At 42.0% G+C, this 121,896-nt stretch overlaps 2 protein-coding genes and 1 long non-coding RNA gene across 3 annotated transcripts; 1 reads left to right on the forward strand and 2 right to left on the reverse strand.

Moving 5' to 3' along the window:
• Positions 1–26,325: 26,325 nt before the first annotated feature.
• si:dkey-208k4.2 (uncharacterized protein LOC570186 homolog) lies at positions 26,326–38,847 on the reverse strand. The gene is made up of 9 exons (XM_034190398.1): positions 38,716–38,847; positions 38,536–38,636; positions 38,096–38,189; positions 37,890–37,978; positions 30,654–30,727; positions 30,404–30,484; positions 29,982–30,211; positions 29,704–29,757; positions 26,326–26,729 (listed from the first exon to the last, which is right to left on the reverse strand). Exons 1-9 carry the CDS (start codon positions 38,830–38,832, stop codon positions 26,499–26,501), a joined length of 1,071 nt encoding a protein of 356 aa, XP_034046289.1. The 5' UTR covers positions 38,833–38,847; the 3' UTR covers positions 26,326–26,498.
• Positions 38,848–48,113: 9,266 nt separating this feature from the next.
• On the forward strand, positions 48,114–121,432 carry LOC117527862 (disintegrin and metalloproteinase domain-containing protein 11-like). The gene is made up of 26 exons (XM_034190364.1): positions 48,114–48,518; positions 49,863–50,053; positions 59,354–59,430; positions 59,805–59,871; positions 68,347–68,429; positions 74,562–74,625; positions 74,756–74,816; positions 75,221–75,402; positions 80,843–80,914; positions 81,099–81,265; positions 81,365–81,449; positions 86,829–86,919; positions 87,404–87,455; positions 88,848–88,947; positions 89,748–89,819; positions 98,103–98,195; positions 100,874–100,954; positions 101,032–101,082; positions 101,163–101,226; positions 101,319–101,424; positions 102,044–102,163; positions 102,261–102,429; positions 106,923–107,034; positions 107,783–107,873; positions 116,749–116,766; positions 121,316–121,432. Exons 1-26 carry the CDS (start codon positions 48,458–48,460, stop codon positions 121,329–121,331), a joined length of 2,346 nt encoding a protein of 781 aa, XP_034046255.1. The 5' UTR covers positions 48,114–48,457; the 3' UTR covers positions 121,332–121,432.
• Positions 68,849–73,471, reverse strand: LOC117527863. Its single transcript, XR_004565625.1, has 3 exons — positions 73,386–73,471; positions 70,629–70,631; positions 68,849–68,859 (listed from the first exon to the last, which is right to left on the reverse strand). It is a non-coding gene; the product is annotated as an uncharacterized LOC117527863 (long non-coding RNA).
• Positions 121,433–121,896: the final 464 nt, after the last annotated feature.

A 121,896-nucleotide genomic window follows, 5' to 3' on the forward strand; every position in this document is an offset into this window, starting at 1 on the left:
TACAAATATAGATAGGAAATAAAGAAGAATAACTCCACAAACAGCATCGCCACAACACGTCTGGAACATTTTTCTCAACAATATGAGAGGAATTTATTAAAAAGAAGACTTAAAATTCCAGGTACAGTTTGTCAGAAGGCAAATGGGAGACTTGAACCTAGATTGGATGTTTACGTGTATTAAAGTCACACAGGATAAGATGATAACTGAGGGTTCCCCACTGACTGTATCTACGACATCAAATACTGCTACCTTCAGCCTGTGTGGAACTTCATAAACCCAAACTTAATCAAAAGCATCTTATAAACACAGGAACTGTCCCCAAATCCCAACAGTCAAAATGTCAACCCTAGTGAGGTCCTTCGGGTCTCATTAGAATAAGGTCACGTCCTCAAAATCACTTGATAAATCAGCTAATTATGGGACACTGCACAGACATGATTAGTTTATGTAAAACTTGGCTGAAACCTACTGTCATTCTCCCCTTAAATTAAAGCTGCCCACCTGCATATACATGTAGTCACGTGCCTCACGATACAAATCAAGGCAGAGGTCTTGCTTTAAATCTGGGTTTAACTTAATGGCTCTTGTGGGTCCTAAAGGATCCTAAAGGCTCAAACCTGTGTTGTCCTGCAAAGATATCAGCATCGCCAAACACGTTTGTCCAACAACCTCATGACTCTTTAAACTCTTCCCAGGAGTCTCCTGACCTGAACGGTGAAGAAAACCCTGAGACGTCCACGCCACTGCTGAGATCAGTTCAGTATCTTCACTGCATACAGATACATGTCTGAGGGATGAGTTCAGGAAGTCAATAGGTGAGTTTTGATTACCCTCCAAATTACACAAATTGAATTGAATTGAATTTATTAGGCACATATATGCTTAACAAAAATACCTCGGATACAAACAAACAAAACTCATAGACAAAATAGTTAAAAGAAAAGAAAACAATGTACATGGTGCCCAAAAGGCATATGCAGAAGCAACGCTTATCAATGCCTACACCCCTCTGTAGAGTCAAATTAAACCAGGCTATGTGCCTGAACAATGTCGATCATTTCCAAACAAAATGTGAAGTGAAGTCACATATTGGAAGCATGTATTTTGTAGAAAAATGCCTGATACTGAAAAAAAAATGAAATGGTTTGGTCAGGAGATTTAAAAAAAAAAAAAAGCCTTATTTCAAAAAACAGCAATGGAAACACTTTTGTCTATTACAGGTCACATGACATACAGAAAGACTTACATGACATTCAAAAATACACAAAGCTGTACCTGTGGATGGAATAAGAGACAAAGAGTATAAAAGAAGACGTTATAGCAATATTGGATTAAAGAACAATAACAATGAAATGGCAACATTTAGAGGGGTTTACCATGCCATCACCATGTCAGTCCGAATTATACTTCTTGTGAGAGCCTCGTTAGTGTGACAGCTATTGTGAGAACAACAACCCAGCACTCACAGTCCATTGTTTAATGAAAATGTGTAATTTAGCTACTCTGCTTTGCCAACATTCTGAATTGAATTAATTAATTTAATTTAATTTAATTAGCTTATAATGCGCCAAATCACTGCAAAAGCCGTCTCAAGGCACCTTACATAAAGGCGCCTTGCACAGAATGCGCCTTCTGTGCACAGTGCCTTGCCGCTGTGCACAGAAGGCTGGCAGGATCTCTGCTGCCTTGGCGCCTTGTGGATCCGGTTAAAGCCTGTGTGGTGCCACTGGTCGGCTCTGAGGACTGTCGGCCCAGCCATCCACGTCTTCGCCGGATTGATGTGCGCCAATGGCGCTCTCGGAACCTGGGCTTGCTTCACCAGACACTTGATAAGACTGCGCCTCCTCTTTTAAGGTCACGCCCTCCTAAGGCACAGTCACCTTGGTTCAATGATTATTTGCGTGACCCCAGGCAGAAGGCTAGATGTTTGGAACGGAAATGGCGTTGTTCCAAATTAGAGGTGTTCCGCCTTGTGCAGTGGGATGCTATTTTAGATTATAAGCATGCACTACTGGCCACGAAGCGGACCTACTACTCTGATTTGATCAGTAAAAACAAACATAACTCAAAGATTTTGTTTGACACAATCGCATTTCTTATTCACAGGCAGCCACCTGTTAGTCATTCTCCCTTTTCAGCACAGGATTTCTTGGATTATTTTGAGAAGAAAATAGAAGATATTAGGCTGAGCATATCTCAGCACACCTCGGCCCAGCCATTAAAACCTGCTATGGAGGTGGGCGCTACCGTTGAGATGTTACCTAGATTGACAGAATTTAATAGTATTTCATTAGGCGTGCTGACGAAACTTGTGGCATCTACAAAAAGCACAACCTGTTTATTTGATCCCATACCAACAAAATTGTTTAAGGACCTGTGGCCCACTCTTGGGCCGACTGTGCTGGAAATTATTAATCTGTCATTAACCTCTGGATCTGTTCCAAAATGTTTTAAATCAGCAGTGATTAAACCATTACTTAAGAAATCTAATCTTGACCCTAGTGTATTGAAAAATTACAGGCCGATATCAAATCTATCATTCTGTTCCAAAATTTTAGAAAAGGTAGTTTCACAGCAGCTCATAGACCACCTCACTGAGAATGATCTTTTTGAGCCGCTGCAGTCTGCTTTTAGGAAATATCACTCCACAGAGACAGCGCTCACTAAAGTAGTGAATGATCTTCTGCAAGCAATGGACTCAGACACCATTACGGTTTTGGTGTTGTTAGATCTCAGTGCTGCATTTCATACCGTGGATCATCATATTTTGCTCGATAGGTTGGAGAATTTTTTGGGGATTACTGGAAGTGTCCTTGCCTGGTTGATGTCATATCTGTCCAGTCATTCTAAATGTGTCTTGTATAATGACCTGACCTTGCTGACATGAGATTTGGGGTTCCACAGGGATCTGTTTTAGGCCCCTTGCTTTTCTCCCTGTATGTGGCACCCCTTGGGTGTATACTGCGGAGTTTTGGGATTATCTTTCATTGTTATGATGATGATACTCAGTTGTACATGCCGATAACTGCGGGAAATCTCACTCCCATAAAATCCCTGGAGGACTGTCTTCTATCAGTGAGAAGTTGGATGTCTAGTAACTTCCTACTTTTAAACTTTGATAAGACTGAAATGATGGTTCTTGGTCCAGCGAGACATCGGCATCAGTTTGACCAGCTGGCACTCAGCCTGGGTTCGTGTGTCATACATCATACGGACAAAATGAGGAAGTTTTGATCCCACGTTGTCTTTTGACCTCCATACCAGGGATGTTACTAGGGCTGCTCTTTTCCATCTGAGAAATATAGCGAGGATCTGCCCCATCCTGTCCATGGCTGATGCTGAGACCCTGATTCATGCTTTTCTTCTAGACTAGATTATTGTAATGTTCTATTTTCAGGGTTACCACAGTCCAGCATTAGGGGTTGTCAGCTGGTTCAGAACACTGTCGCCAGACTTCTGACACGTAGCAGAAGGTCTGAACATATCACACCCATTTTGGCATCTTTACACTGGCTCCCTGTCTCTGTGAGAGCAGATTTTAAGCTTTTGCTATTGACTTATAAGGTTGTTATGGACTGGTGCCATCTTATCTGGCTGATCTGGTGGAACTGTACGTGCTGGCCCGGGCTTTGCGGTCACAGGATGCAGGACTTCTCTGTGTTCCCAGGGTGAAGAAGAAGCAGCAGGTCAAAGAGCCTTTTCGTATCGTGCACCCACCCTGTGGTACAGTCTTCCTACGACCGTGAGGCAGTCTGAGTCCGTGGACATTTTTGAGTCAAGACTCAAAACCTATTTTTATTCTCTTTCTTATGAATAGTTTTTATTTTTATTTGTTTTATTCTTTTACTTCTGTTTTTATTTATGTATTTGAATTTTTTTATTCATTTTTAATTATTTATTAAATTTTATGATGACTTGCTTTATGTATTCTGAAAATATAACTACGTTTCTGCACAAATCTGTAATGGACTAAACTAAACTTAAAATCCTGGCTCTTAGTCTTGATCTGGAATAATCACAAAACCAGACACTCTGGTTCTACCATCAAGACTCAGGTGATGGCAGACTGAAGTTTTATTCATAGATAGAAATTTGACAGAAAAAGATCATCTTTTGTTTGGGCCTTGTCATCTCTCATGGGCATCGGAATGCTAGAATGAATCCTGCCATCGGAGAAAGGCAGGGGCGGAACCTACCCCTGGCGTCAGATAGGGACCAACTGGTGGCAGTGGGGTGGAGGGGGCGCGCACAGCACAGCACAGCCACCAGGGCACATACTGGAACCGACAGAGGCGACAAGAGGAAGAGATAGAGGCAAGGCCGGTGACAGACGGGAACCAACAGGAGGCAACAGAGAGCAAAGGCACACTAGGAACCACCAAGACGCATCTCAGACACGTCTGCAAATGAAGAGAGGCGAGTCAGGATTGAGAACTTTAAATGACTTAACCATTTCCTCTTGGTTGTGGATAATCACTAAATTACTACCAGCTGCTTCTGAGTAGTGACATACGTACATCCTCTATACCCGCTTATTCCAGTCAAGGGTCACAGGGGAGCTGAAACCTTTCTCAGCAGTCACAGGGCATGAGACAGGGTACACCCTGGAAAGGATGCCAGTCTATCACAGGGTCACATATAGACAGGAAAACACATTCATGGTCCAATTCAGCTAACCTGCATGTCTTTGGAAGTGGAAGGAAGCTGGAGCAGCTGAAGGGAACTCATGCAAACTCCAGACAGAAAGGCCTCAGCTGGGAAGTGATCCCAGGACTTTCTTGCTGTGAGGCAACAGTGCTAACCACTAATCCACTGCGCCACCCATAAAGTAAAGGATGCAGTAGACAAAAAGTATAAAAAGCTGTACGTTGCTGGGAGGAATCCAATTGTTTTGTGGGATCCGCTATTATTTTGTGGGGTCCTGATTAAAAATGCTGCTCGAGTCCTTGCATGTTTGGATCCCCCCTGTGAGGACTGTCTCTGTCTGTGGACAGTGAGACAGACAGAGACAGGTGGATGGGGGGGGGGGGGGGGGGTTGGCTCCCTCCATAGCCACACAGGAATCAGGGGTTACGGCTGACATGATGATTGGAACTGACTGACAGGTGAGGGATGATATCTTCAGCCTGCCTCTGTGGAAAACATCACCAACAGGAGATGCGGGTCTATCTGTGATTCTGCCACACCGTCTCATCGGTCTGCTCCAGCGTTTCCTGCCATGCATGGCGATTAGCACGTCTCAATGCCACACTCGTGATGATCACCGATTGCTCCGCATTAGTTTAACATTCCCCCCTCGTAATTAAACGGTGACCCTGCAAACACTCTCATGTGCAAATGTGCCCCCACTGTGCGTTAGACTCTATTAATCAAACATGAGCCTCCTCTTTCTCTCATCTCAAGTTTTTTCCTCTCTCATCCCCTCTGAGGGTTCACAGCCGGAGGCGTAGCTTGTGGTGAAGCGCTGGTTTATCAGCTGCTGCAGCACACAAGCTATTTGAGCAAACAGCTCACATCAACCCCCCCCCCCCCCCCCCCCCCCCCCGCTAAACGGATGACCTTTCATTTCATCCAGATGGAATTTTTGTTTCTCTTAGGCTTCATCTCAACTTTGGGTAATTTACACCAAATGTTTCAACTGCACAAGTGGTGCTCATTTGCCATCTTGATGTTTATTGAACATAAAGCATCTTTGAGGACTTATTCATGCAGTTTCTGAGGAGTAAATTGGGTTGAAATATGTCTCCAATTTTTTTCCAACTGGTATCACTGAAGCACAAAACAGCACCTAATCAGCTCGACCTCATCCTGATGCATCCACACGTGTTGGGGGTTTAGTCACTATTGTACCCTTTAAAGTAGCACTTTTCATTTTTCTGCATCACAGAAATGAATTTGAAAGAAAAATCCTGATCCATAACCCCATATGAAATATAGTCACACCACAGTAAAATGAAAGTAAAAGATCCATGAAAGCGGGGGTAGAATTCTCTAGAGTAGCTCCTGGGTATCTGTTTAGATGTGGAAGAAAGAGAAGGTAGCTTTTTATCATCCAATAGGAACAAAATATCAGCTGCATGTTTAAAGTTACTGTCACAATATGAAATTTTCATTTTTGTTCTGTACAAGTCCTTTTCTCTTTGGTTAAATGCGTTCCTTGTCAGTTGATGTCCGACAAATCTGTCAACAACTTTTGTGCATGCTCAAAACTTTGAGCGGACATCAGATACAGAGCTTTTCCTGTGGTTGTATGTTTGTTTTCCATCTCTTATGCATTTACTTGTTCGTTACTTCTACCTAACTCATGATTTCTTATCTTGCAGTTGTCCTTTTGGCTACGGACTGGGCTCCTTCAAAGTGGAAGAAGTAAGAATCATCCCTTTGTGACTGTTCTGGCTCATCTGCTAGCTGGTCCTGATGACTCTCACTGGGGACTCAAATGAGGTAGCAGAGAATGGGCACCCCTCCTCTCTCGGGTGGCTGGGGCCTTCAGCTCCCCCTTCCCTTCCTTCTTTGCCAGCATGCTGAAAAATAAACTGGAGAAGTGTAGGATGTGGTGGCTAATCTGTTGCATTTATAGGCTGTTCCGCGGCCATCACATGACCTGTGCTCATAAGTTTTTTGTGCATTTGGTCCTTTAGCTTGACGGTGGATGTCTGATAGACATTTGTTTTATTTCTTTGTTGTCTATTCATCATCCATTCACCTCCACTGGTAAAGTTGTGGCACATTTGATCGTTGTCCATTTTATCCGTTACATATCCTGTACTTATCTGTCCATCAAAGCCCCAAATCCACCAGAAACTGACAGATTAAATGATTTTTGCCACTGGACAAATTACTTCAATCCAATACAATCAGTTGCTCAACCCGTCATAGTGCGACAACACCTTATGTACAACTAAGCAATTCTGAGTTTTCAGGCATTTGGTATTGTTCACCCAACACAGGATGTAATGTTTTTGCCCGTTTTGCTTATCTGTTGTTTGTGGGTAGGATAAATCTGATTAAGATGTACAGTCAACCGTTGATCAAGAAATCCTCAATTAGGGCTTGAGCCAGTTGGTGATCCAGGATTACACTCGATCTGGAATAGACTCACCAGTTGTCCATTTCTGCTCTTCATCACTTTTTTCTCTTTTCAGCCATTGAGGTGAATTTATTATGTTTACTATTGAACCCCCCCCAAAAAAGGCTGGGGGGGTATTCTTGTCACATTCGTCATCTAACAGTTTGTATGTCTGTGGTCCCACAATTTTTCCAGAAGATGAGCTCACTGATTAACTCAAAATTTGCAGGATATAGTTTGGCGTCATTAGTGTCAAAACCAATATGGGGGCTCAGTTGGATTTTCAACAATACTGTCATTTTAGAGATCTGCACCAATTTCAAACATAATTTAGTTTAGCACTTAGAACTCCTGATGTGAAGTACAACATGACTGGTGAATGAATAGCAAAGTATTTTTTCAGAAAGATAAGTCAAGCCCATCAATCCATCCATTTTGTAAACCCACTTATTCCAGGTAAGGGTCACGAGGGGTGGAGCCTATCCCACCGGTCACTGGGCAGGAGGCAGGGTTCATCCTGGACAGGCCACCAGCAGCAGGATTGACACGTATAGACACACATTCTTACGCACACCTACGGCCAATTTAGAGTCTCCAGTTCACCAAACATGCATGTCTTTGGAAATGGGAGGAAGCCCGGAGGGAACCCACGTGAACATGGAGGAGAACATACAAACTCCACACAGAAAGGACACATGACTGTGTTTATTGACCAAGTTTATCTATTTTCTCTGAAAGAATGGCCTTTTAAGACCTGAGCTTGAACAGGAATTAGGTTTTGGGGAGAAAAAAGATGCCCCTGTATGTGGGTGCAAGGGCTGAGAAACATATGTGAAGGTCACCAATCAACAGTGAACTTCTGGTCCATCCAACAATGCATCACTGATAGCAAAATGATGACTATGTCATTACTGTCCATGTTGACCCATTTCCCCATGAAAAGTAGGTCAATGTGAGTAATCCACTGGTGCATCAAGTGCATCACTGACATCAAAATGATGTACATCCTTGAGCCCATTCAAGGAGTAATATGTTTGTCATCACAAGGACAGAGGCAATCTAGGATTTGGAAATGCTGTTTAATGCTTAAACCATTCTGAATGTATTCCATCCACTTCTCATGTGCCTCATAAAATTGACAATAGTACAACATGCCCTCAGTTTTACATAACAACATGGAAAATTCAGCATCTGAGCCACAAACACTGAAAAACCTGGATATACACTCTGTATAACTGATGTATATTGTTGCTTTAATGCATTTAAATTTCCATATAATTGATTGCATTCCATTTCATTTAATACCCACTGAATTACTTTTGTTGGTATGCTCCTTCAATTTCCCAATGGGAATTAATGTTTCTTTGTTTGCTGTTTTTTTTTTTTTTAACACACACGCGCGTGCACTCGTGCAGGTTTATGTCATTGCAACCTTTTCATCTGTTCACGTTCCTCTCAGGCAGCTGAGCTCATGCAAACTAATTATTTGGGATAACATAACTTAATTGAACACAGGCTGCTGCTCTGTGTGTGTTTTCCTTCAGGATGATTAACCGGTAGGATAAAAAAAATAAAATCAACCCGTGTCTGCACAGTTTCCTTTTGGCATGTCTCATAGATGGAGCAAAAAAAAAAAAAAGAAAAACCCAACAAAAAAAAAAAGTGCAAATTTCAGCTCCTAAAGGATTCTAAAAGCAAGTACAGAGAGATACAGAAGCATCAAGGCCAGTTTAATGGAGTTCTAACTACCTGGCAGACTTGGTAAATCATTGTCAAGGATGCACTGTCTGGTTTGTCATCTGGAACAGCTTGTAAAACACTTTTTCACCTCAGGGTTGTTTTAATTACTGGTAGGCACTGGGAGCAGATGGGACATTTGACTGGTTTTACTGACCAGATGAATAATTGGAAATAAAGAGTGGGTGTCATCAAGGAGAAATGTAATCAACACTAAACCGTCGTCTCTGGGAGTCAGTTTACATCTAAAAGTGCATTCCTTTGAATTAAAAATAAATAAATAAATCACATTTAATTTGGGAAACTCTGACATGCTCCCAGGATAAATCACCTCACTGTCTTATTTCTGTTTTCACGCCAGATTTATGGAAACCCCTGGACATCACAGGGAGGAAACAATGTGGGCTTTCTTTACCTGCACCATTAATCCCCTTTCAGCCTACATGTGCACATCTGGCTTGTTATAATGAACAGCAACCTGCAGCACATATAAACACCGTCTATTATTATGCAAAAAAAAAAAAAAAAAGAGTCTGAGATACACTTTGTGTTGTTATACCCTCATCATTCATTCACATTGAGAGAAACTATGTACAACTTCTGTAGACAAAGGTGGGAGCAGGAAGTACGCAAACATACTTTTCCCATAAAGTATGTTTCTCCCTTATTTAGCAGGAGTAGGGGAAAACTACAGAGGATCTTCAGACAGCACAAAATCCCAGTTTACTTTAAACCTGTTAACACCTTCAGACAGAAATTAGTTCACCCTAAGGACAGGATCCCTAGTTACAAACAGAGCAATGTAGTGTATTCTATCAGATGTCAGGAAAACTGTAACGAACAATACATAGGTGAGACTAAGCAGCCGTTACACAAAAGGCTATACCAGCACCGCAGAGAGGGCACCAGTGGACCTCAGTCTGCAGTTCATCTCCACCTTAAAGACACCAACCACACGTTTGAGGACTAGGAAGTTAAAATCTTAGCCAGAGAGAAGAAATGGTTTGAGAGAGAAATGAAGGAGGCATTATATGTGATACAGTTGAAACCCAGCCTTATTCGTCATCATATTTATACGTCATCAGGCGACTCATCGGGAGATGCGTCAGTTGTTGTGTGGGCCACTGAAGAGGAGGTACTGCTGGCCCACCACCAGAGGGCGCCCTGCCTGAAGTGCGGGCTTCAGGCACGAGAGGGCGCAGCCGCCTCCATGGAGCAGCCTGGGGTGGCAGGTGCCACTCATCATCATCATCAACCCCATAAAAACCGGACACCATCTTCACCTCGCTGCCGAGATATCGTCTTACCTCCTAGGTAAAATACTCAGCTGTTGTGTTGCCGAACGCACATTACTCTCTTGTGTTTGTTGAACTATTTGCAGGTGTCTTGCTTGCTACTTTCAGCTGGAGGCTGGGTTCGCGGATGGTGGAGGAGTGACGAATTTCACTTCTCATATTGAACTTCACTAAGTAGGAAATTGACTCTGCATAAACTGTGTACTTATTTCAGAGGTGGAGGTGTTTTTCCCACCAGAAAAAGGAGAGACTGTTTGCTGACTGTTTTACTGGGTGTGTACACACACACTCACCATTAACTGTTTTTGCTTCCTGCCAGCAGTACCAGATCTGACAGCTGGAGATGGTGGCCACCTGGGGACTCGGGACTTGGCGGCTCCAGTATACTCCAGATCTGCTGGCAGTGGAAATCGAGTGGGATCCGGCTCTTCTCTGGACAGACGTCTTCTATCCTCGGGCCTGCCCACATGTCACCTTTATATATTTGACTGCATTCCAAAATCTGCAGTTGTCTGTATTTCGTTGTGCACATTTCACAACAGTAAAGTGTTAAACTTTTGGCTCATCCATTGTCCGTTCATTTATGCCCCCTGTTTTGGGTCCGTGTCACTACACTTTCCCAACATCAGTCCCATTGTTAAGAGGGACAGCTGCCCTGTCATTAGGAGGGTGCTAACTAGAGCACAATAGGTACTAATTAAAGCAAGTGTTTAGTCACTATAATAGCAGTCTGCCTCTCTGTAGGAGGGGTCTGGTTAGGTTTAAAACTCCAGCTTTTGTGGCTTCTGTATGTTCTTCTCAACAAGAGTCAAGACAGAAGTCAGACTACCAGAGCAAGAATTTGAGCTGAGGAAGCTTCTGCGATTTGAAGCGAAATGTCCTCGCATCAAGCAACCCAGTCCAGTCGAAGATTCAAGCTTTTCAACTATTTTCCCATAAAGTTACAACAGGGAATAAACCAAACCAAAGCTACAGAAATTGTAGCCTTAACTTTGAAAATTCAAAATGACTGCCAAAATGGATGTTTTGAAATGTCAAGGTCAAGTCTGCCATTCTGATTTTTTTTATTTTAAAAAGAAATTATTTTAATTTAAATTAAAATTAATTACTTTTAATTTAAAATGTAATTAAAATTTAATTCATTTTTTAAAGGCCATGTTTACTGTTTCAGCACTCTGGCAAAACAATTTCCTTTGGGATTAATAAAGTTCTTTCTTATTCTTAACCTTTATTTAACCAGGTTAGTCCCATTGAGATTGAGATCTCTTTTACAAGGGAGATCTGGACAATTTTTAAAGTTTCCAGTCCACCTAACCTGCATGTCGTTGGATGTTTGAAGAAGCCGGAGCACCCAGAGGGGACCCACACAGACACGGGGAGAACATGCAAATGCCATACAGAAAGGCCACAGGTGGGAATCAATCCCGTGACCGTCTTGCTGTGAGGCAACAGTGCTAACCACTAAGTCGCCATGCTGCCCATTTTTAAAGGTAGCTCAGATGAATTTGTCGTGTCATAAAACATGTGATTAGACACCAAAATTGTTCAAATCATACAATCTTAACAGCACTGGTAAATGTAATGCTTGACCAAAAGTACACTGACCTTTCCACATGTCCTGCAAAGGTATCGGCGACACCTATTGATATCAACCTCATGACATCATAAGCTCATCTCAGATGTTTCCTGATGTCAGCGACTTCAGAAACATGAATGTCACCACTGACATAAGTGAAATTCATGTTCAACACTTTTGATGGACATTGAAAGCCTGGATTTTAGTCTCAACCCAGGACAATCGCAACCCCAGACGCTCCAACAACTCTCTGAACTTCTCAAGTGTTGCACTCAGGACATCCACTGATTGTGCAAGATCATGGCACCTTCAGCAAAACCAAGGTCAATAAACCATTCCTCACCAATAAAGGCACCCAAGGTGCTGGTTTCACCAACCCTACCCAACACAGCCAAGTAAGAGCCAGAACACATCCCTGATGAACAACTGGATGTCTTTGGTACTCTATCTTTTTGAAAGATTCTTTGGTCCGGTGGAATGACTTTGTGTCAAACAAGCAGTTAGTTGGGGAGACCCAGATCAGAAGTATCACCTACATGGTGAGGGAGCTTCCAGCATGTAGGTGTTGAGGATCCCAGTGGATGAAGAAGGCTGATGCTTCACCTTGCTCTGACAGATAGATGGTTACTTTCAAGAGGTGGGGATGGATCCATTGTCTGTCTGGGTGTTTCCCATCCAGAGTCTGGGGAGGTTTCATGGTGTGGTGGATGGGGCAACACGCGGTGCCAGCAGTGCTCCCAGACTTGCCTTGACTTTTCCAGCCATACTGCTTTAATGGCGTATTAGAGCTGAGGCAAACTATATTTTTGTATTTTGTATGACAATATGATTTATTTGATAGGATCGACTGCCACTTTAAAGACAGAAACACACATTAGTCCAGTGTCATTCAGGCAACCCTACACCACTTTCAAACTTCGGTTTCAGTGAAAGAGTTTCCAATCAAGCATCAAACAATGAACCCAAGAAAATCACAAACAAACAACTATTTTCTGAGGACTTTGTGCTGCACCTGCTCCAGTTTAAAGTTAACTGTAACCTTCTGATTGGTTAGCCGTGTGACTGTAATTGTGCTTACTGTAGGCAGGAAACTCACCTGCATAATTACCACGAAGACGGTCTTTTGATTAACAGCTAATTCACTTTAGATATGTGTAATGGATTTACTGCATCATTAACCTTGACTATAGGAAGCTGAGCAGCATCCCCCTGCACGCCCCCACCCCCATGCTTTCCCGTCAGCAAATACAATCATCTTAAGTGAGCGCTAACTGAACTAAGCAGGAATGTGATTACTTGAGCACTCTGGAATGATTTATATGAGGTCAGTTATGAAAGTCGTGGAATTTTGAAGGCCATGTTGGTCCTGAAAGTACATCCATGTAGAATAATACAACCAACATTACCTGGTGTTAACCAGATTCATCTCACTTTACGAACTCAAAGGGCACATTCTTTGATGCTGATCACAGATCATTGATGACCTTTGATTCTGATTGCTCACTTTTCATGCTTTGCTTTGATCTTCAAATGTGAACCTGCTAAATGATGATTGCTGACCCCTTTGATCGTGATCATCAATCCTGGTTGGTGATTGCTTTGAGTCCTTGATGGAGGTTATGCTTTTGATCGCTGAACTAAATCAGCCATATTGATTACAGCAGCAAAGGGATCAAGGTCAGTGATCAAAGGATCCTCTCCAAAGTGCTTATATATTTGTTGCTGTTTGTTTTACAGACATTAGGATCAAAGTGTGAACAGTAGGCTTTGATCTTGGTCACAGAATTACTCAGCGATCCTGATTACAAGGAAACAGATCAAATATCAAAGACAGGGTCAAGAGCAAAAGAATTAGTATCAACAATCAAATGTCAAAGATCAAAGACAAGATCTATCCCTTGATTCGGATCGGGACCAAAACTCAACAAACTTTGCTTTGACCCGAGTCCCACCTCTCCACCAAATTTCATGCAGATCTGTTCATGTCCTTTTGAGATAACCCACTGACACAGAGATGAAGAGCAATGAAAATGTGACCCCATGGTGGTGCTCATAAATCAAAATATGTAAAGAAAAAAATACTGAATTATTGCACTCAAGTCGGTGGTTGGCAAACTGTGGGCAGATCTCAGAAGAAGACTTGTTAATTGTCCGTCCCAGCATCTACCTTCTGATAGACCTAGACTTTCTCCAGTTGCTGATTTTTGATGCTTGATTTACATATTCACAACTGTAAGTTGTGCTTGTTAGGAGAAATTCCATCCTTCCGTACGCCCTTCTGGCAAACCTTCATATCTTAAAACTCAAGAACCATAAAACTCTCAAGATCTAAATTTTTATACATTAATACTAGGAGATAAAAGGCAGCTGGTCTGCTCTGTGTCAGCCTGATCCCATCAGATCTCAGAAACTAAGCAGAGCAGGATCCGGTTAGTACTTGGATGGGAGACCTCTTTTTTATTTATTATTTATTTATTTATTTGAATAGGGACAATGCACATTAATGAACATCAGTATAAAAACAAATGTAAATATGCCGGATTATAGCTACAAAGCTAGTTTTCATCCGTAGTCCCTAGGCAGAAAGAAAAATAAGAAAGAAAATATAATATACAAAATAAGCAACACAAGGGAATGTTAAAAGTCTAGTGGTCACATGATTGGTTTGTTTTCAACCATAGTTTGAGTTGAGCTCTGAACCTGATCAATGTAGGGCTCTCCAGTATGTGCAGAGGAAGACTGTTCCAGGTGTTAGTGGCCCTCACAGAGAGAGTGTTCTGTCCAAAAGTTGTTCTCCTATGGGGGACCTCACAGTCTCCTCTGGAGGAGGCCCTGGTTCTGAGGCCACTTGAAATCTTAGGTTTAAACAAGGTAGACACTGGAGTTGGGGCTAGTCCATGTAGCGCTTTATAAATGAAGCATACATACTTAAAATTTATAAAATTTTCAAAATTGAAAAGATTGTACTTGTTTAAAATATTACATACATGAAAAGAACTAGGTTTTCGGTCAAAAACTTTAAGAGATTTTTTTGTACAGTGATTCAATTAATTTCAAATTGGTAACTGTGGTGAGAGACCAACTTGTGATGCAATATTCAATATGAGATAAAATCATTGAATGGAGAAACATTCTGGCAGCACCAAGTGTTAGAAAAGACCTGATTTGTTTAAAATATTTAAGGTTAAATTTGACAGTATTGGCAAGTTTTTTAATATGATTTTTGAAGGACAAAGTGGAATCAAGTATCACGCCAAGGTACTTGAATTCTCTGACAAGTTGTAATTCTTCTCCTCTCAAGAATACTCCAGAACTTTTTATTTCTTTTGATTGCTTTGAGAACATCAAACAGACCGTTTTTTTTTTTGTTTTTTTTTTTGGAATTGAGAAGCAAACATGATTTAAAAAGCCAGTCATTTACTTGCTCCATGGCTGACGTCAGAATAGATGCTGCCTCTTTAACGCTCCTTGCATGAGTATAAATTACAGCATCATGTGCATACATTTGGAAATTCACGTTATTACATATTTTGGGAAGATCATTTATGTACAGGGAGAATAACAGAGGACCAAGTACTGATCCTTGCGGCACACCAACAGAGACATCCATGACCGATGATTTTACACTGTCAGTTTGTACACATTGTTTCTTGAGGATAAATATGATTTAAGCCACTGAATTGCCTCTGGGAAAAATTGAAGTCTGTTAATTTTGTTAGAAGAATGTCATGGTTAACAGTGTCAAAAGCCTTTTTAAGGTCAAGGAACACTGCACCAACACATGGATGTATCCAATTTACTTTTCACCTTTTCTATAAAGAAGCTGTTTGCTGATTCAGTGGAGTGGTTTGCTCTGAATCCAAATTGCATAGCATGTAGATTAAAGGGATTAAAGGGACTATAATTTAAATTTTATAATATTTGCTACCCATCTCTCAACAACCTTGGAAACGACTGGAAGTATACAGATCGGTCGATAATTGGATATATTTGAACTGTCACCAGATTTAAAGATTGGGGTGACTGTGGCCAGTTTCCAGGACGATGGGACAACTCTCTGTTTAAGTGATAAATTAACCATGTGTGTTATTGGTGCAATAAGGGACTCTTTGCATAATTTTAGGAGATGAGTGTCTAGTCCATGAATGTCTTTAGCTTTCGAATTTTTTAGTGAACCAATAATTTTGGACACTTCCAGCCCTGTTATTTCACGTAAATTAAAAACAGGAACACCAGCGGCTATGTGTGTTTCTCCAGGTAAAACTGGAGTTGTGTCAGGAAGGACATCCGGTGTAAAACTTGTGCCAATTACCAATGCGGATCTGGCTGTATCCGCTGTGGCGACCCCGAACAGAACCAGGGGCAGCCAAATGGAAAACAGCAATACTAGGAGATAAAAGCTCTGCATGCCAAAAAATCATGCATTTCTGACATTCACAAATGCTTTTTTACCTTTTTAACTTAATTTTGGGTTTTAAGTAGGTAGTAGCAGTATGTACGCGAAGCCCTGCAATACACAGCCCAGTCTTGCGGTTTTTGTTTTTTTTTCGTCCTCCCGTCACAAAATGATTCAAATTTTCGTGATGGGGATTTTTTTTTTAACTGTTACTAATCCTACTCCTACCCCCAACTCTAACCTTAACCGTAACCTAAGCCTACTCCTTCGCTTAACCCTAACCATAACCCCCCCCCCCCCCCCCACCACTGCACTTTTAATTACATGTAGCCATCACAGAATGAATTAGAATAAATTTGTGCTGCCATGACAAAAATTTTGCACTTTCGTGACAAGATCTCTGCTGTTTATTGTTTGAAGAAGTTAAGTTTTGGCTAAAACAAGATGAGCTGACAGCCAAAAACCAACTTACAGTTGTGTCTCTTGCACTTATGGGCAACATACTTGTGATTACGTCTAAATAAATAAATTTGAGCCCCTAATCAGGGCCTGAAATTCAGTGTAATCACTGGTAAAAAGTAGCCCTGTAGAACACTGTGAGCAATCTGGAAAGTTTTAATCATGTTTAAAAATGAGTGACATTGGAATCAATATTGGTAAAAGAAAGAAAAAGTGAATAATCTGATTGAATCGGTGCAGACTGGGGGTAATACTGGATGATGGATGGATGATGGATGAGATTTATTGTCATTGTCATTACAAGTGCAACAACAACGAGATTACGAGAATACTGTGTAAAAGTAAGTGACAGTGAGCAATCGAGTACAATATGCAGTAATAGGGATGTCCCATTCTCTGAGCAGAAGCCTTCTTCTGTGATTCTCTGCAACATCAAACCCATGTTCGACAGAAGACAGTTTTGAGATTTTAAGAGAGGCCTCTCATATTGGCCTCTCTTCATTGGCTTCCTGTTAATTCTAGAATAGAATTTAAAATTCTTCTTCTTACTTATAAGGTTTTGAATAATCAGGTCCCATCTTATCTTAGGGACCTCGTAGTACCATATCACCCCAATAGAGCGCTTCGCTCTCAGACTGCAGGCTTACTTGTAGTTCCTAGGGTTTGTAAGAGTAGAATGGGAGGCAGAGCCTTCAGCTTTCAGGCTCCTCTCCTGTGGAACCAGCTCCCAATTCAGATCAGGGAGACAGACACCCTCTCTACTTTTAAGATTAGGCTTAAAACTTTCCTTTTTGCTAAAGCTTATAGTTAGGGCTGGATCAGGTGACCCTGAACCATCCCTTAGTTATGCTGCTATAGACGTAGACTGCTGGGGGGTTCCCATGATGCACTGTTTCTTTCTCTTTTTGCTCTGTATGCACCACTCTGCATTTAATCATTAGTGATCGATCTCTGCTCCCCTCCACAGCATGTCTTTTTCCTGGTTCTCTCCCTCAGCCCCAACCAGTCCCAGCAGAAGACTGCCCCTCCCTGAGCCTGGTTCTGCTGGAGGTTTCTTCCTGTTAAAAGGGAGTTTTTCCTTCCCACTGTAGCCAAGTGCTTGCTCACAGGGGGTCGTTTTTGACCGTTGGGGTTTTACATAATTATTGTATGGCCTTGCCTTACAATATAAAGCGCCTTGGGGCAACTGTTTGTTGTGATTTGGCGCTATATAAAAAAATTGATTGATTGATTGATTGATGTTTTAACTTGTTGGAAAATTTTGGGAGGAAAAAGCAGTAAGAATTAGTAATGTTTTGCTGCCTTCCCTCACTTAGATTTAGAGTTAGTAAGTTGGACCGGTTCTTCTTTCCACAAAAAAAGAAAAAAAAACTGACTGTAAAAGTGAGAATAAGGAAAGTAAGGGTTTGTATACTGGTGCAATACATTATTTTAGCTTTCATATTTGTACCTGAGCATCGCTGGCCAGATGTGAGATTGATTACCACGCATTCATGATATACACCAAACCCCAACCTCTGCCCGTCAAAATGTTAATTTTCTGTTAAATGAACAATATTTTAAATATGCCCATATGGAGCTCAGTGACCAGCATTACAAATTTGTTGTTGATATGATCAAAATTGTAGATTTCTATAAGCATCTCACACACAAATACATTTTTGCCTTTATATATTGATCTTATGTTAAATAACAATGTAAATGTATAAAAGCACATGTGTTCTGGCACCACTGCACCACTCTATTAAACATTGTTTTGCTGGATGAATACATGACTACAAAAGCTCTTCAAACAGGGCCATGCACAGAAGAAGAAGGAGGGGAGAAGAGGTTTTGGGTCATCTATTCTGGAGGAAACAAGTTAAACTGGGACGTGATGGCTGCATGGTTAACCTACTTAAATTTTGTGCCTCGTTTTTGAATTTTCTGAAGTTTAATTATTTTTTTCTCTCCTTGTGTGACTGCATCAGCTTTTTCCAACTGTCTTCTTGTGTCTCTAAGACTAGAAAATAAAGAAAAATAAAAAGGAGGACACGGGTTACTGTGCACCCCAAAAAGGGATTGTTCTCCATAATCCCCCTGAGTCTGGTGTGAAATTACATACAATATATTCTATAATTGGAAGCTGCGTCCAACGTGCGTCGCGCTGGTGTTCGGTCCTGAGGGAGCCGTCAACTCTCATCCACTTCGTGCTGCAGAATCCAGGGATAAGCACCAGAACAAAAGGCCTCGGGGTCTACATTGACCTTACTTCTTCTCCTTAATCAGAGGTAGATTCTAATCATTGGAATGCCAAAACTCTGACTCAACTTCAAAAATAATTTTTTGAAGTTTAATTTTTAATACCTTCTGGCTAAAGTGAGTCCATGTGAAAACCTCTCTTATTTCCACTACAAAAAAAAAAAAAAAAAAGAGGCATTAAATCTGACACATCTCCAGCTGTGTGTTACTATAACTTATAACTCCTGTGCAGGAAAATTTCAGCAGTTGATATATTTTGTTGTCAGGCCATTCAGTGAGTACTTGTGGCTGCAGGTCAAGGAAGTGCACTACAATAATGCTGGAAAAAACCCAAATTAATGAGCTGATAATACAGAAAACAGGTGCAACTTGTATATGTGTTTTTTTAACGGTTGTGACTTTCAAGGGGCAATTGAGAAGTTTTGACCCTGACCCAGGTTAAGTAGGGCATGGGTCACTGTCTTTTGCATTCATGTTAAACTATCATTTCTCATCATTGCACCCAGTGAGTCAAGACTTCACACATTCTCGAAAAATGTTGGTTTCTCAGAATGCAAAAGATGGAGGACTCCCCCCTACTTTTTCTGGGTCAGGCTCAAAACTTCTCAACCCCACCTTGTATATTCCAGTGTGATTTATACTCTGGAAAATATGGTATTCTGGATAATCTGTCACCCTTTCCTAACTGGCAGTATCTCTTATTAATACTTGTTTGAACAGTTGTGTACTACATCAAACTTATTCCTCGATCCAGAAGGATGAAAAGGTACATTTACAACTTAAAACACTTGTGTGGTTTGTTCATACACTGAACAAAAACATAAAGGCAAGACTTTTGTTTTTGCTCCCATTTTTCATGAGCTGAACTCAAAGATCTAAAACATTTTCTATATACACAAAAGACCTATTTCTCTCAAATATTGTTCACAAATCTGTGTTAGTGGGCATTTCTTCTTTGACTAGATAATCCATCCCACCTCACAGGTGTGGCATATCAAGATGCTGATCAGACAAAATGATTATTGCACAGGTGTGCCTTAGGCTGGCCACAATAAAAGGCCACTCTGAAATGTTCTCACTAACACAGTTAGTGAGCACATTTGTGTGGGAAGGATCCGCTTTGTCGGATCCTTCCCACATCCTCTATCCTGAGTATGAACTCCTTCCATCTGGTAGGCGATACAGACTCCCTCAGTGCAAATTGAATCACTTTAAAAACTCATTCGTGCTCACGTCAATTAGAGTCTTAAATAGTGGTACCTTGGATAGGTAGTAGGATTGTGCATTAATGACATGGTGGCATTGCTATTTTAGTGTTATTTATTCATTGTCAGTATTTTCCTTAACCATATGTGGGAGACAGCTGTGTAATAGGGGTATGTGTTTAGGGATATGTGCAATATGCATGAATTATTTGTGTGAGACTGCTGTGTAATAGGGATATGTGTATTAGGATGTGCAATATGTATGACTGGTGTGTGTATTAAGTTATGTAATATGCATGAGTCATGTAATTATGTCACGGCAGTTTTATTTGTGCAGCTCTTGGAGTCCAAGACAAATTTCCTGGAAGGGACAATAAAGTGTATCGTATCGTATTGTACAGTTCAGCTCATTAAAAATGGGAGCAGAAACTAAACTGTTACATTTATATTTTTGTTCAGTGTATTTAAAGGTGCAATGTACAACATTCAGTCTCTCTATTGTAGATGTTTGTTAAATCAGCAAATTGCTGGCTACTTTTGAAAAGTTGTGATGGACTGCTTGTCTGCTATTCAGGACCCAGATGGTTCCATGGTGTGGTGGAAGTGGTGGTGTCATCACATGTTCACCGATCTGAAGTGTAGAAAAAAATCAAGTGGAAGCTGTAAACCACCAGTCATTAGGATCAGCTATGAAAATTATCTGCTTTTTAAAATGGCCAATGTGATCTATATCACCTCCGTCAAACTACCTATGTGTCCTTGGACAAGACACTTCCTCTCCATTGTCCCAATCCATCCAGCTATGAATGGGCAAAGGCCGTGGCAGGGAGACTCAGACGTCCATCTGCTTCATGTAAAACAGAAACCGCTGGAATCAGCCACCAGCACCAATGGCCCTCAGCGCCTTTTCAGGACATATTTTTTAATGCCCAGTCTTATTTAAGCGGCTAATGGTCCTGTAAAGTACTATCACGTGACTAAGTCCAACACCTTCTGTGCAGAGCCTTCTGATTGTAATGGTGAAGAACAAAGATTGATGCAATTTGAGGCAGTTACATAAATAGCCTATGCTATTCACTTGGGTGGCTATGATTCTAAAGGCTTTAAATGTTTCTGTCAATCAGAAAGTGACGGGGTGAGCCTGTTATCTCCGGTGTGAAGTAGCTCTTTTCTTTTGGTGCTGGGTGTTAGAAAAACCAAGCTCAGCGTGTTCCTCTAAAGGTCATACAGTGTGCAGATAATTGGTATGGCCTTTCCGCTTAACCTAAGCGTGACGGTGAGAGTGTGGTTCGCCATATGTAACGTGGTCATCTGACAGGCAGAGTGGTAATCAGGATGCCTGGGAGTAACCCTGGTGGGCTGGTGTGGTTTTTTTATACCCAGGCTAATAGTTTGGAGCCTTGCTGCCAACTAAAATGATGGCTGTCATATCCGCAAACCAATGACTTGAAATTGACCGAGAACTCCTTGAGGTCACAGGTTGTGTGCCTTGGGTGTAAGATGTTATCTTCTGGTAATGTGTAGGCACTTTTTTAAAATCCCTCTTCACACTCACTTTTATGAAACAGCAAACCCAGTCTGTACCACTGAACTCTTCGCATGAGCGTGAGAACTGCCGTGTTCTCAAGACGTAGTCGCCAACACGCTATACATCACAGCACAAAAGACAAACTTACAAACTCTGCACCAAATGTTTCAATACACAATCAGGTTTCTTCTAGAGTAAATACCACTGTGACAAGTGGAAGGATATTAAATTCAAGAACACTCGAGCCTTATGTTCTGTGGGACGTGACCATCTGACCATCTTGAGGGTGAAACATTTATACAGTCCAGTGACCAACTGATGCTTTGTCAGCTTGAATGACATTTTGCAAAGGAACGACATGTAGGTTAATTCCTACAAGAGCCATTACTGCAGACTAGCTTCATTTGAATGCACTGATAATAATTAGAGTAGCCGAGGTACATACAGAAATGTGTTATGTAAACATGTCAGACTACTGCCGTGGTCACATCTCATCACAATTTCATTTGGAATAAAGGGAGTGTTATAACTCTTCCTCAGCAGTCCATTAGGAAAATTATTAGCCATATAAACTTTTGCTCCATTAAATGGCACAATGCATGAGGTGCACATTCAGGCATGAAAACGGACGTCCTGAAAAATCCTGAAAGCCAGCCGGACTCTGGGGACGACTGTATGAACTCCTGGACCCGTATCCACAGAGCATCTCAAAGCCCTCTCAATTTCAGTGCTATATGAAATGTGCTATTCCACCATGCATGCTCACGCTAGCGGGGGAGGCGTTTAGCTAAACATGGCGGAGTTTGTTTTGCTGGCAGAAGACGATTTTAAGGACCTTATGGCATTAATTCTTCTGTCAAACAAATCCATCCATCCATCCATTTTCTTCCACTTTATCCGGAGTCGGGTCGCGGGGGCAGCAGCTCAAGCAAAGCCACCCAGACCTGCCGATCCACACACACCTCCCCCAGCTCCTCCGGGGGAACCCCAAGGCGTTCCCAAGCCAGCCGAGAGATGTAGTCCCTCCAGTGTGTCCTGGGTCTTCCCCGGGGCCTCCTCCCAATGGGACGTGCCTGGAACACCTCTCCAACGAGGCGTCCAGGGGGCATCTGGAAAAGATGCCCGAGTCACTTCAACTGACTCCTTTCGACGTGGAGGAGCAGCGGCTCGACTCCAAGCTCCTCCCGAGTGACTGAGCTCCTCACCCCAGCAGCATTTAGAGCCGTTAGGATGTAGAGGACAAAAAGCTGACAAATTTCTGAAGCGATTTTTCGCTAGAGTGAGGAAAGCAGATGGCAGTCTGTACAAGATGTCAGTGCATAGCATCATGGACTAGAGGTGGGCGGATCAATCCTAATATCGATACCAACGCTGGTACTGATATTGAACGATCCTCGTGTAAAAAGATCGATACTCAAGCTTTTTTCTCTCCTGCACGCACTGACTGCTGGGCACGCAGAGTCATCAAAGTCTACTCTAATAATAATAATAATACATTTTATTTGTATTGCACCTTACATTTCAAGGAAATCTCAAAGTGCTACAGCAAGGATTTAAAACTCTCTACTCTGTAAGAGCAGCACTGTGCTGTGTCACACAACACGGAGCAGCACACCCTTGTATTGTGGTTTGTCAGCCCTCTACCTCAGGAGATTTTAAGTTGTGTTGAGTGATATTTTTTTAAACAAAAATGTTGATTGTGATAAAGTATTTTGTTGTCACGTACAATGTTTGGCGAAATTCTATGCTAGGTCTTTTGGATCCTTTGGATCTATGAAGCTTAAATATGAAAAAGTATCGGTATCGGCGATACTGGGCCTGTATTTACTTGGTATTGGCTCAATACCAAAATTCCCGGTATCGCTCACCTCTATCACGGACTACATCGTCAGAATTGTTTTTTGCAAGTTGACAGAACAATTTTGGACTCCTATTTAAAGTTTGTGGAGGTCTGTTAAGCACCAGTGAGGAACACCAAAATGTAAGTCCCTTTTCTGTTTATAAATGAAAAAAATATCAAATGACAAGGATCTATTTTAGCCGTTATGTAAAACAAATGAAAATCTTTTTCATTCTTTCAACAGAATGAATATTTAATTCGGTGAAAGATGGAATGTATCATTCAACAAGGCTTTCACCTCATGAAATATTCGTACCATTGAACTCAAACATTTGTATAATATTTTATACATTTATATATAAATAAAAAATATGTATTCATGTCCACTTTACCTTTTTACTATAACCAGGTATTGCAATATTGTGATGACCATCTCAGGTGTTATTACGCTGGCTGGGAAATGTAAGCTCATTCATGAGGTCAACCACACACATTATCTCTATCAAACCGGTAGCGTATTACTGAATCACTGTCATTCTACATACGGAGAATGTCTCTCCTTTGCCTTTTCTGTCATCTTGTCTGCTTAAGACACTCTTAGGCTTCTTAAAAGTCCTTCTCCCTACTCTTGCCTGTTTGGCACCTCAGGAGCGCCCTCTTAAGGCCTAAGGTGGTTTGTAAACAACTTTCATTTTACCAAGGGAAAATTCTAAGAAAGGTCTAAGAATTCAAGGAATTCTAAGATTTTTCTTAGAGCATCACAAGAAGGTACTTTTAGCCTTAGGATGCTTCATAGATATACAGGCCATGGGATTTATAGACCCATTTTAAGCCTCATTTTGGTAGCAGACACTTGAAAAAAGTCAATACCTTGTCCAGATAGTCCTAAAAAATCTTGAATTCTCATGCCTGCATTTTCCTTGAATTCTAGTTCAGTGCTTTACCCTACAGTCACTAGCTACAATTGACAGCAAGCAACAGAGGTAACGGATTTGCCATATTTTCAATCAGAGTGGGCATTTTGCAGCAGCAAGAGATAATGGCCACTGCTGCCAGCAAGGTGAGGCCAAAATAGACCATACGTCTATTTAATGCAAATACTGACACAATGCGGCAACTGCTAATCCGAGTGAACAGGCAGTGTCATGTTCACTCAAAAAAAGAATACTCTCCAAAACAGCTTGATTTTGTATAAATCTGACATTTTGTAGAAATTAGCAAGAAATGGACATTTCTGAATCTAACAACACTTTGGAACCAGATATCACCTCAAACAATTTACAAAACCACCTGCTTGCAATTCCTAGCTAATGTGACCGTAGGGTTAGATGCACCCACAAAGGCCTAGTTTCTGCAGAAAAAATAAAATGACAGGACTCGGGGTGTGACAGTTCACTGATCCGATTCAAACTGGTTTTAAACCAAAAGATGAGACGTCGAATACATGAACCTTTGGATCAGTCCAGATATACTATGAACCAGGCAACTGCTAATTTTTACCCGAGGTCAAAATATGGCCATCGAGTATTGCAAAGGCTTTGCGTCCATCTGTGCTCAGCATAAATCCAGTCCCGTTACTGCCAGGCTCTTCAAATTAACAGGGAGCATTCTTGGGACACACACCTTGGATAAGTTCAAAGATGGCTAACAATCTATATTAAGAGGTCAACGGGTCACATTCTGGTTCTTATTTTTATGCCCATATGGCCGAGGGGATAGCATTGCATTATGTTTAAATTTATAAACTGGTTACATGAAGCAGTTATGCTGCTTCCATGTCTCCAAACTTCTGTAAAAGTTCAAGGCTCAATGCAGGACTCCATAGTTGCAAGGACTCCCTCTTCAATCTTCTGCCTTTACATATCTAACCATTGTTCCATTATGTGCAAGTATCTTACTACTTCACCTTAAAGCAGATTCAGTGGTTGCAGTTCAGTTCAGGGACAGCTGAACATAAATTTAGCAGTAGATACACAGGTACAGCTGGACCTGTGTACAAAGCCTAGCCAGTGGTGTCTAAAGTATTCCAGAAAGGGCCAATTGAGGGGGAGCAGGTTTGCTTTGCAGCCACTGACTCCAGCAGGTGATTTCACATCACTTTGAGCAGATGGAATGAGTTCAGCAGTGTAGTCACTTCCACCCTCTTGGACCGTTCTGGAATACTTGACACTAGAAAATAGCCTTCAACTGAGCAAACAACCTCAAGTTTACAGAAGAGCACTACCAAGATTAGTAGAAACTCGAGTTTCAAACTTGACATTTAATACACAAACTGCCTGTAAGAGCAAAAGAAAACCAAGTTTTTTGACCATCAGATTTTCAAAGGTGAACTCCTCAAATGAACAATTAAGATTGTCACCATCTAGCAGGCGACGTGAGGATTTCAGGGCTCTGTACATTTCCAATTTGAAACCTAAAATTCAGTAAAAAGATTTTGAGTCAAATGCATGACCCTTGACCTCCCAGTATTCATGTAAAAAAAAAAAAGTGTCAGTTGAGTTTCAGGAGACAGGTTTTGTTATATGGACAGAACAGCAATTTCTCTCACCAAGCACAAGTTTGTTGTGAATCATTTCATTGTTTGGTTAAGTTTGTCTGCCAGGATTATACCTGTCGAACCTCCAAGTCTCTGGTATGTTTCTCTACATTCTTTTAAAAAACGAAAAATTCATCTTCACTTGTGACATTTGAGTACAGGTAGAATTTCCACACCTCAGTCATCTTAAAGTGGTTACATGAGAATCATGTAGTGTTCCAATTAAAATTCAAAGCTACATTTGCAAGACTGGCAGCTGACCGTTGTCTTTGTGTTATCGTCTCATCCACCCCCAAAGTGACACGCTGAGTCAGTTCTTGGTCACACACAGGCCTTTGAAGTCCCTGGATGATGTCAGTGAGAAGCTTTTTGCATTGCAATTGAGTCAAAGGATTTAACATCCATGCTGTAAAAAGCCTCTACTCTAAAACGTCAAGAAGTCTGTAGAATCAAACTCAGTTTATTGGGTCAGTAAATAACGTGTTACAAAACAGCTTCAGCCAAATCAGCATTCCAAGAGCTGGACTACAAATGCAGGATTTTAACATAAATAGGCAACATTTCAACTAAAAAGACCCAATTTCAGCTTTAACAAATACAGTTTGAAACCACTTTAGCTTGTGACCAGTGGAGGAGGCTTAAACAGGGTGCGTAGGTTGACTTCAGGATCCACGTCGTGGGGAATCTTGCGTTCATTGAAGAGACCAGAGAGGTTAGCTTCCACTTTGCTGCGCCGGGAGATCCGCATGCGCGTGGTGAAGAGACGACGTAGGTTGTCCTCCACCAGGGGCTGGTTGTGACTGTTCAACCGCTTCTGCCAGGATTTTCTCAACCGCACATGTTTCTGTTTTTAGATTTTTGAGACATCTCAATGAGAAATGAGCTAAAGTTTCAATTCAAACCAAATACCTAATTAATAATGACACCTGGACACTGCATTTGTACATTAGACATTGTCAAGAGTGTCCTAACATTCAAATCAAGCCATTTAAGTTAACGTGCAGGTCAAGGAAGTTGACTGCAGAAACCGCCCATGAGATTTTCACACCATTTCTAGGGTGGGGACATCCCACTAGTCCAACAGTTCAGGTCAATAAATATATTTTGATGCCAAGTTTCAGTAGGCTGCACTACACTTTAATGGTAAATGGACTGCATTTATATAGCACTTTTCCATTTGCATCAGATGCAAAAAAAGCGCTTTAAAATAATGCCTCACATTCACCCCGATGTCAGGGTGCTGCCATGCAAGGTACTCACTACACACTTGGAGCAACTAGGGGATTACGGACCTTGCCCAAGGGCCCTTAGTGATTTTCCAGTCAGGCTAGGATTTGAACTAAGCATCATCTAGCCTTGAGCCCAACGCTTAACCACTAGACCATCACCTCCCCATATGCTGCTCATTTCAATTAAAAAGTTTCTTTCATCTATGTGTGAGTGAATGTTATTTAATTTTAAAAAGTCACCATTAACTCCACTGATACAATGTCAATATTCCATAATTAAGATGAACATTTAATTTAAATGACAGTTATCCAACCTTCATGGGTGACTGAAGTGTGATGGTTGGTTTAATTTGGAGTAACCAGACTAGTGAACCCTTCCTTGAGGGTTCACTAGTCTGAAGGTTGGCTGGTGTGAAAAACTAGTAAATCAAATATCTCCTTACAACCAAGATCTAAGAAGAATATCTAAAAGCTCATCAGGTCAGGATGTACTGGTGCAACATCTTACACTAAAGAAAAGCTTTAGTTCCCTGGATGGCAACCACCCACACAGAACTGAACTCCCACCTCAAAAGTAACCATCTGCCTCAGCCAGAGGAAACGGGAATCTCTGCTTTCTCCAGCCACTGAGGTACCTGCAGGCTGGATCATGTCCTGAAAATGTGCTAAAGTCCCTTCGGCTGCTCCCTTGTTTGCACTTGGGGTCGCCACAGCAAAGCCAAGGTAGATCTCATTTCATTTCCTTTATTTACCCACGTTTAAAAAAAAAAAAAAAAAAACCTCATTGAGATTGACATCTTTTCCAAGAGTGACCTGGCCAAGACAGCAGCCAAAACATTGTTACAGCGATGAGACAAGACAAGCAAACAATTTCACACAAGAGTAAAACAATTAAAACCATTAAAAACCAGTGAAATTCAGCATGTACTAGAAGCAGTCACAATGTCCAATAGTGTTAGTTTCACGTTCCTTCAAAAGAGATTTAAGTTCATCCAAAGTCACAGGATCTGTTAATTTTAGATCCTTTTGGAGTTTGTTCCAAGAAGCAGGGGCAGCATATCTGAAAGCAGTTTTTCCCAGTTCAGTTCTCACCTGAGGAACTGACATCTGAAATGTTTGTTGGGAACGTAGGCCGTAAGATGGTTGATTTTTAAACATACACACAGATAAGATGGCAGGAGCCCAAGAATACATTTATAGACAAATAAAAACCAGTGTGACAATCTACGAGCAGACAGAGATGGATACTCGGCTGTAGAATACAGTGTACAGTGGTGAACACGGTTTCCACAACCAGTGATAAAACGTAAAGCACTATGGTACACACTGTCCAATTTCTTGAGGTGCTGTAAAGTTGCATTCATGTCTGCATGTTGAATTGGCACAAGTTCCTGAAAATGTGCTACATGGCCAAAATTAACACTCATCTTAGTCTATACTTTGACAAAGATATTCCAGTGGTACCACAGATCTCCTGAAGAGACTTAATACCAAAATATCCATCCATCACCTGAAGTGACAGGTTAATGCACAAGTCTCAACTGCACAGTAAGATAGGAAGCACCAGGTCCCTGAAAACCTGGAGCTTCATTCTCCTGGATCGCCAACCCTTCAGGTGGCATGGGCAACAAAACTGGAAAAGAATTTGGTTTGATTACTGCAATACTCAGTTCAGACCAGAACCTTGTTGAATCTACGCCATGAACAGTTACGGTGGTGCCAACTTTAAAATGAGGTCAACCGTGGCATTAACGAGGTGCACCTCATGATGTGGCTCGCAAGTGCTTTAATTTACTACACATTCGATATGCATCATAATGAGGTACTGTATCCACATGCCAGACTGCACAGGGCATTCCAGATTCTGCCTGAAAAGGGGTGGGTCAATTACATTTGTTGAATGTCCACCCCATCATATATTTCAATAAAGATTATGATTTCGCCATCAGCCACGGTGCGAGATGTTAGATCCACTCCACCTTATATGCAGTTCTCATACTGCCAACTCTCAAGTGACTATTTTAAAGATTGTGCGTGTGTAAAATGGACTCTTAATTGTTGTGGGTCACCACTACATTGATGACATCACAGGTAAGATGTCAAAGCAGTGAGAAAACCTTGTGAACTTTTGCTTTTTCTAATGTATTTGTATCTACTCCACATATTTAAGCTCGTTTTTCCTCAGCTAAGAGTTTATTTCATTTATATAGCACCAAATCACAGCAAAGCTACAGTGGTAAGGGAAAAACTGATTGAGGAAGAAACCCCAAGCAGACCAGTCTCAAAGGGGTGACCCACTGCTTAGGCCATACTAATGAACATCAAAATTTGAGAATTATTAAACCCAGTTGTATGAAATATGAGATCTGTAGCCCCCCTGAGCAGGTAAGTACAGCGTGATAACCCAAACTGCTACTCTGGACATTCATGCCTGCTTTGCTTCCTGCCCACTAATCAGGTTTGGTCAGTTAATTCAGCATCATCTGAGGTAATTCATTTGAACACATCTCTTTATTAATCATATGCAACAAGAGATGGAATACATGTAGTCCAAGTGGCCACAAACAAGAGGATGTAATGGTAACTCACCTTTAGAGTGGCCGCATTTGGGTCGTGGTGAAGAAGATGTCTGGTCAGACTCTCCTATGGGAAATACCGTAAGTCAGCAGGTTTGTCTTAGAAAACTGAAGTATACAATGACAACTCTTGAGGGCCATTACAGTTTTTTGCTTCCATATATAAAGTACATAAAGTTCTTCAAGTAGCATGAGCATCAATTCAAACTTTGGTAAGCCAATGGCATGAATGATGCAAGTTACTACTGGATCAAGACAATTTTAGTATCATCTTGTAATAAAGATACATACCCGCATCACAAACATTCGTGGGCAGTCGGCAAACGAGCACTTGTATTTGAGGAGCTGCAGGTGCACCTTGCGGATGTGATGCTCGAGATTGAAGGTTGTAGAGAAGTAGGCCTGGCAGTCGCCTCGAGGACAAGCCAGTACAGGCTTAACGGAGGCGTGGCTCCGTTTGTGCCTTTGCAGGGCAGCTGCTTTCTTATATACCTTGTTGCACACTGGACATGGGAATGAACCTGAAATACACAAAACTAGCATTGAAGGCCTCCAGTGACACTGGAACTGCAGTGAACTATCCATGCCAGACAATTCAAGTCTACATTTTCAATCACACTGCAGATTTTGATAACCTGTCACTAAAAATCAGTGTGAAGGTCCTTCATGACATGTGGAAAATGTCATTTGTGACCACAATATGCACATTTTACCTGTGTGTTTGCCAGTATGCTTTTTAAGGTTACTCCAGGTATATTCCGACACCTGGCAGTCAGCAAGGGGGCAACTGTAACCTGCAGGGATTAAATCAGAGCCACATAGCAGGAAGTGACAGTTTGCTTTTGACAAGCTCTTTAAGTAAATGCTGGCAGGAGATTTAAAAAAAACAACAACAAAAAAAAAACTACAGAATGCTAAAGGGATTGAAGATAAAATGACACCATGTAGCAGAAGTAGACTGACCTGTGTGCTTCTTCTCGTGGGCTTTGCGAGCAGCACGGGAGTCAAATGTGGCACCACAACCATCCTTCAAGCATCTAAGTAGTTCAGAGGACAGAAGCAACTTAAACACACTGGGACCACTCTGTTTCCAAAAGTAGCCCCTCACTTTTGATTTGTACCAGGCACCAGTGAGGTTTTAGCCAGTTATCAACTGCGTGCATGTTTTCTGTTAGGCAAAGGCCTTGACTAATTAGTTGAAAAAGTAATTTGTTCAGTAAACATTTCCCTTCCAACTACAGCTCCTCAGCAGCAAGGAGTTCTGCAGCCCCCAGCACCCCCTATTTCCAGCACCCCTGGTCCAGGCTTTTGTTTGACTGGGAATGCAGACTTCATTATTAGTAGAAGGTGGAAAGAGGAGATCTGGCAAACATGGAGAGAAGCAGAGCTCCAGCAGCAGGATTGGTAATCTTGACTTTCAGATGTCTCAGCTGCAGAGTGACCTTGCAAAATTCTCTTAAATGTATTAAGCGTTTCATTAAAGTCTGGTAGAATGCACACTACAAAACTGTCATGGGTCCTGGCTGGTATCCACCCAACCTCGCACAAGGACGTCAAAGCTGGTGTAAATGGTCCTATTTAGATAAACGTGACCAAAACTCAAGAGATAATTGATTTTAAGAAAAAGCAGGAAGACATTTCTCCTGTAGTTATTAATGGACTGGCTGTGGAAGTTGTACAGAACTATAGATACCTTGGAACCTTTAAGCATCAGATTGACCAGGTATGTAAGAAAGCTCACCAACGCATTTTAGTGTTGACAGCACTTTTATGAAGATGTTTTATTGAATCTGTTCTTACCTTTTATCGGCTGGTATGGGTTTTTAACTTTGAATAACAAAAAGTCTGCATCGTATTGTAAATGAGTGCAACAAGATTGCTGGTGTTTCCTTAAATGACCTGCCATCTATATATAAAAACGGATCCATTAAAAAGCGAGGTCGATCTTGGGTGATCCCAGTCACTCCCTGTACCCCAAGTTCAAAATGCTTCCGTCTGGTCGTACAACCCCTGGCAAAAATTATGGAATCACCGGCCTCGGAGGATGTTCATTCAGTTGTTTAATTTTGTAGAAAAAAAAAGCAGATCACAGAAATGACAAAACTAAAGTCATTTCAAATGGCAACTTTCTGGCTTTATCAAATCAATTTTATTTATATAGCGCCAAATCATAAACAGTTGCCCCAAGGCGCTTTATATTGTAAGGCAAGGCCATACAATAATTACGTAAAAACCCCAATGGTCAAAACGACCCCTGTGAGCAAGCACTTGGCGACAGTGGGAAGGAAAAACTCCCTTTTAACAGGAAGAAACCTCCAGCGGAACCAGGCTCAGGGAGGGGCAGTCTTCTGCTGGGACTGGTTGGGGCTGAAGGAGAGAACCAGGAAAAAGACATGCTGTGGAGGGGAGCAGAGATCAATCACTAATGATTAAATGCAGAGTGGTGCATACAGAGCAAAAAGAGAAAGAAACACTCAGTGCATCATGGGAACCCCCAGCAGTCTAAGTCTATAGCAGCATAACTAAGGGATGGTTCAGGGTCACCAGATCCAGCCCTAACTATAAGCTTTAGCAAAAAGGAAAGTTTTAAGCCTAATCTTAAAAGTAGAAAGGGTGTCTGTCTCCCTGATCCGAATTGGGAGCTGGTTCCATAGGAGAGGAGCCTGAAAGCTGAAGGCTCTGCCTCCCATTCTACTCTTACAAACCCTAGGAACTACAAGTAAGCCTGCAGTCTGAGAGCGAAGCACTCTGTTGGGGTGATATGGTACTATGAGGTCCCTAAGATAAGATGGGACCTGATTATTCAAAACCTTATAAGTAAGAAGACGAATTTTATATTCTATTCTAGAATTAACAGGAAGCCAATGAAGAGAGGCCAATATGGGTGAGATATGCTCTCTCCTTCTAGTCCCCGTCAGTACTCTAGCTGCAGCATTTTGAATTAACTGAAGGCTTTTCAGGGAACTTTTAGGACAACCTGATAATGAATTACAACAGTCCAGCCTAGAGGAAATAAATGCATGAATTAGTTTTTCAGCATCACTGAGACAAGACCTTTCTAATTTTAGAGATATTGCGTAAATGCAAAAAAGCAGTCTTACATATTTGTTTAATATGTGCTTTGAATGACATATCCTGATCAAAAATGACTCCAAGATTTCTCACAGTATTACTAGAGGTCAGGGTAATGCCATCCAGAGTAAGGATCTGGTTAGACACGTTTCTAAGATTTGTGGGGCCAAGTACAATAACTTCAGTTTTATCTGAGTTTAAAAGCAGGAAATTAGAGGTCATCCATGTCCTTATGTCTGTAAGACAATCCTGCAGTTTAGCTAATTGGTGTGTGTCCTCTGGCTTCATGGATAGATAAAGCTGGGTATCATCTGCGTAACAATGAAAATTTAAGCAATGCCGTCTAATAATACTGCCTAAGGGAAGCATGTATAAAGTGAATAAAATTGGTCCTAGCACAGAACCTTGTGGAACTCCATAATTAACCTTAGCCTGTGAAGAATATTCCCCATTTACATGAAGAAATTGTAATCTATTAGATAAATATGATTCAAACCACCGCAGAGCAGTGCCTTTAATACCTATGGCATGCTCTAATCTCTAATAAAATTTTATGGTCAACAGTATCAAAAGCAGCACTGAGGTCTAACAGAACAAGCACAGAGATGAGTCCACTGTCTGAGGCCATAAGAAGATCATTTGTAACCTTCACTAATGCTGTTTCTGTACTATGATGAATTCTAAAACTCTTCAAATAGACCATTCCTCTGCAGATGATCAGTTAGCTGTTTTACAACTACCCTTTCAAGAATTTTTGAGAGAAAAGGAAGGTTGGAGATTGGCCTATAATTAGCTAAGATAGCTGGGTCAAGTGATGGCTTTTTAAGTAATGGTTTAATTACTGCCACCTTAAAAGCCTGTGGTACATAGCCAACTAATAAAGATAGATTGATTATATTTACGATCGAAGCATTAAACAATGGTAGGGCTTCCTTGAGCAGCCTGGTAGGAATGGGGTCTAATAGACATGTTGATGGTTTGGATGAAGTAACTAATGAAAATAACTCAAAGTCTAACCAAATACCGGCATCACTGAAAGCAGCCAAAGATAACGATACGTCTTTGGGATGGTTATGAGTAATTTTTTCTCCAACAGTTAAAATTTTATTAGCAAAGAAAGTCATGAAGTCATTACTAGTTAAAGGAATACTCGGCTCAATAGAGCTCTGACTGTCAGCCTGGCTACAGTGCTGAAAAGAAACCTGGGGTTGTTATTTTCTTCAATTAGTGATGAGTAGTAAGATGTCCTAGCTTTACGGAGGGCTTTTTTATAGAGCAACAGACTTTTTCCAGGCTAAGTGAAGATTTTCTAAATTAGTGAGACGCCATTTCCTCTCCAACTTACGGAGTATCTGCTTTAAGCTGCGAGTTATACCACGGAGTCAGGCACTTCTGATTTAAAGCTCTCTTTTTCAGAGGAGCTACAGCATCCAAAGTTGTCTTCAATGAGGATGTAAAACTATTGACGAGATACTCTAACTCCCTTACAGAGTTTAGGTAGCTACTCTGCACTGTGTTGGTATATGGCATGAGAGAACAAAGAAGGAACCATATCCTTAAACCTAGTTACAGCGCTTTCTGAAAGACTTCTAGTGTAATGAAACTTATTCCCCACTGCTGGGTAGTCCAGAGTAAATGTTTTTCTTAGCGTTTCTTTAAGAAATCAAGAAAAAAAAGCTTGTGGCAGTCAGTAACTTACTTTTTTAGACCAAGCAGAGGAAAAAAAAAAATTATGGAATCACCCTGTAAATTTTCATCCCCAAAACTAACACCTGCATCAAATCAGATCTGCTCGTTAGTCTGCATCTAAAAAGGAGTGATCACACCTTGGAGAGCTGTTGCACCAAGTGGACTGACATGAATCATGGCTCCAACACGAGAGATGTCAATTGAAACAAAGGAGAGGATTATCAAACTCTTAAAAAAGAGTAAATCATCATGCAATGTTGCAAAAGATGTTGGTTGTTCACAGTCAGCTGTGTCTAAACTCTGACCCAAATACAAACATGGGAAGGTTGTTAAAGACAAACATACTGGTAGACCAAGGAAGACATCAAAGCGTCAAGACAGAAAACTTAAAACAATATGTCTCAAAAATTGAAAAATGTACAACAAAACAAATGAGGAACGAATGGGAGGAAACTGGAGTCAACGTCTGTGACCGAACTGTAAGAAACCGCCTAAAGGAAATGGGATTTACATACAGAAAAGCTAAACGAAAGGCATCATTAACACCTAAACAGAAAAAAAACAAGGTTACAATGGGCTAAAGAAAAGCAATTGTGGACTGTGGATGAAAGTCATATTCAGTGATGAATCTCGAATCTACATTGGGCAAGATGATGCTGGAACTTTTGTTTGGTGCCTTTCCAATGAGATTTATAAAGATGACTGCCTGAAGAGAACATGTAAATTTCCACAGTCATTGATGATATGGGGCTGCATGTCAAGTAAAGGCACTGGGGAGATGGCTGTCATTACATCATCAATAAATGCACAAGTTTATGTTGATATTTTGGACAATTGAAAGGATGTTTGGGGATGATGAAATCATTTTTCAAGATGATAATGCATCTTGCCATAGAGCAAAAACATTCCTTGCAAAAAGACAGAGTCAATGTGCAGATCTGATTTGATGCAGGTGTTAATTTGGAGGATGAAAATTTACAGGGTGATTCCATAATTTTTTCCTCAGAATTGAGTGATTCCATATTTTTTTCATCTGCTTGGTCTAAAAAAAGTAACCGTTACTGACTGCCACAATCTTTTTTTCTTGATTTCTTAAAGCCAGAAAGTTGCCATTTGAAATGACTTTAGTTTTGTGTCATGTCTGTGATCTGCTTTTTTTTTTCTACAAAATTAAACAACTGAATGAACATCCTCTGAGGCCGGTGATTCCATAATTTTTGCCAGGGGTTGTAGATTTATGTCCAAGAGACGTGAGACCAATAGGTACAAGAACTCTTATTCCCACTGTCACTAGATTTTTAAAACACTATCACGAGTGGTTTTTAACTAGGTTCTTATTTTATGTTGTGTTTACTGTTTGGCAAATTTGCATGCCATATTTAAGATCATGTTATGTATACGTGTTCAACTGATGGCTACAGAACAAATTGCCCCCCGAGGGGCTAATAAAGACACCTTGATAGTCTGGAAAAATCCCCATCTTTACCACTGAATGAAGTTTGAATGAGTTTGATCTGAATCTGATCCACACTACAGATTTTGTGGACATTGAAACTCCCTTTTGATTATATGGTTGGATTATGTGGTGAGAGTAAATCAGGAAGTAAAAGAGATTAGCAAGGATGAAGTGAGGGCTGCTATGAAGAAGAGGATGAAGAGTGGAAAGGCAGTTGGTCCAGATGACATTCCAATGGAGGCATGGAAATGTCTAGGAGAGATGGCAGTAGAGTTTCTAACCAGATTGTTTAATAAAATCTTGGAAAGTGAGAGGATGCCTGAGGAGTGGAGACGAAGTGTGCTGGTTCCTATTTTCAAGAACAAGGGTGATGTGCAGAGCTGCAGTAACTACAGAGGCATAAAGCTGATCAGCCACAGCATGAAGTTATGGGAAAGAGTAGTAGAAGCTAGGCTTAGAAAACAGGTGACTATCTGTGAGCAGCAATATGGTTTCATGCTGAGAAAGAGCACTACAGATGCAATGTTTGCTCTGAGAATACTGTTGGAAAAGTACAGAGAAGGACAGAAAGAATTACATTGTGTGTTTGTGGACTTAGAAAAAGCTTATGATAGGGTGCCAAGAGAAGAGTTGTGACATTGTATGAGGAAGTCTGGAGTGGCAGAGAAGTATGTTAGGGTAGTGCAGGACATGTACAAGAATAGTGTGACAGCGGTGAGATACGCAGTCGGAATGACAGACTCATTCAAGGTGGAGGTGGGATTACACCAAGGATCAGCTCTGAGTCCTTTCTTGTTTGCAGTGGTGATGGACAGGCTGACAGATGAGATCAGACAGGAGTCCCCATGGACTATGATGTTTGCAGACGACATTGTGATCTGTAGTGAGAGTAGAGAGCAAGTTGAGTCTAGTCTGGTGAAGTGGAGATATGCTTTGGAGAGAAGGGGAATGAAAGTCAGTAGAAGCAAGACTGAGTACATGTGTGTGAATGAGAGGGAGCCCAGTGGAATAGTGCAGTTACAAGGAGTAGAAGTGGTGAAAGTAAATGAGTTTAAATATTTGGGGTCAACTGTTCAAAGTAATAGAGAGCGTGGTAGAGAGGTGAAGAAGAGAGTGCAGGCAGGGTGGAGTGGGTGGAGAAAGGTGGCAGGAGTGATTTGTGACTGAAGAATATCAGCAAGAGTGAAGGGGAAAGTTTACAAAACAGCAGTGAGACCAGCTATGTTGTATGGTTTAGAGACAGTGGCACTAACAAAAAGACAGGAGGCAGAGCTGAAGATGTTGAGATTCTCTTTGGGAGTGACAAGAATGGACAAGATTAGGAATGAACATATCAGAAGGACAGCTCAGGTGGGACAGTTTGGAGACAAAGTCAGAGAGGCGAGATTGAGATGGTTTGGACATGTGCAGAGGAGGGACCCAGGGTATATAGGGAGAAGGATGCTGAGGATGGAGCCACCAGGCAGGAGGAGAAGAGGGAGACCAAAGAGGAGGTTCATGGATGTGCTGAGAGAGGACATGCAGGTGGTTGGTGTGACAGAGGAAGATACAGAGGACAGGGTGAGATGGAAACGATTGATCTGCTGTGGCGACCCCTAACGGGAACAGCCGAAAGACAGAATTATATCCTAAACATGCCCCAATCACACATTTGAATGACTGTGGACTTAGATATTTGAATCTAACATTTAAAAGCCGTTTTCATCTATATTTTATAATATGAGAAGCCACTTCTAACAGGACTGTTGACCTTTAAATTTTTTTCTCAAACAAAAATTTGTGGAATTGGAAACCAGTGTTGGCGCAGGTTTGCACTCTGGATGCGATGCTCTAGTTTGCTCTGAAATGCAGCCTAATTTTATTCAGTTTTAAAACCTGCCCAGTGTGGTTCAGCTTCCAAAAACCCTTTCAGCCTCTTCCACCATTATGCACACTTCTCCAAGTTTCCAATATAGTCACTTAGTGTTGAAATGCAGACATACTTGAACTCCACAGGCACTTCATGTTCCTTCAAGTGCAGTTTAAACATTCTGCGTTTCTTGAATATCATTGAGCAGTCTGGCTGGGTACACTGGGGAAAAAAAAAAAAAAACCCCAACTTGAACTCATTTTAGGTCTCAACATAGTTCAACAGTAGATAATGCGGCGTTTGGCGCCCTCTGGTGGTGGAGTTTCTGCATTAACACACCTTGAAGGGCTTCTTGTCTTCGTGGGCGTAGGACACGTGTCTCTTCCTTTTGGTGGCATCGAAGAAAGTTTTCGTGCACGCTGGAAACTCACACCTGTAGAAGGGGGGGAAAAAAAAAATCACGTGGCCTGGAGCTGCGTAAATAAGAGGCAGTTGTGTTTTTAAACATTTATAGCAAACAAGGTTTTTGCAAAACAGGATTAAAAGTAACAAATCCTCAGGCAAAAGTAACGCAATATGACAAACATTACAAAAAAGCAAAAGCTAGTAGATACAAAATAGAAAAATAGGCTAGTTGGAAGTGTCATTCAAAAACTTATTTAGTCGAGAGCCATTTTATCAACAATTCAACAGAAAATATAAGTTGCAAGTTTTAAAAAAAAAAAAGTGTATTTTTCCCCCCACAATTTGATGATGCAAGAGCGCCACGCGCCACTTACGTGAGCTTCTTGTCGCCACTGTGTTTGAGCTCGTGCCGCTTCACGTGAGACCTGCGCGGGAAACTCCGGCCGCAGCCCGCAAACAAACACTGATAAGGACGCTGTGGAACATTTGCACTGTGTGAGATGTTTTATAACCACGCACGTTTACCTTTAAGAGTCGTTTTTTTCCGTCCTTACCGCCCCCGTGTGCACGGTCTCGTGCTCCTCCAGCTTCCACTGCCTGGTGAACGTGGCGCCACAGTCTCCGTGGGTGCAGTTGAACAGCTGCAGCGGTGGACCACCGTCACAGTTCATTTTATAAGGGCCACTCATCCTTCTTACATCTCTTCTTCACTCTGTTAAATACGGAAAAATAGGGGGGGGGGGGGGCGCGCTTATGTCCGGCCTTAAATAGACTTTAACTCTTAATTAGTTAATTGGTAACACCTGGTCACGAGGAGGCGGAATAACACGTGTCCTGGCAGCTTAAAAAAAGACGCTCAAACAGGATTACATATTGCTATTCAATGGATTATTTTTACTTTGGAAAATTACAGGAATAGGAAAAAACAGGTGGAAAACTAGAAGCTTCAGAAAATAAAAGCCCTCCAAGTATTGATTCTACCTGTGCATCTAAAACAGGTGATTTCAATAATTAGCTCATCCACCTGCCTGATGAGTTGAACTAATTACAGTCAGCTGGTTTATTAGGAAGATTCCACCTTTCACCTCATGAAATATTCATATCATTGAACTCAGAAACATTGTTTATTTGTATATTATTTGATAGGTACATGTACCTGTATTGTCAATAAAACTGTTTTTCAGTGTCTGTGATAAACAGATAACCACTAACATTGGTGACATTTTAACATCAGTCTACACGCAACTGCAGGTGGTTCTGTGGCATAGTCGGTAGAGAACCATCCTGTAGACCAGGGTTTGATTCCGCCTTTGTGCCTCAAGGTACCTATGTCCTTGGACAGACACTTTAATCATCCCAGCGAACCAGCTATAAATTGGCTGTGGAAGAAACCTGCCACCGCCAATGGTGGCAGGTTTCTTCCACTATTTTCAGGGAGTCATAAAAGGGGTTTATGACTCCCTATGGATGGGATCAGCATCAAGGGAGTCATAAACCCAGTGGGCCCAATGGGAGGACGTCACAGCCTGCATGGGACTCATGAAACACACATCACCGGTTTTAGTATTCATTTAATTTCAGCCTTAAGATAAAAAGCTGAATAATTGTGTTGACTCCACAGGTGCAATATTCAGTAATTTCACTACTACTAATTTCCAAGTTCGATGGAATGCAGTATTTTCGTGGAAAAAATCCATTATTTCTGTCTATAAAGTTATTTTACAGCCAAAAACAAAAATGTGAAAAGAAACAATAAACTAATAACATAAAGAATTAAAAGCGGTCATTAAAATCAAGACCTGCACATGAAATCTGAACCGTTACCATCTGCATGAGTGTCCCTGTGCAGCTTTAGCTGATATTAACCCTACGATTGTAGTTCCAGTTGCTAAATATAAACATTCAATCAAGGTTTTGTTTCCTGAAGGTTTGTGTGCGAGCTTGATGTCGTGCGCACATCATGAAATCGATTTGGGACATGCAATGTTCCTCAGGCTGCATTCTGACAAAGTGCATCTATTTCAAGCCATTATTCAATAAAAGGTCTAGTAGTGCCATCACCACAAAATACATTTATTTTAAAGTACATTCATGATTTCAAGTATTCACCAAAAGTGATGAATGTGAAATAAATAATACTGACTTTCAACCAATATTCCTTTTCCAGATCTGCAACAAAGGCGATGGTTTCATGTCTTGGTCTGACGAGTAACAGATGTTACTGTAATTGGTTGAATGTCTGCAACTTTCATCTTGACCAGATGTTTGTGGGAACCGTCAGCAAACTTGTGGCAGAATTCTGGTTGGGTATTTGACCAATTACTTGGCATAATTAGGAGACTTCAAGCACACTTCAAATATTTTCCATAGGTTTAAAGTCCGGACTTTGGGAAGACCATTCAAAAGCTTAAAGTTCACCTGATTTATCCATTGTATGTCCTGCTGGAGCACCCATCTGTGTTTAAAGCTCAAATCTCTTGCTGATGGTTGGAGGTTTTGCTGAAGAATTCTGAGGTAGTCCTCCTTCATTATTCCATCCACTTTGTGCGATTCACCAGTTTCATGGCAGCAAAACAGCCAAACAGTGTGATGCTGCCACCACCAGTGTTGCCAAAGTAACTTTGAAAAGTTACTTTATTAGTTACTTTATAAAGGTACATTTTACACTTACTTTATGCAGTTACTTCATTAGCAGCTGCGGACAACTTGTCGGCAGCTGCTGAACGTAACTAATAAAGTAACTAGTAATCTAACTTGGTCATTTTTAAGATTGAGTACTCAGAAAGTAACTATTAGTTAGTTTGCTGATTAGTTACTTTGCTGATTACTCAATCTTAAGAGTAACCAAATTAGATTATAGTTACCCTATTAGTTACATTACTTATGAGTGCAAGTTGTCTGTAACGCCTAATAAAGTAATTGCATAAAGCTGCTAATGAAGTAATTATCAGCTGGCAGTATTGGGGTCGAAGGCCTCATTTTTATCCACAACTATAAGCAACAGGTTGGTTGTTGTGGTGTCCCAAAAGTCTTGAAATGGAGCAGTGTATCCACCTGTGTACATTTAGCGTTAATGCAGGTACAATTAAATTTTGCCAAGAGCTCCACCCTAAACATACATCTGGTCTTTTTGGCCACACCACTCAATCATCTCATCTCACCGTAAAACGCTCCTCCAGAAGATTTTTTTGTCTTTGTCCATATGGCTAACTAATAACTCTAGTGAAGCCAGTTGATGGTGGGCCTCTGACTTGGTGATTATAACTGACAACTAATGAAAACCCCAAATTCAGTATCTCAGAAAATTAGAATATTGTGAAAAGGTTCACTATTGAAGACACCTGGTGTCAGACTCTAATCAGCTATTAACTCAAGGCTTTTAACTGGTCTCTCAGTCTGGTTCTGCAGGTTACACAATCATGGGGAAGACTGCTGACTTGACGTCTTGCCTGGGCTAAAGACAAAAAGGACTTAACTGCTGCTGAGTGGTCCAAAGTTATGTTCTCTGATGAAAGTAAATTTTGCATTTCCTTTGGAAATCAAGGTTCCAGAGTCTGGAGGAAGAGAGGAGAGGCACAGAATCCACGTTGCTTGAGGTCCAGTGTAAAGTTTCCACAGTCAGTGATGGTCTGGGGTGCCATCTCATCTGCTGGTGTTGGTCCACTGTGTTTTCTGAGGTCCAAGGTCAACGCAGCCGTCTACCAGGAAGTTATAGAGCACTTCATGCTTCCTGCTGCTGACCAACTTTATGGAGATGCAGATTTTATTTTCCAGCAAGACTTGGCACCTGCACACAGTGCCAAAACTACCAGTACCTGGTTTAAGGACCATGGTATCCCTGTTCTTAATTGGCCAGCAAACTCGCCTGACCTTAACCCCATAGAAAATCTATGGGGTATTGTAAAAAGGAAAATGTGACACACCAGACCCAACAATGCAGAAGAGCTGAAGGCCACTATCAGAGCAACCTGGGCTCTCATACCACCTGAGCAGTGCCACAGACTGATTGCTGCAGGAATTCAGGCAAAAGGAACCCCAACTACGTACTGAATGCTGTACACGCTCATACATTTCAGTTGGCCAACATTTCTAAAAATCCTTTTTTTGTATTGGTCTTAAGTAATATTCTAATTTTCTGAGATACTGAATTTGGGATTTTCATTAGTTGTCAGTTATAATCATCAAAATTAAAAGAAATAAACGTGAAATATATCAGTCTGTGTGTAATGAATGAATAGAATATACAAGTTTCATTTTTTGAATGGAATGATTGAAATAAATCAACTTTTTCATGATATTCTAATTATATGACCAGCACCTGTATGTTGTACGGAAAAAACACTTAAAGCTCATTATTTCATGACATTCAATTACAGTTTTACAATTAATCCATTATTGTCATTGTGTACTGAATACAACTAAATTGCACATATATGAAAATATTACATAAAAGTATAGAGTCAAATCTCTGTATTGCAGTATTGGTGTATGTATGTGCATATTATTTTATTTCAGCTGGTCATATGTGATCATATTGGATATTGCATATAAAAAGTTTACACAGCATTGAGAGCTGTTACTGCTTTGGGATAGAAACTGTTTTTAATCTATTTGGGATTTTATTGTCTGGAACCGTTTGCCCGACGACAGCAGTTCAAACACTTTCATGAGTGCACTTAAACTGTTTTTTAGGGTGTGATGCAGCTATTTGGCCAACAGAGAGCAGTGTCTGTCTATAACAAGGCTCTCTGAGCATCCGTATCTTATATACTGTATCTCATTTTAAAGAGATGATTCACTGATAAACTAACCAGCATCATCATTAAAATAACATGAATAACCTCTTATGATTGCACTGCAGTCTCATGCACATATCAAATTTTATTCAGAAATTCATCTTAAACCGTGCAATAGTAGAGAAGCTTGAATCTTCGACTGGACTGGGTTGCTTGACGTGAGGACGTTTCGCTTCAAATCACAGAAGCTTCCTCAGCTAAAATTCTTGCTCTGATAGTCTGACTTCTGTCTAACCCTAGTCAAGAAGAACAAACAGAAGCCACAAAAGCTGGAGTTTAAAACCTAACCAGATGCCTCCTAACGAGAGGCAGACTGCCATTGGCTAGTGACTAAACAACTGCTTTAATTAGCACCTATTGTGCTCTAGTTAGCACCCTCCTAAGGACAGGGTAGCTGTCCCTCCTAACGATGGGACTGACGCCTCTCCTGATGATGTGAATGACTCATTACCATGAACAAAAGACTGAATCTGCTTTGATCTGAGTACCACATTATAAACAGGGGACAAAGCGTGTCTCAGACCACCTCCCCTGGACAACTGAAAGCCTACACAGAACCAAAACCGTGCAGTGTTTTTACAGACAGCCATATCTGCACTTTTACTATATTGACCTGACGGTGAATGTGATGACTACTCGTATTATGCATCATTATAGAATGAGACCAATAGACCAGCATTTATTATTTATTGATCGGAATAATCCGGATACTGTGTGTGTGTGTGCAGAGGTTTCATGTGCACAAAATTGTGCCGGACCATCCTTGTCATTCTGCAGTCTGAGAGTCTGCATAGCAGTTATATGACCTTTGATTATTTTTGTAACTTTGCTGAGAATTTAAACCAGGATCTGTGTGATGGTTTTGAGTCTTAATGCTGGACTCACCCTCCTGCTCTACTCCACGATTTTCCTCTGTTACTCCGCTACACCCGGTGCATTTCAAAGCCGTATACTGTACAGATGAAATATTCAGTGTGCACCCTGGGCCTCCGTTAATGGGAGCTTTGCATGAGAACTGCTGGAAGGTTTAACTGCATCAAAGAAGCAACGCTGCAGGTCACAGGGTGAATGAACGAGCAGCATGTGATGCACTGCAGTGACCTACTTTAATTACTTACACCTAGGAGGTATTGTTTTGGCCATGTTTATTTGCACATATATAAAAGAAAGGGGGAAAAAGAGAATTTGAGTTACATTTGGCAGAGAGGCATAACTTGCAAAAGTTGAATAGATTTTGAGTAAAATGCTGTAAGTCAGTTTTAATTAATGTCCATGAATGAATTCCAACAGCCGTTTTACCTGCACTTCAGCTGTGTTCAGTACAGAGAAACAGATAACTGTTGGTCCTTGGCTGAGGCATGCACTCTCACAGTTTACACCAGTTAAAGAAGTGATCTTCATTATGACTTCTATGGATAATGATGGTTCCCTGAAAATTTAGGATCCTCAATTTACTATTTACGTTTTTTTTTCTATTTTGTCCCCTCCCTGGATCTCCACCTTATCATGGTGGAGGGGTTTGCGTGCTCCAGTGATCCTGGGAGCTGTGTTGTCCGGAGCATTGGCTTCTGGTAGAGCAACCCTTGGCATATTGGACCCAGGTGAGGAGACAGACAAAGGGTGATCTTATGATTGACACAGTTATGGATGGAGTCACCTCGCCCAGATTAGGGAGACTGGGGCTTCCTCCTGGTGCCAGGCCTGAGGGAGAAGCTCACAGACGAGCGCCATCTGTCAGATCTACCACCGTGAGACACGGTCGGGCTCAGCCCGAAGAAACAACACGGTATCACCTCCATGTGGGTTCACCACCTGCAGAGAGCCTGTAGAGGGTCTGCTGCACTATTTTTCTGGCAGCGGACAGGAGCAAATGTCTACGCAGACCAACACTTGGTTATGGAGCTTAACTCTTGGAAGGTGCTTGTGTCAGAGGTTGAGCGATACCAACTACAAATATTTGGGCTCACCTCCAAACATAACACAAGCTGGAACCATACACCTGGAGGGGGGCTGGGCTTTCTCTTTCTCTGGAGTTGTACAGGGTGTAATCACAAGTCCCCGGTTGAGTGTCGTTATTTTGTAAAGAGGAATCTGACTGTTGTTTGTTCATATGCACCAAACAGCCGTTCAGACTATTCAGCATTCTTGGAGACTGAGTGGGATTCTAGAAAATGTTCCTGCTGAAGACTCCTTAGTTCTACTAGGGCACTTCAATGCCCACATGGTCAGTAATGGAGTAACTTGGAGGGGAATGATTGGGAGGAATGGCCTTCCTGATCTGAATCTGAGTGTTTTTTTTGTTGTTGTACTTCTGTGCTGGTAATGGATTTTCCATAAGAAAGACCTTGTTCGAGCACAAGGGTGTTCATAGGTACACATGGTTCCAGAACACCCTACGTCACAGCTGATCAACTTTTTGCCACAGCTGATCAGCTGTGTTTAGAAAAAAAGGTGAAAATCTGTGAGCAGCAATATGGTTTCATGTCAAGAAAGAGCACTACAGATGCAGTGTTTGCTCTGAGAATGCTGAAGGAGAAGACCAGAAGGAATTGCATTGTGTGTGTTTGTGGCTTTAGAGAAAGCTTATGACAGGATGCCAAGAGAGGAGTTATGGTATTGTATAAGGACAGCTGTAGTGACAGAGAAGTATGTGAGGATGGTGCAGGGCATGTACAAGGACAGTGTGACAGCAGTAAGATGTGCAGTAGGAATGACAGACTCATTCCTATTTTTATTCTCTTTCTTATGAATAGTTTTTTTTATCTGTTTTATTCTTTTGCTTCTGTTTTTAATTATGTATTTGAATTTTTTTATTCATTTTTAATTTATTTCAATTTTATGTTGAATTGCTCTGTGTGAGGTGCCTTGAGATAGCGTTTGCTGTGATTTGGCGCATTATAAGCTAATTAAATTGAATTGAATTCAAGGTGGAGGTGGGATTACATCAAAGATCAGCTCTGAGTCCTTTCTTAATTGCAATGGTGATGGACGAGATCAACCAGGAGTCTCCATGGACTATGATGTTTCCAGATGATGTGATCTGTAGTGAGAGTAGATAGCAGGTTGAGACTAGCCCAGAAATGTGAAGATACGCTGTGGAGAGAAAGGGAATGAAAGTCAGTAGGATCAAGACTGAGTACATGTGTGTGAATGAAAGGGAGCCCAGTGGAATAGTGCAGTTACAAGGAGTCGAAGTGGTGAAAGTACATGAGTTTCAATACTTGGGGTCAACTGTCCAAAGTAATGGAGTGTGTAGTAAAGAGGTGAAGAAGAGAGTGCAGGCAGAGTGGAGTGGGTGGAGAAAGGTGGCAGGAGTGATTTGTGACAGAAGAATATCTGCAAGAGTGAAGGGGAAAAGTTAACAAGGCAGTAGTAAGACCAGATATGTTGTATGGCTTAGAGCAGCCCAGTCTCACGTTTTTTTTGTTGTTGTTGTTTGTTTTGTTTGTTTGTTTGTTTTTGTTTGTTTTTTTAGCTCCCATGATGAAATGATTCAAATTTTCGTGACAGGGTTTTTTTTTAAACTCACTATTACTAACCCTACCCCTACCCCCAACCCTAACTTTAATTACCCCCGACTCCCCCCCCCTTCACTTTTAATTTCGTGCAGCCGTCACAGAATGTATTAGGAGAAATTTGTGCTCCCATGACAAACATTTTGCACTTTTTGTGACAGTATCACAAACCAATAGATTATTGTATATTTGGTGCTGCTGAATCATGACATGTCATGAGACTGGGTTCCTTAGAGATGTTGGCGCTAACAAAAAGACAGTAGGCAGAACTAAAGATGCTGCAGTTTTTGCAAACCAACTGTTTTGAAGTGTGTGGAATAATGCCATTAATTCTAAGTCTATGTAGTACAGAATGGGAAACACTCATTCATTCATTTTCTATACCTGCTTACTCCAGTTAAGGGTCACGAGGGGCTGGAGCTTATCCCGGCAGTCATAGGGCATGAGACAAGCCCCAACCTGTTGTTCTGAAAAATGAAGCCAATGCAGAAGTGGCAAATGTTGCAATTCCTTGAATGGTCACTTGAGTTTGGACACCCTGGTTGCAGCATGCGAGAAGCTTAGGGTGGTCCATGAGTGTCTGGGTTTGCAATTGTCCTGGTTTTCAGTGATTTCTTCAATTCAGCCATCAAAAGTATATCTGTATGCAGAGAAAGTCAAACGTGAGGAGACATTCAGTTTTCTCAGCAGTGATGTTGATGTCTTTAGGGCTCTACACTTTGAAACTGAGAGATGGAAGGGTCATGAGGTTGTGAACAGAGATGTTTGGTGATACCAGTAACTTTGCAGGAGAATGAAAGTCCAAGTCTGTATGGTCCTGCTGCTTGCTGTCTTACTTATTTGGATGCTAACCAGTCATGGGTCTGTTTGGAAGATTTGTGGAAAAAATACTTTGTATCAAATGAACAGTTAGGAGCCTCAGATAAGGTCAGTCACTTGCATTGTGAGAAAAAGTCCACCCAGCGACTGGTGAAGGCAAAATGGGGCACACACATATCATCTGGCTGTGCCTGATAACTGGCTGCTTCCAAGAGGTGTTGTTGCAGTTGTTTGCATTTTACCATCCAGGAACCATGATGGTTCCTTAGCATGGAGGATGCAGCAATGCATGGCACCTAATGCTCTCTGGTATGAAAGAGGTATCTCTCGATGTTCTCTTCTAGTTTTCATGGTATTGGATCCTTGACAGCAAATAATAAAACTGCACACAGACCCTACAATAAAATCCATGTAACAAAAACAGTTTATTTAGTGCCAAATCAACTGAATATCCAGGACACCTCTGGGGGAACATGATGTGGTTATTTAATTAGACTCTAGTTGCGTTCAGCGTGGTGTGTTTCTTCTCCATACACATGCAGACGCAATGTGTCACAGCACTCGATAAGAGAAAGTGAGTTAACTGTTAATTTCTAATCCTGTGTGGCTTCCCTCCGGCCGTGCGCCTCGGCGGCCGCGCTGTCGCATTTTCTCCCTGCGCACAGAGGAACTGCGTGGCAACGGGAGGAGGGAGGGAGGGTACCACGGTCCCACGTGTTCCCCTCCTCACCGCAGACCCATCGCATTCTTCCTCTTCTCTTCCCCCCTCCATCCTTCGTTTCCGCATACGGCAGAATCGCACACGCACAGCCTCAACGTCCGTGCAGCTTTTTGCGGAGCAATACGTCCGCGGTGCGCACTTTCTCCTGCCACTGTTTCCTAACACCGGCACTGATCAGTGTCCAGGCCCGCTGTATGAGCACCACACAGGCCTGGGCTACATGATTCAGTTTTCACCATCTGATGCAGATCGTCAGTTGCGGTGCTGGTCGGAGCGCGCGCAGAGCGCAGAGATGAGAGGACGCGCGCCATCAGCTGTTTAGCGCCTTCGCTTTGGATCCTCGCCATCATTTTGCGCTTTTTGATCCCCTTTCCTCCTCTCGGCCGGCCGGGTTCGTGACGTTTTGTGGCTGTAATGCAGTAATCCGGGGGAATATGTGAAGATAATGCTGGTGGTGCGGTGCTTCATGGTCTTTGCTGCAGTGGGCGAGAGGCTGACGGCGTCAGGTAAGAGAGAGAGAGAGACAGAGGGTGGGTGAAGAGCTGGAGCAGCTTTTTCGTTTCCTTTGCACATTTTCCCCCTCCACCAGCACTTTTCGAAACCCAGTGTGGCTCGTGATTTTATTAGAGCCGGATCTCGGTGGCGCGCAGCCCACTGGCCTGGAAGCAGTTCGATGCGGTAGATTTGCTGCATCAACACATTTGCACCGCAGCCCCAACGCCTATAGCCAATCACAGGCAACAACGTCCACAAATAAAACCCCCAAATGCAGTGTAAGGTGTCACTGAGCTTTGCAGCTTGATTGATGATGGCAGATAGGGATGTATGCGTGTCAGTCACTGCAACATATATGGCAAAATAAGTGCAGTTATTAATTTCTGCTGTGGCTCAAAACTCTGTTATACTACTCACATCATTATCTTGCCCTCAGAGAAAACACTGGTCCAAGATGTCAATAATTTGAAATCCCACAGTACTGTAATACTGTGCTACACTTTTATTTGAGAGTCAGGTTTGGACAGTGGTGGACAGTGTTTTTATTATTATTATTATTATTATTATTATTATTACACTGATTGGACTATGGGGTGGCATGGTTATTTAAAGGTGAGTGAGTGGAAACTGAGTGGAGGAAAGCAGAGGACATGCCCACTTGATTACCCGCACCTGTGAGGTGTGGCAGTCAGCACCAGCCTTGTATCACTCATTTTTCAGCCCTGGTGAAGACAGTCAAAAAGGGTTTGGATTTAAGCCCATGGCTGCAAGGCAGAATAATTCGATTTGTTGCAAAGAAATTGTTTGTTGCTGTAGGATTTTTATGTACGCTTACAGTAGTAGGCACGTTGAGCGCCTACAATATGAATGTTAATTCAAAATTACACAACAGATAACATTAAGAACAGGAGTTGTTTAAAAATCATAATTATAGAAGGATGCAAATTCAGATTTGGGAAAACTTCCAGGCAGAATATTCAAAAAACTACAAATAAAGTTTTAAGGCTTGAGGCTATTTTTCTTTAGGTGATGCTGTCATGCTTCTTTCTTTCTGAATGTTGGATGTTGGGCTGCCATCCTTCCATGAGAGTTGTTTGCAAGAAAAAAAAAAAAAAAAAATATATAAGTTTGCATTATGTGAGTGGTATGAATTTGCTCAGGTGATCCCAGTGGAGTGCATAAACCATTTTCATGGGTGTCATGGGACCTGATCAGTTGGAGAACATGAGAAAGTTAAGCTACAATAGGACTTTTAATATTCAATATGACTAATAAAATTCAGGGGGGGCTGTAGCTGGATCAAAGCCCACTCACGGATGCAAAGCCTGATCATAAGATGTCTCTACCGTGTGCAGGTGGGGTTACGAGCCCGGTGCAGAATGGAGACATGTGGGACTGGTTTACTCCAGCAGACCAGCCGGACAGCAGGGATGCTACAACCGAGCTCACCTATCCAAAGCAGCTGGTGCAGCAGACCAAGTCAGAGGAGGAAATGGCTCATGACCATTTGGATACTAGAGTGAAGAACATCACCGGGGACGTCTTGGTAAATTATGACACCCCCGCATACTCCCATGATCACTCTCATGGCCTTTTTTATTTCATCTCACACAGCACTCCAGTGTGAAATGAGTTGACTGTAAATTACAAGCCTGCCTGATTATAAATGGGGCCAGGAGACACCCAGGTGTCTTGACATGGGTTCCAGGGATTCCCCAACAAATGAGGATTGGATAAATCATATTACAATTTGATTAAAAAGAAACTATCCCAAGTGGACAGTGTGTAAATTTAGCCATTTTAATCAGAGGAGTCATTGCTGTTGTCCCACATATTCAACTAAAGAATCTTTTCTGGGCCAAAATAAAATGGTGTGGTGTCAGATAATTTACAAATCAATACATCTGAAACTGGAAGGTCACGCAGAGAACACGCCTTCACTGGGGTCCAAAATGCATCTTGTAATCTTTGAAAAGTCTGTTATAATTTTGCTGCCTATATCCATCCTTTGTTCTAATGTGGGCTTTGATGTTATGCCGAATTATTACCCAGCGTTTTGTGAAAAATCAGTTTTTCATTTTACTTATTTATTTTATTTTTAGTTGTTCAGTTCACATGTTCTGCCATAAAATATAATGGTATCAGCTTTGGGCTACATTTTTTCCATCCATCCATCCATTTTCTGTAGCTGAAAAATCTTTAAAAAAGTCCTTGTTCCATCCTGTGATTTACATCCTCAACAATATTTAATGGGATCTGTTTCAGGATAGGTTCATCCTTTTCATAGTTTACATTAAATTAGTCATATTGTTATCATATGTTACAATTTAAGGCGGTTACGTGATGCACAGTTTTCAGCAAATCTCTTAAAACAGATATTAACATCTGTAGCCAAAGTAAACCATTCATGATGATGATGTGCTTGAAAAAAATAACTTGTTTCTGTGCCCGTTGCTTTAAGTGGAGAAGAGATGCTGCTCACTGTGTCTCGTCTCTTTCCCACCGACCATGTGGACCTGTCTCACAGGACAAATTAATTGGAGTCCAGATGTGGACCACAAACGTCTGTGACATATGTCACAGAAGTTGAACACAAGTAATTTCATAGTGCATAAGTGTAAGAATAATTCACCAAATTTGGTGTAAATACTTCTGAGAATTCCTTTTCTTCAAGCCACAGGAATGTTTTTTTTTTTGTTTTGTTTTTTTTTTTTGGGGGGGGGGGGGGGGGGTATAATGATGAAGTCATTGTTTCATATGTTCAACTGGCCATTCTAGAAGTTTCCAGTCTTCATGCGCAGATATGGGAAAGAAGCAAACTCCATCACAGGGAGTCTCTGTGTGTGCTACCCTTAACTAGTTTAGCCTATAAACCAGTGTGGTTTACTGGGGTGTGGCCATTGTCGTGCACAGGCTAATACGTGGATCCATAGGTAAGATTTAGGTAAACAATGAGGACTAGTGTTCATCCAGAGAACATAACTGACTTTAAAAACAAAAATACAGGTGAACCTTGTTCACTTGCGCACATTGGGGTCCACAAAATCAGCCCGCGAGTTATCTGAAACCGCAAGTTAATGAGGTTAACGGAAAAACTTAAAATCAGTTATACAGCAGTCTAAATTTTTGGCATCCACAAATCAGCCGCGAGTAAAGCCAAAACACAAGTTACGCATATGTGAGTTAAATCCTGCAGCATACGTGTACACTTATTAAAAACATATACAATCCATCTAAAAAGCATGAAAATATTGTCTGAAGTTAATTTGTAACTCCACATAGTCCATAGCACAACAGTTAACAGGTACACCACTGAAATTAACCAAGATTGTGCAAATATATGAAGAAAATACATATTTTTTGGCATCATCTTGAAAAAAATGGGCACCATCTTGAAAATCGAAGTGGCTACTGTTTTTTTTTTGTTGTTGTTGTTGTTGTTGTTTTGTTTTGTTTTGTTTCAAAAAGAAGACCAAGAAGTACCATTGCGCCAAATTTGGTGTATCAGAAAATAAAAGATTCTTATAATGTATATCTATTTATCTGCTGCACTATCAGGCCTAAACTTGATTAATTCCATGGGTGTTTCTACATGCATGCATAGAATTGAGATTTTGGAGGATGTTTAAAAATAAAGCTCAATATTTAAATGTGAAAAACAGTGAAATTTAATTGAATTTTAAATCATACAAGCGCCTTAACCCTCAGGGCTGCAGAAACATAAAAACCACGGACCCCAGAGGATTAACGAAAATGTTGTTTTTCTACATGTTCCCCCTTTTGGAGCTTCACCCCCAAATTTAATGGTTTCTATCTGATATTAGCCCCAACCTCGTCTCCAAGTTTATTTTTATTTGTCATATTAGACTTGAGTCACCCTTAACCTCCCTGGCATTGAGACATTTTAATTTTCATGCAGACAAAGCATCCTTCCTCTTGTTGCCAGATCAAGAGTAAAGATACAGTGTGGCTGATTCTACAAAATAGTCTGTTATCCTGCTTACAGGAACCACATTTGCCAGTGTCTGCAAAGCAGCGCTCACCTCCCTCCGCAGAGGAATGACAGTGCACGGTGGTGTCTTGCAGCAAGCAGTATGCACTCATTGTGATTTTGAGTCACTCATTGAAAATCCCCTTGAATATCCACACTCACGTCTGTAGGACCAAACCAGAGAAGACAGGACTGACAAACAAGAGTAGGGCTCCCACATATGACACGTCTGTCTTTATTCTCATTGTAACGTCTGACTTAAGCCCTAAAAGCAAACGCCTCTGCGTCCTTGGTAGTACGTGCACAGCTAGGTTTGCATGCAGGTTTTTAGTTGCCCTCAGCCTCTCCTAAAATATTCTGACATTGCGTTCAATCGTGCTGAGACGGACTGAAGTATGTCCCCATCAATAAAGAGATCTCTCACTCTGGCACATACAGGTCCAGGTCACTCTGGCACATACCTACCTCACAGGAACATTTGTGAGAAAGTACATTAAGATTTTTTAAGGGTGTACACCATCAGGTGTTTAAAGGTCATTTTCAACAAATTCAGGATTAATTGCTTTTTCCATGGAGTTGGTCAGGTCTGGGAGGGTGCCGTTGCTACAGCGTCCACACTGTGAAACCACCCAAGTAGACAACCGGACCATCCCCATCATCGATCTGCTGTCAGCATGTGACACATGCGCATGTCCCTGGTCTTCTACAGCTACTGGGGTCCTCAACACTGAGGCAGCGACATGGTGCATCATGCACAGAGAAACACCACGTGTCCAAAATGTTGTAGCTGATGTTGCCCTGATAATGCAAGTTCTACTCCTCATCTGAGTCCCCCTAAAGCCCCATCACACATAGCAAGAATGTGGCGGAAGCAAGCCCAATACACAAATATTGCCATAATCTGACACAGTCGGGAGGAAAAGAGGCGTGGTCTGTCATGTCGGAGCACAGACAGACTGTCTCATCCACACCTGTCAAATCGCATCCAGAGCGTATGTAGATGACGCAGACTGCTGTCAGACGGCCAAAAAAGGCGCTGCAGACTGCCTGATCTCCAAATGTCTGGATAGCAGACTGGAGCGCTGCATACCTCATGTGCACTTGCACATGCCATGGAGCTGTAATTATCACTCAGCTGTGTGTGTGTGTGTGTGTGTGTGTGTGTGTGTGTGTGTGTGTGTGTGTGTGTGTGGTGTGTGTGTGTGTGTGTGTGTGTGTGTGTGTGTGTGTGTGTGTGTGCGTGTATGCATAACGCTGCATGGGATACTAAGCTCGTGCGTGTGGCACACGCGTCGCTCCAAAGTTTGCTGGCATTGGGCCATGCAGACACAGCACTTTCCAGGGCACTTTCGTTTTTCCTATTTCCCTAGTTCAGGAGCACAACACGACTCTGGACACCGCGATGGTTGAATTATCACATCGCATTATTTTTTTTCTTCTGGGTGAGAGGATTCTAACCTCAGGCTGCTGTCCTGGTTTCATGTCCACGTCGGCGCTGTGAAACACTCCTGGACCGCTGCTGGAGGTGAGATTCATGTTTAATAATGGTGTCATGTCCTGGCACAAGTTCCATGCTATATCTCCTACAGAGTTAGAAGGTGAACATTTACTACAGTGTGAGATCTGTTCAGCTCCGAACCTGACGTGCATGGTTCGTTACTGCGCAGCACAGAGCAGCGCAGCTGCCTGTGTTATGATGGAGACAATAGTTCACATTATTTACGTCGCCCATGGGAAGGAATGGACAAATGTCTGTACTGTAAGATCTATTGTGGATATAACAGCCTGTTCAGATTTGTGGAGACGTGCACGCATTAGCACACAGAGCTTTCGGTTTGATAGCCGCTGTTCACATTCACTGTACATGATAATAATTATTATCATGATGAAGTGTGCCACGTACATTTCAACAGTTCCTTTTCGTTTCAGGGGTGGACATTATTATACGTGGCACATGGAGGTCATACTGGCAGGCATACTGTGGCAGATCTATCTCGAGGTTCCCTCATATGCACTCAAATCATTTCGGATCCCACTTTGCTGCCATTGGAATATGTAAATAGCGGTTAGATGGTCGTCTAATTACACATGGACCTCCATCGGATAGGTGTCCCATCTCAACAGCGCCCGGACAGTTTTGAACATGTGCATCATACTCAGGACCGCCGGCCGACTTTGACCAACTGTGTTGACTTCTGCAGATGGCTGTCAGAACGTTTTGGAACTGAAATCCGACACCTTTCGGATGTGCGCCAATTCATAAGTCCGACGCCATTCTGCGTGATTCTGGCTATGTGTGACGGGGTTATAAGTAACCAGTTACATGAGACAATGACATTCCAGTGGTACCCAAAGATCCTTTGAAGAGACCTAGTACCAGAGACATACAAATGTTGCCTTTAGTCATTGGTTAGTGTCCAAGACACAAATTCCTGCCTCATGATCTAACTAGTAAGGTCCTCTCATACCTCTCGTACCTAACAGGTACCTTGAAGTTACTTGTAGGTTTTGTCAAAATTAGGTTCCTTAAGCTCACGTAATATAATCTCCATGTATCAAAATATGATTTTGCACTTATTGACCCCATAGCCTAATTAACATGCAAATCAAGTCTGTGTTACTATGGTAACTGTTCTCTCCACTGGGACTACCCATATGTGCCAGGTTTAGTTAGTTTGGGCCCAAGAGCCTTGGAATAGTGCTCACAACTGTATCCTCTGATGATACTTTATTTAGGTGGGAGGGCGATAATAAAGAGTGTGTTCCTCCACCTGGTCCATATATGTGTCACATACAGAATAAATACCTTTCTGACAAGTTTGCAGCAGGTGGATTTGTGGTGTCAAAGTTGGAATACCAACATATAGACCTGGGTTCAATTTCAAGTGTGTGCTTCAGGCTACCTGTCTGTGTCCTTGTACAAGACACTTCATCCGCACTGTCTAAATCCACCTATTTATATGGTTACCAACCGTAGGCCTGGATAGGGCTTTCTTCGTATTTGGTATAATACTGGATCACAGTATAACCATTTTGGACGTAGGCGCTATAACACATTGAGATTTTTAACAGTAAATCTTACCATTTGCTACCCCATATAAGTACTGCATGTACCCTGTAAAATACAGTGAGAGAATCACTGGGTGGATATGAGGTGATTTACAGTAACAGTATAGTACAGGTGCAGAACAGGTAGCTCCATGGATAAGGGGCGGGCCTGTATATAGGAGATGAAGAGAAAGAGGAAGGAGAGAGTGCAAGATCCTGACACCATCCCCTCCGGGAATCGACCATGAGACCATCTTCTTTGCAACTGAAAATGGGATTCAGGGCCTGCATTGTAATTATAGCACAAGGCAACAAACACAGAGGTGCTTCAAATAATCAGTACTAATTATATATTCCAGTATTAGGATGATATCTCTTACACACCAGGAAGAGAGCATGTATTATATCAGCTAAAGCATAAAACTGTCATAGTTTATTGTTCTTTTTTTGTCCTAACCATATTAAAGTTTGCTTTAATTGTGCACAATCCCCAAAACACCCCAGGAAATAAAAGAATAAAAGAAAACAGAAAACTCAAGTGAACAAGAAACGCTTCCCTGCGTGTGCACGTGTGCGTGCGTCCACTCTGACCTGCTGGATCTTCAGCATGCAGAGTAATTGCCGTTGTCCGTTTTGTAAATAACACTTGCGTTTAATTGTATTATTGTACAGCTGAAAACAGATCAAATTGGCATGAGATTGATCACGACGTGACGGTGCTGCTGCTGTTCATTTGCACAGTAACAGTTATTATAATTAATATTAGTTCAGCAGAGCCTGAAATCTCTGATTGGTTGTGATGAATTTGCTGTTCACTTTTGCTTCTTTGATACTGACACTTAATCACTGCATAAGATGATTTTATTTTATTTAAATAAAGATGATATGAAGAAGCAGTGGCTGCCAGATTTAGTCTTTGAAAATGACAGATACTGAAATACTAATTTCAAGCTTTATGTAACTTCAAAACCTCACATATGTATAAAATAAAACCAGCACCTGCTCCTAATTTCTATCATATCAATTCATGTAACTCATGTTTATTCAGTCTACCCTTTTAATTTCAATTTAACCAGGTTAGTCCCATTGAGACTGAGATCTCTTTTGCGAGGGAGACCTGGACAATTATAAAAAGTTTCCAATTCACCTAACTTGCATGTCTTTAAATGTTCAAGGAAGTCCACACAAACACAGGGAGAACATGCAAACTCAACACAGAAAGGCCACAGGTGGGAATCAAACCCATTACCTTATTCATGTGGGGTAACAGTGCTAACCGCTAAACCACCATGCTGCTCCCCTTTAAAGTGGAGTTCAGGGATTTTTCTTATTTTTTAGTCAAAGTTTTTCACTCAAGATAAAAAAAAAACTATCATGCAAGTGATGACAAGAATAGTCCTCTCAACAAGCTCAGACATGATCTGAGCTATCTGTGTGAGGGGAGGCCACAAGATGAATGGAGCTGAGTGGCAAGTGTTTTGGACATGTGCAACACAAACACCACGCCCTGCCGAGTACCAGCAACTGTGTGGTGTTGCGTGACATGTTTTTAGTGAGTAGTGGCTTGTTTGTTGTGGAGAATTGTGTGGTGGGTGCTACACGCGCCTCTAAAAGCCACACACACCTTCTCTGTCAAAGTGTCTTTAATCTCATATTTAAGATTATTACTATATGAAATTGCAGCAGGGCAGGAGTGGTGAAACAGCGGTTAAGTGTGCTTGTTTCCAGTGCGAAGGTTCCTGGTTCAAACCCACCTGCCTCCATGTCATGTGGAGTTGCGTCAGGGAAGGGCATCCAGCATAAAATGTGCAAAATCAACATCCACCTCGGATCTGCTGTGGCGACCCCAAGTGAAAAATAAGGGAACAGCCAGAGGGACTTACTGTTATACTAGCGCGTTGCTCATGGGGATCCACGCGCTCTACATTGGGTAGTGTTTATACAATAGGTAACTGACATTTTACAAGGGTGGTAATAAATTATGCAAAGTTTCTATAATGAGTTGGAATGGAGTGTGAGTCCAGAATGTAATTATCAATGACCATTGTTCACTGTTGTTATGTAATATCTGTAATTTCTCCAAAAATACTTGTCCTATCAACGTTCCGTTTTGGCTGCGTTCATCCTTGATCCAAAATACATAAGCAGACCAAATAGCAAATCTCAGCTCTTCCCAATCTCAAAGGTACACACATGCACATACACCTACATGTACACCGAAGCCACTTTGCTTTTAATATATAGATGATTTACCGCCCCCTGCTGGAATGATGTGTGAGTCCAGAATGTAATTATCAATGTCCATTGTTCACTGTTGTTAGTTAATATCCAGTTTCTCCAAAAATATTAGTCCTATCAACATTTCATTTTGGCAGTGTTTATCCATCCATCCATTTTCTTCCGCTTTATCTGGAGTCAGGTCGCGGGGGCAGCAGCTCAAGCAAAGCCGCCCATACCTTCCGATCCACACACACCTCCCCCAGCTCCTCCAGGGGAACCCCAAGGCGTTCCCAAGCCAGCCGAGAGACGTAGTCCCTCCAGCGTGTCCTGGGTCTTCCCAGGGGCCTCCTCCCGATGGGACATGCCCGGAACACCTCTCCAGCGAGGCGTCCAGGGGCATCCGAAAAAGATGGCTCCTTTCGATGTGGAGGAGCAGCGGCTCGACGCCGAGCTCCTCCTGAGTGACCAAGCTCCAGTGTTTATCCTTGACCCAAAATACATAAACATACCAAACGGAAAATGTCAGCTCTCCCCAGTTTATCTGTGATCGAAGCCATACTTGTGCATGCACACACACACAGAGGTCACTTCACGTAATATATATATGATTTCCTGCCCTGCTGGAATGATGTGGGAGTCCAGAATCTAATTATCAATGTCCATTGTTCACTGTTGTTAGTTCATATCCAGTTTCTCCAAAAATATTGGTCCTATCAACGTTCCGTTTTGGCAGTGTTTGACCCAAAATACATAACCATACCAAACGGAAAATGTCAGCTCTCCCCAGTTTGTCTGTGATCGAAGCCACACTTGTCCATGCACACACACAGAGGCCACTTGGCTTTTAATATATAGATAAAATTGTAGTAATTAGTTATTGTTTCAAAAAGCTCTTTACTGGGATACCCTGACATCTGAGTGATTTTGAATGTAAACATTGAAGCTCCAGTGTCCCCATTTAAGGCTGAAAAACAAAAAAACACTAAAGACATGGTATGTAATTGGAAAATGTGGGCTTTGGTTGACCTGATGGACACCATGCTTTTACTTGACAATCTCATAAATATGCTGCCTGTAGACTCTGTTCGGGAGTAATTCCACGTTGGGGTTGTATTTCTGTAAAAGTGATTCACTGGTTCCTCCAGACTGAGATCAAAGCGGTGCTGGCACCAGCAGAGCGCTGAAGAGACACACTGTTTAGTCTGCAGTAAACTCCTCTCTCCTGGCCCGGCTGTCTCCTTACCTCCCCAGATTTGGCAGATGTCCATTAGGGACACTGGCACCACACTGCTGAATATAGATGCGCTAAAGGTTTCTCCTCCCCTCCTTCTGTCGTCTCTTCACCATCCATCTTCATTACGACACTCTGGATTGGCTCTTTAGCAGAACGTAGCTCTCTGCAGGCCAGCCAAAGCAGATCAATGAAGACTTTATCAATCATAATATATCAGCTGCCGAGTCACTGAATTATTCATGGGACATTTTCACAATCACTTTTGTGGTGTTGGCCAGGTTTATTTAGTGAGATTATTGTGATTAATTGTCGCTGATTTGTGTCTTTGACTGTGTGTTGTTGGGTTTTTTCAGCCACTGCACTTGGCCCAGACCTGCTTCCTTGTCGAGGCCTTTGGACGCACCTTTACCCTGGAGCTGGAGCTGAACCAGTCAGTATTATCTTCCAGAAAAAAATCTGCTTTTTGCACACACCACCATCAGTAGGTCTTTAATTAGTGCCGCTGTAAAAAAAAAAGATCAATTCCTGGCACTTGGCGCATCAGTCATGTTGCATCACAAAATGTGGAATACAAATGCGGCAGGGCTGCATAAATGAAGGTCCTCCATCCATTCCGGTTTCATGATTTATGAGATTACAATGACTTTATTAACACAGATGCTGATTCATGCATCAGATTGACAGAAAATGCTAATGTGTTCACATGTTGTTCTTTGTTTAAAAAATGCACATTTGGAAGAAAATGCAAAATATTCCTGCAGGATGATGGAGGTGACGTTACCAACGTGTCTCCTGTGTTTACAGTCACCTCCTGTCTTCTGAATATGTGGAACGGCACTTTAACCAACACAGCAAACCGTCACAGTCCCTGGTAAGAGATACAGCATGTGGCGTGGATGTGTAGTCGTGGTATTTTGGTAAAGAAATGTCAAATATTGAGAGTGAAACTGTTCCTTTATATGCGGAAGGCGGGATATTTATAAAGCATGTAGCATTATTTCAAGGAGCCTTCGTTCCTACACACGAGAGTTGTGTGGGTGTTTCCAGAACCACCTGCTGATTTGGCGATTGCAAATGGAAATATAAGTTGTATATCGCCATTATTTTCTCAACTAATGGATGTTTCGCAGTGATCAGCAAAAAAAAAATTTGATTTTTTTTATTTATTTATTTTTTGCCACAGTCTGTCATGTTGAAGAAGCATCTGCAATATTCTGTTTTTAGTGCAGTTTAGTCATGTAACTTCAATCCCTGTTAGTAGTAAATCAGCTGATTTTATTCAGATTTAACAGTTAAGTTTTGAATTTATATCGACTTCACGTATGTACTTTCACATAACATACACTGAGCTGCAGTGTTTCTGGCCAAGACGGCTCCATAAATCACTGTACTGTTTGCTCTCCTGTGAGTGTGTTTCTCTAAAAATGAGGTGTAGTCAGGTGTAGAACTGTCACATTAATATTGTCCATCACCAGAATGCATTTGCACTTAGACGGCCAAAGATCTGGTTTAAGGCTCAGCCCCATCCAGCACTGTACAGAGAGAGACCTCACATAAGCAGTTTCACAACACATGTACAGTACACTCTGTTTGCCTGCACATATCATCACCATCATCATGACCACATCATACCATATCATGACTAGGGTTGGGTATCGAGAACCGGTTCTTTTCGGGTATCATTACGAAATTATTCGATCCACCGATATCAATAGTCTTTTTGCTTAACGATTCCCTTATCGGTCCTTCAGAGCAGCCATTTTTTTTGAGGGTGTTTGTCAGGAAAATTATCATTCCTTTACGTTGATTACAGACCCTGCAGCGGGTCTGTAATCAACTGCTTCTGCAGCGGGACTCCACTTTGAATTGTGAACCAATGAAGCAATGCTTCGATCCACTGGCTCATTGGTTCTATGATTCGCTGCTCTTCAGAAGCGGAAAGTCCACTTCTTAACCCCTGTCATAGCCATTAAAATATGTTAATCGTGAGTCACTTTTGTGCAGATTAAAGTCACTAACTGGAACTCTTGTGTTGTTGCAGTCAAGAAACTAGAATCGTACTCTGTTCCATTGGTACAGCTCTAAACATGGGCTGCTCTCTGCCGAGACAGAGTCCGGTTGGAATTAATAACTTCAAAGCAAATCGCCGCTTTAAATAAAATGACATGTCTTTCCAAATGCTGTAATACAGACAATAAACGGCAATCGGCTAAAACGTTTTTTTCCTCCCAAAATGAGACGTCCTGCATTCTTTATGAATTACATCCTGACGTGCAGCGCAGCCAGCTGCAAGAGCTCAGCTCAGATGTATGGAAAGACATTCATGCCAATAGTGTCTGAAAGGAAATACTTTTGACAAAAACTACAGATTTTGTTTATTTCTATTTATGTCCAGAGTTTAAGGATCCAGTGACCAATTTTATATTTATTTACTTTAAGACTCAATAAAATTTTGTTGACATAGAAAATCTGTAAAGCCTACTTTTAGTACACAGAAAATTCACAAGAGGTATCGATAAGGAATCAGATCGATAATGGTATCGATATCGATAAAATCTTATCAATACCCATCCCTAATCATGACCACATATTATTATGGCCACTGTAGGGAAAGAAAGCAAAAACTAGAACAAGAGAGGGGAGAAAAAAAATTCTATTTCACAATAGAGTCATCTATTATGTTTCCTTCTCTTGGAGACAGTGGACATTATATGTGTAAAATACACAATAAATGTGAATAGGAAAAAACCCATTAAAATTAAATAAGAGTACACACTCACAACAAACACATCTCACCTTGCTGTACACTTCACCTCAGGAAGCTTTGTTGGCTGCTGTTCATTGTGCACTCTGACAGATTGGTGCTAATACACAGAAATCCTTTCAGTGATGTCACAGTGCTAGTGTGAGTCTGATTGGTTAATATCATGTTTTAATGGCAAAATGCCCGTGAATAATGAACATGGCAAACTCAACCCTTTTGCACTCAGTAGCTGACTTTGCACTTTCTGCTTAAATAGCAAAACACACTTGGACAGATGGCGCAAGTCCTTTCTGCATTCACTGTCGAAATAGTGCCCAGCATGTACCAGAGTTTGTGACTAGATCAAGAAAACTATAACTATTTCTGTTCTACTATTCTGTTTTCTCTGTGCAAATCCATCCGACATACAATTCTGTCATAATAAACATTAGCACCATAAGTGGGTCAACTTGATTTAACACTAAGATAGAGTTGATTTAACACCTTTTACAGTGACACCGTATGCATGCAGAATATATTTTACTCTACAAAATATTCTATGTAGACTACAGCATGGAGACCAAGTGCAAAATATTTAAATATCTATGTTTAAGTCACCTGTTGACTCATATTAACTTGCTGAATAGTGTATAATATATGACCCCACACAAAAACCTGGCATACGTCCGTCTCCACGCCAACGTTCAGATGTATCAAAAGTGAAATGACTGTGGAACTGTGCAGTGCATCACGCACAAATCCTGGCTGGCATACGTACGTTTCTACAGCTATTGTTCCACTGTGGACATGTAGAGGTGATGCTGGGGTACTGTTAATAGTGTGAAAAGAAGAAGGCATCAGAGTGATGTGCACACCAGCGACACAGTGATGAGCAATTACTGCATGCACGACGTGTTTGCAATTATATGGATGGATATAAAAGCACATGCAAGATGGACGGGGTTGGGGGGGCTGCTTGTTGGTTAAATAATTTATCCGTGCAATTATTCCTAATGACACATTTGGGCATGTGCACATTCAAATGTTTTTTATTAATATGTTTCTTTTTCTTAACTAGAGAGCCTCTTAACAAGCCCCTGACTTGTTTTGGCCGTATTTGTCAATAAAAGCGTGTGTAATGTTGATGTCACACGCTGTCAGCCACTGTGCACCTAATATCTTTTTACTTCAGTGTGTGCGCGCAGCTCAGTTCAGCATTTACACACAAATTACTTATTTAATTTCCGTTTTACATTACAGCAAACAGAGAACGGAGATCTAACCACAGCTTTCATTGTTTTTGCACATCATCTCTGAAAGCTCTTAAATTTAGCATGACACAACCAAACTATTTGAATACTACATTTGCATATTCAAATAGAGGTGTGGCCAGGGAGGAGTTTGGTGTGTGTGCATGTCTGCTAAATTCCACGGATGTACAAACTGAATGTGCATGGATTCATGCTGACGCACACTTTGATACATCTGAATATATCTGTGCTTAGGCCTGATTCAGGGTTTTGGCGTACGCCAACTTTTAGTAGAAAGTCAAGCAAGTCTTTGTGCATGAGGCCTGCTGGTTTTACTGCTTCATTAAAATAGTTTATTTGTATTTTTCAGCTTTCTTCTGTAATTGCTGCATGTTTCTCTCACATATAGCATTATACAGTAGCACTGCACATTATTGAAATATCCACTCTGTCGCAAAAATGGCTTTGCACTATTATAAAGATGGTGCAATTTCCTACAAAATTCATTTTGTGCTTTGTCATCTGAATGACAGTTTCATATGTTTGCAGAGCTGCTGTCAGCTTTGCATTGTGCACGCTGCAATTGCATAAAAATATCAAAGCACATGTAAAGGAAATTAAAATTAGTAGTAATGTGGCTTGCCTTAGTTACTCCATCACCACCAAATGAATGCCCTTCAGACTGTCACATATTATACCGGTGGACTTAAAGTGATTTTTTTAATATCTTTCCTAGCAGCTCCGTTTCCTTGCAGTCTCGAGCAAATCAGATTTCTCTTCTTGTTGTTGTCATCCGTATTGTCTGATTGAATTTTGCACAGTTTGATCTCATCCACTTTGTTTCATCTATTTTTGAAAAGTCTGATGTGCAAAGGTAGGCTGCTATGTTGCTGTGCCTGTGACGGGATCTACTGTAAGTGCATGCATTTGTTTTGGCCGTGGCGTGTGCGCCTGCACCTGACATAGTGTGGCATACGAGGGACTCGATCAAAGCTCTGACATGTGAAGTGTTGCCTACTTGTCTGGAAAGACCACACCGCCGTCGACAAGCCGTGAGCGAGGATAGCGTTATTGTGCACTGTGCTGCTAACCGCCCCCACTTCTCCCAGCAGCCGCCCACCTACCCATCCAGTACACCATGTCCCCACCTACAATCACTCCAAACTCTCCCTCTGCCATTGTGGCCAATCAGGAGCCTGTTCCCATGGCAACCAGTTAGCTCAGCAGTGCCATTAAGTTCTTGGCAGCAGAGAGAATGAAAGAAAACCGAGAGGGAGGGAAGACGAGAAGTGGTGAGAGTAGAGGAGGGAAAATGTGAGTAAATACGACTTAATGCAAAGGCACGCAATGAGCTTTGACATCTGGAGGAGGTCGGTCGTGCGGGTTCGGACACGGCTGTTGCTCGTGGAGGCAGAGGAACCTCACCGTGCTGGTAATGACGACCTGTAGTCAGGCCAGATTGTCGCTCAGCTGGGCGACTGATTACGTGACACTTGTGCTGCTGCTGGACACAGCAGGTGTGACGTGTTGCAGGCAACGCATCACCAGAACGTTCGCGGTCCTCAAATCACTTTCCGCTTTTCATTCAAGAGGCCAGGACACCCTGCTGAATCCAGTGTAATCCAAGCCGACTGGTCTTTGTCACCTTTCTTTGTGGTTAACCTCCAATGTCGTGACCTCAGGAAGCGCAATGCCACCCGTTGAGGAGGTAGTGGCAGGAGATCAAGTACGGGGCTCTGTTATAGTTTACAAGGTCGACCTAAAAGGCAGCAGCAGAGCTGGATTCCATTTTACCAAAGGCCATCAAAATATGGCCATCAGGTATTGTGAAGGCTTTGCATCCACTGTCCGTCCATCTGTCTTTGCTCAACATAAGTCCAGTCCTGCTACTGCCAGAGTCTTCAAATTCACAGGGAACATTCTTGAGACAGACCTTGGACAAGTTCCAAGTTGACTAACCTTGACCTATTTTAAGAGGTTAAAAATTCACATTCTGTTTCATATTTTTATGCTATGAATCATGCAAATCTGTTTTGTTGTTGTTGTTGTTTTTGTTTTTGTTTTTTGAGGGGCAGGGGTGACAGACAATCGGAGTCGAGCGGCACCATGACCTCGTTGGCTGGTCTCTCTCTGGTGCTCCAAAACCACTTTGTTTATGTGTAAATATAATGTGTTTCTCATATCTCTCGGACGTTAGCCTGGTGACGTCACTGGCTGGTCTAGCTAGCTGCTAACTGCGCTTCATTTGTATGTAAATATAACTTCTTTCTCATATATTATGTAAAAGCTACTGACAAATAAACACTTCTAAAACTGAAAATGCTGTTTTTGTAACCTGATAACACCTCTGGAGTTGATTTACAAGACATCTCTTGGACGTTAGCCTGGTGATGTCACTGGCTGGTCTAGCTAGCTGTTCACTGCACTTTGTTTGTATGTAAATATAACGTCTTTCTCATATATTATGTAAAAGCTACTGACAAATAAACACTTCTAAAACTGAAAATGCTGTTTTTGTAACCTGATAACACCTCTGGAGTGATTTACAAGACATTTTGTGAATGTTAGCATGCGCGCTAACGTCCGCTAACTTAAAGCTAATTTCCACGCTTATCAAAAGTGCATGTATGCACACATGCACGCCATCCTGCAGACACTGTTAAAATGTATAAAAAGAATTGTTTTTGATTGATTGAGTTTATTCTGCAACATCAATATAAACATATAGAAGTGAATGTGTCAATGATACACCGATAACAATAAAGCATTAATGCTTATTTCCATTGTGGTTCTTGTGAAATTATCACGACAAAATAGAGGGGTTTGATTGGACATGTACAACTTGTACAGAAGACAATAGGATCTTAATAATTAATGTAAATTACAATAAATGTGTATATATATATATATATATATATATATATATATATATATATATACGAGATCTATTAGAAAAGTATCCGACCTTATTATTTTTTTTCAAAAACCATATGGATTTGAATCACATGTGATTACATCAGACATGCTTGAACCCTCGTGGGCATGCGAGAGTTTTTTCACGCCTGTCGGTTACGTCATTCGCCTGTGGGCAGTCTTTGAGTGAGGAGTGGTCCACCCTCTCGTCGATTTTTTCATTGTTTAGGAATGGCTCAGAGACTGCTGCTTTGTTTGATCAAAATTTTTTCAAAACTGTAAGGCACAACTGAGTGGACACCATTTGATAAATTCAGCTGGTTTTCGGTAAAAATTTTAACAGCTGATGAGAGATTTTGGTCTGGTAGTGTCGCCGTAAGGACGGCCCATGGTGCCTGATGGCGATCTGCGCTTCGAGGCGGCAGCGTCTTGCCGTTTCAAGTTGAAAACTTCCACATTTCAGGCTCTGTTGACGCAGTAAGTCATCAGAGAACAGAGAACTTTCAGAAGAAGTCGGCATGAGGAGTTTATTCGGACATTCCATTGTTAACGGACATTTTGTAATGAAAGAACGTGCGGGCAGAGTCGCATGTCGGGCCGGACCCGACCGCGGGGGGTCGCGACAGGAAAAACACCTCCGTTGGAAACCTTAACGGGCAAGTTGGAACATGCCCAAGCTGTTAAACAATTTCTCAGTTACTCACTTGTTGAAAGCCATCAAAAGCCGCCTGAATTTTACAAATGGTTTTCAACACGGAGGTGCTTTTCCTGTCGCAGCGCAGACAGAGTCACCGAGTCGTCACGGAAACGACTCGGCGAATTTGCGCACAGGTCTTTCATTAAAAAATGTCCTTAAACAGTGGAATGTCCGCATAAAGTCCTCATGCCGAGCTCTTCTGAATCTTCTCTGTTCTCTCACGACGTCCTGGGTGAATTAAGCCTTAAATTAGTGAAAAGTTTAACGGCTGATGAGAGATTATGGGGTGTTTCTGTCCCTGTAAGGACTTCCCATGGAGCGGGACGTCGCGCAGCGCTTCCAGGTGCCGTCGTCTGCCTGTTTTGAGCTGAAAACCTCCACATTTCAGGCTCTATTGATCCAGGACGTCGTGAGAGAACAGAGACGTTTCAGAAGAAGTCGGTTTCAGCATTTTATCCGGATATTCCACTGTTAAAGGAGATTTTTTTAATGAAAGACGTGCGGGCGGATTGCAGCGTCGGCTCGCAGCCGCCGCGACGCTCCGCCACAGGAAAAACACCTCCGTTGGAAGCCTTGAGGACAAGTTGGAACATCTCCAGCTGATAAACAATTTCTCATATACTCACTCCACTGAAAGCCATCAAAAGCCAACTGGATTTTAACAAATGGTTATCAACACGGAGGTGTTTTTCCTGTGCCGCCGCGCCGCGTCGGCTGCGTCCCGACGCGCGGACCCGTCCGCACGTCTTTCATTAAAAAAATCTCCTTTAACAGTGGAATATCCGGATAAAATGCTGAAACCGACTTCTTCTGAAACTTCTCTGTTCTCTCACGACGTCCTGGATCAACAGAGCCTGAAATGTGGAGGTTTTAAGCTTGAAACAGGCTGATGACGCTGCCTGAGAGCGCTGAGCGACGTCTCGCACCGTGAAAAGTCCTTAAAGCGACAGAATCACCTCAAAATCTCTCATCAGCTGTTAAAATTTTCACTGAAAACCAGCTTAATTTTTCGAACCGTGTCCACTTCGATGTGTCTCACAGGTTTAGAAAAAATTTTGATCAAACAAAGCGCCAGTCTCTCAGCAACTTCTCAGACAAAGGAATTCCGACGAGGGGCTGGACGACTCCTCCCACAAGGAGTGCTCACAGGCGAATGACGTCACCGACAGGCATGGAAAAACTCACGCATGCGCACAAGGGTTCAAGCATGTCTGACGTAAAAACATATGAATGAAATCCATATAGTTTTTGAAAAAAATAAAAAGGACCTATACTTTACGGACAGCCCTCGTATATATATATATATATATATATATATACACACTTTGCACTGAGATACCAATTAAAAAGTTGAAAATTATAAAGAAGACAATGCTCATATGGCCAATGGCACTATAGCATTGCCTTATAGTTATTCTTTTCTCAGTCACTGACTGAGCTGTCATCCTTTTAAATCAGCTCTAACTATTATTGTGAGCACTGGCAGAAATAATTTATTGAGAAGGTCCTCTTACCTCTACTTCTAGTGGCAGTGGAGCAAAAAGAGTAGAACATAGAATACAAGTAGATCACCAACTGTGCTATAATCACCATCATGGGGAGAGTCACACTGAGAAAAATGGGTGTACTTTTTTTTTTTTTTTTTTTTTTTTTTGCAGAGGTTTTTCCTTAGCGTAGTTTGCCCATCACTATGTGCAGTGAAGTACAAAATTCACATGTCATGATTGTTCTTTGTGCCCACAGGGAGGGGAGCATTGCTACTACCAGGGAAGGTTAAGAGGTTTACCAGAGTCCTGGGCAGCTCTCTCCACCTGCCACGGTCTGTGGTGAGTCACACAGTCACATCTTGTCTTGAAGAATGCACCAGTATTTGTGGTGTAACAACTCACTATTATGAATCAGAAATTGGCAAACAACATGATGACATCGATGTCCAGACTCCTGGATTGATTTAAATCCCTCCGAACTAAAAGATGGTCCAATTTTAATAATACAACTGAGATGAGTGAAGCCGGTTTGCTACTACAACCCCTGGCAAAAATTATGGAATCACTGGCCTCGGATGATGTTCATTCAGTTGTTTAATTTTGTAGAAAAAAGCAGATCACAGACATGACACAAAACTAAAGTCATTTCAAATGGCAACTTTCTGGCTTTAAGAAACACTATAAGAAATCAAGAAAAAAAGATTGTGACAGTCAGTAACGGTTACTTTTTTAGACCAAGCAGAGGAAAAAAATATGGAATCACTCAATTCTGAGGAATAAATTATGGAATCACCCTGTAAATTTTCATCCCCCAAACTAACACCTGCATCAAATCAGATCTGCTCGTTGACATTGACCCTATGTGTCTTTTTGCAAGGAATGTTTTCAGTTTTTGCTCTATGGCAAGATGCATTATCATCTTGAAAAATGATTTAATCATCCCCAAACATCCTTTCAATTGTCCAAAAATATCAACGTAAACTTGTGCATTTATTGATGATGTAATGACAGCCATCTCCCCAGTGCCTTTACCTGACATGCAGCCCCATATCATCAATGACTGTGGAAATTTACATGTTCTCTTCAGGGAGTCATCTTTATAAATCTCATTGGAACGGCACCAAACAAAAGTTCCAGCATCATCACCTTGCCCAATGCAGATTCGAGATTCATCACTGAATATGACTTTCATCCAGTCATCCACAGTCCACGATTGCTTTTCCTTAGCCCATTGTAACCTTTTTTTTTCTGTTTAGGTGTTAATGATGGCTTTTGTTTAGCTTTTCTGTATGTAAATCCCATTTCCTTTAGGCAGTTTCTTACAGTTCGGTCACAGACGTTGACTCCAGTTTCCTCCTATTCGTTCCTCATTTGTTTTGTTGTGCATTTTTCGATTTTTGAGACATATTGCTTTAAGTTTTCGGTCTTGACGCTTTGATGTCTTCCTTGGTCTACCAGTATGTTTGCCTTTAACAACCTTCCCATGTTGTTTGTATTTGGTCCAGAGTTTAGACACAGCTGACTGTGAACAACCAACATCTTTTGCAACATTGCATGATGATTTACCCTCTTTTAAGAGTTTGATAATCTTCTCCTTTGTTTCAATTGACATCTCTCGTGTTGGAGCCATGATTCATGTCAGTCCACTTGGTGCAACAGCTCTCCAAGGTGTGATCACTCCTTTTTAGATGCAGACTAACGAGCAGATCTGATATGATGCAGGTGCTAGTTTTGGGGATGAAAATTTACAGGGTGATTCCATAATTTTTTCCTCAGGATTGAGTGATTCCATATTTTTTTCCTCTGCTTGGTCTAAAAAAGTAACCGTTACTGACTGCCACAATCTTTTTTTCTTGATTTGTTATAGTGTTTCTTAAAGCCAGAAAGTTGCCATTTGAAATAACTTTAGTTTTGTGTCATGTCTGTGATCTGCTTTTTTTCTACAAAATTAAACAACTGAATGAACATCCTCCGAGGCCGGTGATTCCATAATTTTTGCCAGGAGTTGTACATCCGAATCTTCTAAGTCTTGCAACCCTTCAAAGGTCAACACTAGTGGAACAGATAACATCAGTTTTACAGCAAAATTGTGCAGATGCTGATACAAGCAACAAATTTGGTATAATGATTCCCAAGGTAGTACTTGCTAAAGGCCCCTTCACATATAAAACAAATGAGGCTGAATGGCGCATGAGGCTGAATGGCGCCTCGTACAGCAGTCAGCACAACCATTCTGCCACAGCACATGCATTCCGCATTCACGTTGCGCTCGTGCTGGGAATCTAATCGAACTGCGTCAAGATGAGGTCGTACTGCCATCTGACCATGGTTGCAACATTCGCACAGCATGACATACGCAGGTCGGACCATTCAGACCACGGTCGAGGGGCTGCATGAAATGATCGGCCACATTGAACCCTGGCCGAATGTGGTAAATGAGCTAGCCTTTATACCAGCGGCCGAATGAGGGCAAATGAGGGCAAATGGCGCCAAATGGCCGTTCGCCCCACGCTCAGCCAGAATCGAAGTGCCACCCACAAACTTCCAACAGCAGTCTCTGGACACGTAGAAAATGCGGGCCAACTGTGTGGCTAGCACCAATGTAGTGTGCAGGATACCACTGTTGAGGTGCAGTTGAGGTGGTGAAAGCTCAAAGGGCGGTCAGTGTGTCATGTCTGCCCCCGAGCAACACAAATGGCGTGCGAGTGCCCCCCCCCCCACACACACACACACACCACGATCCAACATTGTCAAGGTGCGGCTGATTTGGTGAAGGCTTGAACAGTGGCCAGAGTGCAGTGCACAGCATGCACATCTGTTCAGCTGTCATGTCCATGATGGAACAGCTGACAGCTGTGGAACACCCATCATGGCATATCCAGCATGTCCCACTGGTGGTGGTTCTAAATCAGTGTAGTGCCTGCACCAGCTGTCATTCACAAGCAGACAGATCCTGCCCCCTCAGCTTTTACCCAAGATTGGGGAGGGGGTCTGAGACACGCTTTATCCCCTGTTTACAATGGGGTACTCAGATCAAAGCAGTTTCAGTCTTTTGTTCATGGTAATGAGTCATTCACGCCATCAGGAGAGGCGTCAGTCCCATCGTTAGGAGGGACAGCTACCCTGTCATTAGGAGGGTGTTAACTAGAGCACAATAGGTGCTAATTAAAGCAATTGTTTAGTCACTAGCCAATAGCAGTCTGCCTCTCGGTAGGAGGCGTCTGGTTAGGTTTAAAACTCCAGCTTTTGTGGCTTCTGTTTGTTCTTCTTGACAAGGGTCAGACAGAAGTCAGACTACCAGAGCAAGAATTTTAGCTGAGGAAGCTTCTGCAACTTGAAGCGAAACGTCCTTGCATCAAGCAACCCAGTCCAGTCGAAGATTCAAGCTTCTCTACTATGGAAACCACCTGGACAACTGAGAGCCTACACAGAAACATTTTCCCCGAGAGTTCTGTTCTGTCCGACCGTATAAGAGAGACTCCCTCAAGCTCAACAAGGGAGTCAGGAATATCCTGATAGAGCCAAGTCTTGGTGAACACCATCACGCTTGATTCCCTTTGCTCGTAACATACCTTGGTGTTAACGTAGAATTGGTCCATTTTGTTTCTCAGCGACCTCACATTGCTGAGTATCAGTGGTGGTCTGTTCCCTCAACATCAGAGATTTTGCCAGATACCCCTTCTTTTGCCTCTCCTCTGTTGTCTGGCTCCTGCCGATTGAATCTTCACAGCTTCGGGGAGATGAGCAAGTCGATTCCTTCCCATAGAGTGGTGGGACAGCAGCACATCCCTATCCAAATAATTATTGTTCGGAGCAGTCCTTGTACAAAGGTCACCGTGGTATTCCACCCAATAAATACCTGTTGCGGTCGGCGACAATAAAACAACAAACATACAAATGCTTAAAAGCAGCAAGAGCACCAGCAGAGCAGCACCATCATTTGTATCACAGAATGAAAGATTTTTCCATTATCTGCTCCACTACGTGAGACTCTCATGGGTTCAGAATGGGAACATCAGCTTAAGAGCTTGTTAAATATCTGTTTTTACTCCATCATTGCTGGTCATCAATTTGCCAGCTCTAATCATTATAGTTTACTGTTATGCATGAAAGCATGGCCAACAGACCTATAATAGTAAGATATACGAGGTCTATTAGAAAAGTATCCGACCTTATTATTTTTTTAAAAAACCATATGGATTTGAATCACGTGTAATTACATCAGCCAAGCTTGAACCCTCGTGGGCATGCGAGAGTTTTTTCACGCCTGTCAGTGACGTCATTCGCCTGTGAGCACGCCTTGTGGGAGGAGTGGTCCAGCAGCCAGCGTCGCATGCCCGCCACAGGAAAAACACCTCAGTTGGAAGCCTTAAGGACAAGTTGGAACATGCCCTGCTGTTAAACAATTTCTCAGATACTCACTCAACTGAAAGCCATCAAAAGCCGCCTGGATTTTACAAATGGTTATCAACACGGAGGTGTTTTTCATGCGAGCCGACGCACCAATCCGTCTGCACGTCTTTCATTAAAAAAATCTCCTTTAACAGTGGAATGTCCAGATAAACTGCTGATTCCGACCTCTTCTGAAAGTTCTCTGTTCTCTCACGACGTCCTGGGTCAACAGAGGCTTAAATTTGGAGGTTTTCAGCTTGAAACAGGATGACAACGTCGCCCCGGAGCGCTGCGCGATGTCCCGCTCCGTGGGAAGTCCTTACAGCGATAGAAACAATCCAAAATCTCTCATCAGCCGTTAAAATGTTCACCAAAAACCAGCTTAATTTGTCGAATAGTGTCCACTCAGATGTGCCTCACAGTTTTTGAAAAACGTTTGATGAAGCACAGCGCCAGTCTCTCAGCAACTTCTCAGACAATGAAAATCCGACGAGGGGGCTGGACCACTCCTTCCACAAGGTGTGCTCACAGGCGAATGACGTCACCGACAGGCGTGGAAAAACTCACGCATGCGCACGAAGGTTCAAGCTTGGCTGACGTAAAAACATATGAATCAAATCCATATAGTTTTTTAAAAAAATAAAACGGTCGGTTTCTTTTCTAATAGACCTCGTACAACTGCACAAGCATTGAGACTGATTCTTGATGTGATTCTTGTGTTAAAGTACTGGCATATTTGCTAGTCAGCTGTTCATCTATATTTCATGCTATAATTATCTTACCATATTAGTCGCTAAAACAGCTTGGTCGCTTGAGGGTTAAAAACAATGTTTCTCAAAGAAAGACCAGAAGGGATTTGCATATTTCTCCCTATACAGTACGTAACATAACTAAATGAGTCACGGAATCTGGAGGAATTTCAGTGTGTAAAGGGCAAGGGTGCAAGCCTAAGCTGAACACTTGTGATCTCCAATCCCCCATTCTGCACTGCATCATCATTATTCATCAATAGCTGATATAACCACATGGGTAAGTTAATACTTTGGGAAGCCAGTGTCAAACACTACAGTACAGTTACATTAAAACAATGCAAGTTAAATCTTTACTGTGCAAAAAAGCAGCCTTATGTTAACCATGTCCAGAAGCAGCATCGATGTCTCTGGGCTCTGAGGCATCTGGGTTGGACCATCACACAGTGGAAAGATGTATTTTGGTCAGACAAGTCAGTATTCCAGATCTTTTTTGGAAATAATGGAAGCCTCATGCGCTGAACCAAGGATGAAAAGGATCGTCCAGACTGTTATCAGCAACAGGTCCAAAAGCCAGGGTCTGAAATGGTATAGGGTTGTATCAGTGCCCTTGGCAAAGGTAAATTATACTTATGTGATGGCAGCATTAATGCAGAAATGCAAAATGAAATTTTAAAGCAATACATACTGACTTCAAGCGGACATCTTTTCCAGGGACGTCCATGCATTTTTCAACAATACAATGCAAAACCACATTCTGCACATATTTTAAAGTCATGGCTCTGAAAAAAAAGGAAAGTATCATGCATGCAGTCCTGCAGTCCTGAACTGTCCCCGTAGACAATGTATGGAGAATTTTGAAATGGAAAAAACGCAACAACAATGAGCCCATACTGCTGCACAGCTTAATAAAAAAGGTTTCATCACTTGTATCGGCCGGCCTTATATTCTACATTTGTTTTATATATTTTATTTTCCTTTTCTGGTAATGCAAACTGATATTTTCAAATAAATAAATAAAATAAAATAAAATAATGTTTAAAGTCACTGCATCCGATGGTAATTCTAATTTCCTGTTACGTATTTTGTAGTCATATCAATACTGTTTATCAGCAAATACCCAAATATGAATATTTTTAATCGTTACAAAAATGCATGTTACCATTGCATCCTTTCTTGTCTCTTACATGACACATATGTTACTACATAACAATCAGACTATTATACTGATTTATCATTCCACATATTAATAATTTAGCTTCTACATTGTCACTGTAGATGTTTTATTTTACTTACGATGCTGACTTTCTGTTGTTTTGCTATTTTTTAGTGGCATGTTTTCCGATGGCCTCTTCACTTACGGCATTGAGCCATTCCACAATGACAGCAATCAGGTAACTGTGGCCACTTAATGTTAATGTTAGTTAATTACTTTATATAAAGGTATAGTTTATAAAGGTATAGTGTTAAACCTAGCAGGATCAATGTAAAGATGTTTGATCTCCTCAATGTGTTTTCGTCCAGGGTGATGGTGCACATTTAATCCATAAAATGCCTGATTTCAGACTTTCTCCTCACTGTCCAGGTAAATTAACACATTACTGCTTAAACTGTTTGACTTTCATGTTAATATTTGCTTTCAGCTCTTTTTCATTTATATGTTGCTTAATCATCACCGGTTCACCTTCTCAGTCTGTTTATCGACTTCTGTTATAAACAGTAAATTAAACCACTGTGCGCTCATTATGCAAAACATTCTGTATCAAAATAAATGTTCTCCCCTGGAGTCATTTGTAGCATTAGATTATCAGATACCTGAGAATATAAACTGGAATGTCACTTCCAAAAATGGGGAAAACAAACATTTTTGCTCAGCAGTGTCAAATACTTCTACTAAATGAAAGAATCGTCTTAGAAGAAAATTGTTCAGGCCCGTCAAAGTCATAATAGAACGGAATGTAAGTGTTTTGCACTTCTCTGTGTGTCCAGACTGTTCAGAGGACAGTGAGTGGGAGAGCAGAGGAGGTGATGGTGATGACAACAGGATAGACCAAATGAGGGAGCAGCAGGTGTCAGAGGGGCTGAGGCGGTCCAAGAGATTTGTTCGCAGGCCCTCTGTCCAGACTGAGACCAAATACATCGAGCTGATGGTGGTCAACGACCACGACATGGTCTGTTATATGAACGCGTTCAGACTTATTATGTAAAGCACTGTGGTAGACTTCTTTCTCAGTAGATGATGGTCCAAATCACTTTATGTTTTTTGGGTGTGGACCTGCCAACTGTTAAAACTTCACGGCACATAGTTCTCAACATCCACATTCACAGACTCCATCCATTTTGCTTGACTGTCAACAATGACGCAATAATTTGAAGTGAATATCACGACTAAGAGGCTTTTTGGTCCAAATTGTCTTCACACTGTAAGATTTTCTAAGGGAATAATTGTGGTTCTTTCCAAATGGACTGTTTCCAGATGCAGTATTTGCAAAAAAAAAAATACAAAAGCTTTTTGACAGAAAATATAGAAGTGTCATTCACGTTGCATTACTGGCAACCATTCTAGATGTATAACGGGAAAAGAAAAGTTTAAGGCACTCTTCCATGCCTTTCTTTCCTTGGTGCCACTGGCTTCAGTTCATTTCTGGTACAACATTATAACCACTTTCCTGGCATTTTAACTAGTTTTCTGGGGAAGAAGAAATTTGTGCTGTCTACAGCCTTGCCCATGTTGATTCTGTACCATGAAACAGGTGAGAGTCTACCAATTCCCCCAGGATGGGACACCATTCCAACACAGCGTACTTCCCCAGCCAACACCAGTCCCCATTTACAGCTGAGTGAACTTGGATGATGCAGATGAAGTGTCTTGTTCAAAGACAAAAATAATAATAAAAACCTTTATTTAACAAGATAAAATCCCATTGAGATCGAGACCCCTTTTGCAAGGGTGACCTGGCCAAAAAAGGCAGCAGCACACATCATAATAGACAGGTTAACATCATCAAGAGATCATTAATAACAAATAAAATACAATCATCTTGGTCATTGTGAGTTGTAACGAAGTGTGTGCGGGGGGGGGGGCAGATTGCAATTTAAAGGCACAGACGTGCAAAAGAATTCCATTCGTGATCTCTTAAAACAGAGCGGAAGGCATTCAAAGAAGTTAACCCAGACAGTTTTAGTTTAGATTGGAGGACATTCCAATCACTGGGAGCAGAAAACTGAAAGCTTTCTTTCCTGTTTCAGCGTGAACACAGGCGCTGTCCATCCAGACTGCACACAAACAGGCTGACAGCTGTCAGTGATCACCTGCTGCTGTACAGTCTGGCGAAAAATCCCTTTAGGTGTTTGATCAGTATTGCTAGATTTTATTCGTCCAGCTGGACTTTGTAACTGCTGCTGAACTGTGCTGGCAGTGTGCCAACTTCCCACATGTGCACAACATTCTTCAGACGCAGCCAGCAAACTTTTTCTTCTCTCTCTTTTTAAACTGTTTGTGGCCATTTCACTTGATACACATCTTAACACAACTATAATTGGATTATCGGTGCAGGACGGCGCTTCCCGTGAGATTTATTTATGCCAGAGGTGAATTATGCATTTGTGAGCAGATCGATGTTGCACACAGCGCAGCCGGGTGAAAGGGACTTCACCAGCTGTCTGCGCTGCTCCTGGAGCCGTACAGGAGGTGAGTTACAAGTGTATTTATGTTGTGATGGGCTGAGAAACATTTCCACATCATACCTGCTACAGACTTAGGAGGTGAACATGTAATAATACGTGCATTACAGCAGTGACATCCCGTTCAGCTGCGTTGCGGCGCTGCACCAAGTCTCTGATGCACGCACAGTGCCACATATGTGTTATTGCATATCAACATTTCCTTCACCCTCCCTGGCACAACATGCTGGCAGGCTTTGCTGTAATCGATTGATCTCAGAGTTCAATCAGCCGCAATCAAATTATTTCAGATGCTGTTTTGATGCTGTCAGAATATGTAGACTGCGATCAGATGCTGCAAAAACTGCACACAGACCACCGTCAGATGTGTGTCCCACCTCAACAGTGCCAAGAGTAGAGAAGCTTGAATCTTCGACTGGACTGGGTTGCTTGACGCGAGGACATTTCGCTTCAAATCACAGAAGCTTCCTCAGCTAAAATTCTTGCTCTGGTGGTCTGACTTCTGTCTTGACTCTTGTAGAGAAGAATAAACAAGAAGTCACAAAAGCTGGAGTTTTAAACCTAACTAGACCCCTCCTACCGAGAGGCAGACTGCTATAGGCTTCTGCACTTTGTACAGGGACCATCGTGGGTACCCACATACACTCAACAAAAATATAAATGCAACACTTTTGGTTTTGCTCCCATTTTGTATGAGATGAACTCAAAGATCTAAAACTTTTTCCACATACACAATATCACCATTTCCCTCAAATATTGTTCACAAACCAGTCTAAATCTGTGATAGTGAGCACTTCTTTGCTGAAATAATCCATCCCACCTCACAGGTGTACCATACCAAGATGCTGATTAGACACCATGATTAGTGCACAGGTGTGCCTTAGACTGCCCACAATAAAAGGCCACTCTGAAAGGTGCAGTTTTGTTTTATTGGGGGGGATACCAGTCAGTATCTGGTATGACCACCATTTGCCTCATGCAGTGCAACACATCTCCTTCGCATAGAGTTGATCAGGTTGTCAATTGTGGCCTGTGGAATGTTGGTCCACTCCTCTTCAATGGCTGTGCGAAGTTGCTGGATATTGGCAGGAACTGGTACACGCTGTCGTATACGCCGGTCCAGAGCATCCCAAACATGCTCAATGGGTGACATGTCCGGTGAGTATGCTGGCCATGCAAGAACTGGGACATTTTCAGCTTCCAAGAATTGTGTACAGATCCTTGCAACATGGGGCCGTGCATTATCCTGCTGCAACATGAGGTGATGTTCTTGGATGTATGGCACAACAATGGGCCTCAGGATCTCGTCACGGTATCTCTGTGCATTCAAAATGCCATCAATAAAATGCACCTGTGTTCTTCGTCCATAACAGACGCCTGCCCTTACCATAACCCCACCACCACCATGGGCCACTCGATCCACAACATTGACATCAGAAAACCGCTCACCCACATGACGCCACACACGCTGTCTGCCATCTGCCCTGAACAGTGTGAACCGGGATTCATCCATGAAGAGAACACCTCTCCAACGTGCCAAACGCCAGTGAATGTGAGCATTTTCCCACTCAAGTCGGTTACGACGACGAACTGGAGTCAGGTCGAGACCCCGATGAGGACGACGAGCATGCAGATGAGCTTCCCTGAGACGGTTTGTGACAGTTTGTGCAGAAATTCTTTGGTTATGCAAACCAATTGTTTCAGCAGCTGTCCGAGTGGCTGGTCTCAGACGATCTTGGAGGTGAACATGCTGGATGTGGAGGTCCTGGGCTGGTGTGGTTACACGTGGTCTGCGGTTGTGAGGCTGGTTGGATGTACTGCCAAATTCTCTGAAACGCCTTTGGAGACAGCTTATGGTAGAGAAATGAACATTCAATACACAAGCAACAGCTCTGGTTGACATTCCTGCTGTCAGCATGCCAATTGCACACTCCCTCAAATCTTGCGACATCTGTGGCATTGTGCTGTGTGATAAAACTGCACCTTTCAGAGTGGCTTTTTATTGTGGGCAGTCTAAGGCACACCTGTGCACTAATCATGGTGTCTAATCAGCATCTTGATATGGCACACCTGTGAGGTGGGATGGATTATCTCAGCAAAGGAGAAGTGCTCACTATCACAGATTGAGACTGGTTTGTGAACAATATTTGAGGGAAATGGTCATATTGTGTATGTGGAAAAAGTTTTAGATCTTTGAGTTCATCTCATACAAAATGGGAGCAAAACCAAAAGTGTTGTGTTTATATTTTTGTTGAGTGTACTTAGACAAAGACATACAGACATACATAGACAAAGTGCAGAAGTCCCAGAGAACAAAGAGACCAGATAGACAGGAGACGGAGACAAGAAGGAGTGTCTCTCCCTTATTTAGCAGGAGTAGGGGAAAAACTACAGAGGATCTTCACACAGCACAAAATCCCAGTTTACTTTAAACCGGTTAACACCTTGAGACAGAAATTAGTTCACCCTAAGGACAGGATCCCTAGTTACAAACAGAGCAATGTAGTGTATTCTATCAGATGTCAGGAAAACTGTAACGAACACTACATAGGTGAGACTAAGCAACCTTTACACAAAAGGCTATACCAGCACCGCAGAGAGGGCGCCAGTGGACCTCAGTCTGCAGTTCATCTCCATCTTAAAGACACGAACCACACGTTTGAGGACAAGGAAGTTAAAATATTAGCTAGAGAGAAGAAATGGTTTGAGAGAGGGGTCAAGGAGGCATTCTTTGTGAAACGTTTGAAACCCAGCCTTAACCGGGAGGGGGTCTGAGACACGCTTTATCCTCTGTTTACAATGGGGTACTCAGGTCAAAGCAGTTTCAGTCTTTTGTTCATGGTAATGAGTCATTCATGTCATCAGCAGAGTCGTCAAGGGAGCCATCAGGAGAGGGACAGCTGCCCTGTCATTAGGAGGGTGTTAACTAGAGCACAATAGGTGCTAATTAGAGCTATTGTTTAGTCACCAGCCTATAGCAGTCTGCCTCTCGGCAGGAGGGGTCTAGTTAGGTTTAAAACTCCAGGTTTTGTGACTTCTTGATTATTCTTCTCTACAAGAGTCAAGACAGAAGTCAGACCACCAGAGCAAGAATTTTAGCTGAGGAAGCTTCTGCGATTTGAAGCGAAACGTCCTCGCATCAAGCAACCCAGTCCAGTCAAAGATTCAAGCTTCTCTACTATGGAAACCACCTGGACAAGTGACAGCCTACACAGAAACAGCGCCAAGAGTGTTTTGAACATGTGCAACACACTCAGTACAGCCGAGCGAATGGGACCAAATATGTAGATGCTTACAGACTCCATAGGTCTTCAGACTGCACGTCAATATTTCCCGATTGTGGCCAGATGTGCCATTCTGACACCAATCGGCCCCAATCGGCCCCAGTCGGCGTATGTGTGATGGGGGAATAAGGCCCTTCTCCACAGATCGCTCAGTTTAGATGTGTGGCCAGATCAAGGAAGAGTCCTGGTGTATCCGAACTTCTTCCATTTACAGATGATGGACGCTATTGTACCAATTGAATTTACCCCAGTTAGACTCCAGTTAAGCTGTGGAAACATCACAAGGATGATCAGTGGAAACAGGAGGCACCTGAGCTCACTTTTGAGCTTCATGGCAAAAGCTGAGAATACTTATGTACATATGATTTCTTGTTTCTTTATATATATATATATATATATATATATATATATATATATATATATAAATTTGCAAAAATCTAAAAAAAAAAAACTTTTTCATATTGTCGTTATGGGGTATTGTGTGTAGAATTTTGAAGGAAAAAAAAATTAATTTCATCCATTCTGGAATAAGGCTGTAACATAGCAAAATGTAGAAAGTTAAGTGCTGTGAACACGTTCTGGATGTATTTGTTTGAGTGGTTGATCATCTCATCCCCGTCTGTGTGTCTTGGTCTCTACACAGTTTGTACAGTTGCGTCGCTCCAGCAGCCAAACCAAGAACTTTGCCAAAGCGGTGGTCAACATGGCTGATGCGGTAAGATCAGTATTTGTAGGATTACAGTCCTTCTACTACTACTAAAGCCTGTGCACACGCGCACCACCTGTCGAGACATTTGTACATGTGTTGATTGTTTCCACATTTGGAGATGATTTGTTCACAGCACAGGTGTCACTCACACCAACAAATCATTTGACTCATGGCCATTTTCGGTATCCAGATCTACAAGGAACAGCTCAACACAAGGATAGTGCTGGTTGCCATGGAGACCTGGACCTCTAAAAATATGATGCCAGTGGTGGTGGACCCCTTGATGACGCTGAGGAATTTCATGAAGTACAGGAAGGATGGCATCAAAGAGCAAAGCGATGTAGTCCACTTATTCTCGTAAGAGGCCTGCCCAGAAAAAGAAATAAGAAAAGAAAAATCAATGCATGAATAATTTTTTGGGAGTTTTAATAATGGCGTTTCTCCTGTGTGTCCCAGAGGGCGTATATTTGAAAGCAGCCGCAGTGGGACCGCCTACACAGGAGGAGTGTGTTCTCTAACCAGAGGAGGAGGTATCAATGAGGTGAGAAACATCAGAAAATACTTTGTTCCATCAGTGGTAGGGTGAGCCAATGGGATTAACTTTGAAAACAATCCTTCATTAGATTGCTCACGCACAAGACATAAACACCCTATCTATCTATCTATCTATCTATCTATCTATCTATCTATCTATCTATCTATCTCTCTATCTATATTTCTCTTCTTCTATGCCCACTTACTTCAGTTAAGGTACACAAGTGGGCAGTCATAGGGCATCATAGGGTAGGGTATATAGGCAGCACAGTGGCTTAGTGGTTGGTTAGCACTGCTTCCTCACAGTGAGAAGGTCATGGGTTTGATTCCCACCTGGGGCCTCTCTGTATGGAGTTTGCATGTTGTCCTTACAGTAGTGTTCAGAATAATAGTTGTGCTATGTGACTAAAAAGATGAATCCAGGTTTTGAGTATATTTCTTATTGTTACATGGGAAACAAGGTACCAGTAGATTCAGTAGATTCTCACAAATCCAACAAGACCAAGCATTCATGATATGCACACTCTTAAGGCTATGGAATTGAGCTATTAGTAAAAAAAAAGTAGAAAAGGGGGTGTTCACAATAATAGTAGTGTGACATTCAGTCAGTGAGTTCGTCAGTTTTGTGGAACAAACAGGTGTGAATCAGGTGTCCCCTATTTAAGGATGAAGCCAGCACCTGTTGAACATGCTTTTCTCTTTGAAAGCCTGAGGAAAATGGGACGTTCAAGACATTGTTCAGAAGAACAGCGTAGTTTGATTAAAAAGTTGATTGGAGAGGGGAAAACTTATACACAGGTGCAAAAAATTATAGGCTGTTCATCTACAATGATCTCCAGTGCTTTAAAATGGACACACAAAAAAAAAACAGAGACGTGTGGAAGAAAACAGAAAACAACCATCAAAATGGATAGAAGAATAACCAGAATGGCAAAGCTCACCCATTGATCAGCTCCAGGATGATCAAAGACAGTCTGGAGTTACCTGTAAGTGCTGTGACAGTTAGAAGACGCCTGTGTGAAGCTAATTTATTTGCAAGAATACCCGGCAAAGTCCCTCTGTTAAATAAAATACGTGCAGAAATCAAATCAAATCAATTTTATTTACATAGCACCAAATCACAACAAACAGTTGCCCCAAGGCGCTTTATATTGTAAGGCAAGGCCATACAATAATTACGGAAAAACCCCAACGGTCAAAACGACCCCCTGTGAGCAAGCACTTGGCTACAGTGGGAAGGAAAAACTCCCTTTTAACAGGAAGAAACCTCCAGCAGAACCAGGCTCAGGGAGGGGCAGTCTTCTGCTGGGACTGGTTGGGGCTGAGGGAGAGAACCAGGAAAAAGACATACTGTGGAAGGGAGCAGAGATCAATCACTAATGATTAAATGCAGAGTGGTGCATACAGAGCAAAAAGAGAAAGAAACAGTGCATCATGGGAACCCCCCAGCAGTCTAAGTCTATAGCAGCATAACTAAGGGATGGTTCAGGGTCACCTGATCCAGGATAGATGGATAGATAAAGCTGGGTATCATCTGCGTAACAATGAAAATTTAAGCAATGCTGTCTAATAATACTGCCTAAGGGAAACATGTATAAAGTGAATAAAATTGGTCCTAGCACAGAACCTTGTGGAACTCCATAATTAACCCTAGTCTGTAAAGAAGATTCCCCATTTACATGAACAAATTGTAATCTATTAGATAAATATGATTCAAACCACCGCAGCGCAGGGCCTTTTATACCTATGGCATGCTCTAATCTCTGTAATAAAATTTTATGGTCAACAGTATCAAAAGCAGCACTGATGTCTAACAGAACAAGCACAGAGATGAGTCCACTGTCTGAGCCCATAAGAAGATCATTTGTAACCTTCACTAATGCTGTTTCTGTACTATGATGAATTCTAAAACCTGACCGAAACTCTTCAAATAGACCATTCCTCTGCAGATGATCAGTTAGCTGTTTTACAACTACCCTTTCAAGAATTTTTGAGAGAAAAGGAAGGTTGGAGATTGGCCTATAATTACCTAAGATAGCTGGGTCAAGTGATGGCTTTTTAAGTAATGGTTTAATTACTGCCACCTTAAAAGCCTGTGGTACATAGCCAACTAATAAAGATAGATTGATCATATTTAAGATCGAAGCATTAATTAATGGTAAGGCTTCCTTGAGCAGCCTGGTAGGAATGGGGTCTAATAGACATGTTGATGGTTTGGAGGAAGTAACTAATGAAAATAACTCAGACAGAACAATCAGAGAGAAAGAGTCTAACCAAATACCGGCATCACTGAAAGCAGCCAAAGATAACGATATGTCTTTGGGATGGTTATGAGTAATTTTTTCTCTAATAGTTAAAATTTTATTAGCAAAGAAAGTCATGAAGTCATTACTAGTTAAAGTTAAAGAAATACTCGGCTCAATAGAGCTCTGACTCTTTGTCAGCCTGGCTACAGTGCTGAAAAGAAACCTGGGGTTGTTCTTATTTTCTTCAATTAGTGATGAGTAGTAAGATGTCCTAGCTTTACGGAGGGCTTTTTTATAGAGCAACAGACTCTTTTTCCAGGCTAAGTGAAGATCTTCTAAATTAGTGAGACGCCATTTCCTCTCCAACGTACGGGTTATCTGCTTTAAGCTACGAGTTTGTGAGTTATACCACGGAGTCAGGCACTTCTGATTTAAGGCTCTCTTTTTCAGAGGAGCTACAGCATCCAAAGTTGTCTTCAATGAGGATGTAAAACTATTGACGAGATACTCTATCTCACTCACAGAGTTTAGGTAGCTACTCTGCACTGTGTTGGTATATGGCATTAGAGAACATAAAGAAGGAATCATATCCTTAAACCTAGTTACAGCACTTTCTGAATGACTTCTAGTGTAATGAAACTTATTCCCCACTGCTGGGTAGTCCATCAGAGTAAATGTAATTGTTATTAAGAAATGATCAGACAGAAGGGAGTTTTCAGGGAATACTGTTAAGTCTTCAATTTCCATACCATAAGTCAGAACAAGATCTAAGATATGATTAAAGTGGTGGGTGGACTCATTTACATTTTGAGCAAAGCCAATTGAGTCTAATAATAGATTAAATGCAGTGTTGAGGCTGTCATTCTCAGCATCTGTGTGGATGTTAAAATCGCCCACTATAATTGTCTTATCTGAGCTAAGCACTAAGTCAGACAAAAGGTCTGAAAGTTCACAGAGAAACTCACAGTAACGACCAGGTGGACGATAGATAATAACAAATAAAACTGGTTTTTGGGACTTCCAATTTGGATGGACAAGACTAAGAGTCAAGCTTTCAAATGAATTAAAGCTCTGTCTGGGTTTTGGATTAATTAATAAGCTGGAATGGAAGATTGCTGCTAATCCTCCACCTCGGCCCGTGCTACGAGCGTTCTGGCAGTTAGTGTGACTCAGGGGTGTTGACTCATTTAAACTAACATATTCATCCTGCTGTAACCAGGTTCCTGTAAGGCAGAATAAATCAATATGTTGATCAATTATTATATCATTTACTAACAAGGACTTAGAAGAGAGAGTCCCAATGTTTAATAGATCACATTTAACTGTTTTAGTCTGTGGTGCAGTTGAAGGTGCTATATTATTTTTTCTTTTTGAATTTTTATGCTTAAATAGATTTTTGCTGGTTATTGGTGGTCTGGGAGCAGGCACCATCTCTACGGGGATGGGGTAATGAGGGGATGGCAGGTGGAGAGAAGCTGCAGAGAGGTGTGTAAGACTACAGCTCTGCTTCCTGGTCCCAACCCTGGATAGTCACGGTTTGGAGGATTTAAGAAAATTGGCCAGATTTCTAGAAATGAGAGCTGCTCCATCCAAAGTGGGATGGATGCCGTCTCTCCTAACAAGACCAGGTTTTCCCCAGAAGCTTTGCCAATTATCTATGAAGCCCACCTCATTTTTTGGACACCACTCAGACAGCCAGCAATTCAAGGAGAACATGCGGCTAAACATGTCACTCCCGGTCCGATTGGGGAGGGGCCCAGAGAAAACTACAGAGTCCGACATTGTTCTAGGTTTACTGAAAATCAAGTGTAGATTAGAAACATTTGAGGAGTCGTTTTATACAGCTTTGCTACAAACTCATATAGATCACCACATACATATTACCCTAATGACACTGAAATGACACATCCTTTAATATAATAATACAGCCCCAATTCAGAAAAAGTTGTGATTCCACCATTTACATTTACAACTTCTATTTCATTGCAAACAGTATGAACCCAAGATATTTTATCTGTTGTGTGATCAGCTTAACTTAATTTATTAACATACATCTATTATTGCAAACTCCACAAAATATGAAATATCTTAGGTTCATACTTTCTGCAGTAATTTAGGATTCAGGGTCAAGGTTACTGTGTTGCTTGTTGTTTTTGTTTGTTGTTGGGGTATACAAACCAACAGATTAGGTGCCTTTGTTAGTAAGAAAAAGTTCACTGACCTTGCCTTTGCAGACGATGCTGTGATCTCTGCGAATGATTCAGTGATCTTAACAGAATCAAGGGATACCCTGATTGCAGCACTTCATAAGCTGAATGAGGATGAGAGTCTGGGTTTGAGTTTGTCCTTGATAAAAAAGAAGATCCAGGCTATCACTGACTTCTTGGACTTGGCCTTCCAGAGTGTATCTGTATGTGGTGAAATTGTTGAAACTTCACTCATCTTGGCAGCAACATTTATGCCTCTGGGTCCTCAACCTTTGAGTTTTGGAGACTCTTGAGAAGGCCTTTTGGAGTCATGAGCTTGTGTGTTTGGCAATGCTGATACTTTTACAAGAGGATCGTTGAGCACCGCTGAAATTACTTTGTGAGGAGTATCACTTATATTGTGAGTGAACTGTGATCAGCTATGACGTGCCATGCCATTTGGCCATGTGGTGTGTTTCTTGGAGCATGATCCAACATGCAGGTGCCTCAGTGTTGAAGATTCCAGTGGCTCTACAAGGCCAAGGAGATTCCCACATTTAACTTAGCTGGGCATGGCTAGATGGCTACTTTAGAGAAGTGGGGATGGACTGGTTGTCTACATGGGTAGTTGCAATCCAGGACCCAAGGCAGTTCCATGTTGTGGTGGCTGTGACAATACATGGCACCATCTCACTGATGACACATAGCACCACGTCTGAAGAATGAATAAAGTAGGACATTCCAACAATAATGTCTAACATGACAGGAACCTGAACTTATAGTAGATCTGGTGGGCAGGAGCGCGTTTGCACAGGTGTACCTGAGCAACTGGTGTTCTGAAGAGAACGAGAGGAGCATTTTTCTGTGTCTGAAATATCTGATTGGTTTTCTCTTAACGTTGTTCCCACATTGAAGCTGAGTGTTCTATGTATGCCTTCTGTTTATGTGTTCCAGTATGGGAATGTAGGTGCAATGGCCATCTCTTTGTGTCAGAGCCTTGGCCAGAACATTGGGATGAGGTGGAACAATGCACGCAATTCTGCAGGTAAGAAATGCTCAGCAAACTATGGATGGAAGAGATAAACACATCAGGGTGTAGCAGAAGCACTGACTGGTTGAGTTGAAAAGATTAGCCCAACAAGAAGAGGTGGTCAGTGTGGAAACATTGAGCATCAGCTGTTGGGTGGCTTGGGTTCGAGGAGTGTTGGCTTTCTCAATTCAGCAGGTATCTTCTGTAATTAGACTTCTCCATTCAGTGATTAGTCATCTTGGTCTATGAAGGTGGCACTAAGACCAGCACTGCTACTGAACAATGGCCTCAGTCATTAATATTGGAGCGTCTTTAGCTTTGTCATTCTATATTAGGACGAGACCCAAGTGTACTTTATGGGATATATCATTAATGTGCAGGAAGGAACAAGCTCAATGTAAATAAAAACCTTTATTCTGTGCTTTACTTAGTTTTTTCACCTTCACTTTCTAATCTGTGCTGTTCTGCCTTTTGCTCTTCTTTTGTTAATGTCTTTCAGGAGACTGCAGGTGCCCAGATACCTGGCTGGGCTGCATCATGGAAGACACTGGGTAAAGTGCATGTCTGCATGAGAACAACAAAACATCACTAGAGCGGAACTCATTAGAATGTAATTCACTGCCAAGGCCCAAAACACCCCATCTTGTAATTTCAAAACAAACAAAAAAAAGATACAGTTTAAGATCTTCTGGCTCTGCCTCAAAGGCTCATGGTTTCAACTTCAGGTTGGAACCAAATTTTACTGAGAGACCCACAGTATTGTGTTGTTTCATCTTTTAGAACTTCAAACCTGAACTTAACCTGGTTTTCCACTGGACAATGATCTAGTTCTAGTCTCAGTTTCTGGTCTGTGTTCCATATGCAATACTCACAAGAGAAAATCACGTCCAAGGGCAGTGCAACTGCGCTATTGACCGGGAGACCACTGACCAAGACACCGCTGTGTGTAGGGCCATGAAGCATGAGACTGCTTGGCTTTTGGCCACTGAGGGTGGGTCCAATGACTGTGGAACTACTGAGAGTGGGAACATTGAGTGTGGGACCATTGAGCATGCACTATGTTCCACAGATATGACATCACAACAGTTCTTGCTGAAGCTAGTGAAAAAACAAAAGGAAACTACAAGCATAAATAGTGCCTCTGGGGTACGACTCTAGTTTCTACTTTCAGTTACTCTTAGAATAGAAAAACACCTAAAGTTTAGTCAAATTGTGAGTAGAAATTTAATTTTGTTTTGCTGTCAAAGCTTTGGCGTAATTACTGTGTTGCTATTGGGAATTTCAAGTAATATCGGCAAAAACGGCTTCAGAAATGATCTGCTTCTATACCTTTAACTCAGTTGTTCTGAACAGTGACCAAAACATATCCTTGATGAGTACGTCTCAGAAATCTCAGAAAGAGTCAGTTGCTGGACATCATAGCTTCCTATACACAGATAGTGTGAGTGCTGCAAGGAGTGGGGGCAAAACACACACACACACACACACACTAAACCAAGAAATTCACCCTCAAAAGCTGCTTCGTGTTTAATGTGATTTTATTTACCAGCAAACCACAAGACAGTTTCCTGTTACTTTCTCTCTAAACTGTTCCTTAGTTCCTTTTACTTCACACATTTCAGTAACGCCTGTGTCAAAGACACACTTTGCAACCCGCCAGTGATAATTGTAGCTTCTTTGATATATTTACCATTTTTGGTACAAACAACTGAGGTTAGAAGACCTGAATCAAAAGTATTTGCTGTGACTTGGACTTGGCCTTGCACACCAGATGGAACAATGCAGATCTTATTTATTTGTTTGAGTAATATCTTACTCCAGATGGCATCATGTATGTCAGACTGCAAAATGTTGACACCCACAGTGGATCTGGCACAGAAGTGTTAATGTTGTCCTGTAGTCTCAGTCTCTCTGTTTCTCTGTGTGTGTACTCATGAATATAGATACTATCTGCCCAGAAAATTTTCTCGCTGCAGTGTTGATGAGTACACCCAGTTCTTGCTGCAGGGAGGCGGTAGCTGCCTCTTTAACAAGCCCAGCAAGGTGAGTGCCTTGAGGGTGTCCTATGAACAGGAACCACCTTTGAGTACCCTTATTTATATCACAGCACCTTTTACACTGATTTTCTATTAAAAAGCATACATTTGTTCCTCATTTTTTGCTTATACTGTATATTTGTGAAGGAGTTCAAGTACCTCGGGGTCTTTTTCATGAGTGAGGGGACGATGGAGCATGAGATTGGCCGGAGAATCGGCGCAGCAGGGACGGTGTTGCATTCACTCTACCGTACTGTTGTGACAAAAAGGGAGCTGAGCCAAAAGGCGAAGCTCTCTACTGGTCAGTCTTCATTCCTACTCTCACCTGTCGTCATGAGGGTTGGGTCATGACCGAAGGAAGTAGATTGTGGGTACAAGAGGCCGAAATGGGCTTCCTGAGGAGGGTGGCTGGTGTCTCCCTTATAGATAGGGTGAGAAGCTTGGTCATCCATGAGGAGCTTGGAGTACAGTCACTGCTCTTTCACGTTGAAAGGAGCCAGCTGAGGTGGTTCGGGCATCTGGTAAGGATGCCCCCTGGGCGCCTCCCTAGGGAGGTGTTCCAGGCACGTCCATCTGGGAGGACACCCCGGGGAAGACCCAGAACTAGGTGGAGAGATTATATCTCCACACTGGCCTGGGAACACTTCAGGATCCCCAGTCAGAGGTGGTCAATGTGGCACGGGAAAGGGAAGTCTGGGGTCCTCTGCTGGAGCTGTTGCCCTCGCGACCCGATCCCAGATAAGCGGTTGAAGATGAGTGAGTGACTGTATATTTGTGCTCATATATTTTCCTCTCTTTCTCTCACAGCTGTTGGACCCCCCAGAGTGTGGGAACAGTTTTGTCGAGCCAGGAGAAGAGTGTGATTGTGGATCCCAGGTGGTGAGTACTCAGTGGGCCATCATGAGTGAAACATACTGCAGGCAGGTGGTGCTTCCACCTTTTATTACAACCTCCAGCAGCAGATGAGCATTATGTTTTATCCAGGGTTGGTTCATTCATTCATTTACTTATTCATTTTCTGCAACTTATCTGGGTCATAGAGACAGTAGACTCCCCTTGGCCAAATCCTCTAACACTTCCTGGGGGATCTGTAGCTGTCCCCAAGCCAGCTGGGAAGTACAGTCCCTCCAGTGTGTTCTGAGTCTTCCCCAGGCCTTTCTCCCATTTGGACCTGCCTGGAAGAACCCCTAAGGAAATGAAGTTGCCAAGATGACGTTGGATGAATACATCTACTTTTTGGTCTCTTTGCTTCAGTGATTGGTGTACTGAGGGATTGGCAGTTGTGGTTGCAGCCCTGCTCCTGTCAGTGCTGTCAGATATCACAGCTTCTGTCAGCGATTGATGACTGCTCCAGGGATTACACTCATCTGATCATGGGTGTGTGCAGTATGATCTCAAGCACTGACAGGGCCGCTTATGAAGAATGTGTTGGTCGCCACCAAATGTGAAAATTGCTCAATACTCCTTTCTTTTGTAAAACATTGGGGACTACAAGTTGCTGCATCCTGGTTTGACCATCTTCAGCAGCACCACCAGTGGTGGGCACAGCTAACCACAAAGTTAGCTTCGATAACCATTAATCATATAACTGAAAAGTTATCTTTTATGACGATAAACTGATAAACTGCTAAAAAAAATTATCTTTATTACAGATAACCGATAACTATTAGTATTGATTTGGACGCGGCAATTCAAGGATCACAAACACAAAGAACGCACGAAAAATGAATAAACAAAAAAATAAAACCCCAAACACTGTCATCATCTTTTCAAAGCAGTAAAACACAGTATTAGAAGTCACAGTTAATCTCTGTATTAGGTACACCGTCATTTACGAACTAAAAGCTGCCACTTTTTTCACACTCTTTCAACCCTGCGGCTTAAACAACCAAAATACACTCAACAAAAATATAAACGCAACACTTTTGGTTTTGCTCCCATTTTGTATGAGATGAACTCAAAGATCTAAAACTTTTTCCACATACACAATATCACCATTTCCCTCAAATATTGTTCACAAACCAGTCTAAATCTGTGATAGTGAGCACTTCTCCTTTGCTGAGATAATCCATCCCACCTTACAGGTGTGCCATATCAAGATGCTGATTAGACACCATGATTAGTGCACAGGTGTGCCTTAGACTGTCCACAATAAAAGGCCACTCTGAAAGGTGCAGTTTTGTTTTACTGGAGGGGATACCAGTCAGTATCTGGTGTGACCACCATTTGCCTCATGCAGTGCAACACATCTCCTTCGCATAGAGTTGATCAGGTTGTCAATTGTGGCCTGTGGAATGTTGGTCCACTCCTCTTCAATGGCTGTGCGAAGTTGTTGGATATTGGCAGGAACTGGTACATGCTGTCGTATACGCCGGTCCAGAGCATCCCAAACATGCTCAATGGGTGACATGTCCGGTGAGTATGCCGGCCTTGCAAGAACTGGGACATTTTCAGCTTCCAAGAATTGTGTACAGATCCTTGCAACATGGGGCTGTGCATTATCCTGCTGCAACATGAGGTGATGTTCTTGGATGTATGGCACAACAATGGGCCTCAGGATCTCGTCACGGTATCTCTGTGCATTCAAAATGCCATCAATAAAATGCACCTGTGTTCTTCATCCATAACAGACGCCTGCCCATACCATAACCCCACCGCCACCATGGGCCACTCGATCCACAACATTGACATCAGAAAACCGCTCACCCACACGACGCCACACACGCTGTCTGCCATCTGCCCTGGACAGTGTGAACCGGGATTCATCTGTGAAGAGAACACCTCTCCAACGTGCCAAACGCCAGCGAATGTGAGCATTTGCCCACTCAAGTCGGTTACGACGACGAACTGGAGTCAGGTCGAGACCCCGATGAGGACGAGGAGCATGCAGATGAGCTTCCCTGAGATGTTTCTGACAGTTTGTGCAGAAATTCTTTGGTTATGCAAACCGATTGTTTCAGCAGCTGTCCGAGTGGCTGGTCTCAGACGATCTTGGAGGTGAACATGCTGGATGTGGAGGTCCTGGGCTGGTGTGGTTACATGTGGTCTGCGGTTGTGAGGTTGGTTGGATGTACTGCCAAATTCTCTGAAACGCCTTTGGAGATGGCTTATGGTAGAGAAATGAACATTCAATACACGAGCAACAGCTCTGGTTGACATTCCTGCTGTCAGCATGCCAATTGCACGCTCCCTCAAATCTTGCGACATCTGTGGCATTGTGCTGTGTGATAAAACTGCACCTTTCAGAGTGGCCTTTCATTGTGGGCAGTCTAAGGCACACCTGTGCACTAATCATGGTGTCTAATCAGCATCTTGATATGGCACACCTGTGAGGTGGGATGGATTATCTCAGCAAAGGAGAAGTGCTCACTATCACAGATTTAGACTGGTTTGTCAACAATATTTGAGGGAAATGGTGATATTGTGTATGTGGAAAAAGTTTTAGATCTTTGAGTTCATCTCATACAAAATGGGAGCAAAACCAAAAGTGTTGCATTTATATTTTTGTTGAGTGTACATCCATTAATGCATTGATTGGCAGAGTAAAATACATGTTAGTAAATATAAATTCTTGCCTGTTAGTTTCATTGGGATTCATCTGAATAAATAATCCACATAAAGCGTCCTTTTTTAAAATCCCCAAAAAAATTAGTCTGTTTTGTTTTTGTGTCGAGTGGACAATTCACTGTAACGTCCAAAGTGAACCTGAACTACACTACCCACAATGCTCCCTGCGTCGACCGGCCAATCACGTTTTTCACTTAATGATGACATCATCACCAAGCGACTGGCAGCCAGTCTGCTCAGTGGCTATAAACACACAACAGACGGACTAAAATGTCTGATTATGGGTTTACAAACGTTAAACTTTACCAGCAAAGAAAATGTTATCGGACTAAAAGTTATTGGAACTAAATATATCGTAAGATAATTGGTCCGATGATGGTTTTAAAACTTATCTGAAAAGCTAATCTGATAGCAATAACATTAGCTTTGATAATTATCTGCTATCGGATTAGATGAACTGTGCCCACCACTGAGCACCACTATGCATACTAGTACACCATTGCTGGTGGTATAGGTAATACCATGAAGTTGTTTAGCCATGTTGTGTACAGTGATACAGCATGCACGTCATGGGCCATATATGTTTCCTCAGCAGTAATCATCTGCTGAATAGCAATGTTCTAGGTTTTGTTACATCTCAGCTGTTAAAGGACTTGTTGCACATTATTTAACGTCCCGGTTAGCAACACAACATCAAAGTATTCATGATTGTAAGTCACTGAAGTCTATCCGCTCACATGCAGTAATAATTAGTGGTCACTGATGTATTTTATTGCTAATTATCCCTCTCACTCTGAGAGTTAGCAGGTGTATTTCCAGAAAACGTCTTACTTGGCATTTATCAATGTTTCTCAGTGTGTGACACACATTTTAGGAAAAACAGAAACATCTTGATGGCAGACAAACAGAGAGAAATGAACGCTGCTACGTCCGATAACAAAAGTGATGGCTCAGATTTACATGGAATGTACAGAGAGGAGACGACACACTTCACCCCGAAACTCTCAATTTTCTGAGAGAGTCTGTCGGGTTATTTTACTGCCACCACAAACACACACTTGGAATGTGTCCATGACGCTGTTTTTACAGGTTGCAGATGTATTTCTTACATTGTAAAATCTCGGAATATGTTATTTTCAGGAAATAATATCTCAAGTGCTAAAATCGTGAGAGAACCTTTTGAGGAGCTGCCAGAGGAGCATGCCAAAATAGCGAAGATGATCGGAGGAGAGAGAGAGAGAAACGCTTTTGGAAGTGGCCAAAAGAGTCCAGCAGCCATGGCTCATCATGGGGAGTAGGCTGGACAAACCTGTCCGTACCAGCTGGGATTATCCTTTTTCTTCTTCTTCTTCTTCAAAGGATTCAAGGATTCAAAGGATTCAAAGGAATTTTATTGTCATATACACAGAAGAACATGTTCCCTGCACAATGAAATGTGTCTACTGCATTTAACCCATCCTAATTGCCAGTAGGAGCAGAAGTCACCATTAGGCGCCCGGGGACCAGCTCCAGATGTACATCCCTGCCTTGGTCAACAGCAGGGCTGAGCAAACCAACACTGGCCCATAACAAACAACACACACACAACACACAACACATAGGCCGGCCCGGTACATAAACATATACAACCCCTGGCAAAAATTATGGAATCACCGGCCTCGGAGGATGTTCATTCAGTTGTTTAATTTTGTAGAAAAAAAGCAGATCACAGACATGACACAAAACTAAAGTCATTTCAAATGGCAACTTTCTGGCTTTAAGAAACACTATAAGAAATCAAGAAAAAAAGATTGTGGCAGTCAGTAATGGTTACTTTTTTAGACCAAGCAGAGGAAAAAAATATGGAATCACTCAGTTCTGAGGAAAAAATTATGGAATCACCCTGTAAATTTTCATCCCCAAAACTAACACCTGCATCATATCAGATCTGCTCGTTAGTCTGCATCTAAAAAGGAGTGAACACACCTTGGAGAGCTGTTGCACCAAGTGGACTGACATGAATCATGGCTCCAACACGAGAGATGTCAATTGAAACAAAGGAGAGGATTATCAAACTCTTAAAAGAGAGTAAATCATCACGCAATGTTGCAAAAGATGGTTGTTCACAGTCAGCTGTGTCTAAACTCTGGACCAAATACAAACAACATGGGAAGGTTGTTAAAGGCAAACATACTGGTAGACCAAGGAAGACATCAAAGCGTCAAGACAGAAAACTTAAAGCAATATGTCTCAAAAATCGAAAAATGTACAACAAAACAAATGAGGAACGAATGGGAGGAAACTGGAGTCAACGTCTGTGACCGAACTGGAAGAAACCGCCTAAAGGAAATGGGATTTACATACAGAAAAGCTAAACGAAAGGCATCATTAACACCTAAACAGAAAAAAACAAGGTTACAATGGGCTAAGGAAAAGCAATTGTGGACTGTGGATGACTGGATGAAAGTCATATTCAGTGATGAATCTCGAATCTGCTTTGGGCAAGGTGATGATGCTGGAACTTTTGTTTGGTGCCTTTCCAATGAGATTTATAAAGATGACTGCCTGAAGAGAACATGTAAATTTCCACAGTCATTGATGATATGGGGCTGCATGTCAGGTAAAGGCACTGGGGAGATGGCATGTCATTACATCATCAGTAAATGCACAAGTTTATGTTGATATTTTGGACAATTGAAAGGATGTTTGGGGATGATGAAATCATTTTTCAAGATGATAATGCATCTTGCCATAGAGCAAAAACTGCAAAAACATTCCTTGCAAAAAGACACATAGGGTCAATGTCATGGCATAGGGTCAATGTCAATGAGCAGATCTGATTTGATGCAGGTGTTAATTTGGGGGATGAAAATTTACAGGGTGATTCCATAATTTTTTCCTCAGAACTGAGTGATTCCATATTTTTTTCCTCTGCTTGGTCTAAAAAAGTAACCGTTACTGACTGCCACAATCTTTTTTTCTTGATTTCTTATAGTGTTTCTTAAAGCCAGAAAGTTGCCATTTGAAATGACTTTAGTTTTGTGTCATGTCTGTGATCTGCTTTTTTCTACAAAATTAAACAACTGAATGAACATCCTCTGAGGCCGGTGATTCCATAATTTTTGCCAGGGGTTGTATATGAAAAGCAAAACATGAGGGAAAAGGAGAAAAAAAAAACCTCATAGCCGCTGCATTACACAGCAGCAATGAGGAAAAAAATCCCCATCAGCACAGAAAATCAATAATCACACAGACAAAAACAAGGACACAGGACAACAACCGAGATTTGAAAAGGTCGAGTTTATCAGAACACTCCGGAGGCAGCCTGTTTGGCACCGTCAACGGCCTTGTCTGACAATCCTGGAGGGGGAGGGGCAGCCCTGAGCACAGTCAACGTCAGAGCTGGAGAAGCTGAGGGGAGTGGGGAAGACCAGGGAGCGAGGGATAAGTGTTGATCTTCTGAGGAGGTTTTATCACAGCGACCTTGAAGTGCAGCTGTATTTGGGGAAGCCAAATGAATAGCCAGATTAGCAGACGCCTGAAAGATTCCACAGTTCTGAGAACAGAGTGGCTCCCAATGCATCTGAATGTAGAATGTGGTCTTCACAGACAGTCAGAGCGGGTTTCCAGGGCTGCGATTCTATTCGAGATGTTTTCCAACGCTGCGCAGCCACTGCCTTCCCAATCGAATCAATCATGTAGGGCAGCCTGGAAGGACCAATCAAAGCTGCTTCCACTTTCTTGATTTTCCGGTAAACCAGCATAGTGCCCGCTCCACACAGCAGAAAGCCGGTCACCACCAAGCCGAATATGTACAAATCTTCGACGTCCTCCACAGAAAGCATGTAAAGGCACATGACCTGCTCCTCCACGAGTCCATCACGTAACCCATCACATGCGTCCTGGCAGGACAGGTCGGGTCCTCCGCCCCCGAATGTCTTGTAGAAAAAATAGTGTCAATTGCATTCAGAGACCACTTTAACAGATCCATTTTTGTCGTTTTCCAGAAGAGCAAAGCTGCAGCCTCACAGACAACACGCCACAGAAGCAGGAAAGATAAGGAGGGAGGGAGAAGAGAAAAGTGCGTCCGTCTCGGCCGAGTGAAAGCTGGCAAAAAAATCTAAATCAATACCACAATATGAAAACATCTCATGCTGGCAGCCATGGTCAGCCCCCACGCACAGAGGTGGGCTTATCACGGAACTGTGGACGCGTTCTCCAGCCGTGCACCATCCGTGCATGATGGTGCCAGTCGGGATCTCTTTGATGGACTGGAACTGAATATTATTCTCCAGCTGGCGATCACGCACCATCTGTGCATGATGGTGCCTGTGGGGGCCTCTTTGTATTTTTTTTGCTGCTTAATTTTTATTTATTTATTCATTTATTGTTTAATGTGTTTTTATTATTTTTATTTTTTCTTGTTGCTAATTTTGTTGTTTTAGGGAAGGACCACAATGGAAATAAGTCGTGTTTTTTTTTTTATCCTTGAAATTCCAGGGATTTGTATTAGTCTTATGTTTTTGTTTATGACTTATATGGAATTTCTAAATAAATCAAGTCAAACCTTTGATGGTGTGGACCTGGACATTATTCTATGGCTGGCAATTGCACGTGATCCATGTGTGATGACTTTTTTGATGGTGTGGACTTTACATATTTAATCTTGGAAATTATTCTTCCAGTGGGCGAGTGCCCTGTTCAGTTTTTTCCTTTGGTATTTTGTTCTTTATGGAGCTGGTAATCTTTGTTATTTTTATTTTACTTTGAGAGAATCTGTCGGATTTTGGATTTCAGTGTGTGTGGAGTCTGTTCTCTATACCGGACACACTATTTTAACCCCATTATAGCTACTACCGTGAACGTGCATGCGGAACTGTCCACTGTTTTTCAGGCTGCCTGATCACACAGATGTATTTCTTAGATTTTTCACAGTTATATTAATGACAACATTTATGAGAATGCACAGTGCTGAGCTTCTACCACAGACTGTTTTTAACAGGCTGTGTTCATGGTGGATGTGCATGCGCACTAGATCTTCTCACAGTGGAATATGGCCGTAGCAGCATGCACATGCATTATCTCCTATTAGCTATTTTGGGAAATGCATGTTTAAAAAAAACAAATCAACATGTAGAAATGTTTGTACACAATGCAATTAACTCTGAAGCTTTGTTCATGTGATTGCTTTCCTTACCTGACAGCAAGTGGTAAAATCTCACACACATAAGACGTTTTTAGTAGGTTCAAATGACATGATATAAAAATATTATTGAGCTCAGCATTCTTATTTTGTGTTATCAATGATACACAATACAGTAACACAAATAAATCCTTCCTAATGTATCTTTTTTGGAGAGTAGTGGGAAAATTGTGATTTCCTACTAAGGGGCTGGCTAAGGATGTCGCCTCCTTCTTGGTTTTAAATACTGTAATGTGAATGATTAATTTCTCGAGTTTACAGTGCACAAATCAGACATTTATATTCATGTAAATATCATATAATTAATTCATCTGAAAGTGGAATGCAAATTCCTCTTTTCAGCCTGTGTTTTGAAATAATTTTCGAACCACATGGTGTTTTCTGAAATCTTTTTTTCATTTCCGTGGCTGCAGGAGTGCGCCCGTAATGGAGGAGCCTGCTGTAAAAAGTGCACACTTACCCATGATGCCATGTGCAGCAATGGACTCTGCTGCAGTGGCTGCAAGGTGAGTTCTTGTGTATTGTAATATATGTTCTGTATTGTGTCCTCCGGGTTCTCCAAAAGAAGCTGCAAAACCAGCATCAAAGTGTTTTTGTGAGTCATTATTGAAAGTATTGAGTCAAAATTCTGGTGTGATTTCTCAAAAATAACCAGTATTGTAACTGTGGTAGTGTACAACTAATATCAGTCTTGTAACCGTAAAGATTTTATTTACTCAAGCATGACGACAAAAGATTTGTTCTCTTCTGGAAGGCAGCTCGTCAAATTACTGCAGAGAAGCGTGTGCATGCGTGTTTGCCCTGCATAGCTTTTTTCATCATGACTGTTTAATGGGGTGATATTTATATATATATATATATATATATATATATATATATATATATATATATATACGTATATAAAAAATTATCACCCTTTTCACCCTTCAGTCTGCATGGGCTCAGGTGTTTTTGGGAAACCGGGTGGGAGATTTACACACAACATCAGGACTAATTTTTTCTGAATATTGATGAGATCCATCAAAAATTTAGCAGCCAGAATCTGTATAACCTATGATGCTGACACAGTAACCGGAGCTTTACTAATATTATAAGTATCCATATATTGTAAAATTTGTGTGCCGCTATAAAAGAAAAATTTTTTTTTTTTTTTCCAGATACAAACTTTTTCTCAACCAGAAAACACAAGGTAATATCCCTTATGACAACAAAAGACTGTATGTACTCCATTAAATGCCTCGGGAGCCTGCAGTTTTCTTGAAGGGGAGTGTTTATTGGCGATCGTTTGTGCGTGCATGCATGCTGTACACAGTACAGCCTTGCGGTACGTACAGACATACGTACTGCATGCAAGAGAAGCAGCGCAGGGTCGAAACCAGTGTTGTTTTTCTGCATGCAGTAGCTGCTACACAATTACATAAAATGGCTCTGCGTAAACAGTGTTACTCAGCAGGGTTCAAGCTAAAAGTTGTGAAAGAAGTGGAAGAGAAGAGGAAGCACCATGCTGTTCGGATTTTCCTAGTCAATAGGAAACGTGTCCGGGAGTGGTGTAGGAACAACGATAAGCTTGTAACCCTGGTCAAAACAGCAAAATGGCTGCCTGTGTTGTGAAAGTGTCGTGACACAGACCCACAACAGGGGGCGTAAATGAACGGACAATGGATAAGCCAAAAGTAACAATTTAATGTTGTGAATCACACAACGACGTACAGACAATAACAATATAGTGACTGTCAATCATACACCAGGTGACGTGTGGGCAGGCTCAACGATAGAAGACGCCTGGCAAGAGAAGAGCCGGATCCACACAGCTTCCACTGCCAACGGAGCTGAAGAACACCGGAGCCGCCAAGCCCTGCGCCCCAGGTTTCCGCTGTCTTCAGCAGTCAGACCCGGTACTGCTGGCAGAGAACAGAGACAGTCCAGATGAGTGTGAGGTCGCACACTCAGTAATCCCACAGTCTGTATTCAGTAAGGAGGGAGTACCTCCACCTCCAATCACACACTCGTGCAGCTCCTGTCTAACCACTTATCTGGTTGGGGTGTGAAGCGAAGCCGTCACTGATCACACCAAACGCCAATCCCACACATAAGGACACACCACAGGAAAACGGCTGCAAAGAAGTTCAGATTATTACTCAATGTTTTGAGTCAGCAGAGAAAATTACCTGATTGGTAGTTGATTTCTCGGCGAGGAGGTGGAGTCGCAGTCTGGCCTTTATGGAGATGGTGATGAGTTGGCTGAGTGACAGCTGGTGCTGATGAAGAGTGACAGCTGTCACTCCCAGTGGCTCCGGCGCCCTCTCGTGCTTGAAGCCCGCACTCCAAGCAGGGCGCCATCTGGTGGTGGTGGGCCAGCAGTACCTCCTCTTCAGCGGCCCACACAACAGCCTGGTAGGGGAGAGGAAAGTGCATTATGAGGACATTGAAGAGGAGCTGATAAAATGATTCCAGGAAAGGAGAAGAGCAGGCGTTTGCATGACAGGGAAGAGTCTGAAATACAAGGCACTGCGGCTGCATAAGCAACATGGAAACCAGAACAGACTTAATGAGATTTTGTGGCAATGAGGAAGGACTATTTCATTTTCATTTTACTCTGTTCTCTCAGGAATTCCCAATTTCACAACATGCAATGTCCTGAAAAAAGTTCTGGGGGGGCTTTAATGGAGTAAATATGGAAGCTGCTCTTTAATTACAGTGTTTCAGGAATAAGCCTGCGTAGTTGAAGGGTGACAGATCTTAAAGATCCATTCCTTTTTGAATGCCCTAATAAAGAATTTTTTTTTTTTGGACTACAATACACCCATGAATACTGAGCATGGTAAACCCAAACCTTTTTGCAGACAGAGTCTGACTTTGCACTGACATTTTCCACCAGTTAAATAGCAAAGTGCGCATGGACACACCCCTCCCTGTGTCCTTCTGCCCTCCGTGAGGCAAAATAGTGTCCTCAAAGTCAAACAGTTTTGTGACTGCATGGAGAAAATCACCCTGATATAAACTGAATTTATGCTTCAAAGGCTCCTTTAAGTCTTTCAGTGTTGACTGCATATGACAGTAGTCCATATCTGAAGTACTTCCAGTATGCATTTAAATGGTGCATGTAAATACACCGGACGTTTCAATAGGTTTTGTTTTTTTTTTGTTTTGTTTTTTTTTGTTTTTGTCTAATGCTTCATCCTAGTATGAGCAGAGAGGCGTGGTTTGCCGAGATGCTGTAAACGACTGTGATATCCCAGAAACCTGCACTGGAGACTCCAGCCAGGTACTATGGAGACAACTACGGGGGGGGTTGCTTTATACAGTGTGTCGGTCTCACTATAAATTTGTTTTTCTTTCTAGTGCCCACATAATGTCCACAAGCTGGATGGCTACATGTGTGATAACAGTCAGGTAAGAGCTGGGTTGTGGTTAAATTCCAGACGTGCGGTTCCTGGATGGTGCTGTGTGTTCAATGCTTCACATCTCTTCAGGGACGCTGTTATGGTGGACGATGCAGGACTCGTGATGGACAGTGCCGGGGACTCTGGGGTTTTAGTAAGTCTACATTTAACCACACAACCACCTCTTCACTGTCTTCTGTTGTTTTGTTTGCTAACTTGCAGTGATACGTTCATCCATCCGTCCAGATTCAGCCGACAGATTTTGCTACGAAAAGTTGAACGCGGAAGGAACAGAAAAGGGCAATTGTGGTACAGGTCCAGATGGTCAGGGATGGCTGCAGTGCAACAAACCGTGAGTCCGCATATCCTATTTATTTTTTAATGTTGTTGTCTTACCAGTTAGTAAGTCCCTTCGTCTGCTCCCTTGTTCTCACTTGAGGTCACCACAGCAGATTCGAGTTGGATCTGCATGTTGATTTGGCACGTTTTACTCCAGATGCCCTTCCTGACGCAACTCACTGGGCAAGGCGATGCAAAATGGGCAGGGGTGGGTTTTGAACTGGGAACCTTCATCACTTAAAACAAGTGCACACTTAACCGCTAATGGTTAATGGACCACATACAGACAGACACATTCACACTCACAGTCAACTGAAAGTTTCCACTTCACCGAAGCGGGAGCACCCAGAGGGAACCCGCACGAAGCAACAGGGAGAACATGCAAACTCCACACAGACAGGATCAGACGGGAAGCAATCCCAGGACCTTCTTGCAACAAGTCAGCAGAGCTAACCACTAATCCACAGTGCCGGCCTCTTAATTCTTAGTCATATTGTACGTTCTTTTATTCCAGTGTAAAGCACTTGTTGTTCCGTTGTGTTCAGCGTGTTGCTGAACGCAAACTAGAAATCAAAGTTGTTGATGTTTCATGCAGATTTTCCTCTATTGTCCTATTTTTCATCCTGTTTCAGGGATGTACTCTGTGGGTTCCTTTTCTGTGCCAACATGACGGTGAAGCCAAAGTTTGGAGACCTGCAGGGTGAAGTAACCAGCTTCACACTGTACCACCAGAACAAGTACTTAGACTGTCGGTGAGTGGGACACAGCCGCTGGAACTATGTAGGTTCATATGTCCCTCAGTCTGTAGTTATGGCTCTTCTCTTTGACGCGCTTGTCCGTGTCACTCAGAGGTGGCCACGCTCTGCTGGAGGATGGTTCCGACCTGGGTTATGTGGAGGATGGAACGCCATGTGGTCCCAACATGATGTGTTTGGAGCAACGGTGCCTCCCCGTGGCAGCCTTCAACCTCAGCACATGTCCAGGGTCCAGTATGGGACACATCTGCTCCGATCATGGGGTAACAAACAAACGAAACAACCAACATTCACAGCACCACATGCTGCATGATTAATTTACGCGTAAATTATGTTTAAGTCAGAACAAGGCGAAACGTAGATTAAAAAGTAGACAGAAAAAAAAACCTCAAGAAAACTGGTTGTGATGATTTTGAGTAAATCACCCTCGTGCCAACTTTTTTAGGAATGTGTGACAGGCCTTAAATGCAGGAATGGATGTATATTAACAAGTGAAATGAAGCTGACCACATAAAACATGAAATGTGTTGGGTTCATATTGTCTGCACTGAAACAGAAGTCAAAGTAAATGTAAGTATCACTGTAGTTCTGTTAAATTTGCATTTTTCATATCGTCCTGACTTTTTCTGATTTGGGGTTGTACATACAGTACATACATACATACATACATACATACAGTACATTACATACATGTTTATATATAGAGTACATACAGTACTGCACAAACGTTATTAATAATAATGATAATACTTGTGTTTTTAAGTGTACTGTCCAGTATAATACCACACAAACACAGCTGCAAATGATCATTCGAAATTAAAATTATTGTAAAACACAATTACACTTTAAGTTGAGGTTTTCTTAAAATAATTTTTGAGGTCCTGTGACTTTTATGCTGGTACAACTTATATGTCGAAAAATCAAACGTAAATAGAACCCAATTTTCTTATCGATTGTCATTAAAATTGAAATTCATCACACATTTCATTTGTTTATGAATAGTTAGCAGGTTTTCATCATGTTTTAATACTTTTATGATGCATTAAATGTGCCTAAAACATGCACAGTACTGGACAATTGATACATGTGTACATAGAGTATATGCAAACAGTACATACACACAGTAAATTTGCTGAGTAAAGTATAATCCCAGTCTGAATAGAGTAAAATACACTATTAGAGTGAAATCAGCTCTACAGTCTTGTCAAAATCATGTGTTTCTACTCCAATAAGAGTTGATTTTACACTGTGATAGAGTATATTTAACTCTATTTAGACTGAGACCAAATGTTATCCCAGCAGAGTAAATTTTACTCTGCAAAATTTACTGTGCATGCATGCATACAGTACATACAGTACTTGCAGTACATACATACATACAATACATGCATGCATAGAGTACATACAGTACTTATAGTACATGCATGCATACAGTGCATACAATACATGCATGCATAGAGTACATACAGTACTTATAGTACATGCATGCATACAGTGCATACAGTACTTGCAGTACATACATACATACAGTACATGCATGCATAGAGTACATATATAGTACATGCATGCATACAGTGCATACAGTACATGCATGCATACAGTACATACAGTACTTGCAGTACATACATACATACAGTACATGCATGCATAGAGTACATACAGTACTTATAGTACATGCAGGCATACATACAGTACATGCATGCATAGAGTACATACAGTACTTATAGTATATGCATGCATAGAGTACATACAGTACTTATAGTACATGCATGCATACAGTGGATACAGTACATGCATGCTTAGAGTACATACAGTACAGACATGCATACGGTACACATTCTTATTTAGGGTCTGCTCCTTTCTCTGCCCCTGACCAAGGCAGCGTCTCTACATCTGGAGTTGGTCCCCGGACACTGGACTGTGGCTGCCTGCTGCCCCTAGTGGTTAGATTGTGTCTAACTGTAATTAGGATGGTTAAATGCAGAGGACAAATTTTGTTGTATGTATGTACAGTGACAATAAAGGCTCTCCTTCTTCTTTGTCTACACATAGTATTACTATTGTTACATATGAGTACAACATAGTACATTAATGGAGCTTTTTACACAATCCATGTTTGCGGTGAAGCTCTCGATTTACCGATCGATCTACGTTCCGATCCTCACCTATGGTCATGAGATTTGGCTCATGACCGAAAGAACGAGATCGCGGGTACAAGCGGCCGAGATGAGTTTCCTCCGCAGGGTGGCTGGGCGCTCCCTTAGAGATAGGGTGAGGAGCTCGGTCACTCGGGAGGAGCTCGGAGTCGAGCCGCTGCTCCTCCACGTCGAAAGGAGTCAGTTGAGGTGGCTCGGGCATCTTTTCCAGATGCCCCCTGGACGCCTCGCTGGAGAGGTGTTCCGGGTACGTCCCATTGGGAGGAGGCCCCGGGGAAGACCCAGGACACACTGGAGGGACTACATCTCTCGGCTGGCTTGGGAACGCCTTGGGGTTCCCCTGGAGGAGCTAGGGGAGGTGTGTGTGTGGCTCGGGAGGTCTGGGTGGCTTTGCTTGAGCTGCTGCCCCCGCAACCCGACTCCGGATAAAGCGGAAGAAAATGGGTGGATGGATGGATGGATGTTTGCGGTGAAATTTGTAGCCATGTCACAGTTTTTCACAAAATTATTAAATAATTAGTCCAGTTGCTGTTTGCTGAGTGGAATATTCATTTCAAAAGGTAGGTATCTAAATAGTTTTACTTTTGAATTAGGTGTCTTTTGGCCAATAAAAGGCCATAACTCTTTGTCTATTATATACAGTGAGGCAAATAAGTACATATAAGTATATATAAGTTTTCCCACCTACAAAGAATGGATAGGTCTGTAATTTTTATCGTAGGTACACTTCAACTGTGAGAGACAGAATCTAAAAAAAAAAATCAGAAATTCACATTGTATGATTTTAAATAATTAATTTGCATTTTATTGGATGAAGTAAGTGTTTGATCACCTACCAACCAGCAAGAATTCTGTCTCTCACAGACCTGTTAATTTCTCTTTAAGAAGCCCTCCTGTTCTGCACTTTTGTATTAATTGCACCTGTTTGACCTTGTTACCTGTATAAAGACACCTGTTCACACACTCAATCAGTCCCACTCCAACCTGTCCACCATGGCCAAGACCAAAGAGCTGTCTAAGGACACCAGGGACAAAACTGTAGACCTGCACAAGGCTGGGATGGACTACAGGACAACAGGCAAGCAGCTTGGTGAGAAGACAACAACGGTTGGCGCAATTATTAGAAAATGGAAGAAACACAAGATGACTGTCAATCTTCCTCACTCTGGGGCTCCATGCAAGATCTTGCCTCATGCGGTAAGGATGATTCTGAGAAAGCCCAGAACTACACAGGAGGACCTGGTCAATGACCTGAAGAGAGCTGGGACCACAGTCACAAAGATTACATTAGTAACACATGATGCTGTCATGGTTTAAAATCCTGCAGGGCAGCAAGGTCCCCCTGCTCAAGCCAGCACATGTCCAGGCCTGCTTGAAGTTCACCAGTGACCATCTGGATGATCCAGAGGAGGCATGGGAGAAGGTCATGTGGTCAGATGACCAAAATAGAGCTTTTTGGTATCAGCTCCACTTACCATGTTTAGAGGATGAGAACAACCCCAAGAAAACCATCCCAACCGTGAAGCATGGGGGTGAAAACATCATACTCTGGGGGTGCTCTTCTGCAAAGGGGACAGGACGACTGCACCGTATTGAAGGGAGGATGGATGGGGTCATGTATTGCGAGATTTTGGCAAGCAACCTCCTTCCCTCAGTAAGAGCATTGAAGATGGGTCGTGGATGGGTCTTCCAGCTTGACAATGACCCGAAACTAACAACTAAGGAGGGGCCTCATCAGTCTCCAGACCTGAACTCAAGAGAAAATCTTTGGAGGGAATTGAAACTAGAACCTGAAAGATCTGGAGAAGATCATTATGGAGGAATTTTCACGACAGATAGATATTAGGCCAAGGAAGACTCCATTAAATTTTGGAGGTGAACTGCATCTGGATCCAGATTCTGGATCAAATTTCACTTTATATACTCTTTGAAGGATTACATCAAAACTACTTCATGGATTCTCACCAAATTTACACCATGGATACATATTAGGCCATGAAAGACTCCATTAAATTTTGGAGGTGATACGGATCCGAATCTGGATTCTAGATCAAGATTTCACTATATATAAGCTTTAAAAGATTATGTCAAAACTAGTTTACGGATTCTCACCAAATTTGCACCACAAATAGATATTAGGGCATGGAAGAGTCCACTGAATTCTGGAGCTGAACCAGATCTGGATCTGGATTCTGGATCAAGATTTCACTTTATATAGTCTTTGAAGGATTTCTTCAAAACATCGTCACAGATTCTCACCAGATTTGTGCCACAGATAGCCATTAGGGCATGGAAGACTCCATTAAAGTTTGCAGGTGAACCGGATCCAGATTGGCGGATCTCAGAAATCTCTGTTTGCACTTGTTTCGTGCAATAAAATGCAAATTAATTATTTAAAAATCATATTATGTCTCTCACAGTTGAAGTGTACCTACGATAAAAATGACAGACCTCTCCATTCTTTGTAGGTGGGAAAACAGAGGATCAAATACTTATTTGCCTTACTGTGTGTGTCTGTGAGGGTTTGAAGCTTATCTCAATTCCAGCATCTACTACCATTAGTTTCACCAGACTCGTGTCCGTCTCTGTCTCTCTGTCAGACCTGCAGTAATGAGGTGAAGTGCATCTGCGACAGGGACTACACAGGGAAGGACTGCAGTGTCTTTGACCCCATCCCTGAGCCTACGGTCCCTACGGGCCCAGAGAAGAAAGGTCCATAGCACTCTCAAACTGCCCTCGTCTTTTTTCTGTCTGCCTCTCATACCCCCCATCACCACCCCTTAGTCTCCACCCATCATCTGCGTAGCTTCTCTGTGCACCACAAAATCCAGTCCTTGTTCACCTGATTACGTTCACAATAAGTTGTGATAACATCAACAATTAGACACGGCAGTTGTCCCCCTGCTGAGTTTTGTTTCCGTGTCGGGAGTGTGTGTGGGTGTGTGTTGCGACACATTCATCCAAATGAGCATATGTGCATGTACAGTATGTTAGCACACATGCGTGCTGGTAACTGTATGTCTTGCAGGCGGCGGTGGCGGCGGCGTCTTCAAGTGTCTTCCTTACTTTCTTGCAGTCTTGCCAAAGACACAGAGGTATTGATCAGCTGCTCTCATAAGGCAAAAAGCCAAAGCCACCCGAGGCTGAAAGAGCGGGAGAGGGAATGAGAACAAAGTAATAAAACTCTCTCTTTTTTTGTACCTGTTGTCTGCCCTGACATCCCTCGCTCACCCGCCCGCCTGTTCTCCCACCTCCACGCCACGTGCTGGACCTTGTTTCCTCCTCTTTCCCTTCATCCTGTCTTTCTGTCTACAGGTGTCTTACTATCTTTCTCTCTAGTTGATGTTGTTGATGTACGGTGCTGATTCTGTCCTCAGACGTGTGTTTTTTAGTGGTGTTGTTTTGTTTTTGACCCCCCCCCCCCCCCCCGTACCCCACCTCCCCTCCTTCCTCTGCGCAGGTCCCAGTGGCACCAATATCATAATAGGGTCCATCGCAGGTGCTATTCTCCTGGCAGCTATAGTCCTAGGGGGAACAGGATGGGGATTTAAGTAAGAGTTCTGGCATGCCTGTGTGTACCTGTCTGCTTCTACCTGAAGGACCTCCTCCCCAACCCTCCCTGCCCTTTCCACTCTCACTCCTTTGAAGTAACTGCATCTCGCCTCCCAACCTGAGGAGGGGGGGTTAAGGGGAGTCGAGCCTGAGGTGTGCTAAACGCTTACACAGCTTTGACGTTCACTCCGTAGAAAACATCACAGAGGCCAAACTGACATAACAGAATCAGCCCTGAGCTCCATCCTGCACCGCTCCATCCCGTGTCTGTCCTGCATTGCACAGGTGTGAGTTCATCATGACAAGGTGGGGCCAGAACATCAGTCCTTCACTGTGAACTTCATCTCTTAGAGTTATTGCTAAACGCTGCTTCACATGTCCACTGGTGCCAGATGTGGAAGTCCCCCCTTAAGTGATCTACAACTCATCAGTCATGGGTTCATTTAAGTGGCCTTCTTTCTAATCTGCTTTACCCATTACGCTCTTTTACCCTTCGCCATCCCATTTTTCTCCACTTGGCTGCAGCCTAAGCCCTCATGCCTTTGCTAAATGGCTCCTTCTGCATGGTTCCACCTGTGCACGCTCGCTTCTCTTCTCTCCTTACAGTCTGACCTAAAGGACTTCTCTTGTCCACTGCACTCATCAGATTATTGTAGACACCAAAAAACTGGATTATGTTAATGACTGGCAATTTTACATTAAATGTGACATGTGGTGGCCTGGAGAGGCCACAAGACGTCCAAATTAAGATAACACTAGCAAATGTAGAAAATATGAATACAAGACAAATACCTGCGTCTATTCTACAAGTAGTTGTACTGAATCATTTGAAAAAAAAAATGCTTGCAAACATATCGCAGTGAATCTGATTAGGATTTGGCACAAATTTTATGCCAGATGGCCTTCTGGTGCAACTCCAGTTCCACAAGGAGAAACATGTGAAGAGCTTCTGGTGTTCCCAAGTGGTCTCCTCGGCAAGTACTAATCAGGATCTACTCGGCTTCACTGCTGAGGTGTGACAGGCTGAGCCGCGCACAGAGCGGCACGGCTGGAAGTGTAACCCACAGCACATTTAACAGTTTAATTTGATAACATGCCTGCTGCAAGAAACACAACACAAGAATAAGTTTCTGCCCAGAGGACTTCAACTGACATCTACTGTTCATTCATTCATTTTCTAAACCCACTTACAGTCCTGTTAATGTCACAAGGGGCTGGAGCCCATCGAAGTGGTCAGTGCACACAAAAGGAAGGGTCACGCATAAAACACTAAAACATGAACATACAGCAAGCTTAAAAAGTAAAATAGTAATAATAAAGAAAAAAAGGAAAATAACTAAACTTACTCAGCTCTGCCAACCAGGCAGATATAAACAGTCTAAAGAAATCTCTTTTTGTGTTGTGGAACTTTGCAACATGTCTGGGTTTTTTGTTGCATTGTATAAATTTGCAGCAGACACGTTATCGGATTTAATTGTTGCACATGCTGCAGGTTATATTTGTTGTCTGTGTTTTTCAAATTTGCAAGACATTTTTTGATGCAGCTATGTTGTGTTGACTTAATGCAGGCATTTTATTGTGTTTTCTGAGCGTTGTCTTAATTGGGATGTGTTGTGGCCCCTATTGGCCACCATAGAACACATCAACAGTCCTTTTAGGGGTAGATGTAAGCGTCTGTGCATGTGTGCATGACCTGTGTGCATGAACATTTTTTTAAGCACAGAAGTGAATAAATAGACACAATTCAGCTCAGTGCGCAACTATGGCAGAGATCATCACACACAAAGCTAAACGTAGTGCAGCACATTAGAGAATATTTACAGAGGAATCTGTCAAATGGTGATACAAGCACCAATTCAGTGCAAATACTCTTTCGACATTACTCTTTTGAAAAAACAGACTATCCATTTGGTTTCCCAATAGGCAGCCAGGTAGGGGTCAATGAAGAATTACACAGGGGTCAAAATTAAAAGATGCTCCAATCATATTGAAAGCTATGCCACATTATTTGTCTGGTCATAAAGATTCCAAAAAGGTATAGTTTGGACTATCTATGACTGAATGTTATGAAGCTATGGGGTGAAAACAGTAAAAACGGTGACAAAGGTCAATCTCAGTTTGTACAGGGGGCCAAAGTTAAATTTTGGTTAAAAATAAAAAATAATAAAGTGGTTTAAATTATTGGTTGAGCTAATAGGATTAATAAATGGAATAGTTTTAACCCTGTTGAATGTTTACTGTCCAAAGTAAAGGTCAAACAATGTCAGCATCCATTGTATTCTATGACATATCAAATCAAATCAAATCAATTTTATTTATATAGCACCAAATCACAACAAACAGTTGCCCCAAGGCGCTTTATATTGTAAGGCAAGGCCATACAATAATTACGGAAAAACCCCAACGGTCAAAACGACCCCCTGTGAGCAAGCACTTAGTGACAGTGGGAAGGAAAAACTCCCTTTTAACAGGAAGAAACCTCCAGCAGAACCAGGCTCAGGGAGGGACAGTCTTCTGCTGGGACTGGTTGGGGCTGAGGGAGAGAACCAGGAAAAAGACATGCTGTGGAGGGGAGCAGAGATCAATCACTAATGATTAAATGCAGAGTGGTGCATACAGAGCAAAAAGAGAAAGAAACACTCAGTGCATCATGGGAACCCCCCAGCAGTCTAAGTCTATAGCAGCATAACTAAGGGATGGTTCAGGGTCACCTGATCCAGCCCTAACTATAAGCTTTAGCAAAAAGGAAAGTTTTAAGCCTAATCTTAATAGTAGAGAGGGTGTCTGTCTCCCTGATCTGAATTGGGAGCTGATTCCACAGGAGAGGAGCCTGAAAGCTGAAGGCTCTGCCTCCCATTCTACTCTTACAAACCCTAGGGACTACAAGTAAGCCTGCAGTCTGAGAGCGAAGCGCTCTATTGGGGTGATATGGTACTACGAGGTCCCTAAGATAAGATGGGACCTGATTATTCAAAACCTTATAAGTAAGAAGAAGAATTTTAAATTCTATTCTAGAATTAACAGGAAGCCAATGAAGAGAGGCCAATATGGGTGAGATATGCTCTCTCCTTCTAGTCCCCGTCAGTACTCTAGCTGCAGCATTTTGAATTAACTGAAGGCTTTTCAGGGAACTTTTAGGACAACCTGATAATAATGAATTACAATAGTCCAGCCTAGAGGAAATAAATGCATGAATTAGTTTTTCAGCATCACTCTGAGACAAGACCTTTCTAATTTTAGAGATATTGCGCAAATGCAAAAAAGCAGTCCTACATATTTGTTTAATATGTGCATTGAATGACATATCCTGATCAAAAATGACTCCAAGATTTCTCACAGTATTACTAGAGGTCAGGGTAATGCCATCCAGAGTAAGGATCTGGTTAGATACCATGTTTCTAAGATTTGTGGGGCCAAGTACAATAACTTCAGTTTTATCTGAGTTTAAAAGCAGGAAATTAGAGGTCATCCATGTCTTTATGTCTGTAAGACAATCCTGCAGTTTAGCTAATTGGTGTGTGTCCTCTGGCTTCATGGATAGATAAAGCTGGGTATCATCGGCGTAACAATGAAAATTTAAGCAATGCCGTCTAATAATACTGCCTAAGGGAAGCATGTATAAAGTGAATAAAATTGGTCCTAGCACAGAACCTTGTGGAACTCCATAATTAACCTTAGTCTGTGAAGAAGATTCCCCATTTACATGAACAAATTGTAATCTATTAGATAAATATGATTCAAACCACCGCAGCGCAGTGCCTTTAATACCTATGGCATGCTCTAATCTCTGTAATAAAATTTTATGGTCAACAGTATCAAAAGCAGCACTGAGGTCTAACAGAACAAGCACAGAGATGAGTCCACTGTCTGAGGCCATAAGAAGATCATTTGTAACCTTCACTAATGCTGTTTCTGTACTATGATGAATTCTAAAACCTGACTGAAACTCTTCAAATAGACCATTCCTCTGCAGATGATCAGTTAGCTGTTTTACAACTACCCTTTCAAGAATTTTTGAGAGAAAAGGAAGGTTGGAGATTGGCCTATAATTAGCTAAGATAGCTGGGTCAAGTGATGGCTTTTTAAGTAATGGTTTGATTACTACCACCTTAAAAGCATGTGGTACATAGCCAACTAATAAAGATAGATTGATCATATTTAAGATCGAAGCATTAATTAATGGTAGGGCTTCCTTGAGCAGCCTGGTAGGAATGGGGTCTAATAGACATGTTGATGGTTTGGAGGAAGTAACTAATGAAAATAACTCAGACAGAACAATCGGAGAGAAAGAGTCTAACCAAATACCAGCATCACTGAAAGCAGCCAAAGATAACGATACGTCTTTGGGATGGTTATGAGTAATTTTTTCTCTAATAGTTAAAATTTTATTAGCAAAGAAAGTCATGAAGTCATTACTAGTTAAAGTTAAAGGAATACTCGGCTCAATAGAGCTCTGACTCTTTGTCAGCCTGGCTACAGTGCTGAAAAGAAACCTGGGGTTGTTCTTATTTTCTTCAATTAGTGATGAGTAGTAAGATGTCCTAGCTTTACGGAGGGCTTTTTTTTTATAGAGCAACAGACTCTTTTTCCAGGCTAAGTGAAGATCTTCTAAATTAGTGAGACGCCATTTCCTCTCCAACTTACGCGTTATCTGCTTTAAGCTGCGAGTTTGTGAGTCATACAACGGAGTCAGGCACTTCTGATTTAAAGCTCTCTTTTTCAGAGGAGCTACAGCATCCAAAGTTGTCTTCAATGAGGATGTAAAACTATTGACGAGATACTCTATCTCACAGAGTTTAGGTAGCTACTCTGCACTGTGTTGGTATATGGCATTAGAGAACATAAAGAAGGAATCATATCCTTAAACCTAGTTACAGCGCTTTCTGAAAGACTTCTAGTGTAATGAAACTTATTCCCCACTGCTGGGTAGTCCATCAGAGTAAATGTAAATGTTATTAAGAAATGATCAGACAGAAGGGAGTTTTCAGGGAATACTGTTAAGTCTTCAATTTCCATACCATAAGTCAGAACAAGATCTAAGATATGATTAAAGTGGTGGGTGGACTCATTTACATTTTGAGCAAAGCCAATTGAGTCTAATAATAGATTAAATGCAGTGTTGAGACTGTCATTCTCAGCATCTGTGTGGATGTTAAAATCGCCCACTATAATTATCATATGACATATGTTTCCCTGTAACATGTAACATGTAACAACACTTTTTACCAAAATTGGAACAACTTTAACTTTGGCCCCCTGTACAAACCGAGATTCTAATCCAATTACATTTGTTCCACAAATCTGATTGGTTAATTGTGTGAGATTTTAGACCCAAAATATCAAGTAGACAGTGGCAAAATATTCGATTGTTTCACATTTGATGTATAACTCTGTGCCCTGACCGCGTTGCTGTGCAGGTGTCAACAGTGGCGCTGTCAGCTGAGACTGACAGAAACTAGTGCAGTGATGCCGATGCCGAAATGCTTGGATTTAATGGATTTAATTGGATTGATTGATGGATTTACTGTGGATTTAACTCAATGCAATTGACGAGATGGAGAAATCTGTGGGTTTGCTCACAGAATTTCCAGTTTGGCATGAAGATGCTGTTGCTTTGATGAGTCGACCACACCCTTTCAAAACGATTTGCTGACTTACTTACAGAAAAATGAACCATGCAAACAATGGAATTGGATTAGAATGGGAATGACCCTGTTGTGTCTGATGATTTGAGGCTGTTCATGCTGGATTACAGTTGCAACTTGAGTAAAACGGATATTTGCGACCGTAAAATCCAGCATGAACGTCCGCAAATCATCAGACCCAACAGGGTTATTCCCTAATTGACCTTTGTCACCGTTTTTGCTGTATTTACCCCATAACTTCATAACATTCAATCTAAGATAGTCCAAACTACACCTTTTTGGAATCTTTATGGTCACATAAATAATGTGACATACGTTCAATATGTTTAGAGCATGTGTAAATTTTGACCCCCGTGTAATTCTTCATTGACCCATACTTGGCTGCCTCCTGAAAAATCAAGTGGATAGGCTGTTTTTCAAAAGAGTAATGTTTCAGGAGTATTTGTGCCAGTTTTGGTGCTTGTATCACCATTTGAAAGGTTGTGTCAGTTATCTGCTGCACTAATGGTTCCTCAGCAGACCATGTCAGTGTCTAAAAAAAAAAAAAAGATCGAATCTTGTGTTTTGAGCCTAAATATGAGACTTTGTGGCTTAATGTTTTTCCATTTATTTCATAATAATTAACCAGAAGTTACACCCTGAAGACTCATTAACCACTGAATGAAAATAACAATGTTCCCTTATTAGCAGCATTGGAAAACGTGTTTTATTTTTGGCAGTGATTTGATATAACCGTTCAGTTTTGAAGCAGCGCTGGTTACTGTCTTCTTGAAAACAGATGAATAGTAACATTTGCTGGTTTAGCTGGGCTCTTTCATATTGTTATGTCTACAGTGGTGGGCACAGATAACCAAAAAATTAACTTCGATAACAGATAATCAGATAACCGAAAAGTTATTTTTGATAAAGTTAAAACGATAAACCACCCAAAAGTGTATCAGAAGTTACAGATAACTGAAAAATTCCAGTATTGTCTCCAGTACACTTGCAACTACTAACAAGCTAATTTTAACACCACGATCGCTTCTGAAAGCATCAAAGGCGACCACAGACCCAAACAACAAGTCAGCACTTCTATCTTTGAGTGCCCTGCCCCCTGCTAGAAGCGCCACTTTACTACATGGCTTCCAGCACAAACACAGCTGAGGGGAGCTATAAAGCTTAACTCTACTTAATCACAACGCTGCCGTCAGGCTGAGGTCTTGGAAAATAAAGCAGTGCTGAGTTATGGTTTGGTGTATAAATAAAATGAATACTGACAGAATAACTCCATTAATGCCAATTATGTCATTTATGCAAAGTTAAGATATAACATATATCTTTTAATGTTGAATAATGCACTAATTCTGACGTTTTGTAACAAACACAGACAGATGGCATTCTGGGTAAAATGTGCCTCCGCTAACACTTATTGGTTATGTAAACCAACACGTTGATGTGAGGTGTGTCGTGTGTTGGTGTTTACAGATAAATGTGCTTTTGTAAAATATGCCAAAAAAGGCATTTTCAAAAAAAAAAAAAAAAAAGCCAAGTTGTAATTAGATAAGTGTCTGATATAACCGGTGTCATAATAAATAGAACACTGCCATGATCTACTGGTGCCAGTGCAAGTTTTGGCCCTTTTTCAGTTGATTTTTCATTGGTGCAAGAATTTTTGGGATCGCACAGAGTTTCAGGTTAATTGCACGTCCTGCATCATTTAGTATACATGGAGTAACAAGCTGCGTTTAACATCTCATGACCACCTCTCACACTGTGCATGTACAAACACAGCAGACCTGTCTTGTAATGTTTGTTTGTTTGTTTGTTTTTTTTAAACTTTGATGTCTCCCATCGAGAGTGTTTGTAAATTAAGTTTGAAAAAACTTTTACACCGTGCGGTTCTGTGGTACAGTTTGAGCTGGAACCGAGTATAGTTTGAATACTGCCATGAACACTACTGGCCAGTAGATGGCAGTAGAGACTTGCCAAAACAAAATTCCACATAATCTGTCTGCTGCTACTCTGCTACGTTTAAGATGTATGGAATTTAATAAACGCAATAATGTCTATAAACCCAGAGAATATATTCACAAGAGATTTAGGCACTAGAGTTTAATGCTGTTGTCTGTGGACCCTGATCAGAGTGTCTCAAATGCATTTTTCATGTTGTGAACATACTGAGATTATCCTATACCCATAATGCACCTGGACACAGCTTGTCCACACTAAAACCTTAAAAATTAGCGCATTACTTTAAAACGAAAACATATATCTGATATTTTCACTTTATAAAACTTCAGACATGACGTTAATTTAAATAAGTTGTCCAAAATTAGTTTGGTTAAAATTTGAACCAGTTAAAAATGTATGTGTAGTTCTACCCTCTTTTTGCAGAGGGTAGAACTACACATCTGCTACAAAACATTTAACAGGTAGGTGTTAAACTGATTTTAAATTTTATAAGAGTTTGTAGCTGTTCAGTTTTGTTTACCACGTTAACGATCTAAAAATTATCAAACAAAACTTTATCGGAAGATCATTAGTCCGATAATGGTTTTCAAAGTTATCTGAAAAGATAATCTGATAAAGACAACATTATCTTCGATAATTATCAGTTATCGGATTATTGGAACTGTGCCCACCACTGTATGTCTATAATCTGTGCAGTTACAGCTTGGACACTGTTGTTGTTACAGGAATTGAAATCTTCTAACTCTGTGACAGCACCGTTCTGCATGTCAGCATCAGTTACATGTTGTGATGAGTTGTGTGTGTGTGTGTGTGTGTGTGTGTAGTCATCCCCACAGGCTAAACCTGTAGGATCGTATTCACAAAACATGATCTCATCTTACCACTAGGAGTGCTCCTACTTTACACTGACTAAAAGTTCCAATGTGAAAGGTTCCCTCTGTACCTCCTTTTACTGATGTCTCCACAGACTGATCGGTTTGTTATCATTTGGATCGACTCAGTCAGGACGATCTTATGGAAAAATTATATTTTGTTTGGATGTAAATGCAACCACTTGCCCTCAGGAGTCTATATGTGTGTAATGACTTTTCTCTTTTTGTCTGGCGGAGGGTGGGGCTATAGACAAGCTAGGGACACATATTATTGTGAGAAAACCATGGTTGTATGCATTTTGCATAACATATGACCTTTAAAGAAAGACCACTTTTATTTTGTGTGTTGATATCTCTTGATATGTTCTGTGTTTTTCCTCTCACTATATGCTCACGGGATGCAGAAACATCCGAAGAGGAAGGTATAAAATTCAATGCAGCATTCAGATTCATCCCACCTGCTCACATCTCATCATTTTCACACATATCTCTGCATAAACAGTCATCCTTTATTCTGCCACCTAGAGTTCAATTTAATTTAATTTAAATTTATTTCATTTTATACAGTGCCAAATCACAACAAAGCTGCCTCAAGGCGCTTCACACCAGTAAGGTCTAACCTTACCAACCCCTAGAGCAAACACACAGGCGACAGTGGTAAGGAAAAACTCCCTCTGATGATACTAAAGGGGTAACCCACTGCTTAGCCCATTCTAAGAAAAAAAGCAGGATCAGTTGGCCAGAAAAACTACACCTAAGGTAAAATTCATCAGCATTAAGCAACTAGAAAGAAGAGAAAATACTAAAGTGATTGCCGGCTGGCGGCCGCTAGCCCTAAGCTTCACTAACAGACCCAGAATTTAGATAAAATTGAGGCTGAGACTGCACTGTTTACTAATAAAATGAATTTAAAAGGACAGGAAGCACAGTACCATACTATGCCAGTATGCGAGCCATACGAGAGGGAAAATAAATCCATCTGGACTTGAAAGTCTCTACAGAATCTGACTGCTATACTGCCGTAGGGAGATCATCCGCAAAGCAGGTGCACAATAAGAGTAGGCTCTGTGGCCTGCAGACTTTTAATTCATCCTAGGGGCACAAAGTAGCCCTGCGCCCTGAGAACGCAGAGCTTGGCCGGTAGCTCCAGTCCCTCCAGCTTTCCCACACAAAATGCCATGAGTGTAGTACTGGGTGTTGGGTAGGATTGTGGAATTTAGTGACTTGGGTGCCTTTGTCAGACTGGAAATGTTTACTCACCCTGACTTTGCAGACCATACTGTGACCTTTGACTTTATGGTTCTGATGCTTCTTGTCTGACTGTATAGCTGTGAGACTTTGATGCTAACGTGTGACCCATGGTGATGACTGGATGCCTTTGGGTATTAGATCTCTTCAGAGGATCTTTGGGTAGCAGTGGAATGACTTTTTGTCAAACGGATGATTACTCAGGGAGACTCAGATGAGAATCACTTGCATTACGAAGGAAAGCCAGCTGTGCTATTTTGGCCATGTGGCGCATTTTTCTGGACATAATCCAGTGTAAAGGTGCTTCAGTGTTGAGGACCCCAATACTGGGCTGGCTGTAGCACCTGGCTGTAGCAGATAGTAGATTTCGGAATGGACTGGATGTCTGCCTGAGTAGTTGCCATCGAGGACCAAGAGTAGTTCCATTGTGTGGTGGAAGCAGCAACTTGCAGCACCACCACATGTTCCCAAAACCACATGTTCCCAAACCCTTAATGTTTTGGGAGTTCTTGTTAAAATACATTTACTAAATGTAATCAATTAGTTAGTACTAGTTGAATACAACTTAAAAACCTGTCTCTTGTTGCAGCCTAATGCTCAGTTTAACTTGAGCTAATTTTGCTAATTTGGATAAATTAACTGTCTGAATATGAATGAAATCCATTTGAGTTGCATTTGAAAATAAAAGTGTAGCATGTACATTGCAATGAGAGCATTTTATCTTGAAGGATTCTGGTTTGAGGTTGTAACAGCAGGTGATATAGGCAGTGGCCTCAGGTGCCACCTGTTGGAGGGGCACTGCTGCAAGCCCTCAAAAAAATAAAATAAAAATTTAAACAATACAGCCCTCGATATTAACACGTGTCTGTTTGTCTGGAACATGTAAAAAAAACGTGTTCGAACAGAGGGGTCTGTCCAAGGCCATAACTGTGTGTTGGTATGTCATTACAGCGGTGGCGTGACATCCTAACCCTCACACTAACCTTAACATTAATAACCCAAATCTGAGAACATTAATAACCCATATCTGAGAGAGATACGAGGTCTGTCCGAAAAGTAACGGACCTTTGGCTGGGAAAAAAAAAACTGGCTTACCTGGAGCGTTGGAAACCTAATCACCCTCGAAGTAGTCTCCTTGGGACTCCACACACTTCTCCCAGCGGTGTCACCACTGTTGGAAGCATTCCTCTTTTGTAATGGAGTGCAGCTCTGCCGTCGTTGCAGCCATAATGTCCTCTCTTGTCTCAAATTGTGTTCCTTTGAATGGTCTTTTAAGTTTTGGGAACAGCCAGAAGTTGCAAGGGGCCATGTCAGGAGAGTAAGGCGCCTGTTGAACCACCGGAGACTGGTTTTTCGTCAAATAAGTCTGAATTAAGTGAGAGGAATGAGCTGGAGCATTGTCATGGTGGATGCGCCAATTTCCTGTGGCCCACAACTCCGGTCTCTTGCGCCGCACACCATCACATAGATGACGGAGGACATCCCTGTAATACTCCTTCATTATTGTTTGACCCTGTGGTGCGTACTCGTGGTGTACCACACCACGGGAGTAAAAAAAAAAACAGTCAGCATTACCTTGATGTTGCTGCGCACTTGGCGCACCTTCTTCAGTCTTGGCGACGTGGAATACTTCCACTGTGACAACTGGAATTTGGTTTCCGGGTCGTACCCGTACACCCAGGACTCATCACCGGTGATTATGGTGCCCATAAAGCAGGGATCAGTTTGAATGGAGTCCAGCATGTCCTGTGAGACTTCAACACGACGTTGCTTTTGCTCCGCTGTCAGCAACTTTGGCACATATTTCACCGCCACTCGGCCCAAATCTTCTGTCACGATGGAATGTGCCAAAGTCCTACTACTGTCCACCTCTTCCGCAATTTCTCGGACAGTCACACGACGGTCCCGCATAACCACAGCATTCACTTTGGAAATGATCTCGTCATTTCGGCATGTTGAAGGCCGACCGGAGCGCGGCTCGCTCTCCACCATTACGCGGCCGTCTTTAAACCAGTTATACCACTCCTTAATCCGTGTGATGCTCATAGCTTCATCTCCGAAAGCCGTCTGAATTTTCCGAATCGTTTCCATCTGGCTGTCGCCCAGTTTGTAGCAGAATTTGATGCAATAGCGCTGCTCCAAGCGTTCGGCCATTTTCCTCACAATAAAAATCCGACGAGGGGGGTGGACCAGTGCTCACTCAAAGCCTGCCCACAGGCGAATGACGCAACTGACAGGCGTGAAAAAACTCACGCATGCGCATGAAGGTTCAAGCTTGACTAATGCAATCACACGTGATTCAAATCCATATAGTTTTTGAAAAAAATAAAAAGGTCCGTTACTTTTCAGACAAACCTCGTACATGAACCCAAAGAACAGCTCAAACAAGAAATGTTAATGTTTGGGGTGGTGTGTCCGAGGAGGAGTGGGGGTGCAGGTATCACAGACCGAACGGTCCGCCCTGCCTCCACTGTGCATGCGTCATTTCGGAGTACAGCAGCTCGTCTGAGACAGTGTCTCTTCACCCAAAGTGATCAAATGGATTAATGTTATTATTAACCATCAGATGATAAAGGTAAAGCCTCTGAAATCATTGTAAAGTCAGTTTAAAGCAGAAACGAGGTGATACTCTGTGACGCTGTGAAATGACAGAGGCGCAGTGAACACATCAGCTAGCAGCCCGTGTAGCTGTGGCGCTCTGATCACTTCCTCCTTCTTTTCTGATGAAATAATGCTGAATTTATGTGGAAATGATTGTTGTACAAAAGCTTCAGATATCTGTCACTGAGATAGATGATGACTGGAGTGCAGTTTGAAACAGAAACGAGGTGATAATCCGTGAACCGCGGTGAGTGACGGCTGCGCAGTGAAGGCAGGGTGCACCGATTTTTAGGGGGAGCTGTTTGGTCTGCGACACCAGTGTCCCGATGAGATGATCTACCCGTCGAGAGGATCTCCACCGTGCAATTGCACATACACACGCATGTGAAGTTCTCTCTACCCCGGACGTTAACACCTCCCCCCATCAAGTTTATCTACCAGTCTTTACCGCGCAACTGCGCATCTCCCCGTCGACATGAGCTCCCCATCATCTAACGACAATATTCTGCTTTAAAGACAGCGTGTGCATGCAAGTCTTTACTTTTTTAAAATTGAAACGACACATTACTGTAATTTTATGTAAAGACAAAACTTATGTGGGTTTTCGACTTTTGTTTGGTGGCTGAGCTCAACTCGACGGGTGAGGTGTGCATGCGCGGTGGAGCTCATCTCGATGGCACATGGTCACCCACCGAGATGAGCTCCACTACTGAAGAAAACCCATGCAAGTTTTATCTTTATATAAAAATACAGTAATAAGTGTCTTTTCAATTTAAAAAGTAAAGACTTGCATGTAAATGCTGTTTTCGAAGCAAAATATTGCCGTTAGATGACGGGGAGCTCAGCTCGACAGAACAGAGGTCCGTGGTTCAAATGAACAAAGTGAGTGGAGTGAATTGGTTTAATTAATAAGTGGAGCTTTTCTGGTTTGATGTGAAAGACAAACACCCACCCACACACACACACACCCACACACACACACACACCACCTAATCTGCTTAATTTGTCATAAGAAAAATAGCTGCATAAAACTTTTCATCCATGCCCCATTTTCCATCAGATTTGAATTCTCACTCCATCATATATTTTCACCACTCGAATGTCGCCCTGTTTCTCTTTCAGATCTGGCGGAGGATAAGGCACCACCTGTCTTGTCTTCATGTCATGTTCTGTCTTCCTCCTCACCCTGTCATTTCCACATCAGAGAAGAGGGGAACAAAAAGTCTTCCATTCCTACCCCAAATCTCTCCAAACCACTTCCAAACATTGTGTCCTCCACTTCCCGTGTCTGTCCTCCTCCCTGGCTACTCGCACCGTGTCAGCCAAACCGTGTTCCTGTGGCCGCTGCCGCAGCCAGCACGCCGCAGAGAAAGGTGTCCAGCCAACGCCTAGAGCAAGCAGGTGGCTCTCCCTGTGGGAGACACTCAGGGCCTCCTCCAGTCCAGCGGCTCGAAGAATGTGCTTCGGTGTATGTGTGCGCCTGTCAGATGAGGAACATGACAACGGTGGACCAATTTAACATGGGACATGTCTTTACACAGCCTGCCTGCCTGCCTGCACATGAACGATCTGACCGTCGGTTTTATCCAAACCTAAACACTGGATTAACACACAAACCGGCTGGCTAATAGACAGTTTAAAACTGATTAGTTTCTTACTTTTATCTGAAATGGAACGGAACTGACGCGCAGCCCTCCGACCCG

The sequence above is a fragment of the Thalassophryne amazonica genome, chromosome 16, assembly GCF_902500255.1.
Source record: "Thalassophryne amazonica chromosome 16, fThaAma1.1, whole genome shotgun sequence".
Classification (NCBI taxonomy): Eukaryota; Metazoa; Chordata; class Actinopteri; order Batrachoidiformes; family Batrachoididae; genus Thalassophryne; species Thalassophryne amazonica.

Coding starts and splice junctions, on each gene's coding strand:
- si:dkey-208k4.2 (XM_034190398.1), bottom strand. CDS start 38,832: ATGAACTGTGACGGTGGTCCACCGCTGCAGCTGTTCAACTGCACCCAC. Junction 37,979..38,095: donor AAGACAAGAAGCCCTTCAAG/GTGTGTTAATGC, acceptor TTTTTTCCCCAG/TGTACCCAGCCAGACTGCTC. Junction 29,758..29,981: donor CACGAATGTTTGTGATGCGG/GTATGTATCTTT, acceptor TATTTCCCATAG/GAGAGTCTGACCAGACATCT.
- LOC117527862 (XM_034190364.1), top strand. CDS start 48,458: ATGCTGGTGGTGCGGTGCTTCATGGTCTTTGCTGCAGTGGGCGAGAGG. Junction 48,519..49,862: donor CGAGAGGCTGACGGCGTCAG/GTAAGAGAGAGA, acceptor TACCGTGTGCAG/GTGGGGTTACGAGCCCGGTG. Junction 102,164..102,260: donor AACAAGTACTTAGACTGTCG/GTGAGTGGGACA, acceptor CGTGTCACTCAG/AGGTGGCCACGCTCTGCTGG.